This window comes from Carcharhinus amblyrhynchos, chromosome 35 (genome assembly GCF_965287045.1).
Source record: "Carcharhinus amblyrhynchos chromosome 35, sCarAmb.v2.hapA, whole genome shotgun sequence".
In the NCBI taxonomy this organism is placed as follows: Eukaryota; Metazoa; Chordata; class Chondrichthyes; order Carcharhiniformes; family Carcharhinidae; genus Carcharhinus; species Carcharhinus amblyrhynchos.
Genome location: NC_137358.1, coordinates 17,119,599 through 17,263,777, shown reverse-complemented (window position 1 = coordinate 17,263,777; position 144,179 = coordinate 17,119,599). Strand labels below are relative to the sequence as shown.

Genomic DNA, 144,179 nt, shown 5'->3' with positions numbered 1-144,179 from the left:
CCACACAGCCAGTGATCCAAGCTGGGAATTGAACCCGGGTCCCTGGCGCTGTGAAGCTATGATGTGGAGATGCCGGCGTTGGACTGGGGTGGGCACAGTAAGAAGTCTCACAACACCAGGTTAAATTCCAACAGGTTTATTTGGTAGCACAAAGCACTTGTGGCTTTAACCTGGTGTTGTGAGACTTCTGACTGTGAAGCTGCAGTGCTAAGTTCTGGGATGGGGGCACTGGTGAACAGTGGCTCAATGTTGAAACTGACCAATGTGTCTGACCAGGGGGTCTGAGGTATCCATTACAGAGTGGCTATTCACTGCAGGGGTTTCCTGGAGAATTCCGGCTGCTTTGTGTGTTGGAGACTCTCCGGAGATCTGAAAGTAACATCCGCTTTCTTTCCCGGTAAATTACATTGGGCAGGAAGTAGTACAAAGAACAAAGAAAATTCCAGCACAGGAACAGGCCCTTCGGCCCTCCAAGCCTACAGTGACCATGCTGCCCGACTGAACTAAAACCCCCTACCCTTCCAGGGACCATATCCCTCTATTCCCATCCTATTCATGTATTTGTCAAGATGCTTCTTAAAACTCACTATCGTATCTGCTTCCACTACCTACCCCGGCAGCGAGTTCCAGGCACCCACCACCCTCTGTGTAAAAAACTTGCCTCGTACATCTCCTTTAAACCTTGCCCCTCGCACCTTAAACCTGTGCCCCCCTAGTAATTGACTCTTCCACCCTGGGAAAAAGCCCCACTCTGCCCGTGCCCCTCATAATCTTGTAGACTTCTATCAGGTCTCCCCCTCAACCTCCGTCGCTCCAGTGAGAACAAACCAAGTTTCTCCAACCTCTCCTCATGGCTAATGCCCTCCAGACCAGGGCAACATCCTCAGGAGCCACGGCAAAGTTTGGAGAGCCCAGGACCTTCTACCCCAGCATCCCGGGCCAATGTCTATCCCACACGCAGTATCAGTAATGCAAATTATCCGGTCATTAGAGTTTCGAAGAATAAGGGGAGATCTCATTGAGACGTATAAGATGATGAATGGGATGGATAGGATAGAGGTGGAGAGACTCTTCCCGCTCAGAAAGGATAGTAGGACTAGGGGGCACAGCCTCAAGATAAAGGGGGGGCGGTTTAGAACGGAGTTGAGGAGGAACTTCTTCACTCAAAGGGTGGTGAATCTCTGGAATTCTCTGCCCGTTGAAGTGGTGGAGGCTACCTCGCTAAATATTTTTAAGACGCGGGTTGATGGGTTTTTGATAAGACAGGGGATTAAGGGTTATGGGGAGAGGGCGGGAATGTGGAACTGAGCCACGACAGATCAGCCATGATCTTATTGAATGGCGGGGCAGGCTCGAAGGGCTAGATGGCCTACTCCTGCTCCTATTTCTTATGTTCTTATTTATCGTGGTGCTGTTGTGGGATCATGCTGTGCACAAATTGCTAGATTTCCTGCAATAAAACAGGGGCCGTAAAGGGTTTTGGGTATACCCAAGGTCACGAGAGGGGCGATGTAAATGCAATCTACATTCAGCAGACTGGATGGAATATTCTGCTTATTCTGAGCCACCAGTAGGAAGTCTCCCAACACCAGGTTAAAGTCCAACAGGTTTATTTGGTAGCAAAAAGCACAAGCTTTCTGAGCACTGCCCCTTCATCAGGTGAGTGGGAGTTGTGTTCACAAACAGGGCAGATACTCAATTTACAAAATAATGGCTGGAATGTGAGTCTTTACGGGTAATCAAGTCTTTACGGGTAATCAAGGTACAGACACTGTGAGTGGAGAGAGGGTTAAACACAGGTTAAAGAGATGTGTATTGTCTCCAGCCTGGACAGTTAGTGAGCTTTTGCAAGTCGTGGGGGTTACAGACAGTGTGAGATGAACCCAGGGTCCCGGTTGAGGCCGTCCTCGTGTGCGGAACTTGGTTATCGGTCTCTGCTCAGCGACTTGGAGCCTCTCTTCTGGGGTTAAGTCCAAGGGACAAATAATGTGTCCACCCCCATCCGAAAGGCAGTATTTTCAGATTCTTGTTGTAAACTGAGCAACGCTCCTCCCGGGCGTTTCTACAGCGACACAGCATCCGTTGCCATGGTGCCAGGTGAGCTAATGACACCCACCCCCTAATACCCCACGGAGCGCAGCGACCTGGATTGTGGGTGAAGGCTCCAGATTCGGAGCCAGTGTGTTACAACTCACAGACACGTCTCTCTCAGCAGCTGACAGGGTGAAGCTTACTCTGGGTCAGAAAGTTGCCTGTTCCAATTCTGAACACGGAGCTTAGAGAAGCTGAATTTAAAAAAAGGGGAAACTCTTTTGTTTAAACGCAGCGAGTTGTGATCTGGAAGGTGGAAGCAGATTCAACTGTAGGGAGATTAGATAAATACTAGAAGGGGAAAGGTTTGTGGGGCTGGAGTCTCGAAGCAGGGACAGACATGTTATATAATCCAGCGGGGTGTGGAGATACCGGCGTTGGACTGGGGTAAACACCAGTCTCACAACACCAATCCAGACAGGGCAGTGTTGAGAGAGTGCCATTGTCGGTGGTATTATTGCTAGACTATTAATCCAGAAACTCTGGGACCCAGGTTCGAAACCCGCCAGGGTGGGTGGTGGAATTTGAATTCAATAAAAACCAATCTGGAATTAAGAATCTACTGACAACCATGTCGGAAAAACCCATCTGGTTCCCTTTAGGGAGGGAAATCTGCCATCCTTACCCCAGTCTGGCCTACATGTGACTCCAGAGCCACAGCAATATGGTTGACTCTCAACTGCCCCCCTGAAATGGCCGAGTGAGACACTCAGTTCGAGGGCGGTTAGGGATGGCCTGTAGATACTGGCCCAGCCAGCCGTGCCCATGTCCCATGGGGTAAAAAAGATCCTTTGGATAAAATGGTCCCATCTGCTTGTTCTGATGGTTGATGTGGATCCCGCAGCCACAGTTGAAGAGCGGGCAACTCCCCTAATGTCCTGGCCAACATTCCTCCCTCAACCAGAACAATCTGATTTAATGTGAACAAAGAGGAGCCTGAGCCAGTTTGGCTGGGGTTTGGACAATGAACTCATACCCACTGATTTCATTTATTATTATCACATTACTAACATACGGTGAAAAGTATTGTTTCTCGTGCGCTGTACATTCAAAGCATACCGTTCATAGAGAAGGAAAGGAGAGTGTGCAGAATGTAGTGTTACAGTCATAGCGAGGGTGTAGAGAAAGATCAACTTAATGTGAGCTGGGTCCATTCGAAAGTCTGACAGCAGCAGGGAAGAAGCTGTTCTTGAGTCGGTCGGTACGGGACCTCAGACTTTTGTATCTTTTTCCCAACGGAAGAAGGTGGAAGAGAGAATGTCCGGGCTGTGTGGGGCCCTTAATTACGCGGGCTGCTTTTCCCGAGGCAGCGGGAAGTGTAGACAGAGTCAGTGGATGGGAGGCTGGTTTGCGTGATGGACTGGGCTTTGTTTGTGATACTTTGTACTTCCTTGCGGTCTTGGGCAGAGCAGGAGCCCATACCAAGCTGCGATATAACCAGAAAGGATGCTTTCTATGGGGCATCTGTCAGAGTTGGTGAGAATTTAGCGGACATGCCAAATTTCTTTAGTCTTCTGAAAAAGTAGAGGCGTTGGTGGGGCTTTCTTAACTATAGTGTCGGCATGGATGGACGAGGACAGGTTGTTGGTGGTTTGGACACCTAAAAACTTGACCATTTCTACTTCATCCCTGTTGATGTAGACAGGGGGATGTTCTTCTTTACGCCTCCTGAAGTCGATGACAATCTCCTTCATTTTGTTGACATTGAGGGAGAGATTATTGTTGCTGCACCAGTTCACCAGATTCTCTATCTCATTCCTATACTCTGTCTTGTCATTGTTTGAGATCTGACCCACTGCATTGACCCAGTCCCTGTTGAACTGTTGCTCTGGTTGGTGAAGGATTCTCTTGATCTTTTCTCTTCTCTTCCCCTCTTTCCTCCACCACCCCAATCCAACCCCATAGCTTTACTTTGAAAGATGGAACGCCAGCATTGGGAGGTGAAGTTAAACTGGAGCGAGCCCGGATGGAGAACCGACAGGACAGCCTACCCCTGGACTCAACAGTCACCTTACTGCAGACCAATGAAGGTACCTTCCAAAATCCACAAACAGGACCCAGCACCCTGCCCCTCGGAACTCATTTCTTCCTGTCTCAACTCCATCCTCTCTCCCTTTATCCACTCCCTTCCCACCTACATTCCACGGATGCCCTACATCACTGAAACCATTTCCAGTTTCCTGGCCCTTACCGCTCCTCTTCACTGTGCATGCCCAATCCCTCTACACCCCCCCTCCCCCATCAGGAGGGCCTGTGGACCCTCCCCCACTTCCCCCTCCCCCACTAGGAGGGCCTGTGGACCCTCCCCCACCAGGAGGGCCTGTGGACCCTCCCCCACTTCCCCCCCCACTTCCCCCTCCCCCACCAGGAGGGCCTGTGGACCCTCCCCCACTTCCCCCCCCACTTCCCCCACCCCCACCAGGAGGGCCTGTGGACCCTCCCCCACTTCCCCCCCCACTTCCCCCTCCCCCACCAGGAGGGCCTGTGGACCCTCCCCCACTTCCCCCCCCACTTCCCCCTCCCCCACCAGGAAGGCCTGGGGCCCCTCCCCCACTTCCCCTCCCCCACTTCCCCCACCCCCACCAGGAGGGCCTGTGGCCCCTCCCCCACTTCCCCCTCCCCCACCAGGAGGGCCTGTGGACTCTCCATTACTTCCTGGAACAGAGACCCGAACAATCCCCATCCACACCTCTCTCCTCCGAGTGGCTGAACTTGTTCACCCTCTCAACATTCCTCCTTTAACTTGTCTCAATCCTGCAAATAAAAGCTCTGCCCCTGGTACAGACCTGGGTCCCAGTTATATCTGTATTCATAGAGGCCCTTCAGCCCATCGAATCTGCACTGACACATGAAATGCCCTGACCTGCCCACCTAATCCCAGTTGCCAGCACTTGGCCCATTGCCCTGAATGTTACGGTGGGCCAAGTACTCACCCAGGTACTTCTTAAAGGATGTGAGGCATCCCCCCTCCCCCACCCTCCCAGGCAGCGCATTCCAGACCCTCACCACCCTCTGGGTAAAAAAGGTTTTCCTCAAATCCCCCAAACCTCCCTTTTAACTCGTGTCCCCTTATTACTGACCCTTTAACTAAGGGGAACAGCTGCTCCCTGTCCCTGTCCCTCATAATCTTGTACTCCTCGATCAGGTCACCCCCTCAGCCTTCTCTGCTCCAGAGAAAACAACCCAATCCTATCCAACCTCTCTTTACAACTTTAATATTCCATCCCAGGCAGTGTCCTGGTGAATCTCCCCTGCAGGGTCGGCACAGTGTCAGGGACACGGGTTCGATTCCTGATCTGCGTCACTGTCTGTGTGGAGCCTGTATGTTCTCCCCGTGTCTGCGTGGGTTTCCTCCGGGTGTTCCGGTTTCCACCACAGTTCAAAGATGTGCAGGTCAGGCCTGTTTTAAGGCAAACCAAATAAACCAACTCAAATTAACTCAGGGATAAAGTGAAAAGGGGCAGCTCCCCAAAAAGAAGGGGGAACAGGCCGAACAGAACAGAAGCACAAAGGAAACTTAAAACATATGTGCTGGTTAGGGTGGATTGGCCATGCTATATTACCCCTTAGTGTCCAAAGATGTGCGGGTTAGGGGGATTGGTCATGCTAAATTGTCCCTTAGTGTGTAAAGATGTGCAGGTTAGGGGGATTGGCCATGCTAAATTGTCCCTTAGTGTGTAAAGATGTGCGGGTTAGGGGGATTGGTCATGCTAAATTGTCCCTTAGTGTGTAAAGGTGTGCAGGTTAGGGGGATTGGCCATGCTAAATTGTCCCTTAGTGTGTAAAGATGTGCAGGTTAGGGGGATTGGCCATGCTAAATTGTCCCTTAGTGTGTAAAGATGTGCGGGTTAGGGGGATTGGTCATGCTAAATTGCCCCTTAGTGTCCAAAGATGTGCGGGTTAGGGGGATTGGTCATGCTAAATTGTCCCTTAGTGTGTAAAGATGTGCGGGTTAGGGGGATTGGTCATGCTAAATTGCCCCTTAGTGTCTAAAGATGTGCGGGTTAGGGGGATTAGCCATGCTAAATTGCCCCTTAGTGTCTAAAGATGTGCGGGTTAGGGGGATTAGCCATGCTAAGTGCACTGGATTACAGGGATGGGGAGGGGGAGCGGTGGACTGTGTAAGATGCTGTGTCAGAGAGTCAGTACAGACTCGATGGGCCAAGTGGCCTCCTTCTGCACTTTAAGGATTCTATGATTTATGATCAGTCCTACACTTCTCTTTCCCAGTGTTGTAAAATTCCCTCCCAGTATATGAGCTCTGTGGTGGACATCCCTGTCAGGGCCAGTGTTTGTTGGCCATTCCGACATGCCCTTGGTGCTGCTGTTAGTGTGATGAAGGTGTTCCTACAATGCTTGGAGGAAGAGAGTTCCAGGATTTTCACCCAGCAATAGGGATGGAACGGTGGTACGGGAGAGGCCGGGGGTTTAGAAGGTGCTGTCTAATCAGCCTTGGGGAGTTGCATCTTGTAGCCGGTACACTTGGTGTGTCAGTCTCAGAGGGAGTGAATGATTAAGGTAATGGTGGGGGGGGGCTGATTAAAGAAGGCTGGGTGGTGAGGTTGGAGCTACTCTCTCTAATCTGTTCACAGAATACCTACCGTGTGGAAGGAGGCCATTCAGCCCATCGAGTCTGCACTGACAACAGCACCACCCAGACCCTATCCCTACAACCCCATATATTTACCCTAGCTAATCCATCTGACACCAAGGGGCAATTTATCATGGCCAATCCACCCTAACCTGCACATCTTTAGTGTGTGGGAGGAAACCCACGCAGACACGGGGAGAATGTGCAAACTCCACACAGACAGTGATCCAAGCTGGGAATCGAACCCAGGACCCTGGCGCCGTGAGGCAGCAGTGCTAACCACCGTGCCACCATTGAATGCTTGTAATATATTATAGAGGATTGTTTATCCCAGTAACCCCAGTGTTTCCGCACCCTGACAGAGAATGAGGAGACAGAGGGCAGCGACGCTCCAGCAGATTATCTGTTTTGTGAAGGTGATGAAGACGATTTCTTCATCGTAGACCATGAGAATGCTCCAGGTGAGTGTGAGAGTCCGTTCCTCCTGCTTTAGAACTCTCCGGAAAGATCGAAGGTCATTGCCCTAGAAAAACAAAAAGGTTGACTCGTAGAGGAGGAGTTTACCCAGGTCAAGGGGTGGGTCAAAGACAGAGAGACGGAGAGAGACCACAACCCGAGGTCACAAATATAAGATAGTCACTAATAACTCCAAGGGAGTGACGAGAGAGTGGAACTTATCACCACAGAGATCAGTTGAAGTGAAGCATTGATGCATTTAATTGATTTGATTTGATTCATTATTGTCACGTGTTTTAGTAGACAGTGAAAAGTACACAAAACATACCGTTCATAGAGAAGGAAAGGAGAGGGTGCAGAATGTAGAGTTACAGTCATAGTTAGGGTGTAGAGAAAGATCAACTTAATGCGAGGTAGATCCATTCAAAAGTCTGACAGCAGCAGGGAAGAAGCTGTTCTTGAGTCAGTTGGTACGTGACCTCAGACTTTTGTATCTTTTTCCCGACGGAAGAAGGTGGAAGAGAGAATGTCCGGGATGCGTGGGGTCCTTAATTATACTGGCTGCTTTTCTGAAGCAGCGGGAAGTGTAGACGGAGTCAGTGGGTGGGAGGCTGGTTTGCGTGCTGGATTGGGCTACATTCATGACCTTTTAGAACATAGAACATAGAAAAAATTACAGCACAAACAGGCCCTTCAGCCCACAAGTTGCACCAAACATGTCCCTGCCTACTCGGCTTACCTGTAATCCTCTATCTTATTAAATCCCATGTACTTATCCAAAAGCCTCTTAAAAGACCCTATTGAATCGCCACCACCACCACCGACGGCAGCAGATTCCACTCACCCACCACCCTCTGAGTAAAAAACTTACCCCTGACATCTCCTCTGTACCTGCTCCCCAGCACCTTAAACCTGTGTCCTCTCATAGCGACCATTTCAGCCCTGGGGAAAAGCCTCCGAGAATCCACCCTATCTATTCCTCTCAACATTTTATAAACCTCTATCAGGTCACCTCTCAACCTTCGTCTCTCCAGGGAGAAAAGACCGAGCTCCCTCAACCTATCCTCATAAGGCATGCCTCCCAATCCAGGCAACATCCTTGTAAATCTCCTCTGCACCCTCTCAATAGCTACCACATCCTTCCTGTAGTGAGGTGACCAGAACTGCGCACAGTACTCCAAATGGGGTCTGACAAGGGTCCTACATAGCTGCAGCATTATCTCCCGACTCCTAAACTCAATCCCTCGATTAATGAAGGCCAGTACACCATACGCCTTCTTGACCACACCCTCTAACTGTGAAGCCGATTTGAACATCCTTTTGTAGTTCCCTGTGGTCTTGGGAAGAACAGGAGCCCATACCAAGCTGTGATACAACCAGAAAGAATCCTTCAAAGACTTTTATGTTTATTTATTAGTGTCACAAGTAGGCTTACATTAACACTGCAAGGAAGTTACTGTGAAAATCCCCTAGTCACCACGCTCTGGTGCCTGTTCGGGTACGCTGAGGGAGAATTTAGCACGGCCAGAGTACCCTAACCAGCATATCTTTCAGACGGTGGGAGGAAACCGGAGCACCCAGAGGAAACCCACACAGACACGAGGAGAACATGCAGACTCCACAGAAACAATGACCCAAGCCAGGAATCGAACCCAGGTTCCTGGCGCTGTGAGGCAGCAGTGCTAACCAGTGTGCCACCCATAGAAATTAGGTAAAGTGCAGGAGGGAGAAAGGAACAGAACTTTATGTCAATAGAGTTTGATAAAGTATGATGGGTGGAAACAGCACGGAATACTGTTCCAATGGGGGGTCATCCAGACTCAAAATGTTGGCTCTATTCTCTCTCCACATTTGCTATCAGACCCTGCTGAGATTTTCCTACTTTTTTTTGTTCTGTTTTGTACCAGCATGGAGCAGTTGAGCATAAGAAATAGGAGCAGGAGTCGGCCATCTAGCCCCTCGAGCCTGCCCCGCCATTCAATAAGATCATGGCTGATCTGAAGTGGATCAGTTCCACTTTCCCGCCCTCTCCCCATAACCCTTAATTCCCTTGTCTATCAGAAACCTATCTACCCGTGTCTTAAATATATTTAGCGAGGTAGCCTCCACCACTTCAACGGGCAGAGAATTGTGCTGTCCACTCTATGTTGATCCTGTGTTATATATCAGATTGACATGAGAGGGGACTATGATTTGTCTCTGGAGTGGGAAAGGCAGGTGTCAGGTCGATAGCAGTCTATAGCACCAGCCTTTTGCTTTCTCTCTAAGACTGAGCAAGAGAAGGTATCACCAGCTACTGTAAGATGCCAGCATTCCTGTATTGACTTGGAGAGCATGGCAGACAGGCCTTCCAGCTGCTTGGAGAAACCCATCAGCTCAGCCTGATACTGATACTAGTGGGGCCTTTGCTGTTCTGCCGGGTGTTCTGAAGCTCATTAAGACCCATTGTGTTTAGCTGACACTCGGTCACTGTGACTCAGAGTCCTGACAGGCAGTGTCTGAGTGACTGAGATACAGGGGAGGCCTGCACACTCCTGTGTGCAGTTTTAGTCTCTTTATCTGAGGAAGGATGTTCTAGAGGGAGAGCTGCAAAGGCTGACTCCTGGGATGGCAAGACTGATGAGAGATTGTGAGGATTGTATTCGCTGGGGTTCAGAAGAGTCAGAGGGGATCTCACAGAAACCTATAAAATTCTAACAGGACCAGACAGGGGAGATGCAGGGAGGATGTTCCTGATGGTGGGGGGAGTCCAGAACCAGGGGTCACAGTCTGAGGATTCAGGGTGGACCATTTAGGGCAGAGATGAGGAGACATTTCTTCACCCAAAGAGTGGTGAGCCTGTGGGATTCATTACCACAGGAAGTAGTTGATGCCAAAACGTTTTTAAGAGGCAGTTAGATATAGCACTTGGGGTGAGGGGGATCAGAGGATATGGGGGGGCGGGGGGAGATCAGGCTGTTGAGTTGGATGACTGGCCAAGATTATAATCATGGTCCAAAGATGTGCGGGTTAGGTTGATTGGCCATGCTAAAATTGCCCCTTAGTGTCCAGGGATGTGTAGGTTACAGGGATTAGTGGGTAAAATATGTAGGGATATGGGGGTAGGGCCTGGGTGGGATTGTGTTCGGTGCAGACTCGATGGGCTGAAGGGCCTCTTTCTGCACTGTAGGGTTCTATGATTCTATAATGAATGGCGGAGCAGGTTTGAAGGGCTGAATGGCCTCCTCCTGTCCCCACGGGATTAACTGAAGTTGCTGCTTCCCTTTCTCCAGGAGAGGACAATGAGTTCATTCTTCCGCAGGAGGGCTTCCCGCTGCGTCACGAGATCCTGGACCACCCCACCACCCTCGACCACTTCCAGGACAAGACGGACTCTCCCCACATCAGCGGCAACGAGGCAGACTCTGTCTCACTGACCCCGACCGAGGGCATCTCCCTGGTGTGGGTCTCACAACCACCCTTTGAGCATGGCTTTTCCACCGATTACTTCAACCCAATCGTCAGGGACATGATGTGTTTCTACGCTGAGCGAGGTGACGTGCAAATGGCCGTCTCGGTCCTAATCATCCTCGGAGACAGGATCAAGAAAGAGATTGATGATCAGACGCAGGTACGGCCCAACACCATCAGGGTGAGCAGACAGGTACGGCCCAACACCACCAGGGTGAGCAGACAGGTACGGCCCAACACCACCAGGGTGAGCGGAGTGGTGACTTGACTTTTCTACCCTGGGAAAGAGCATCTGACTATCCACTCTGTCCGTGTTGCTCATAAACTTGTAAACCTCTATCAGGTCACCCCCTCAACCTCCATCGCTCCAGTGAGAACAAACCAAGTTTATCCGACCTCTCCTCATAGTTAATACCCTCCAGACCAGGCAACATCCTGGTAAACATCTCCTATACCCTCTCCAAAGAATCCACACCCTTCTGGTAGTGTGGTGACCAGAATTCCAAATTAAACCTAAGGTTCTGTACAGCTGCAGCACGAGCTGCTAATTTCTATACTCAATGCCCTGACCGATGAAGGCGAGCATACCGTACGCCTTCTCAACTACCTTTTCCTCCCACAGTCCAAAGATGTGTACGTTTGGTGGATTAGCCGTGGTAAATGTGTGGGGTTACGGGTATAGGGTAGGGGGAGAGGGCGCAGATAAGATACTCTGTCAGAGAGTCAGTGCAGACTCAATGGGCTGAATGGCCTCCTTCTGCAGTGTAGGGATTCTATGATTCTACAAGGGAGTGGAGGGTAATGGGGGAAGGCAGGTAAGAAAGGGGAACTGAAACCACAATCAGACCAGCCGTTAATAAATGGCGGAGCAGGCTCGAGGGGCTGAATGGCCTACACCTGCTCCTATGTTCCTATAATTGAGTGATAGAACAGGTTTGCAGGGCTGAATGGCCTCGTTTTGTTTCTTGTGCCCAGTTTGTTTGTTGGGAGATATTTCCATTGGTGTGAATTGTAACTCCTGGTGTCTGTAAACCCGTTAGGAACACTGGTACACATCCTACATCGACCTCCTCCAGCGCTTCCGACTTTGGAACGTGGCCAATGAAGTTATCAAGCTGAGTACATGTCGATCCATCAACTGCCTGAACCAGGCCTCAACCACCCTGCACGTCAACTGTAACAACTGCAAACGGCCAATGAACACCCGAGGGTGGATGTGCGAGAGGCAAGTGGAATAGGGGAGCGGGAAGCCTGACGTTGTCAGCTTGTTGCATTGTGGGATTGGGAAGGGGCGGGGCCGTAAACATAGAAACATCAAAACTAGAAGCAGGAGGAGGCCATTCAGCCCCTCAAGCCTACTCCGCCATTCATTGTGATCATGGCTGATCATCGAATTCAATATCCTGATTCCCCCCTCCCATATCCCTCAATCCCTTTAGCCCCAAGAGCGATATCTAATTTCTGATTGAAATCCTACAATGTTTTGGGCTCAACTTTCTGTGGGAGTGAATTCCACACATTCACCACCCTCTGGGGGAAGAAATTTCTCCTCACCTCAGTTCTACCCCTTATCCTCAAACTCTGACCCCTAGTTCTGGACACCTCCACCATCAGGAACATTCTTTCTGAATCTACCCTGTCTAACCCTGTGTGAATTTTATAAGTTTCTATGAGATCCCCTCTCACTCTCCTAAACTCCAGTGAATATAATCCTCACCGACTCAGTCTCTCCTCATGTGACGGACCTGCCATCCCAATAATCAGCCTGGTAAACCTTCGCTGTGCTCTCTCTATAACAAGGACATCCTTCCTCAGATAAGGAGACCAAAACTGCACACAATACTCCAGGTATGGCCTCACCAATGCCTCATACAATTGCAGCAAAACATCCCTATCCTGATACTCAAATCCTCTCGCTATGAAGGCCAACATACCATTTCCCTTCTTTAGCACCTGCTGCACCTGCGCACTTACCTTCAGTGACTGATGCACGAGGACTCCAAGATCTCACTGAGTATCCACCTCTCTCAACTTACACCCATTCAACTAATAATCTGTCTTCCTATTATTGCTCCCAAAGTAGATAACCTCACATTTATCCACATTATACTGCATCTGCCATGCAGATACCCACACACTCAGCCTGTCCAAATCACACTGAAGCATCTCTGCATCCCCCTCACAGCTCACCCTCCCACCCAACTCTGTATCATCTGCAAATTTGGAGATAATACATTCAGTTCCCTCTTCCAAATCATTAATATATAATGTGAACAGTTGGAGTTCTAGCACAGATCCCTGCGGAACCCCATTAGTCACTGACTGCCAATCAGAAAAAGACCCATTTATGCCAACTCTTTGCTTCCTCTCTGCTAACCACCTTTCTATCCATCTCAACACATTCCCTGTAATCCCATGTGCTTTAACTTTACACTGTAGTCTGCTATGTGAGACCTTGTCGAAAGCCTTCTGAAAGTCTAAATAAACCATATCCACTGGTTCTCCTTGTGGACCAAGTTACACCCTCAAGAAATTCCAATAGATTCTTCAAGTATGATTTCCCTTTTGTAAATCCATACTGACTTTGTCTGATTATCCCACTGCCTTCCAAATGCCAAGTTATAAAATCCTTGATAACGAACTCTAACAACGTCCCCAGTACTGACATTAAGCTCAATGGTCTATAGTTCCCTGTTTTCTCTCCGCCTCCCTTTTTTGAATAGACTCATTTGGTACTTGGGTCAAGGACTTGGGAAACAGTACCCAAGAGTGAGATTACCCGAATGGGGAAGAAGTATTATTGAAAAAGTAGCGTTGGGTCATAGTGTGTCAGAGGTTTACAACATGGAAACAGGCCCTTCGACCCAACTTGTCCATGCTACCCAGTTTTTAACCACTAAGCTAATCCCAATTGCCTGCATTTGGCCCATATCCCTCTTTACCCATCTTGCCCATGTACCTGTCCAAATGCTTTTTAAAAGACAAAATTGTACCCACCTGTACTACTACCTCTGGCAGCTTGTTCCAGACTGTCACCACCCTGTGTGTGAAAAAATTGCCCCTGGACCCTTTTGTATCTCTCCCCTCTCACCTTAAACCTGTGCCCTCTGGTTTTAGACTCCCCTAGCTTTGGGAAAAGATATTGACTATCTAGCTGATCTGTGCCCCTCATTATTTTATAGACCTCTATAAGATCACCCCTCAGCCTCCTACACTCCAGAGAAAAATGTCCTTGTCTACGCAGCCTGTCCTTATAACCCAAACCATCAAGTCCCAGTAGCATCCTAGTAAATCTTTTCTGCACTCTTTCTAGTTTAATAAAATCCTTTCTATAATAGGGTGACCAGAACTATATACAGTATTCAGGGGTGTCTTGTGGTGCAGTGGGTTAGTGTCCCTACTACTGGGCTTAAGTGGGGCAGCACGATGGCACAGTGGTTAGCGCTGCTGCCTCACAGCACCAGGGACACAGGTTCGATTCCAGTCTTGGGTCACTGGCTGTGTGGAGTTTGCACATTCTCCCTGTATCTGCATGGGTTTCCTCCGGTTTCCTCCCACAGTCCAAAGATGTGTGGGTTAGGTTGATTGGCCGTGATAAATTGACCCTCGGGGGTCAGGGGGATTAGCAGGGTAAATATGTGGGGTTACAGGAACGTGGTCAGTGCAGATTTGATGGGCTGAATGGCCTCCTTCAGCACGGTAGAGATTCTATGATTCGTTCTATTCTATGGTAACAATATTAGGCAGGAGTCTGTGGGACTGGTAGCCTCCAGATATGAAATATTTGTTGCTTAATGATGTGTTCTGATTGTTGCTAGGTGTCGGCGTGGGGCCAGTACCTGTGCCATTTGCCATCACGCGGTGAAGGGGCTGTTTGTCTGGTGCCAGGGCTGCACTCACGGAGGACACCTCCAACACGTCATGGACTGGTTTCAGTTGCACAGCCAGTGCCCGACAGGATGTGGGCATCTCTGTGAATATACATAGCTGCCCTGCCAAACAACCAGAGAGCCTCCGGCCCATAACCCGGTGCTGGGCGAGGAAGAACGGACATTCGGAATGGAAGGAGTTCAGTTACACAGGGGCAGCAACTCCCCCAACCCCCAGCAAGATTTACTGTGAATGGAAAGAGGCTGGAGTGGGGTTTTACTGGGGCATCGAGCTGGTGGAATGAGACACAAAAACCTGGCAGCAGGCACTGTGAGCACACACAGTACGGATGGATTTCAGACAGTGTGCACCCAGGACACACAGGAAGAACTGTGGCTTTTAATGGTTACGGGGAGACAATAATTGCCATTTTCCTCCCCCCCTGCATCCCACCCCCAACCCTCACCATCGTCATTGCTACATAATCCAAGGATAGAATCCCTACTGTGCAGAAGGAGGCCATTTGGCCCATCACGTCTGCACCTATTCTCCAACAGAGATAGGCACCACAGGGTCTCACTGCTGCTTCGGGCAGGATTAGAGCAGAGAGGGGTCTCCCTCGATTGGGTAGTCACCTTGGCAGAAGCAGTCTCAACTTCCAGCACTTCAGCCTGGAAGGAAAGTGACCAAGTTCTCTAGTTTAGCTAGAGTGCATGTGTGGGATTGTATAGACTTGATGGGCTGAATGGGCTCCTTCTGCATTGTAGGGATTCTATAATTCCAGGCCAGTGGGTAAAGGCAAACTCAAGCTGCCCAGGGATAGTTTACTTCTGGTGAAGTAAAGATGGAGGAGGTTGTATTACAGCCATGGACAGGGTGTGAGGGGGAGGGGGGTGGGGGTGCGGTGGTAACAGTGAGATTAAAGAAAACCAAAGTTACTTTTGTGGTAAGGAGTGGTTTCAGTAGATTGCAAACACACTGCCTGGCTGGCTGGGGTTTTAGGGTTCGATTCCCGGCTCGGGTTACTGTCTGCGTGGAGTTTGCACATTCTCCTCGTATCTGCGTGGGTTTCCTCCGGGTGCTCCGGTTTCCTCCCACAGTCCAAAGATGTGCGGGTTAGGTTGATTGGCCGTGCTAAGAAATTGCCTCTTAGTGTCTAGGGATGCATTGGTTAGAGGGATTAGTGGGTATAATATGTAGGGATATGGGGGGGTAGGGCCCGGGTGGGATTGTGGTCGGTGCAGACTCGATGGGCCAAAGGGCCTCTTCCTGCACTGTAGGGTTCTATGATTGGTCTCTTTAGCCTGAGGTTGTGCCCTCTGGTTCTAGTTTTTCCCTATTAGTGGAAACGTCCTCTCCCTGTCCACTCTATCCAGGCCTCGCAGTATCCTGTAAGTTTCAATAAGATCCCCCCTCATCCTTCTAACCTCCAATGAATACAGACCCAGTGTAAAAGTAAATTACTGTGGATGCTGGAATCTGAAACCAAAAGAGAAAATGCTGGAAAATCTCAGTAGGTCTGGCAGCATCTGTAAGGAGAGAGGAAAGAGCTGATGTTTCAAGTCCAGATGACCCTTTGTCAAAGCTTCCAGCAGCTCTTCTCTCTCCTTACAGACCTGCATTTTCTCTTTTGAGTACAGGCCCAGAGTCCTCAACTGTTCCTCATACGAGTTCCTCAGACTCAGCCTGGAATGTTAAAGCCCTGGGAACACACAGTTTATCTGTGGCTAGAACAGGGAAGAGGAGGAGCACTCGAAGAAACAGCATTAATTTCCTTCCTCTTGCTGCAGTGGATCTTGTGTTGGGTCCACATTGCAGTGCTGCACTGATAGAGGGAATAAACGTCTCCGCTGGGAGAAAAGGCACAGAGTAAGCAGGCGAATTTGTCCTGGATTCTGTCAAACCTGTCGAATGTTGTTGGAGCCCCGTTCGTTCAGGCAAGTGGAGAATATTCCATCAGACTCTCGAGGTGTAGTTAGTGACAGGCGGGTTGGTGCGGTGAGTTACTCCACTCTAAATTTTATTAGATGTGTCGGTTTAGTGTCACAAGGAGGCTTACATTAACACTGCAACTAAGTTACTGTGAACATCCCCTGGTCGCCACACTCCTGTGCGGGTACACTGAGGGAGAATTTAGCACGGCTGATACACATCTTTCAGGGAGGAAACTGGAGCACCCAGAGGAAACCTATGTAGACACAGGGAGGATGTGCAGACTCCACACAGTGGCAGGAATCAAACCTGGGTCCCTGATGTTATCATGGACAAGAGCTGCCAGAACAAAAAAAACTGACCCAGACATCAGCAGATCAAAGCAGAAAAGTTGTGGGCAGCGGGGGGGATTCGGTTTAAGCTCAGGTTGGTTTTTTTTCCCTCATTATTTCCTCCGTTGCTTAGCAGAGCCTCTGCCTCCACTGGTACAATTCAGAGAATTAACAAATAACTCATTTGCTAAATTAACACAAACCTCACTGGCATTTGCGCTAAAGCCCAGAAGGAGAACCCAGCCATGGAAAGGTCTTTAATTCCTGTAATATTTTAATTAGTGCAGTGTTTTAATTTAAAAAGGGAGCTTGTAAACTCCAGGTGTTGGATTGTGGGTGTGGAATGGTGTTTTCTGCACCCTATTTACTATAATCATTATTTATTCAGGTTTGAACACAAACACACACATTTACTCACCTTGATTTTTCAGAGGAATGTCAATCCATTATCCAGAATCATTGAAGCTTACACTGGCACTGCAGTCATACCCGCGACAATCCAGAAGGTGGTAGACCTTGGCAAAGGATTCAGTGCAAGTTAATGTGGAGAAAACTATGACTGCAAGGATTCATTGGGAAATTCAAGGGTTTCTGCATTCATTCAATCCTTATCCATTTCCCTCCCCTCTCCCCCTCTTCGATTTTGGATTCTGTTACCTCTGCCAAGTATCCTTATCCTCAAACGTGAGCCTTGGTGGTGAAGACAACAAAACTAAATTTGTATTTATGGATAGTGTCTTTCATGACCAAAGGATGGTCCAAAGTGCTTTACAGCCAATGACATACAAAGTGTTAGCCACTGATGCGGAAACCAAATGATGCACAGCAAGATGCCACACACAGTAATAACGACTACTAACTATAACAACACTTGCTATTTTTAGAAAACGGTTTCAGTGATGATTTGATTTATTATTGTTGCATGTATTAACATACAGTGAAAAGTATTGTTTCTTGCACGCCATACAGAAAGCACATCATTCATAGAGGAAAGGAGAGGGTGTGTCACGAATGTGGCCCAGTCCATCACACAAACCAGCCTCCCATCCACTGACTGTCTACACTTCCCGCTGCCTCAGCAAAGCAGCCAGCGTAATCAAGGACACCCCGGACATTCTCTCTTCCACCTTCTTCGGTCAGGAAAAAGATACAAAAGCCTGAAGTCTGTATCAACCGACTCAAGAACAGCTTCTTTCCTGCTGCCATCAGACTTCTGAATGGGCGTACTTTTCATTAAGTTGATCTTAATCAACTTAATGAAAAGTAGTGTTACAGTCATAGCTAGGGTGTAGCGAAAGATCAACTTAACGAAAAGTACGTCCATTCAAAAGTCTGACAGCAGCATGGAAGAAGCTGTTCTTGAGTCGGTTGGTACATCACCTCAGACTTTTGTATCTTTTTCCTGATGGGAGAAGAAGGAAGAGAGAATGTTCGGGATGTGTGGTGTCCTAGATTATGCTGGCTGTTTTGCTGAGGCAGTGGGAAGTGTAGACAGAGTCAGTGGATGGGAGGTTGGTTTGTGTGATGGATTGGGCCACATTCATGACCTTTTGTAGTACCTTGCATCTTGGGCAGAGCAGGAGCCCATACCAAGCTGTGATACAACCAGAAAGAATGCTTTTTATGGTTGAGGCTTAAATATTAACAAGGATATTAAGGAGAAGTGGCCAGCGCTTCTTTAAAATATTACATGGCACCTTTTAATTCCACCCGGGAGAGTGTACACCTAACCTTGGTTTGATGTTTCATCTAATAGACTGCACTCCCTCGGTACTTGACTGAAGTGACAGCCTGGCTTCTGTCCATCAAGCTCAGTCAGAGGCAAGTGTGTTATCATTGATCCAACACTATGATGTGGAGATGCCAGCATTGGACTAGGGTGAGCACAGTAAGTAGTCTCACAACACCAGGTTAAAGTCCAGATTTATTTGGAATCACAAGCTTTTGGAGCATTGTCCTCACCTGATGAAGGAACAGCACTCCAAAAGCACGTGATTCATAAGAACATAAGAAATAGGAGCAGGAGTAGGCCATCTAGATCTTTGAGCCTGCCCCGCCATTCAATAAGATCATGGCTGATCTGAAGTGGATCAGTTCCACTTTCCCGCTCTCTCCCCATAACCCTTAATTCCCTTGTCTGTCAAAAACCTATCCACCCATGACTTAAATATATTTAGCGAGGTAGCCTCCACCACTTCAATGGGCAGAGAATTCCACAGATTCACCACCCTTTGAGTGAAGAAGTTCCTCCTAAACTCCATTCTAAACTGCACCCCCCCCTTATGCCCCCCTTCCAAATAAACTGTTGGACTTTAACCTGGTTTTGTGAGACTTCTTACTGATTCAACACTGACACTGCAGATTATTTAAGCTGGAGGCTGCTACAACCCAACAGCCACAGATGTCTACCACTCAATAGGAGTCAATAGAATCCCTACAGTGCAGAAGGAAGCCACTCGGTCCATCGAGCCCACACCAACTGACAATATCTTACCAATGTCCTATCTCCTAGTCTGTCCCTGTAACCCCCATGTGCATTTAGTGGTTAGCATTGCTGCCTCACAGCTCCAGGGAACTGGGTTCAATTCCTGGCTTGGATCATTGTGCAGATCCACACAGAACATTCTCCTCGTGTCTGCATGGGTATCCTCCAGGTGCTCCGATTTCCTCCCACATTCCAAAGGTGTGCAGGTTAGGTTGTTTGGCTATGCTAAACTGACCCTAGCGTCAGGGGGTTAGCATAGTAAATATTTGGGGTTATGGGAATAGGGCCTGGATGGGACTCGATAGGCCAAATGGCCTCCTTTGCACTGTAGGGATTCTATAATTCCCCCTAACCCACACATCTTTGGACTGTGGGAGGAAACCGGAGCACCCGGAGGAAACCCATGCAGACACAGGAAGATGTGCAGACTCCACACAGTCACCCGAGGCTGGAAATGAACCCGGTCCCTGGCGCTGTGAAATAGCAGTGCTAACCACCGTGCCACCGTGTCAAATAAAAGCAATGACCCCTGATCAATTTTTCCAGCCCAAACTGAGGTGATTTTGATTTGATTTATTATTGTCACATGTATTAACATAGTGAAAAGTATTGCTTGTGGTGCGCTAAAAAGACAAAGCATATCGTTTATAGCTATCAGCACACCCTAAATCACCCAATCCAGGACAGAGCAGAGACCAAATATAGGAGCTTTCTGCTTCACAGCACTCATTTATTAAACCACTGGTGAGGCACCACTGCCCCTTGCTTCATTTCCTCAGTCCCAGCTACACCGAAAAGGATTCACAAGTGAGCAACCCAGTTCCAGATGTGAGTCGATGCAGCTAGGGGCAGCAGCACAGGGGCAAATCGCCAATATACATTCAGGCATGATCGAACTGAATGGTGGGACAGGTGCAAAGGGTTCAGCAGCCCCACCTCGTTATGATAGCCCATTGTCGAATGGTCTGGCTGTGCTGGTCTGCACTGGCAGGTGACTGGGCGCTGGAGTGTGGTACAGAACGAGTACAAGCACCAGGCTCTCTTACCTCCATTACACACTAACAAAGGCAGCAGCAATACCCTAACCCCACAGTTTGGGCACTGAGATGATTGACTCTTGATCAAATGTCCTGATTTGGTATTCCCAAAGGTCCTGTCCTAAAAACTGGGGCTCAACTTCCCACCTGGACAAGTTACAAAATGGAATTCCATAAATCTGAGTGTTTGGTGGCAGGACCAGATTGTAAAAACCAAACTGACTCAGGGAAGAGAATGTGTCACCCTTACTGCATCTCCGAGGGATTCCAGACCCACACTATATAATTGATTTTCAATGCCCTCTGAGGTGACCCTGTAAACCACACAAAAACAAACTGCTACAAGGCAGAAACGGCACACCACGGGGCAACTTGAGATGGGTGAGAAATGTGACTGTGTCAGTGACGCTCATTCCAAGGCACACTCAAATGTAAATAACCCAAATCAATGAGACCAGAGTGTTTCAGGAAGAATCAAATGCTGAGCGTCAGGCAGTTTGTTGCACTGACCTGGGGTCTGTGCGATCCAGACAGACTCATAAAAGGATGCCAAGACACATCGGCTTAACTTTACAGTCCACACAATGACCAAGGATTAATGTCATCAAGCAGCAACCCCATTATCATGGAATCGCTGCAGTCCAGGGAGGAGGCCATTTGGCCCATCGAGTCTAAATCAAATCTCCAATAGGGTATCTTGCCCAGGCTCTATTCCTGTAACTCCACTATTTACCCCACTAATCCTCCTAACCTGCACATCTTTGGACTCTAAAGGGCAATTTAGCATAGCCCATCCATCTATCCTGCACATCTTTGCAGTGTGGGGTGGGGAGGGGGGGGGGGGGGGGGGGGGAAGAACCGGAGCACCTGGAGGAAACAGACGCAGACACGGGGAGAATGTGAGACTCCACACAGACAGTGACCCAAGGCCGGAATTGAACCCATGTCCCTGGTGCTGTGAGCCAGCAGTGCTAACCACTGTGCCATACGTTACTAACAATTGATGATTGTCACAACCAGCAATACACTCCAGATTAATGGAATTTAAATTTTATAAATGCTAGGATGGGATTTGAACCCATGGTATCACAGGATGTATATACCCTGGGTTTCTGGATTGTTAGACCATTTCCATGCCACTAACGTCCCCTTTGGAAAGTCACTAGGCTAATCAGGGGTAGCATCAGGAAGTACTTCTACACAACTGACAAGGCATGGGGTCACAGTTAAGCGACAGGCAATAGTACATTCATGAGTATGGACATGAGTCAAGGAGAACAGTACATCATAGGAACAGGCCCTTCGGCCCTCCAAACCTGCACCGATCATGATGCCTGCCTAAACTAAAACCGTATGCACTTGCGGAGTCTGTATACTTCCATTCCCATCCTATTCATATATACATCCAGTTGCCCTTAAGTTCTGCTATTGTACCTGCTCCCACCACTTCTCCGGGCAGCGTGTTCCAGACATTCATCACCCTCAAAAACTTGCCTCGCATATCTCCTCTAAACTTTTCCCCACTCACCTTAAACCCGAGTACTTGACAGAAAGATACAATTAGATTAAAAATCATCCATGATTTGAGGGGTAGAATGACCTCTTCTACATACAGTCAGAGCCTGAAACCTCCAGGAGTCGAGGATTCACTCCCTGGACACTGCGGGGAGCAACACAGAGGAGAAATCAAAGCAGCATTTTGAAAAAAGATAATTTTCTCTCAACACTTGTTTAATAGTTATAAAAATAATGGAGATTGGGGGGTGAAAAGGCTGTTTGATGGTCAGGAAATATCCAATGGGGTAATAAAAAGCATTTCACTTTACAATAAGGTTGGATGCGACAAGAATGGATGCATCAGGCAGCCAATGGAGTGAGCAAAGGGAGCGGGACATTTGAGGATTATCTGTGGCGTAATTTCCAGGAACACATCCAGTCAGTGTTGGCAACTCACCTCCAACCTGAATTTCACCCTTTAATTTACAAAATTAGTCCCCCAGCAGATGCCAATATAGACACAAGGAGTTTAAAGTTTAATTATTGTCACAAATAGGCTTACATTAACACTGCAATGAAGTTACTGTGAAATTCCCCTAGTTGCCACATTCTGACGCCTGTTCACTTCAATGTACCCTAACCAGCACGTCTTTCAGACTGTGGGAGGAAACAGGAACACCCGGAGGAAACCCACACAGACATGGGGGGAATGTGCAAACTCTGCACAGGCAGTGACCCAAGCCAGGAATTTAACCCGGGTCGCTGCACCGAGGGGCAGCAGTGCTAACCACTGTGCCACCCCACAGGAGGCAAGACACGGTGGGTTTGATAACCCCGTCCTGTGTAGGTTTAGCTCAGTTGGCTGGACGGACAGCTGGATTGTGATGCAGAGCGACAGCGCGGGTTCAATTCCCGTACTTCACTGGAGACGTGGCGACCCTCAGGTTAAATCACCACCAGTCAGCCCTCCCCCTCAAAGTGAGGAGCAGCCTATGGGCATCTGGGGCCATGGAGACTTCAGCGAGTAGAATATGTTATCATCAACTATCTGAAAGTGTTAGTGCTGGAAAGAGAGAGAGAATGGAGATGGCTGATCATTGCTAACCCTGAGCACTGTCTTTAGAGAGTGTCGTTACTGGGTCACACTATCCAACGCATCACCAGAATCTCCTCTCCCTCAGCCAGAACAAGGTGACAGTCAACAACTCAGATACTAAGGAGTGAACTAACTGTGCTCAAAATCCATTTTATCTCACCCCTCCATCTGAAAGGTTGGTAACCCTTTTTGATTGTTGCTGGGAAATGCAGCTAATCTCTTCCAGGCAGAAATAAACCATTCAAATCACCTTATTGCAGCAACTCCTGAACTAATTGGACAGATTTACTGAGCACATTTCCAATAGGGACAAGGCTCTCAGCCTCCTGGGCTGGGCAATCAACAGGAGGAGAGCGCGCCATGAATACCCACCCTCACTCAACACCGGCAGAGCCCAGCACTTCAGAGCAGATTTACAGCCACCTTCCCATTCCTGAGCACAATGATGGACGGGGTCATCAAGCAGCAATCTCCCCTGCCCAGCTCAGAGTGACGTCCATCAGCACCACTCATACCCCAGAGTTCAATATCACCTCACTCTAAACATGGACACAGAGGCCTGACGTCTAGAGGTGAGGCCAGGGTGACAGCCCTGGACATCAAGGCAACATTCAAACAAAGGTGTCACCTGGACGGTGCGGGGGTGGGTTGGGGGGTAGTCTCCAGTCGCTCGAGCATGGAGTACACGAAAGACAGACAGTTGTGCCTGCTGGAAGTCAATCATCTGCCACAGGGCACATCAGAAGCTTCTGATGGCAGTTTCCTTGACCCAATCATGATCAGCTGGACAATGCGCAGGATTCGGCTGATAGGTGTCAAATTATGATCGCAGTAGGCAATGACCACCCCCGACAAGGCAAAACCTAATCACCACCCAGCCCCATGACATTCCAGTACCAATTCCTACATCAATATCCTGCGGCCACTAGTGACCAACACCTCGACAAGACCAGCCACAAAAATGCCTCAGTTACTAGTGCAGAATAAAGGCTGGATATCCTTCTGCAGGCGACTCATCCAACATCCCAATGCCCCTCCTCTACCCAAGGCACAAGGCAAGAGTTTGATGGAATGTTCTCCATTAGCCGCAAATATTTGAACGGTGCTGCTGTAGCCACTCGGCAGCTCAACAGCACCCAGGACAGAGCTGAGAGCTCGACCGAAGCCCCCAAGCAGTACACCTCCACCACCGGTTACCATGTCTGCTCTCCAAGGCTTATTTGGCAACCTCCAGCACTGGGCAGAGTGAGGGCAGCAGACGGATGGGAATATCATCATCTCCCAAGTCACACATTAAGTTAATTTGATCATATAATCTCTATCCTTTCGTCAGTAAGGGGCCAGAATCCTGGAACTTCCCTTCAATGGGATCACCTTCACTAGAAGGACTGCAGTCATTCAGGAATATCCACCACTGCCTTCTGGAGAGATGGGCAACTTAAGGCAAACTTGCTAAATGGAAAGAAACATTCAGTACAGCGATACCTCGCACATATCCTACAAACACTGGCAGTAATTTACAAAGAACAGTACAGCACAGGAACAGGCCCTTCGGCCCTCCAAGCCTGTGCCGCTCATGATACCTGCCTAAACTAAAACCGTATGCACTTGCAGAGTCTGTATACTTCCATTCCCATCCTATTCATGTATTTGTCCAGATACCCCTTAAATGTTGCTATCATACCTGCTCCTACCACCTCCCTTGGCAGCACGTTCCAGACATTCAACACCCTCTGCGTAAAAGAAAACTTGCCTCGCACGTCTCCTGTAGACACTAGCAGTCATTTACAAGCCCCCACAGGCTCCTGGGCTCCCTGTGCTACAGAAATACATGATGTAGAGATGCCAGCGTTGGACTGGGGTAAACATAGTAAGAAGTCTCACAACACCAGGTTAAAGTCCAACCAGTTTATTTGATAGTAATCCCACACTTGAGATTACTATCAAATAAACTGGTTGGACTTAGAACAAAGAACAAAATCAGCCTGGGAAACAGGCCCTTCGGCCCAACGAGCCCACGCTGCCATCTCAACACCACCTCTCTACCCATGACCCCTATCTAATGTTTTATGGCCATCCAGATTGAGGGAAAACTGATTTAGGGACAATTTATTCCTGCCAATCAGCCTAACAGCACATCTTTGGGGTGTGGGAGGAAACCGGAGCACCCAGAGAACACCCATGCAAGCACGGGGAGAATGCTCAAACTCCCACAGACACCGGCCCAAATCCATGTGTCTGCACAGCAATCAGCGATAGTCACTGAGCTGTCGTCTTGCCCAGTATCTTGTCCAGTTTAGGCACACACTAACGACATGAAGCACTAGGCCAATCTCGAACAACCAAGAGCAGCCAACTTCTTACTACAGAAATACAGACAGACCATCGATACCAGTGATTTACCAGCCTGTAAGAACAAGTTTCTGTTTGTGGATTTTATTAGGTCAGTTGTTTTTTTTTGAACCGAGCGTTACTTGATTTGGTGACACTTTGAAACATCAAAAGGAAACAAACTCATCAGTTTGGTTTCTCCGAGCAAAGCAAAATGTACAGAAAATAAAAAATAAATAGCATCTAAGAGGACCACAGAAATTAGGCTCCGTTCACTCCATAGCGAGGCAGGAGACAACCAGTTATATTTAAAAATGATCACTAACACAGGGTAATTGGCGAATGTCCGAAGGTGGGGCGTGATCGTCAGACTGGTCTGAGTGCGCAACTGCTGAGTGCCACAGTGCGGGTCACTGGAGGGCGAGGCAGCAGGCCAGGCTGAGTAATAGCTACAGGGGTAAAATCAAGTCCTTGTACACAGTCCTCTCTACCTCCCCCTCTGCGAGCAGGCTGCTTTACTACTGAAGCTCCTTCATCCTGTTGAGTGCACTGCCAGCCTGGAACCACTCGATCTGACCCTCGTTGAAGCTGTGGTTGAGCATGATGGTTTCCTGGCTGCCGTCCTTGTGCTTAAGGATACACTCGAGAGGCTGAGAGGGGGAGAGGAGAGAAAACAACAACAGGAGGAAACACATCAGACCAGAGAGTAGAAAAACACCAATCACAGAACCTTAATTAACCTCAATTCTGCTCGCCATACTAACAGAAGGATGTGGACACTTTGGAAAGGGTACAGAAGAGGTTTACCAGGATGTTGCCTGGTCTGGAGGGTATTAGCTATGAGAGGCTGGATAAACGCGGTTTGTTCTCACTGGAATGATGGGATGACCTGATAGAGGTTTACAGGATTACGAGTGGCATAGACAGAGTGGATAGTCAGATGCTCTTGACTAGAAAAGTCAAGTATTTGAGGAACATAGGTTTAAGGTGCGTGGGGAAAAGTTTAGGGGGGATGTGCGAGGTAAGTTTTTTTTTACACAGAGGGTGGTGAGTGTCTGGAACGCGCTGCCCGGGGAGGTGGTGGGAGCAGGTACGATAGCGGCATTCAAGAGGCATCCAGACGAATACATGAATAGGATGGGAATGGAAGGATACGGACTCTGTCAGTGCATACGGTTTTAGTTTAGGAAGGCATCATGATTGGGGCAGGCTTGGAGGGCCGAAGGGCCTGTTCCTGTGCTGTACTGTTCTTTGTTCTATGACAGACTTGGGGAGGGTGGGGAGGGGAAGTTGTTGGTGAGGAGTAAGAGGTTTAGAGGAAATCTGAGGAAAACATTTTTTACCCAGAGGGTGGTAGAAATATGGAACATGTTGCCGAGAGGGCGGTGGAGGCAGGTACTCTCGCAACATTTGAGAGGCTGGACAGGCAATTAAATTGCCAAGACTATGGACCGAGGCTGCTAAACAGATTAATATAGTTTGGTATTTGATGGTCAGCATTGACATGGTGGGCTGAGGGGCCTGTTTCTGTTCTGTGTGATTCTACAAATTTATAGAAAATATGTGGCAAATGTGTGGGGTTACGGGGTAAAATACTCTGTCAGAGAATCATGGAATCATAGAATCACTATAGTGCAGAAGGAAGCCATTTGGCCCATCGAGTCTGCACCGACTTGATTAACCATAATAAATTGCCCCTTAGTGTCAGGGGAATTAGCAGGGTAAATATAAGGAGTTATAGGGATAGAACATGGGTGTGATTGTATCAGTGTAGGCTTGATGGGCCAAAAGGTCTCTTTCTGCACTGTAGGGATTGTCTGATTGCATGACTCTCTGACAGAGTATCTTACCCAGGCCCTATCCCCATAACACTACATATTTACTGCTCTAATCCCTCTAACCTACACATCTTTGGACACCAAGGGGGATTTACCATGACCAATCCACCTAACCTGCAGAACTTTAACTGTGGGGGGAAACCAGAGCACCCGGAAGAAACCCACGCAGACACGGGGAGAAACTCCACACAGTAACCCAAGGCTGGAATCAAACCTGGGTCCCTGGCGGTGTGAGGCAGCAATGCTAACCACTGCACCACCACAACTGAGCACTGACGATGCCCACCTCTACACTGAGTGTGCCAGGGCTGGATAAGACACTGTTGTCCTTACTTTGTCACTGTGCTTCCCATCTTCCCCGACCCACACCTGCTATTACCTAGCTCCCAGAACACAAAACTGTGGAACGAGTACCTGTTTATTCGGATGGGGGTGGGATGAAGCAGGATGGGAGGATGTTTGTATGAACCATAAACACTGGAGTACATCCAGCAGACCCAACAGCCTGAGGAGGAGATATAAAAACGGGTGCTGGGAGAAGGGCCTTCCTCAATATGTACCCATTACAGAGGGGGCGATGCTGGAATTCTTAAAGTGCATTAAGGTAGATAAATCCCTGGGACCTGGTGAAGTGTATCCCAGGATGTTGTGGGAGGCTGGAGATGAAATTGCGGGTTCCTTAGCAGAGATATTGAATCATCGACAGTCACAAATCCCCATTTATGCTCAATGTGTGTTCTTAAAAAGAATTCCAATACAACACAGCGCAAGCTCCGAGTAGGAAGCAGCTCCGAGTTAGTACCTTTCCGGGAGCGAATTCCTTCAGTCCAACGATGGAGACTTTATCATCCGGCCGCACCTTATCGTAATCAGCAGGATTATCAAAGGTCAGGGGCAGGAGGCCTTGCTTCTTCAGATTAGTTTCTGTAAAGCACAGAATTCAAATCACAGCCATCATTTTGCGGGTACAACGGAGAGCGAAGCTCACTGTTGGTACAAGAATCAGGCTACAGCGTCAACAAGTATCAGCCTGGCTTCCCATTGTCAGCACTGTCCCCTCAGTCAGGGTTTAATTGTGCCCCACTCTAGGCTGGCACTCCTGTACAATGCACTCATTTTAAAGTTCTCCCAGCCTGGTTCTAGATTCCCCTAACAAAGGGATAGGGAGGAAATAGAGGGATATGGACAGGGTCAGGACAGAAGGTTTCTTTTAAAACTTAATTAGGGCATCATGATTGGCACAGGCTGGGAGGGCTGTTCCTGGGGTGTACTTTTTCTTTCTTCTTTATACAGCCTGTTCTCAAAATTCTACTCTTCAAGGCCTGTTTAACTAATGAATTCTAATCTTCTGTGGCAGAATCATTCTCACTCAACTCCATATAACCTTACAAACCAATGTCCTAACAGCTCTGGTGAAGGGTCACCCAGACTTTAAAATTTAGCTCTGTTCTCTCCCCGCAGATACTGAGATCTTCCAGCATTTTCTGTCTTTGTTCTGAACACTGGGGTTGGCCCAGCAGGGCAAGCAATGAAAAAGCCGCAAGCAGCAGTTTCACAGCTGAATTCAAAGAGGGTGTGCCTTGGTGAGGCAAGACACCTAAACCTCAACTTGTGGCAATCTGTACTCAACTTGTGTATGTCACGCTAGTGAGGTACATTCATACAAGGACAGAACACGTGTTCCACGTCAGACAAATGGAAAAAGGTTTGTGAAATTCAGTACTTCTGTTGACTTTCAGGAGAATAATGGCTTCTTGTGCATCTGACACCCAGCTAACAGTAAGGAAAGAATTCTTTCTAACTATTTTTGGTTAAATTGGGATTCCCTTACATTGTAACCCAGCATCCGGGACACAGATTTAAGGGTACACACACCAAAAATTCATCAGCTGGAGTCATAGGGTTTGTCTTATGAATGGTGGGAGCTTTGGTTTTGAATGATCCTCAAAAGTCTTGTCCTTCTAATGAAAGGACAAGTATCTCAGGAGATGCACAAACAACAGAAGGAGGAATGATCTGCTGCGATTTGGAAATCACCGAGATGTTCGCAGCTACAGAGCTGACTGAAGCAGCCACATGAACTATGGTCACAAATAAGCAAACTTCTCTTAATTCACTTTCCCAGCCCTAAATCCTCCCTTTTCTATTATTCGCACCACTTTATTCTAATTATGGCACAGTTATGTTTTTGGGGGAGTAGGCCATACCACCAGCATGAAATTTCAGTTTCCACTACAGACACTTACCGTGAATTCGAGCAAAGCTCTTGACAATGATTGCGCGACCTCCTAGATGTCGCGGTTCGAGGGCAGCATGCTCTCTGCTGGAGCCCTCGCCGTAGTTCTCATCACCAACCACCACCCAGTTGATGCCTTGTTTCTGGGGAAGGGAAAGAAAACTTTATACTTTGTTTTTGGATAAGAAAGAGTTCTCAACTCTAGTTGGACACTGTCCTGAAGGTTTCATTGACCAGTTCACTTGATGTTAAACAGACTATTCTACCCCCAGCCAAAGCAAGACTCTTATAATTAATGAAAATTAACAACTGTTTTTTTTGAATGTAACCATTTTAGCCTGGTTCCTTGTAGTAGCATCCAGGAGACTCCAGGGCAACACTGGACATGACTAATTTGCATCTAACTAGTGGTGGAGGCTACCTTGCTGAATATATTTAAGTCACGGGTAGATAGGTTTCTGATAGACAAAGGAATTAAGAGGAGAAAGCGGGAAAGTGGAACAGATCCACTTCAGGTCAGCCGTGATCTTGTTGAATGGCAGGGCAGGCTCGAAGGGCTAGATGGCCTACTCCTGCTCCTACTTCTTATGTTCTTAGCTATTCTTTCCACTGCTCTGGAGGCAAAGATACTTAGTGGGGCAGAGTAACTCTGATACCATGACAGGGTCAGTCACACACACATTAACCCCTGGCTAACAACTGAGGTTGGTTCTTACAATCACAGTTTCAAAGCTGTTGCCTTTGGAGTGGCTTTGCAGGACAGGTGCTGCCTCTTCCTTACAGCTCCAGCGTAGTGAGCCCAAAACCACTCACTGCTGTCTGACACTGCCCAGCCAAAGACAAGGTGACTATTCAATGTGGAGTTAATCACAAAGAAATCTAAGGAGCCACCCAATTCTCTCCTTTTAGCCGATGGACCTACCTTGTAAGCACGAGCAGTTTCTGGCACAGGCCCAAACTGGTTGGTTAACTGATTTCTGACCTCATTGGCTTTGTTATTCTCAACGTTGATGGCACCGATTAGCAGGTTATTGGAAATGTTGTCAAGGTGGCCACGGAACTTCAGCCAAGGTCCAGCAGCTGATATGTGATCGGTGGTACACTTACCCTTCACCTGAAATGGAAAGAAACAACTCTCAATGGGGGAAACTAGAACAACTATCCCACAGAACAATAGGTAAAAGGGTTGTGCTAATAGTTAGACACCAGGTTTCTAACTGGAGGTCTTGAGATTAAATCTTTGCCGTTTAGGGGATGAATCCAAGAATGTCCTCCTTTCTTTTAGCAGAATCAGTATCAATCACTCCCACCAGAGTCCCTTTGGACGATTTTTATCACATCTTTAGAATTGCACTGTCTAGTGCACTAATCTGACCCATTTCTCCTTTCAAATCTCACCACACTAAGGACTCCTTATAAAACTTTATATCCTCCAAGTAGTACGAGTGTTATGGACACGTCAGTCAAGAATTACACCAACTCTGCCGAAAGCTTCACTAATAAAATTTATAGCTTACAGTTTACAAGGTTAGCATGATGGCACAATGGTTAGCACTGCTGTCTCTCAGTGCCAGGAACCTGAGTTCAATTCCCAGATTGGGTCACTGTCTGCATGGAGTTTGCGTATTCTCTCCACATCTGTGTGCGTTTCCTCCGGGTGCTCTGGTATCCTTCATAGTCCAAAGATGTGTGGGTTAGGTGCATTGGCCATGATAAATTGCTGCTTAGCGTCTCGGGATGTGTAGGTTAGAGGGATTAGTGGGGTAAATGTGGGGTTACGGGGATAGGGCCTGGAGCTGGATTGTTGTTGGAGCAGACTTGATGGGCTGAATAGCCTCCTTCTGCACTGTAGGGATTCTTCTATATGTTTAAAAGGTTACAGTTGATACAGGGTAGGAAAACTTCCATTCTACTCCATTGGGATTGAATTAGTCCCAAGAGAATGCAGAAAAGACTTACAAAAATCAGAATCTCTACAGTGCAGAAGACGCCATTTGAGCCTGCCCCAACTCTCTGACTGAGTATCTTATCCAAGCCCTCTCCCCTGCCCTATCCCTGTTACCCCACACATTTCCCACGGCTGATCTACCTAATCTACAGATCTTGGGTCACTAAGGAGCAATTTAGCATGGTCAATCCACCTAACCTCCACATCTTTGGACTGTAGGAGGAAACTAGAGCACCCGGAGGAAACCCATGCAGACACGGGAGAACTTGCAAACTCCGCACAGACAGTGACCCAAGGCTGAAATCGAACCCAGGTCCCTGACGTTGTGAGGCACTGCGCCACCATGCCGAAAACGGTTCTGGGGTGAAGGATTCCAATTGTGTGGATAGATTGGAGCATTGTTTTCTTTAGAAAAGGTCAGATTTGATAGAGGTGTTCAAAATCACTAAGGGTCTAGACAGTTGATAAAAACTGGCAGAAGGGTTGAGAACCAGGAGCACCGATTTAGGATGAAGGGCAAAAGAAGTAGGCAACACAAGGAAAGGTCAGTGAGTGGTTAGGATCTGGAATGTTCTGTCTGAGAGTGTGGTGGAGACAGATTCACACAGCGAGTGATTAGGATCTGGAATGCACAGAGTGTGGAGAAGACAGATTCAAATCAGGGCTTTCAAAGGGTGCGGGATAAGCATCTAGAAAGAAGGGCTATGGGGCAAGGGCTGGGGAGTGGGACTAACTGAGTTGCTCTTGCAAAGATCAGGCATAGACACGACTGAACAAGTGGCCTCTTCCTGTGCTGTAACCATTTTGTGACGCACATCGCATCAAAACCCACCAAAGTTTAATGGAGGGATAGACTGAAGCAAGTTTTCCCAAAAAGACCAAGTCTTTATATTCTTGTGGTCCAGGTAGACTGGTCCGGACAAGCACCACAATCTGCAACTCACCTTGATCAGCACTTGCATGTCCTCCAAATCTTTCCTGTTCCACTTATCAAATGGCTCCAATAGCTGGAGCCGATTGCTCTTTGGGTTCACCACCACTGTAATATCCTTGGCATCTTTCGGGGGGTCTTGGTACGTGTTCTCACCAGGATCAAAGCCCTTCAAGATGGAAAGAAAGACTTCAGAGTGTCCTATCAATGCATTCATAGCAATGTCATCTTCACCCCCCGCCACCCCAACTCCCTCCACCTCCCCTCCCCCCCACCTCCAAACACAGCTGTTTCACCCCATTAACTGTGAACCCCATTGGATGTGGTTCCACAGAGACCAGCAACCAGGCAGCTGTACACCTTGTGGGTAAACTTAAGCAGTGAGCGTCAACTGGCTATTTAAACAGGGGCATCACTGCTGGTCTTATCCCTGGCTGAGATTCACACTTGCATCGTCCAGTAAGGGTCCCGGTATAGAGAATCCCTACCCCAGGATCATGGGGGCAATTTTACCCTATCCCTCTCAATGTAAGATCAGGAAACACAGCAAAGATAGAGTATCTGAATGTTATTGCTCCACTCTAAATGAGCAGTGTAATCACCAATGGGGTAACTAACCCAAGACCATTATTGTTACAATGTCCAAGTTAATATTGCTGTCAAACCTGCTTTAATTTACTGTAAGAAGGAATGGCGATTCAATGGGATTAACAGAAGTGCAATGTTTTTGTTCACTCGAGTGCTCAGTTTATGATTTCCGATGATTAGAATGCCCTAGAATTGTACTCCTACATCTCACTGAAAGCCTCTCAGTGACACATCCCAATAGGATCACCATGATCTACTAGAACTGCGGGGCTCCTGATGGACAATGGAAACCTGCAAATAATTCCAGAGCACACAAGGTTCTACATTTCACCTGTTGTGGGCGCACAGCAGTGAAAAAAAGTACAATAAAACAGCAGGTTGTACATCCCAACAGGTCACATGAAAATTGCTTTGACTGTGCCCAACAGGCAGAGTACTGACTGCACTCCACCAGCCTGTGCTTACAAAATGCTGGACATCATGTCTAACGTGATTCCTTGATTGTTTAGCAAGTGCTGCCCAATCTCGAGTGCTCAGAATTACAATAACCATTTACCATTCCAGCCCACAATATGGCTCATTTATGTTACAGATGTTTATATGCAGGGAAAAAAAATACAGGGTGGCACAGAGGCAGTTGGATTAGCACTGCTGTCTCTCAGCATCAGGGACGTGGGTTCAATTCCAGTCTTGGGTATCTGTTTGGAGTTTGCACATTCTCCAGTTACCTCCTACATTCCAAAGATGTGCAGTTATGTGGATTGGCCATGCTAATTTGCCCTTTGGGGTCAGGGAATTAGCAGGGTAAATAGGTGGGGTTAAGGGGATAGGGCCAGGGTGGGATTGTTGGAGCTGGCTCGATGGGCTGAATGGCCGCCTTGTGCATTGCAGGGATTCTATAAAAAGTCCAGGCATTGCACCTTTTTTTTTGAAGTGAACAAAAACCTGCGGGACAATCGTTCCCTGGTCCATTTTCTACGACCAATCACGATAGACTTGTCAACCAATCAACATCCTCTTCTCATTGCAGTATAAATTGTTGCTCACTCAGAAATTTGGTATTCCGGGGTCTACCCGTGCTGGCCCTGGTGCAAGAGGGGCACTAGATTAATAGGAATATAAGAGTTAGGAGTGGGAGTGGGCAATTCAGCCCTCTGATCCCGCTCTGCCATTTAACATAACCACGGCTGATCTTACCCTGGTCTCAGCTCCACTTTCCTGCCTGCTCCCTCCAGCCCTTTATCCTTCTTTCCATCAGAAACATTTCTATCTTTTCCTTGAATCTGCTGCATTGATTCTGCCTCCACTGCACTCCGGGGCAGTGAGTTCCACAGATCCACAACCCTCGGAGAAGAGCTTTCTCCTCATCTCAGTTTTGAACCTACCTCCTCTCACTCTCTGACCTCTTGTTCGAGACTGTCCCACAAAGAACAGTACAGCACAGGAACAGGCCCTTCGGCCCCTCCAAGCCTGCACCAATCATGTGTTCCTGACTAGACCACCCACTTGTATCCCTCTATTCCCAGTCTGTTCACGTGGCTATCTAGATAAGTCTTAAATGATCCTATCTGCCTCAACCACCTTGCTTGGTAGTGCATTCTAGGTCCCCCTCACCCTCTGTAAAAAGCGTCCCCCACATATCTGTATTGAACTTTACCCCCCCTTGAACTCGTGGCCGCTTGCGTTTGTCATTTCTGACCTGGGAAAAAGCTTCCAAGTGTTCATCCTAGCTATGCCCTTCATAACTCTACTTACAGGTGTTTGCATGTGCCCACCTACTTTAATATCAGCTATGAATTTTACTATGTTATACTCTGTCTCTGCTTACAGATCACTTATATAGATTCTAGATTGATTGGCCATTCTAAATTGCCCTTAGTGTCCCAGAATGCATAGGTTAGAGGGATTAGTGGGTAAATATGTAGGGGTATGGGGATAGAGCCTGGGAGTGTGGTTGGTGCAGACTCGATGGGCTGAATAGCCTCTTTCTTCACTGTAGGATTCTATGATTTCTACCCTGATGAGTGCAAGATGAAAAGCTTCAACAGCATGTCCCTGTGCTTCCCCCCTGCCTTCCACCCTTATTTCCATGGGGGGGGGGGGCAGGGGCAGTGGTAGAATAAAGGTTTAGAAATTGCCATTGTGTTCACAACATGCTGAATGGCCTCCATCAGTGCCATAGTGACTTGAAACAGAGAAAAAACCCACATAATAGGATTTCATAGAATCCCTACAGTGCAGGAGGCGGCCACTGAGCCTACACCGACAACAATCCCACCTATCCCCATCACCCCACAACTCACCTGACATCAAGGGGTAAATTAGCATCCACCTAACCTTCATGTCTTTGGACATTTTGCCCTCCGTGTCTCCTTCCGCAAATGGAAAGATGCCAACAAAACGGAAACAAATTGCTGAGACACCGCTTCCCCAGCCTGAGAGTTTACAACTGGAGGGGTCACAGTGACAGGATAACTAGTCAGCCATTTAGAACTGAGGTGATATGAAATGTCTTTGGCTAGAGGGTTGCGACTGTTGTTGGAGCTCTCTAGACTGTTGAGATTGTTGGGAAAGTTCAAGACCGAGATTCATAGATTTTTGAGAGCACAGTGAGAAAAGGTTGATGTGGAAGATCAGCTGGGATTTCACTGAACTGGGGAGTCGGTCCGAAGAGGTGTATAGCCAGCCGGTCCCTGCTCCTATTTCATGTGGTCTTATTTCAGTCAAGGTTTAGTTGAATAAAATGGAGGTAGATTTTACATACGGTGACCGACATGTAGACAACAGAATCTGGTGCGGTTTAACAAGGAAAACATCCGATAAACCAATTCACCATGTTGATTACCAGCCTGCCAGTCCATCCAAGTGCCACATACCTTGCTAGGCAGCTCATCAGCATTTGGTGGCGTCAGTTTGAACTTCTTCCCATCAGCTCCAGTCAGCGAGTCCTGCTCGGGGTCAAATTTCAAGGTTCCAGCGATGGCAAAGGCAGTGACAATCTGAGAATACAAAACCATATCAAGCAAACTGCAGCTTCTGTACAATTCCCACAGAATTCCAATGCCATGTAGTGCTGGCCCTGGTGCAAGAGGGGCACTAGATTAATAGGAATAAGAGTTAAGAGTGGGAGTGGGCAATTCAGCCCTCCGATTCCACTCCGCCATTTAACATGATCATGGCTGATCTCACCCTGGTCTCAGCAAAACTTTCCTGCCTGCTCCCCACAGCTCTTTATCCTTCTTTTCATCAGAAACATTTCTATCTTTTTCTTGAATCCACTGCATTGATTCTGTCTCCACTGCACTCGGGGGCAGAGTTGATCTCCTCTCATGATGACTTCTTGCTCGAGACTGTCCCGCAAGGGGGAACATCTGTTCAACATCCACCTTATCAATACCCTTTAGCATTTCATATACCTCAATCAGATCCCCCTCACCCTCCCTATTCTTCTGAACTCCAATAAGGACAAGCCCAAGCTATCCAAACACTCCTTGTACAACATCCCTGGAAAGAATCTGGTGAACCTCCTCTGAACTGCCTCCAGTATCACATCTCAAGTAAGGAGACCAAAACTGGACAGAATACTCTAGGTGTGGTCTCACCACCACCCTATACAAATTGTAACAACACTTCTCTACTTTTAAAATCCAGTCCTTTTGAAATAAATGCGAAGATTCCATTTGCCTTTCTTGTTATATGCTGCACCTGCATACCTACTTTCTATGATTCATGCACAAGGACACCCAGATCCCTCTACACTGATGCACTTTCAATCTGCTTTTCATTTAGATAATAATTTGCCCTTTTATTTTTCCAGCCAAATGGATAACCTTGCTCTTATTCATATTAAACTCCTTCTGCCAGATTCTGGCCCATTCTCCTAGCCTGTCAAAATCTATCTGTAAACACTATCTCCTCATCACAGCTTGTTTTCCCACCTATTTTAGCATCAGCTATGAATTCTGCTAAGTTATACTTTGCCCCTGCCTGCAGGTCACTTATATAGATTCTAAACAGTTGAGGCCCGAGGACTGGTGGCCCTCCACATTTCGCCAGCCAGAGAAAAACCCATTTATTCCGATCCTCTGCTTTTTGTCAGTCAGCCAATCGTCTATCCAATCTAGTGTTCTATCTCCAACACCCTGCGACACAACCTTCTGGATCAGTCTTTTATGCAGCACCTTGTCAAATGCCTTCTGGAAGTCTAGACCTATCACATCCACAGGTTTCCCATTATCCACCTTGCTGGTTACATCCTCAAAGAAATCAAGCAAGTTTGTCAAACATGACTCGCCTGTTGTAAAACCAGCCATTCACTCCAATCAACACCCATCAGCTTTTCCCCACTCGAGTCAATATTACTACCCATTTAACTTCTGTCTCTTCTCCCTTTGTAAACCTCCTCATTAAACGTGCTAACAGTCACAAGTCAATTGTGACAGTGTCTCCCCGGATTTCCTGGAAAATAAAAACTAAACCATGGGAGCAGTACCCTGTTTTATATACCTCCGGAGATGTGACAAAGGCGTGCGTGGCAGGGTTGGCATCGTTGCGTCCAGTGAAGTTTCTGTTGTAGGAGGTCACAATGGTGTTCTTTTCACCCATCTTAACATCACGTCTGGAGCAGAAATTCAGAAAGAAGAAAAGGCAAGGATGATGAAGCGGCAAGATGGTAGCTAGAAAGTGTTATTCACAGGGAGCTTTATTCATACACAGATTAATTGAGTCAGTGAACAGAAGTGCTACCAATTCAAACTGAATGAGCGGGACTGCATTGCGGCACAGTGGTTAGTACTGCTTCTTCCTAGTGCCAGGGACCCAGGTTCGATTCCTGGCTTGGGTCACTGTCTGTGTGGAGTCTGCACATTCCCCAGCGTCTGCATGGGTTTCCTCCTACAGTCTGACAGACGTGCTGGTTAGATGCATTGGCTATGCTAAATTCTCCCTGTGTATCTGAACAGGCACCGGAGTGTGGCGACTAGGGGATTTTTCACAGTAACTTCATTGCAGTGTTAATATAAGCTTACTTGTAATACTAATAAATAAACTTTAACTTTAAGCAGGCCAGCAGCAATTGAGCCATCAGAAGGGGAAAGCAATAGCTTTTGTTGAGTTGCTGCCCCAATCTCTCCCCCCACACTGCTTATTTCCACTTGTCCAAGCAGAGTCAAATGTTGCACATTAGTACTTTACCATACAATAACTAACTCAGTGATGGGGACAGGAACTTACAATCTCACTAGTTGGCAAAGCATTCACTGAAAGCAGTATTAAGATGGCAGAGTTGGTGTTAAAATTAACATTTCCCCATCTGTGTAAATGTTGCCTATCATTGTAGATGAAGTGGGACACCTCCTGAGTTCATCAGCCACCCAGTTATATCTAGGTGAGCTTTGCTCGGTTTTTCTTTCTCCTCCTCATCATCACCACCGACTCTGTGGCACAGCAACCAGTAACACGTCAAGTCTTGAGCAATGATTCTTTATAAAGGGAGTCTAGCTAGCGAGTGTTGGCAGATTACTGCAGGCCAATACAAAAAACAGTTGTCGCGTTTTACAGCACAGAACGAGGCCCTTCAGCCCATCGTGTCTGCCTGGTCTTCAAGCACCTTTCTATTCTAATCCCATTTTCTAGCACTTGGTCCATAGCCTTGTATGCTCTGAACAAGACCAATAGAAATTACAATGGGTCGTGAACAATCCAGCCTCCCATCCATTGACTCTGTCTACACTTCCCACTGCCTCGGGAAAAGCAGCCAACATAATTAAAGGACCCCACGCACCCCGGGCATTCTCTCTTCCACCTTCTTCCATCGGAAACAAGATACAGAAGTCTGAGGTCACGTACCAACTGACTCAAGAACAGCTTCTTCTCTGTTGCCATCAGGCTTTTGAATGGACCTTATATTCAGTTGATCTTTCTCTACATCCTATCTATAATGGAACACTACACTCTGCACCTTCTGCTTTGCTACTCCCCTGTATACAGTATGTTTTGTCTGTAAAGCGTGCAAGAAACAACACTTTTCACTTTATCCCAATACATGTGACAATAATAAATCAAATCTGAGTGCTCATCTAAATGCTTCTTAAATGTTGAGAAAAGATCCAGTCATTTCATGGTCAGCATTACTGAAGACAGCATTTTTATTTGTGGTTTATTTAATTAACTATATTTTAAATTCCCAGTTGCCATGGTGGGATTTGAACTCCTGTCTCTGGAATAATATTGGTGTAGGCCTCTCGATTACTAATCCACTAGCATAACCACTATGCCACATTCCCAGTGTAAACCGAGTAGGCAGGTACTGGACAGGGATCAACATTGAAAAGCAGAGATGATTTCCCAAGCCCCACACTCCCATCCTGGGGCCAACATTAATGCCCACTGCTCTCCATGCTACAATTCATTGGCTGTGGGACATTTCTGATCTGTAAGGCACAACAACTGAGTCTATACATCTTACTAATTTCAAAATCACATTCTTATTGAAAAGTAAATGGTGGTTTGTTCAGTATAAAGTCACTCAGATCAATGACTTTGGAAGCTCGAGGCCCTTCGCTTTTGATTTATTGTTGTCACATGTATTAGTATACAGTGAAATGTATTGTTTCTTGCATGCTATACAGACAAGGCATACCATTTATAGAGAAGAAAACAAGACAGTGCAGAATGTAGTGTTATAGTCACAGCTAGGGTGTAGAGAAAGATCAACTTAACATGAAGTAGATTCATTTAAAAGTCTGATGGCAGCAGGGAAGAAGCTGTTCTTGAGTCAGTTGGTACATGACCTCAGACTTCTATATCTTTTTCCCCGACAAAAGAGAATGTCCGGGGTGAGTGTGGTCCTTAATTATGCTGGCTGCTTTTCCGAGGTAGTGGGAAGTGTAGACAGAGTCAATGGATGGGAGGCTGGTTTGCGTGATGGATTGGGCTACATTCACAACCTTTTGTAGTTTCTCGCAGTTTAGGGCAGAGCAGGAGCCATGCCAAGCTATGACACAACCAGAGAGAATGCTTTCTATGGTGCATCTGTAAAAGCTGGGGAGAGTTGTAGCTGACATGCCAAATTTCCTGAGTCCTCCAAGAAAGCAGAGTCGTTGGTGGGCTTTCTCAACTATAGTGTTGGCATGGTGGGGGGAACAAGGACAGGTTGTTGATCTGGACACCAAAAAAACCTGAAGCTTTCGACCATTTCTACTTCGTCCTCATTGATGTAGACAGGGGCAAGTTCTCCACTACGCTTCCCGAAGTCAATGACAATCTCCTTCGTTTTATTGACATTGAGGGAGAGATTATCTTGGATCTCGTTGTGTAAATTCCCAGTTTGGATTCTGCCACCTTGTGGTTTATTCTACAGAATAAAGGTTAGAAGGATTAGTGGGGAAAATATGTGGGATTATGTGGATAGGGCCTGGTTGGAATTGTTGTCGGTGCAAACTCAATGGGCTGAATGGCCTCCTTCTGTAATTCTATGACAATGGCTCACCAGCTGTTACCATGGGTGGGAAGGTGAGCTAGTTCCGGATGTGGACTCCTGCTTAGTGCAGTGTGTAGAAAATTGAAGAAGTGCAACATCTTTACCTGTCCCACTGTCCAATGCAGGGTCCACACGCATTAGCGAGGACAATCCCACCAACGTCTCTCAGGATCTTGGCCTGTGAAATCAAGATAGAATGTGGAGTTAGATCTGGAAGGTTGGGTGGTGGCGGCATCTGGAGAAAGAATTAAGCTACGCAGACGAACTGGCCAGGAACATTCCAGCTCCTCTCACCTTCACATCAGGCATGTTTGGGGATGGTTAGTGTTGCTATCAATGAATTCAATATCAATCAGGTTTGGAAAATCAGATACAGATCCTCCCCTTATTTGAATAAATTACTTCCCCTTTTCCCAGCCTGTGTTCCCAAAACCAGTGAACCCATTATACTCAAATGATGGGCACTGCCACTGGACAGAAACATCCAGGTGCTTTCTCATGTGTCCATACTGGAAGGCTTAGGAAGCAGTTTAACATCAGAAAAGCAGACCCAGCAAGGCTAAATATACGGACCTTGTTCTGCCTCAACAACAAGAAGTGGGTGAAAATGGATAGAGATCGGAGTTGGCACAGGATTCAATCAGAGCTTATCTACAATATCAGAGTTGGCACAAGATAACACCAGCATAACACAAGTAGTTTATTCCTAATTATCCACTGTGTATATATAGTATCTTAAAAGAGCCATGCGCAATTATTAGTCAACCAAGCAAAAAATTAATTGACATTAAGTCAACAGAAACAGAAATAGATGGCAATCTGATTGGTAGAAATAGGATGGCCTTGTGGATCCCACAACTGCAGCCACCCTGCTTCTCCCAGAATCCAGTCAGGTAAAATTTAATTTCCTGTGTCAATTGCCAACTTGCGCCATCTGCAGCCAGCCAAGAGATACGTCCAAGAGTGCCCTAGGAAACAAATGTCTGTGGGCTTTTTAGTACCTAGTTATGGAAAAGGGATTGAACAGCAGCAGATCGACTTTAACCTCAACAAAATTCCCCCTCTCTTTTCTGCATTAATATTCTTCTGTATTGTTGAAAATAAAGAGACACCCTGTTGAAGTTTTGTATCTTTGCAAGAATACAGTGCTGATTGGTTGGCAAATGGGGTCTGATTGGTAGAGGCATTGCCATGGAGAATGCACCAGGCAAATTAGACTAAATTCCCAGTATGCCAGTTAACTGTTTCCTGGTGCATTCTCCATGGCAATGCTTCAATGAGTCCACTTGCCAACCATTCAACCCTCTCTTCCCATGCAGTATAAAGTACTGTTCTCTAAACACCTCTTTTATGCAACATCCAAGGCTGATAAAACACAAAATCTTTTGTAACATGAAATACCAAATATTGATTTTCATAGCCGAGAGACATGAGTGACATCAGAGGCAAATGGTGATATTATTCCTACAAAACAACTCCAAACTCCAAGGCCTAGAGCTCGGCTCTAGGACTGGGACTAGATCCTAGACTCCCTAACCCACAGATCACAATCAGTAAGGATAGACAACAGCACCACCTCCATGATTATCCTCAACACCGGTGATCCACAAGACTGTATCCTCAGCCTCCTACTGTACTCCTTATACACCTATGCCTGTGTGGCCAAATTCCACCATAGTGGATCAGGTGTCAAAGAATGATAAGACGATGAGATGGAGTCTAGGGAAGGAAGAGAATCTGGTGTGACGACAATCATCTCTCCCTCAATGCCAGTAAAACGGGGATAGTCATCGACTTCAGGAAGATAGTGGAAGAAGTGCCTCTGTCTACATCAATAGGGATGAAGTGGAAATGGTTAAGAGTTTCAAGTGTTTAGGTGTCCAGATCACCAAACTATCCTGATCCCTCCATGCCGACACTATAGTTAAAAAAAGCCACCGTCTCTACTTTCTCAGGAGGCCAAGGAAATTTGGCTTGCCCACTAGGACTCTCACCAACTTGAGAGGCGTCATAGAAAGCATCAGCTCTGGTTGTCTCACAGCTTGGTAAGGCTTCTGCTCTGTCCAAGACCACAAGAAACTACAAATGAAGCCCAGTCCACCACACGAACCAGCCTTCCATCCATTGATTGTCTATACTTCCGCTGCCTCGGAAAAGCAGTCTGCATAATCAAGGACCCCATCCTGGACATCCTCTTCCACCTTCTTCTGTCGGGAAAAAGATGCAGAAGTCGGAGGTCACGTAACAACCGACTTAACAGCTTCTTCCCTGCTGCCATCAGACTTTTGAACGGATCCACCTTGCATTAAATTGATCTTTCTCTACATGCTAACTATGATTGTAACACTACATTCTGCACTCTCTCCTTTCCTTCTCTATGAAGAGTGTGCTTTGTCTGTATAGCGTACAAGAAACAATACTTTTCACAACAATAAATCAAATCACCAGTGGGCCGGAAGTGTCACCAGTGGGTGATCAATGGCTACAGCGGCTCAGCTACGGCAGCAAAACCCTGACGTCTGAACTGTTGAATCCGCCTCTCCTGGAATGAATAGTCTCTCTAGCTGTCAGTAAAAGTGCACCATATGAATCTACCCCAGCTACCATGGGTTGATTTGCTGTATGCCCACCATCTTACACAGATGGGGGGATTCCATGATGATGAACCTCACAAATGGGACTTAATTTGTGATGACAATGGACATCGGTGCACGAGATGCAGTGCCAGGTTTAAGGTTTATTTATTAGTCACAAGTAAAGCTTACATCAACACTGCAATGAAGTTACTGTGAAATTCTCCTAATCGCCTAGTTACACTTCACTGAAGGATCTGCTGTTGGTCTGCAAAATTTAAATTGCATACTGAAACCAATACAAAATTTTTGCATCACGATTCTAGTTTAAATTTATTTTTGTGTCACAAGTAGGCTTACATTAACACTGCAATGAAATTACTGTGAAACTCCCCTAGTCGCCACACTCCAGCACCTGCTCAGGTGCATGGAGGGAAAACATAGCACAGCCAATGGACCTAACGAGCCAGGAATTGAACCTGGGTCCCTGGCACTGTGAGGCAGTTGTGTGCCTCCCTGTGCGGGTAAAGGCACCAAGAGTATCAGTAAGTCTCAGGGTTTGGACTCCAATATGAAAATGCAGTTGAAGCAACATTACTATCGGATGACTGCTGGAGAGCAAAGCCAAGGATGGAATCAGATTCTGTTGCAATGTCTTCCACAGTATGAATATTCTACCAATGTCCAGGCATATACTGGAAGAATGAGCAGTGACTTCCCAGTTACAACAGCTCGCAATTATAGAACACAGTAAACCATCCCAAAAAGAGAGTCACAAACTGACCCTGAGCCACATACAAGATATTATTCACTGGAACTGGAGATGTCAGCGGATGTGGACTACACTTGGGAAACATCTTGGCCTCCAGATGGGAAAAGGATATTGAAGACGGAGCGAACGATAGTTTGCTCTAAACATATCCTGGATCGTATGCCGGAAACAGGACTGCAATTGTGTACTTACATATCCGTCTCTCTCGATGGTAGCACGGATCTGCTCGGAGCCTGGTGTAACCGTGAACTGCGACTTACACTTCAGACCGTGTTCAAGTGCCTGCTTTGCCACAGCAGCTGAACGGCCCATATCTTCATAACTGCTGTTGGTGCAGCTGCCAATCAGGCCTGCCAACGCAAAAAACATTGTTCCAATCTGGCATCCAGCAAGGATTATGTACAAGACTCTGCCTTCAACATCCCCCCTTCCTCAAAACCCAATTTATTTTTTTGTTTTGAAAGAGCCACGCCAAACAGGGGAAATACTGTTGTTGAAGAATAAAGTAATTTCTACTTTTGCCACCCAGCAACAGTCATTCTGAGTTTTCCAATTAATCAAACAGCAGGTAACCAGCCTCTGTTCCAAGGGTTCAGGAAGTATATGTGTGCACAGTACAAGAATGTAAAGAGTGGGAAGCTCCAAGGTTCGATTGCTGGTTTATGCCAAGTTAACCTACCTCACCAGAGTGTAACAATTGGCCAGTGTGCATCTGCACTAAGGAGAAGAACGGGGCTCAGATTCTTGGTCACTATCCACTGACCAACTATTACCCTCAAGTGTCACCCCACCAGCTGCCTTTCTACAATTAATTCAAAGCCAGCATTTATTGCCCATCCCCAATTGCCTTTGAGAAGGTGCTGGTGATCTGCCTTTTTTTGCCAGAGTGGCTTGCTAGGCTATTTCAGAGGGCAGTTTGGAGCCAGCTACATTGCTATGGGTCTGGAGTTACATACAGGTCAGATCAAGTAAGGATGGCAGATTTCCTTCCCTAAAGGACTTGGCGAACCTGGGTTTACAAAAATCCACTCATTTCATGGTCACCATTACTAATGGCAGCTTCTTGTGATTTATTTAATCAACAATTTTAAATTCCCAGTTGTGATGCTGGGATTTGAAGTCCTGTCCTTAGAATATTGGTGTAGGCGCCTGGATTACTAATCCACTAACATAACCACTATGCAACATTCCCACAGAGTGGAATGCCCATGTGCAGGCCTCTAGCAGCACAGAGTCAATTGTGGCTGTGACACTTGGTGTTTATATAATTCACCAGCCCTCACCAACAAAGTTCACTCATGAATAACGGACTATCAGTTACGGTATCTGACATCTACGGAGAGGTGCCTCAGTGAGGGTTCATTGGCTTAGACATGGGAGAGACAATAGAGCAGCAAGTTTTCCTTCTCTGACTCCACATTATAGCTGCACGGAGATTACACATGGGGTGCTTAGGGGAATGAGAAGCCATACACCCTTTGTAATGTGTGTCCTCACCCACACACCCCTACTCAAATTTACCCCCATTGTATTCTGAGAATTCCCCTTCTCTATTAAACTTCTCAGGGATTTTCTCTTAACGACACAGACAGTGCCACACAAAACTGACCACATTTATTCCCGCCTAATCAACACACACTGCCTGAAATTATTCCCTGGCTGCTAATTGACACAAATGGACCCAACAGGGAAGCTGAACTGGAGCTGTGGTGTAACTCAACCTATGACTCCATCATTGAAGACAGAATTCAGCTCAGAGCTCCGTTTAGCCACTGTAGAAGCTGTTGTCAGACTTTGTAATTACCACACCTGCTAAATCTCAAACCTCACCATATTAAACCAGGCAGAGCAAATCAGAGCTCCTTCAATTGAAAGTCTCAGTCACTTACCAACTCGGATATCAATAGGCCAACCGTTCTTCTCTGCTACTGCCCCCACCTGTGACACAGGATGTGCAAGGTCAGGGGTGAAAGGTCCATTGATGTGTGGTTTCAGCTAAAACACAAAGAAAAACACATTCCAGTAATGAAAAAAATCCAACGCTGAGATGTTAGTTTGCTAAGTATTGGGACAAGAGAATGGAAATGGGGAAAAAGCTACAAAATCAGAAATAAAAACAGAAATGAGGTCACTGAGAATCTGCATGTTCCTCAAAATAAAACCACGTGTCCTTTCTATTGCAAGTGGCTGACCTCCTGTCTATTTCCAGCATGTTCTGTTTTCATTTCTGAAATGGGAGAGGTTAATTTTCATAGAATCCCTACCGTACAGGAGGCTATTTGGCCCATCGAGACTGCCCAACTACAATCCCACCCAGGCCCCATTCACCCTGCTAATCTCTCTGACACTACAGTCAATTTAGCATGGCCAATCAACCTAACCAGCACATCTTTCAGACTGTGGGAGGAAACAGGAGCACCTGGAGGAAACCCATGCAGACACAGGGAGAACATGCAGACTCCACACAGACAGTGACCCAAGCCGGGAATCAAACCCGGGTCCCTGGCGCTGTAAGGCAGCAATGCTAACCACTGTGTCACCGTGCTGCCTATCAAAGCTCACTCCTTTAGCGCAGGCATCCCATCATAGCGCCCAATTGTGTCTTAAACCATTCAACATTTTTTTGCTGTCTCCATTACTGGGCCTCTTAGCACCCCAAACATAGCACTCTCTGGTTAAAGAAATTCATTGCAGATTTGTTGCGTTTACCAGCTGCAGCTCAGCAGGTAGTGTGCTCGCTTTCGAGTCACAAGGTTCTGGGTTCGAGTCCCACTCCGGAACTCGAGCGCACAAAAAAAAAAATCAAGGCCAACTTTCTGGTGTATAATCTGAAGGTTCATCGAGACTCTAGATAACCCCACATATTTACCCCACTAATCCCCCTAACCTACGCATCTTGAGACTGTCGGGGCAATTTAGCATGGCCAATCCACCTAACCTGCACATCTTCAGACTGTGGGAGGAAACTGAAGCACCCAGAGGAAACCCACACAGACACAGAGAGACATGCAAACTCTGCAGAGTCACCCACATCGGGAATCGAACCCAGGTTTCTGGCATTGCAAGGCAGCAGTGCTAACCACTGTGCCGCCCCTTACTTTTATTCTACATGGCTCAATTCCACATTTGCCAATTCCTGGCATTCCCTCCCGAATGACATTGTGAATCAACCCACAGCACATGGACTGCAGCGTTTCAAGAAGGCAGCTCACCACTATCTTCTCAAGGGCAACTAGGGATGAGCAATAAATGCTGGCCCAGCCAGCGACACCCACATTGCACAAATGAATAAAAAATAAATACAAATGCTGGAAGCACACAGTCTGTCAACATCAGAGAGAGACAGAAAAGGCTGCAACGTCAGAGTCTCCACCCACAAGGTTAAGCCATTTGTCCACACGGAGGTGGAGCAGCGCATTTCCAGATTTTGTTTTGGATTTTCAATATTTCTTTCATTGCTGTCTGCTGTCAAATACAGCTGGCCACGTCCAACATTCGAAAACCTGGAGCTCAAAAACCTGGGATGAAGAGGCTAGAAAGTAACGCTGCAATTCTCACTTGGCAACACACTGCTGTGCTCTGGGAAATCCTGTGGGACTGGTGTGCACTGGACTGATTGAGTGTACAGACATTATTGTGTGGGGTTGGGAATGGCAACTCACACCCCCCCCTACTCAAAGCTCATGGAGGGAGCAATAAACAACCAGTTGGTGCTGTCAAAAATCAGAATGGTCCCAAGTCAGGAAAAATAAATCCAAATAGATTTTTTTTCAAATAAATTCAAATTGTATAGCTCAAAATTACCATTAGCACATCAAACAGAGGCCAGTGTAACCTTAAGCAGTTTAATAAGATCAGGAATAGAGCAGGTTAGTATAATGGTCTATTCAGCCTACACAAACTGCACTAGGCTCAGAATTACAAAGAAAACATTGAATTAAAATAAATCCACAATTGTCTCTGTTTCTGAAGGCAAAATCGGATACTGTGTCCAGCCTCAGGGCTATCAGCTTTCTTCCACTATCTCATTTGGATCAAAGGACAGCAGCATACAATGCCATTCACAACTCTGGGTCCTCCCAAAACTTTCATTAAATCATTTTAAAGTGTTGTCACTGCTATAATATAATGAAGAAATTGTAATTCCTCACATCAGCCTAGGCAGAGTGCGCCATTGGCTCACGTTTCATTTGACAGCCAAGTGTTTGCTGCAGGTGTCACTGTAAAACCATCAGAAAGCAACATCTCCTCCACAATCATCCTCAACACCAGTGCCCCACAAGGCTGTGATTTCAGTCCCCTACTATGCTCCTTACGCACCACTATGACTGTGGGGCCAAATCCCCCTCCAACTCAATTATCAAGCTTGCTGATGACATTGCCGTAGTGGGTCAGATCTCAAACAATGACGAGACAGAGTACAGGAATGAGATGGAGAATCGGGTGAACTGGTGCGGCAACAATAATCTCTCCCTCAATGTCAGCAAAATGAAGGAGATCGTCATAGATTTCAGGAAGTGTAGTGGAGGACATGCCCCCATCTACATCAACAGGGATGAAGTGGAAATGGTTGGGAGCTTCAAGTTTCTAGGTGTCCAAACACCAATAATCTGTCCTAGTCTCTCCACACCGATGCTATCGTTAAGAAAGCTCGCCAACGACTCTGCTTTCTCAGGAGGCTAAAGTAGTTTGGCACGTCCGCTATGATTCTTACCAACTTTTACAGATGCACCATAGAAAGCATTCTTTCCGGGTGTATCACAGGTTGGCATGGCTCCTGCTCTGCCCAAAACCACAAGAAACTACAAAGTCATGAACGAAGCCCAGTCCATCAAGCAAGCCAGCTTCCCATCCACTGACTGTCTATATTTCCCGCTGCCTTGGAAAAGCAGCCAGCATAATCAAGTACCCCACGCACGCCGGACATTCTCTCTTCCACCTTCTTCCGTCGGGAAAAAGATACAAAAGTCTGAGGTCACGTACCAATCAACTCAAGAACAGCTTCTTCCCTGCTGCCATCAGACTTCTAAATGGAATTACCATATATATAAGTTGATCTATGACTGTAATACCACATTCTGCACTCTCTCCTTTCCTTCTCTATGTTCAGTATTCTTTGTCTTTATAGCACGCAGAAAACAATACTTATCATCAGTATATGATAATAAGTCAAATCAAGTTTTTGATCTTACTCCACTACAGACAGGTGGAGGCTGAATACAGAGCTTAGAACATCATAAACAGTTGGCCATTTCCCTCTTAAAGAGTCTGCCCCATCATGCCTGATCTTCTACCTCAATCCCACTGCCGCACACTATCGTCCTACCCTAAAACCTATTGATCTCGATCATGAAAGCACTCAATGATGAGCATCCAAGCTGGAGTACAGAATTCCAATGATTCACAAGCATTTTAAATGAAGAAACATCTCCTCATCTCCTAAACAACCAGCCCTTTATTCTGAGATTATAGCCCCATGATCCAGGTTCCCCAGCCAGGGGGAAAACACCCTTCCATCATCTAACCTGCCTTCAGAATTTTACTTTTCAACTAGATCACCTCTCATTCCTCTAAACTCCAGGAAACTTAAGCCTTGATTAATTCAACCTCTCTGCAAAGGACAATCCACTTCATACCACGAGCCATCCAGAACCTTCGCTGCGCTCCTTCTAGGTTGTCACGAGGTCATCATATTTCATAGAATCATAGAACCCAACTGTGCAGAAAGAGGCCCTTCCGCCCATCGAGTCTGCACCAAACACAATCCCACCCAGGCTCTATCCCCATATCGCTACATATTATACCCACTAATCCTTCTAACCTATGTATCCCTGGACACTAAGGGGCAATTTCTTAGCACGGCCAATCAACCTAACCCGCACGTCTTTGGACTGTGGGAGGAAACCGGAGTACCCGAAGGAAACCCACGCAGGCACGAGGAGAATGTGCAAACTCCAGACAGACAGTGACCTGAGCCGGAATCGAACCCAGGACCCTGGAGCTGTGAAGCAGTAGTGCTAACCATTGTGCTACCGCGCTGCCCACATTTAAATGTGACTCATGGGGTTAGGGGTAGTATACTGGCACAGGTTCAGGATTGGTCAATGGACAGAAAGCCGAGAGTGGGAATAAGAAGGCCATTCGGGCAGCACGGCGGCAGAGTGGTTAGCACTGCTATTTCATACTGCCATGGACCCGGGTTCAATTCCCAGCTTGGGTCACTGTCTGTGCAGAGTCTGCACGGGTTTCCTTCAGGTGCTCTGGTTTCTTCCCATAGTCCAAAGATGTGGGGGTTAGGTTGATTTGCCATGCTAACTTGCCCCTAGTTTCGGGGGGGGGGGGGGGTGGTGGGATTAGTAGGGTAAATATGTGTGGTAACAGGGATAGGATGGGATTGTTGTTGATGCAGGCTCAATGGGTTCTTTCTGCACTGTAGAGATTCTATGGATTCTTTATGATTCCTGTGGCAGGCAGGACAGGAAAATTCCACCCACAATGTGTGAAAGCCTTAGCTGAACAAGTAACAAGTCAAAAGGTTGCGAGTTCAAGCCCAAATCCAGAGACTTCATATGATGCAACCTCATGCTGCAGTGCAGTAGAGTGCTGCATTGGCATAGAAGCTATCTTTTTAGTGACATGCTAGCCTTCTTTAGGGGACCTAAAAGACCCAATAGCATCATCTGCAAAAGAACAGGAGAGTTCCCCTGCTGTACATTTATCCCTTGACTGACATAACATAAAAGATGGTCTGGTTGTTTCTCTCACTGCTGGGAGCTTGCTACCCGCAAATTGGCTGCTGCATCCCTTGCATTACAAAGTAATTCACTTCAAAATTATTCCATCAGCTGAGAAACACCTTGGGACACCGACGTTGTTACCCAATTGCAGATCTTTTTTCTCCCTCATGTGGGGGGGTGTGAAACCAGTTTTGAAACACTGGGATGCTAGGAGGTTTGGGCAGGACTCATTGCTAGATGGTGGTGGAGGCTTCCTTACCTCACTGAGGTTAATTTCAATCAGCTGATCATATTCACAGCCCTCATCAGGAACCAACAGGTCTTTGAACTCATCAGCCAGAGCAGCGATATCTGAAAATTGTGAAAGAAACTGTACAGTTATAATTCTCCATCTCTGTGGGAAGGGCAACAAATTGGTTCAATCGATAAATCCATTCCCTACGTTACTCACCATGAACAGAACCTTTCTAATATCAGTACTCAATGTACCTTTTCCTATATGGAATAAAAACTAAGTACTGGAAAAACTCAGCAGGTCTGGCAGCATCTGTGGACACAGTAATAAGTCTCACAACACCAGGTTAAAGTCCAACAGTTTTATTTGGTAGCAAAAGCCACTAGCTTTCCTTGAAGGAGCAGCGTGCTCCGAAAGGTAGTGGCTTTTGCTACCAAATAAACCTGTTGGACTTTAACTTGGTATTGTGAGACTTCTTACTGTGTTTACCCCAGTCTAACGCCGGCATCTCCACATCAGTATCTGTGGAGACAGAAATAGTTAATGTTTTGAGACTTTTTCCCCCCACGTAGTCTATAATGGTTCAGGCAGGCTTGAAATTAAAAGCAATTAGACATGGGCAATAAACATTTGCCTTGCGACTCACATGTCCCATGAATGAGTAAAGAAAGCATGAACATGTGTCCCTTTGTCCTATTTCACAATCTAATTTTAAATGGCTTTCTGAGTTTACCCAAGTTTCAATACCCCTACATCTACATGGGCAGCATGGTGGCAGTGCAGAGCACTGCTACCTCACAGCACCAGGGACCTGGATTCAATTCCGGCCTTGGGTCACTGTGTGGAGTTTGCATGTTCTCAGTGTCTGCTCGAGTTTCCTCCAGGTGCTCCGGTTTTCTCCCACACTTCAAAGATGTGCAGGTTAGGCAGATTGGCCATGCTAAATCGCCCCTTATCTTGTCCCAAGGTGTGGGGGGTAGGGAGATTAGCGGTGTAATTACGTGTGGCTGCAGGGATAGGGCCTGGGTGGGACTGCTGTTGGTGCAGATTTGATGGGCCAAATGGCCTTCTTCTGCACTGCAGGGATTCTATGATTATCTCTCTGGTGCCTCCTTTCAAGGCTAAAAGGCTATCTGAATGTCAGAAGAAGCTTTGTAACCCAGATCTGAGACACGAGGGATCAACTTGTGCCTCTACTTGGCTCTGCCCCCAAAATTTCATGATCCAGTTACCAGCACTGGACAAAGTACTCGAGCTGCAGTTTGATTTGAAACCATTTTGATCATCACCGACTCTGAGTAACATTCATTGACTCTGTCGGTCGCTGTTTGATATTGGTTGGACATGTTAAGTGTCCTCAACGTCAAGGTCCCTTTCACCTTTTATACACACAGCCCACAGTCAGCTGACAGCAATTCTTGTTCTTACGGGTCGAACCAAGTAAACAAACTTAAATTACATTTGGACAAAGAAAAAGGGGGCGGCTCCCCAAAAGGAGGGGGAACAGCCCGACCATAACCACGTCAACATGACTCATGGAGCAGATTACCAGCTATCTGTTGCTTTTATTCTATTGATGAGTACGTGTGTTGCTCACTTTTTCCATTCTACATGCAGTAGTGAATACGCACCTCGATTAAAAGTTAACCCAACTTCATTCTGCTCACATGCCTATTTGAGCAACTCTCCAATTTCTGGGCTGCGTTCCAAGTAACTCTCCAATTTCTGGGCTGCCTTCAGCACTGTACCAAGCCTCCCAGTTTGACACAACCTGCAGATTATAACCTCACCAAATACAGTGAAGAACAAAGAACAGTACAGCACAGGAATAGGCCTTTGGCCCTCCAAGCTCACGCTGATCATGATGCCCTAACTAAACCAAAAAACCTCCTCTGCCTTTACTTGGGCCCATATCCCTCTATTCCCTCCATATTCCTGTACCCATCCAGATGCCTCTTAAATGTTGCTAACGTGCCTGCTTCCACCACCTCCTCTGGCAGCGCGTTCCAGGCACCCACCACTCTGCGTGAAAAAGTTCCCTCGCACATTTCCTTCAAATCTTCTCCTCTCACCTTGAGCCTGTGCCCCCTTGCAATTGACACTTCCACCCTGGGGAAAAAGCCTCTGACTATCCACCCTGTCTATGCCTCTCAATTTTGTAGACCTCCATCAGGTCTCACCTCAGCCTCCATCTTTCCAGTGGAAACAATCCTAGTTTATTCAACCTCTCCTCATAACCAATACCCTCAAGACCAGGCAACATCCTGGTGCACTTTCTTTGCACTCTCTGCACATCCTTCTGGTCGTGTGGCAAGCAGAACTGCACTCAACACTCCAAATGTGGCCTAACCAGGTTTTATATAGCTGCAACACGATTTCCCAACTCTTGTACTCAATGCATCAGCTAATGAAGGTAAGCATGCCATATTCTTAATCACCTTGCATACCTGGGCTGCCACCTTTAGGTAACTGTGGACTTGCACACCCAGATCCCTCTATGTTACAGTACAATACTGGACCTCCCAATTTGATAATAACCTGCACACATAACGTTCATACATTTGACTTCTGTTGCAATTAATGGTTCCAACAACGTTTCACTCACATCTGAATGGGGTAGTGCTATGTGTTGCATTCATTGCTTCCTACACTGTATAGATATTATCAATTTACTCTCTGTCCCCTATCTGGAAGGCAGCATGGTGGCACAGTGATTAGCCCTGCTGCCTCACAATGCCAGGACCCGGGATCGATTCCCAGTTTGGATCACTGTCTGTGTGGAGTTTGCACATTCTCCCCATGTCTGTGTGAGTTTCCTACGGTTGCTCTGGTTTCCTCCACAGTGCGAAGGATGTACTGGTTAGGTGCATTGGCCATGCTAAATTCTCCCTCAGTGTACCCAAGCAGGCGCTGGAGTGGGGTCACTAGGGGAATTACACAGTAACTTCATTGCAGTGTTAATGTAAGCTTACTTGTGACACTAATAAATAAACTTTAAATCCTTTGGCCACTTCCTAATCATACATCGGTCTCATCCTGGAGCCCCACACCTTTGAGTTTAACTAACAGCTTTTCATGCAGAACTTCATGTGCCAGTGGAAGTGATGTTAAATTGAAATTAAGTTACTTATCCTCATTGGACCCACCTTTTCTGCCAGTCTTGTCCAAGTATGCCTTCATCCTGAAGTTGTAGGGGAAAATTGAAGTGGTTGCACCAATCTCGGCACCCATGTTACAGATAGTACCCATGCCTGGAAAGGGAAAAGAGGTTCAAAATGGACATTCCCACGTTTGCTCGGTGAGTGCTACAGAGCCACCAACATCGTCTTGTAAATAAAATACAGCAGTTATTGGGAGATGGAGGATACTAGAATTAAACAGGGCCCAGCATTCGCACTTTATTAATCAGCTTACGTCACTTATTTAGTTGCGAGTTCAATAATATCGGTCAATGTTCTAGCCCACTACTGAGGGAGTGCTGCAATGACACTGCTGCAATCCACTGGATAATGTGCTAACGGGAGGCCCTGTATGACTGTTCCGCTGATTCAAGATGCAGCTGACTATTCAAAGAGCAGGGAGCCTCTCCTCGTCTTCTTCAACCACAACTGGAATCAAACTTTCTGGTCATTTACCCCATTATATCTACCACAATAATAGTTTATATTGGCTTTGCTTCATCAATGTCTGACAGAACACAATTCCATGTTCCAACCTTCCACCATGTACAGAAACTCTTCCTAAACTCCTTCAAACTCTTGTTCATCCGAAATTGATTTCTCTCACCTCCGTCTTAATAATCAATGGAAACCAGCTATTGCCCCTCACTTCACCAGAGCCCTTCAGAATCTTGAAGGCTTCTATCAGTTCACCCTTCAGGTTCTGGAGTTCCAGCGGAAGGAGCAAACAAATCACTTTGTCCACTCATTCCTGTTAACATCCAAGTATATTTATGTGGCTTCTAGTCCATTTCCAAACGCACCCTAACATTTTCAACATCCAGTACCCAAATGTTTGCACACTGAACTGCATTCACGATCTATTTGCACAGGGTACATGCATATCTATATCCTTCCGCAAACATCAAAGCCTTCAACATAATTGGTCATTCTTCTAATTTGTGATTAGGAAACGTTGGGTATTATGCCTTCAGTTCTCAGGTGTGCATATCTTCAATAGGTACTGTCCCAATACCAATCACGTGGAATATCATACACTACACCTTGCCGGTCCAAAAAATGTCCTCATGCCCTAAACCTCTATCCATCTCTCAACTCCACAGCCAGTGTCTTTGCTATAAAATTTCAGGCAATTAAAAGCTGGTCAGTATAGATTAAAGCTACAAAGTGCAGTAGCTTTACTGAACACTTCTGCTCTTCAACTGATCACTCAAAAGGTGCCTTAGAAGCTACGGAGACTTGATATCCATTATGTCCTCCTCACCGCCTCTTAGCAGAACTGCCTTCCTTTTTCAATGCATATGAAATTGCAGGCACCAAATCACCTTTCTTCCCTCATCCATTTGTCCGCTGAGAGAATTACTCCCTTGCTGAAGTATGTACCCACAGCCAGTCAGCCTCTGGTACCTCAAATGGTCGTTATACACGTATAACAGGGAGTGTTGGCTGTCAAATGGAACCATGAGGGAGTATCATAACACATCAAACCCATCACCACATATGTACCTAATTTCAGCAGGGAACTAATGAATTCTGATGAGCAATGGCATCTTGGGCTGATTTTTGCCTCTTAACGAATCCAAGAGTAATTGTGGAGACAATAGCATAGACGTAAAGTCATTGGGCTAGCAGTCCAGGTCCTCAGGCTAATGCTGAGGGTACTTGGGTTCAAGTCCCTCCAAGGCAGCTGCTGAATTTAAATTCTACAAATAAATCTGGAATTGAAAGGTAGTCTCAATAATGGTGGCCCTCAAACCATCATCGATTGTTGTAAAAACCCATCTGGTTCACCAATGTCCTTAAGGAATGGAAATCTGCCATCCTTACCCAGTCTGGCCTATATGTGACTCCAGAGCCACAGCAATGTGGTTGATTCTTAAACTGCCCTCTAAAATGGCCAAGCAAGGGCAATTAGGGATGGGCAGCAAATGCCTGCGTTGCTAACAATGTCCACAACGCATGAAGGAAGAAAATAAATTATAGTCTTCCCTCATCAACACAAAGGCAAAATAGTGCAAGGTTTAAAAAGGTTAGGACAGAAAACAAGTTAAACTAGGGCTAATTGGTAAGCTAATTAAACTTTAGTTTTAAAAGCAGGAAGGAAAGCAGAAAGAAGCAATATTGTAAATGTATTATGTTTGCCCTTTACATTACACTTTCAATTCTTTAATCTTTCATGGGGTACAGGTGTCACTGGCAAGGCCAGCAATCTACTGCCCATTGCTAATTGCCCTACAGCTAAAAGCCTTGCTTGGCTTTTTCAGAGGGCATTTAACATTGCAGTGGCTCTGGAGTCACATGTAGGCCAGACCAGGTAAGGACAGCAGATTTCCTTCTTTAAAGGACGTTAGTGGGTTTTTAACCACAATCAGTCTCTGACACTAATTTCACGTTCAAGATTTTTAAAAATTAATTGAATTTAAATTCCACCAGCTGCCGTAGTGGGATTTGAACCTGTGAACAGAATGTTAGCCTGGGCCTCTGCATTACTAGTCTAGTGACACTTCCACTTCAATCACCATCTCCAACTAAGGGAAAATGTCACATGGCTGCAAGATTACGATTTGATTTGTCACACATATTGGGTTACAGTGAAAAGTATTATTTCTTGTGGTGTACAGACAAAGCATACTGTTCATAGAGAACAGAGGGGAGAAGGAAAGGAGAGAGTGCAGAATATAGTGTTACAGTCGTAGCTAGAGCGTAGAGAAAGGTAATAAGAGGTAGGTCCATTCAAAAGTCTGATGGCAGCAGGGAAGAAACTGTTCTCGAGTCGGTTTGGTACGTGACCTCAGACTTCTGTCTCTTTTTCCCCCCCGACTGAAGAAGATGGGAGAGAGAACATCCAGGGTGCTTGGGGTCCTTGATTATGCTGGCTGCTTTTCCGAGGCAGCAGGAAGTGTAGACAGAGTCAATGAATGGGAGGCTGATTTGCGTGATGGACTGGGTATATTCAGTTAACATCCAACAACAAACTAGGATAATGGAATTTTCCCTCACATTTAAATGATCATGTTTCAGTTAACGTTTCTGCCTGGTTTCGAACCAGGAACTATTCAAGTGTTAGGTGAACAAAATAACCACAAACTACAGAAATAGTGCTCTGTGTACCTGTGCAGGATATGGACTCCACGCCTGGTCCATGATATTCTACTATGGCACCAGTTCCTCCTTTCACTGTCAAAATGCCAGCGACTTTTAGGATAACATCTTTGGGTGATGTCCAGCCTGACAGTTGCCCCGTCAGCTTTACTCCAATGACCTGAGCAAGAAACAAATAACCTCCATTTAAAAACATTCCAAGGTGGTTTAAGGTCCAAGAGAAAAAAAAACAGCTTTCTCCAGAATTACATCGAAACCAAAAACAGAGCTAGGAGCAGAGTGATCCAATCCTTGTGTATTTTTTTTCAACCTCACACATTAAAGTTACAAAGCCAATATTCAGAATGGGCTGGGCGAACACAAACTCATTCCTTGCTTGCTCTAAAATCCAAACTCAAATCCAATTGAATCCAATTCATGGCTCCCACAAGAGAGACAAACAAGATCCAAGCTGAAAGGCAAGGCATTGCACCTCATCTTGGGCTTGATTCGTCACAGGATCTGTGCCAAAGGCTTGTGTATTACTGCACAAAACAATTGTTCAATGCTAATATGAAGGAGACCCACCTTCAAAGATCATAGAATCCCGACAGTACAGCAGGAGGCCATTTGGCCCATCGAGCCTGCACCGACAACAATCCCACCAGTCTCCATCCCAGTAAGTCCACTCACTTCCCTGCTAATCACACTGATACCATGGGGCATTTTTTTTTTAGCATGACCAATCCACCCAACCCACACATCTTTCAGGTCGGGTTTCTAACCAGTCTTGGATTTTTGCACATAGCACAGACCCCCTTCAACTGCCCCACCACCACCACCACCCCACGTCCTTCAAAATGCGCTGCCTTTCTGTGAGGTGGTGTCACAAACGCCAGAGTGATCCTGGATTGTAGCTCAGCTCCACCTACATACCAGTGCAGGACATCAATCCCACAACAAGCCAGTGATGTTCTACCACCGCTCTCTAGCCCCTTTGTAGGAATGGGAGGAGGCTCCTTGAGTCCATGCCACCACTCAGTGAGATCATGGTTGATCTGTGACCAAACTCCGTCACTCATCTTTGTCCTTTCATACCTTCAGATTCAAATCAATCAATCTCAGATTTAAGATTAACAAATGACCCAGAATAAATTGACTTTTGTGAAGAATTCCAAACTTCAACCTATGGTATGCAACTAAATTCCTGAAATGGCTGGTTTTAATTTTTAATGTGGAAATGCCGGCGTTGGACTGGGATAAACACAGTGAGAAGTCTCACAACACCAGGTTAAAGTCCAACAGGTTTATAGCCAAGTTCTACACGCACGAGGACGGCCTCAACCAGGATCCTGGGTTCATGTCACACTATCTGTAACCCCCATGACCTGCCTGGGCTTGCAAAATCTCACCAACTATCCTGGCTGGAGACAATACATATCTCTTTAACCTGTGCTTAACCCTCTCTCCAGATTGTCTGTACTTTTAAGACTTGATTACCCATCAAGACTCACATTCCAACCATTATTTTCTAAATTGAGCACGTCTTTATTTGCTCTGTTTGTGAACAGAACTCTCACTTACCTGATGAAGGGGCAGTGCTCCGAAAGCTAGTGGCTTTTGCTACCAAATAAACCTGTTGGACTTTAACCTGGTGTTGTGAGACTTCTTTCTCTAATTTTTAAACCATATTCCCCCTAGCGCTAGACTGTCCAACCCAGTCAAATTCTCTCGCCCCCTTACCCAATCTCTCCCTCCTCCTTATCCCTCTCCTCCCATCCCCCTACCTCTCACCCTCCCTATCCACATCTCTCTCTCTCCCCCTGCCTCACTACCCATCTCTCTCTCTCTCTTCCCCCCTCACTACCCATCTCTCCTTCTCTCTCCTACCCATCTCTCTCTCTCTTCCTCCCCCACCCCATCTGTCTCTCTCTCCCCCACTACCCGATCTCTCTCTCTGTCCATCACCCCTATCCTATCTACAGAAGGAAGAAATGATTTCTATCTACCCTTTCCTTCCACTCAAATAGCTTGAGATCTTTAAACAAATTATCCTCTATCCTCCTAAATTCATCTTTCCTCATAATTTAGTCTTTGAAGCCCAGGTACTGTTCTGGTAAATCTGCACTGCGCTCAAAGGCCAATATTACCATTCTAAAGATTGTGCCCAGTAATCCTCCCTAGCTCCAAGCAATGAGCTCAACTGCCATATCTCTGCTGCTACCCTGGTTAAGCTCAGCTGACCCAAAGAACAGCACAGGAATAGGCCCTTCGGCCCTCCAAACATGCACCGATCGCAATGCCTGCCTAAACTAAAACCACATGCACTTACGGAGTGCATATCCTTCCATTCCCATCCTAATCATGTATTTGTCTAATTGTCCCTTAAATGCCACTATCGTACCTGCTCCCACCACCTCCCCGGGCAGTGTGTTCCAGACACTCACCACCCTCTGTGTAAAACATTTGCCTCGCACATCTCCTCGAAATTTCTCCCCACAGACCTTAAACTCATGACCCCTTGTGCTTGACTTTTCTACCCCAGGAAAGAACAGCTGAGTACCCACTCTGTCCATGTCACTCATCTGCCTTTTCTCCTCTCAAATCTCCAACTGGTCTATATCTTGCTGTATCCTCTGACAATCCTCTTCGTTATCCACAACTCCAACAATTTTTGTGTCATCTGCAAACTGACTAATCAGACTAGCTACATTTTCCTCCCAATCAATTACATGAACAAACTCCGTAGAACACCGCTAGTCACAGCCTCCCATTCAGAAACGCATCCTCTGTTGCTATCCTCTATGGCCAAGCCAGTTCTGTATCCATCTTTCCATCCATTCCATGTGACTTCACCTTTCATAACATTCTACCATGAGGAACCTTGTCAAAGGCGTTACTGAAGTCCATGCAGACAACATCCACTGCCTTTCCCTCATCTATCATCTTCGTCACTTCCTCGAAAAACTCGATCTAGCGAGGCACGACCTGTCCTTCTCAAAACCACGCTATCACTAATAAGTCCATTTGTTCAAATTAGTGTCACAAGTAGACTTACATTAACACTGCAATGAAGTCAGTGAAAATCCCCTAGTCACCATGCTCCGCTGAGAAGAATTTAGCATGGCCAATGCACCTAACCAGCACGTCTACTGGACTGTGGGAGAAACCAGAGCACCTGGAGGAAACCCACACAGACATGGGGAGAACGTGCAGACTCTGCACAGACAGTGACTCAATTGAACCCAGGTCCCTGGTGCTGAGAGGCAGCAGTGCTAACCACAATGCTATCTTGCCACCCCAATCCTGTCCTAAGAATCTTTTCCAATAATTTCCCTATCACTGACGTAAGGCTCACCTGCCTATAATTTCCTGGATTATCCCTGCTGCCCTTCTTAAACAATGGAATAAGATTGGCTATCCAGAGATGACTAGACCAGAGATGAACACTGGAAGCTGCTGCATCATTGAGAAGCACACCAGGTAATCCACTTACCCACTAATCTGTCATTTAGCTATTAATAAAATAAACAGCCTTGCCTATTTTAGGAAGTATAATTTTGCAATTAAACAAATCTATTTTGTTTGATCTGGTCTCTTCCAATTAAGGACAAGTAAGGATTTGAGTGGCTCTGGTGGTGAGATGCAGAGAAACAGGAGACCCACAGAAGATTTATAGAGGGAGGTCATGAAGCCACGGACGGACACAAGATTTGATTCTCTCTTACGACAAATCCTAATTCAGAGGGACTTTAGTGTTATCGAAGCTGCAGCACTGTACTGCTCTTGAGAAGAGTTGAGATGTTTTATGTTAATGGCGCCATATTGATTCAAGTCATTGTTGTAATTTTTGTATTTTCAGAGACTGGCGGTTCTGGGCAACTGAGCTTCAAGATAACTAGATTTGAACAGTGTAGATACTTTACCTTGGGACACTTGAGCTCCCAGGGGATCCCTGCCATCACGTCAACTGCATCGGCTCCTCCAACTCCGATACACACACCACCCAGACCACCACCATTTGGAGTATGGGAGTCCGTGCCAATCAGCAGGACGCCAGGGTAAGCATAGTTCTCCAAAACAATCTGCAAAGAAAATCACAAGGTTGTCATTCCAGTGTCGAGGCTGCTCTCAGTCATCACTTTCCACACTCTTTCTGGGCTTTCACAGGGACTGATCATTCACTTGCTCTATGAATTTATACAGTGAGTGCTGCAGACTATTTAACAGAATCACTATTCAGCTGTAGATGTACAGCTCAGGAGATGACCATTTGGCCCATCATATTGGCCAGCTCTTTCCATGAACCTGCTCTTTCCCACAAGTTATGTTTTACTCAGTTTTAAATACTTAATCCAACTTTTCTAAAAAGATGATTTTAGCTGAATTTCTGCAGTGTATATGGCAGTGTGTACTACCCAGAAGATGCACTGCAGCAATTCACCAAAGATCCTTAGGCAGCAGCTTCCAAACCCATGACCACTTCTGTCTAGAAGGGCAGCAGATACATGGGAACACCACTGCCTGCAAGTTCCCCTCCAAGCCACTCACCATCCTGATGTGGAAATATATCCTTCGCAGTCGCTGGGTCAAAATCCTGGAATTCCCTCCCTAACAGCATTGTGGGTCAACCCACTGCACATGGACTGCAGCAATTCAAGAAAGCAGCTCACCCCCACCTTCTCAAGGGCAAGGAGGGGTGGGCAATGAATGCTGGCCTAGCCAGCAACGCCCATGTCCCACGAATGAATGAATAAAAAAAAGGAAGTGATTTTGACCCAACCATTTACTGTTGTAATGTAGAAAATCCTTCTGATCGCAATCCTCCCTTTCAGACTTTTAAATCGAGAATCGCCTCATTACTGATTTCACAACTAGAAGAAGCAATCTTTCCATATTTCTTCTTTCAAACCCATCAAATTTACTGGTCTCTATTAAGTCTTTCCTGATTGGCTATGCTAAATTGCCCTTGGTGCCAGGGGGACTAACAGGGTAAATATGTAGGATTACAGAGGTAGGGCCTGGGTGGGATTGTTGACTCAATGGGCCAAATAGTCTCTTTCTGCACCGTAGGGTTTCTATGATTCTATAATTCTAACTATGCTGTTCAAGTCCCACCTCATAACTATAGCTTTCCATAATTGGTAACAGCTCTGTACAACTCCTGTCACTGGTTTAAATATCCAATTATAAAAGAATGTCCAAAATTGCACTGAATTAGCCTGAACTTAACCAGTAATCCCCATAACTTTGTTACCACTTTACTCGTGCCCTACTCCTCATTTATATCCAAAACAGACTGGGGGTCTGGAGCTCTTTCCCTTAAAGCTGTTGAGGCAGGGATCAGTTGAAAATTATTAAAACTAAGACTTTGTTACTCATGGAGATTAAGGGACATGGAACCAAGGTGGGCAATTCTTTGCTCAATTAATTCATTAGATGTGGGTGTCACTGGCTAGGCCAGCATTTATTGCCCATCCCTAATTGCCCTTATAAAAAGTGGTGGTGCGCCACTTTCTTAGACTGCTGCAGTCTATGGGCTGGTAGGAAGACAGTTCCAGGATTTTGACCCTGCGATTATGAAAGAACAGCGATATAGTTCCAAGTCAGGATGGCATGGGGCTTGGAGGGAAATTTGGTGGTGTTCCCGTGTGTCTGCTGTCCTTATTTTGTTCTAAAATAAAGTATATTTATTAGTCACAAGTAGGCTTAATGAACACTGCAATGAAGGTACTGTGAAATTCCCTTAGTCACCACCTGTGTGGGTCAATGCAACTAACCAGCATGTCTTTCAGACTACGGGAGGAAATCGGACCACCTGGAGGAAACCTGTGCAGACGTGGGGAGAATGTGCAAACTCCATACAGTGACCCAAAGTGGAATTGAACCCAGGTTGCTGGCACTGTGAGGCAGCAATGCTAACCACTGTGCCACCATGCCTTCAAGGTTTGGAAGATGATGTCAAAGGGAGTTGCTGCAGTGCATTTTATATTCGATACAGATGACTGCCACTATGCGTTGGTGGAGGGAGTGAATGTTTAGAATGGTTCAAGTGGGCTGCTTTGTCCTGGGAGGTATTATGGTTAAACTCAACAGTCTCAAGAGGGTGAATACTCTAGAACATAGAACCCTACAGTGCAGAAACAGGCCCTTCGGCCCATCGAGTCTGCACTGACTACAATCCCACCAAGGCCCTATCCCCATATCCCTACACATTTACCCACTGATCCCTCTAACCTACGCATCCCTGGACACTAAGGGGCAATTTTAGCATGGCCAATCAACCTAACCCGCACATCTTTGGACTGTGGGAGGAAACCGGAGCACCCGGAGGAAACCCACGCAGACACGAGGAGAATGTGCAAACTCCAGACAGACAGAGACAGGGCCGGGATTTTAACCCAGGTCCCTGGAGCTGTGAAGCAGCAGTGCTAACCACTGTGCTACCATGCTTCTCCTAGTTTCTAGTTCAGTTGGGTTGCCTGGGAAGCTGGTGGAATTTAAACTCAATTAATAAAGCTCTGATAACAAAAGGTAATCTCAGTAACAGTAACCATGAAACCATCAACTGGCTTAAAAACCCACTTGGTTCACTAATGGCCTCCATGGAAGGAAATCTGCCTTCCTTACCTGGTCTGGCCTAAATGTGACTCCAGACCCACAGCAATGTGTTGACTCTTAACTGCCTTCTGAAATGGCCCAACAAGCACTAATGCGGAGAACTAATGCTGGCCTTACCAGTGATACCCATATCCCAAGAAAGAATAAGGTGGGGGGGGACCTTGCAGAGGACTCTCAAGACAATCACAACACCAATGAACTAAACATGCAAGTCAGTCACTGCTCTCACATATAGTTAGGTAATTACAAAATCATATTCAGAGCCCTGGCGGGGTGGGGGGAAAGAGACATTGTAGGAGGCAGAAGGCACAATGCCAAAAGCATTACTCAAAATATTCCAAAATGTTCATTAGCCTGTGAATTGTTTCCTGCCTGCGTGTATATGTATTTTAACATTTACCTACGTGTGGATTTGGTTTGTGACTGACAGGAGCTGCAGGGCAAACTTTTACACTAGCGAGTAAAGATCACTTTACCTGGTGGATGATACCAGATCCGGGTTTCCAAAAACCAACTCCGTATTTCGCTCCTGCTGTTGCCAAGAAGTTATAAACTTCTTCGTTCATTTCCTACAAAGGAAAGGTGGCAGTTAAGTGGTTGATGCGAAGGTTAAACTGATCAATTGCTGAATGTCAGCCTCTTACCAAGAAGCAAGGGAATCAAAGATATCAAGCAAAGCAAATTATTCACCACCTTTTAATTTATTTGTAACCAGTAGATGGAATTTGCTACGTTATGTGTTTTACAACATAGAAGTTAATCCAAAATGTTTACTGCAACATATAACATATCCCTTCAAATGAAATATCTATTTCATTCATCCTTCTGTTTACAGATTCTATCTGAAGGTCAGACAATGAGTCTGCCGTAGTCAACTCAGCACTGGCCCTTGGGAAACATCGCTATCTACTATTTTTCAGTCCATCTACCAACAAACATCTATCATGATTGGCTGATTCCTATCCTTTAATTGGCCCTCCCTCTTTAAGCCTCAATTTTGTTAACCAGCCTTTTGTGGTACTTTGTCAAACATTTTAAAACCCATATAGACAACTTCCACCACATTCCCTTGATCAATTAGATTAGCAAGGCACAATCTGTCTTTTACAAACTCTTAATTAAAACGGAAAGTGCTGGGGAAACTCGACAATTCTGGCAGGGCCAAAGATATGCTGGTTAGTTGGATTGGCCATGCTAAAATTGCCCCTTAGTATTAGGGGTTTTAGCATGGGGTTGTGGGGATAGGGCCTGGGTGCAGACTCAATGAGCCAAATGGCCTCCTTCTGCACTGTAGGGGCTCTCTGATTCTATAATCTGTGGAGCTCTGAAAAAGTCAAAGTCTTGAAATGTTATCCCAGTTTCTCTCTCCATGGATGTTGCCAGACCTGCTAAGGGTTTTCTGTTTGTATTTCAGATTTCCAGCATCTGGTATTTTGCTTCTCAAACTCTTACTGGTTCTGCTTAATTAAGTCTAACATATCCAAGTGCCTGTTGATTTTTTTTTCTGATCAACGATTCCAAAACCTTATCCACTACCTACAATAGGGCAGCACGGTGGCACAGTGGTTAGCGCTGCTGCCTCAAAGCACCAGGGACCTGGGTTCGATTCCAGCCTCAGGTCACTGTGTGCGAAGTCTGCACAGTCTCCGCATGTCTGTGAGAGTTTTCCCCAGGTGCTCCGGTTTCCTCCCACAGTCCAAAGCTGTGTGGGTTAGCTTAATTGGCCATGCCAAATTATCTCTTAGTGTAGGGACTCTGATTCCATGAACTAACTGGTCTGTAGTTCTTGGACTGTCTTTTCTTGAAGATGGGTATTGCATCGGCTACACTCCAATCCTCTGGCACTTCTCATCTCTAGATGATTAAGGCAACCCCACCACTATCTCCACTCCCACATCCTCTAACAACCTGGGATACAAACCATCTAGACCAGGAGATTTACCCAGCCACCACCACAACCCTGCTCCCTGCATCGACCCCGCCGTGGCCCGCACCCCCCCACCCATCCTCCACACTGGCCCTCCACCCATGGCCATGCACTAACCTCCAAATGCACCCTTCATCCAGCGCCAACCCACCCACGGCCCTGCGTTGACCCCACCTCCATCCCATCCTCCGCGTCCCCCCCCACCCCAAATACCCCACGCTGACCCTCCCACTCCTCCCCACCCTCCAGTTTAGTTTGAACTCTCCCCAGTGACATAAATGAACATTCATCTCAGTACCACTCTCCTGTTCCTTTTGAATAGGAGCCTTCTGACCAAAACTGGTCCCAATTCCTCAACAATCTGAAGCCCTCCGTCCTGCATCAGGCTTCAGCAAGCATCAATCCTCTCGTATATTCCTGTTTCTACTCCAGCTAGCAGTGGCACTAGAAGTAATCCAGAGATTACAACATTTAAGTTGCTGCTTTTTAAACTTCTTCCTTAACCCTGAAAATCTGAAGTTGAGACCACAGCATTTGTCCTCCTTATGTCAATGATATCGACTCATACCATAGCTTTCGGCTCACTCTGTTCCCACTGCAGAATATTCGGAATGTCCTTTACCCTGGCACACAATGGGGGAAGCACAATAAGAAGTCTCACAACACCAGGTTAAAGTCCAACAGGCTTATTTGATAGCACAAGCTTTCACAGTGTTGCTCCTTCTTCAGGTGAGTGAGGAATTATGTTCACAAACAAGGCATATATAGACAAGTTCGATCTACAAGATAACTGTTGGAATGCGAGACACGGCGGACAGAGTACCCTTCGTTGTCCAGAACTTCCCCAGAGCGGAGAAGGTACGGTATCTTCTCCGGAGTCTTCAACATGTTCGTCTTGCCAAGGCCCTCCCCACACCCCCACTTCTTGCCTTCAAATAACCACACAACCTCAAACAGACCATTGTATGCAGCAAACTACCCAGTCTTCAGGAGAACAGTGACCACGACACCACACAACCCTGCCACAGCAACCTCTGCAAGACATGTCGGATCATCAACAGAAATGCCATCATCACATGAGAACACCATCCACCAGGTACACGGTGCATACTCTTCCAACTCGACCAACGTTGTCTACCTAATACACTGCAGCAAAGGATGTCCCGAGGCATGGTACATTGGGGTGATCGTGCAGACACTATGATAACGGATGATTGAACACCGTTCAACAATCACCAGGCAAGAGTGTTCTCCTCCTTCACCAGTCACGGGCATTTAGCCTCTGATCTTCAGGTAAGCGTTCTCTAAGGTGGACTTCAGGATCATTGAGCAGAGACTGATAGCCAAGTTCTGCACACGAGGTCAGCCTCAACCAGGATCTTGGATTCACGTCACACTATCTGTAACCCCCACAACTTGCAAAAATCTCACTAACTGTCCTGGCTGGAGACAATACACATCTTTTTAACCTGTGCTTAACCCTCTCTCCACTCACATTGTCTGTACCTTTAAGACTTGATTACCTGTAAAGACTCACATTCCAACCATTATCTTGTAAGTATCTTTATATGCCCTGTTTGTGAACACAAGTCCTCGCTCGCCTGAAAAAGGAGCAACACTCCAAAAGCTTATGCTGCCAAATAAACCTATTGGATTTTAGCCTGGTGTTGTGAGACTTCTTACTGTGCTTACCTCAGTCCAACGCCAGCATCTCCACATCACACAATGAGAGAAATAGAGAGAGAGAAAAACTGAAAGGTAAAGATAATTGTGCACGACACTAAGATGGTACACTGGAGTGTTAGAAGAATAGCTGCATTTAAATAGAAACTTGTCAAAATGCTCTTCATCCAATAGGTTACCTTGGCTCTGGCCAAATCTTTCTCTCCACCAATCTGAGCTTCGATCAAGTGATCACAGTGAATTGTAGATGGCACAGCCACTCTGGGTAACCCACTGCTAATGAACTGAAGCATGGCCATCTGAGCTGTGGCATCCTGCATGGCTACTCTGTCAGGTCGGAGGCGCAGATACGTCTTCCCGCGACCGATTTCCTGGTTGACAGGATCATCGAGGTGACTGTATACAATCTTTTCTGACAAGGTCAAGGGTTTGTCCAGCCTGTCACACAAGACAAAATTTAAGTGTTAGAATTGGGCTGTGGATACGTGTGGAAACCAATGAATGCAGGGTTTGTTTTTCAAATGGCTTTGTGGTTTTAACTCAACGGTGCACATGAATCCATGGAATTTGCCAGAATTTCCCATGGCATTGCAGAGACCCAGGATCAAGTATGGTCTTCAGGTGAAGAAGGGTTAGAAAACAGCATGTTAACAGACCTGAGGATGCAATCAGAATTCAGTTCACATCAAGTCAAAGAATCCTAGAGTGCAGGAGGAGGCCCTTCAGCCTATTGAGTCTACACCGACCATAATCCCACCCGGGCCTTATCCCCATAGCCCCATGCATTCACCCTAGCTAGTTCCCCTGACACTAAAGGGCAATTTAGCATAGCCAATCCACCTAACCCGCATCTTTCAGGCTATGGGAGGAAAGCAGAGCACCCGGAGGAAACCCATGCAGACACAGGGAGAACATGCAGACTCCACACAGACAGTGACCCAAGTCAGGAATTGAACCCGGGTCCCTGGTGCTGTGAGGCAGCAGTGCCAACCACTATGCCACCCTTTATATGTTCCTTATTTTGAGTGTTGCTATTATGAATTCATAAATCATCAACAAAAATGAAAACTGTCTATTTCACATTGCCATAGGTGAAGGGTACAATTACAACACACAACATGTTTACAAGGCTTGTTTCCATTGTAAACATTGCCAATGTATTTTTTGAACTAATTTTACTATGGTATCAGGGACCAATTGCAGAGTCTAGTGGAGGCATCAGGGCATTGAAAGACAGACTGCCCACCCTGCTTCAACAGCCAACAAGTACGAGTACAGCTACGGTGATTATGGAAGCAAACAATTTATCTACTAAATTAGATGAAAGTAAAATTCTGCAAGCGCCAGATTATTGTCACGTGTATTAGTATACAGTGAAAAGTATTGTTTCTTGTGTGCTATACAGACAAAGCATACCATTCATAGAGAAGGAGAGAGTGCAGAATGTAGTGTTAGTCATAGCCAGGGTGTAGAGAAAGATCAACTTAATGCAAGATAGGTCCATTCAAAAGTCTGACAACAGCAGGGAAGAAGCTGTTCTTGAGTGGGTTGGTACGTGACCTTAGGCTTTTGTGTTTTTTTCGCCCAATGGAAGAAGGTGCAGGAGAGAATGTCTGAAGTGCATGGGGTTCTTAATTATGCTGGCTGCTTTGCCGAGGCAGCAGGAAGTGTAGACAGAGTCAATGGATGGGAGGCTGGTTTGTGAGATCAATTGGGCTGCATTCATGACCTTTTGTAATTCCTTGTGATCTTGGGCAGAACAGGAGCCATACCAAGCTGTGATACAACCAGAAAGAATGCTTTCTATGGTGCATCTGTAAAGGTTAGTGAGTGTCATATGAGGTAGAAATGTGATGGGTTTTGTTATCAAAAAAGGTGGGGAGGGGCAGGTGGAGCAAAAAAGTCAGGGATAGAATGAGGATGATGAGATTGCATGAAAAAGTCATGGAACAAAAGGCAAAGGGAACGGTGACGATAGTATTGAAGAATGAAAAACGTTGGTCCAGAATAGGTGCAAATAGCAGAATAAAGGTCAGGAGTTCAATTAACCAAATGAAGTTTTTTTTGACATTTTGTTTAAGGAACATTAGTGAAATATCCCTTAGTTCCCTTAGACGAGGGATAGGAGTTTAAAAAAAAATCCCAAAAGTCATACCCAGCGTGTGCCTTACAGTTGCACATGGGGAAGTGTGACCAGGATAGGTGTAGACCTGCGGATCTCAGCTTCCAGTCCAGGGTACGTGAAAGTGAAAGTCTTCACAGCAGAGAAACAGGTCAGTGTCAGCTCTGGGAGTCATATGAATTCAAAACATTAACTCTATTTCTCTCTCTACAGATGCTACCAGACCTGCTGAGTTTTTCCAACATTTTCTGTTTTGATATTGGATCTACGTTGGTGTTTGTGCTCCACACAGGCCTCCTCCCAACATATCCGTATGTTCCTTCCTTATGGATGCATATAGCATCTATGCTTTTTACCCTTGTGGTAACAGGCTCTGCAGTCTCCAGACCTCTGAATAATGATTCCACCTACCTTTTGCGAATTATGCCAAGGTTTTTCTGCAGTTTGTTGTAATCGATGTACTCTTGGGGCTCGAAGCGACTCATGGCTACTTTGGCCCGCCTGCACACGAGGGAAAGATGGTACCTCCTGGCGCCATGGCCCAGGGTGAGCTGCAAGAAGTGAAAAAACACCAATTACAGAAAGCACACAGTAGGGCCTGTTTAATACAAACTGCAACAGGCCCTGAATTTACCTTGGAATTTGGAGCAAATATATCACCAGTAAAAAGGTCAAGTTGCAGGGAAGTGAACAGTCAAGATCAGTTTGGGTGAGAACAACATTTATTACAGGTCTCAGGAGGTTTTCAACTATTTCCAGGTCTGAGTCAGCTGTTGGAACAATGGGTTAGGATCCCTGAGCTTGGGAAGAGGGAAGGAAAACCAACTTGATTGCAATCTGGATAAGTTCTGAAAATTTCCTGTTTGGATGTCAGGGGTAAGACTGGAGCGTGGTTAGAAAATGTAGAATGCTGTCAACTGACCACAAATTCCACACCCGAGTGTTACACTGCAGGCAGCATCACAGCTGGCTGGAGGCTGGGCTCAGGAAACTTGGACACATGCACTGTCAGCAACTTGATACTGATTGGGAATAACCAAAGAACAAGACGGAAAACATTGCGAAATAACATTGCTGTTCAGGTCTGGAATCAGATTTAATTTCATCGGCAGCACCTCCCAAACCCACTTTCGTCTAGAAGGAGGGGAAGAGAGATGAAGAGGCAGGCACACGGGCCCACAGGCCACCACCAACTCTGAATCACGTACATCACCTTTCCTTCAGCATCACTGGTCGAAATGCTGAGACTCCCTAACAAACAGCACTGGGAATGTGTTAGTGAGCTGTCAACTTGAAGTTGGCAGCTCACCATCATGTTCTCAGGGGGAATAGCAATAGGCATTACATGCTTGCCTTGCCAATGTCTCCCATGTCCAGTGAGGGGATTTTAGTTCAAAGTAACTTTTAAAGGGGAATTAGGCCCAAAGATTAGAGAGTCTTTACAGCGAGGGAGGCGGCCATTCGGCTCATCAAACCTGTACTGACAGCAATCCTACTCCAGCCCTATCCCTTTAACCCACATATTTACCATGGTAACCCACCTGACATTAAGGGTCAATTTAGCATGGCTAATCAACCTAACCCACACATTTTTGGAGTGTGGGAGCACCAAGAGGAAACCCATGCAGACACTGGGTGAATGTGCAGACTCTGCACAGAGTGATTCGAGGCTGGAATTAACCCGGGTCCCTGGCGCTGTGAGGCAGCAGAGCTAACCACTGTGCCACGCTTTTTCTTGCATTTCCAATACATGCTTAATAAAGGAAAACATCCCAAGGGAAAATCATTCGCAGAGCTATGGAGAAGAACTTGCTCATTAATTGCATAGCACTTTCAAAGGGCTGGCAGAGGCATGAGGAGCTGAATGATCTTCTTTGTACAACTCTGATTTTTCCTCACTTAGTCCAGTGGTGTTGAAGGCAAATATAAAATTTCTAATTCACTCCGGCCAAACTCAGAATCTCAGACCTTGCTACTCTATCATAGCCAGCTTCTCAGTGGATAAGACTTAGCTGAGAAGGAAGAATTTATCACTCTCTCACAGCCTTTGGAAATGAATCAACTTGATTATCCTATCAACCTCACAGGGAATTCTATAGCTGATTTATAGCAACAAGGGGTTCAAAACCACATTCATTACGTACAGGTGACTCACAATGCCTCGATTAAATTATATAACCTTCTGTCTGTTACTGTTGTACCGGAACATTGCCTGGTTTTCCTTGGGAAAGGAGATGAACAATATAAATGTGCATATTCGTGGGGAGGGAATAGAGCCAATGTTGAGTTTAGATGACCCTTTGTCACTCTGAGGAAGGGTCAGCCAGACTCGAAACATTGGCTTTATTCTCTACCCACAGATGCGCTCAGACCTGCTGAGATTTTCCAGCATTTCCTGATTTTGTTTCAGATTCCAGCACCCGCAGTACTTTGCTTTTATTATAATTCTGTATAGTACCAGACCCAAACCAGCTGGCTTGATGACAAGTCAGACAAACCTTTACATCCGTACACATACAAATCTTAAAGGGGACAGAATACCCTAAAACGATACCCTCGACTTTCTAATCAGGACTATGGTGCGAGTGCCCAAAAGCAAGCTCTTGTCTGAAGGCCTGATGGTGCTTCATCCTCAGCTGATTCCTTGATGCTTTCTGTCAATGGTGGCTTGTCTTTCACTCTCTGGGGTAGAGTAAGGAGGCAATTCCCAAGCTAACCTCAGCCAGAAGAATTGAGCCCAGGTTCTTGACACTATTCTGAATCACACAGGCACCTTCTAACTAAGCTAACTGGTACCCCATTAGTAAAGTACAAAAGCACAGAAGTTGTGCTACTAAACCTTCATAGAAACACTGGTTCAGCTCCAGCTGGGGTACCATGGCCACTTCTACCCCCTATTATTTTGGAAGGATGTTGCAGCCTGAGAGGATGCAAAGGGATGAGGGAACATGAGGAAACATGAGGAAATTTAATTTTAACAACAAGTTGTGGTGATCTGGAACGTTCTGACTTAAATGGTGCAGATGTAGATTCAGTATTAGGGCAGCATGGTAGTACAGTGGTTAGCACTGCAGGCTCACAGCGCCAGGGACCTGGGTTCAATTCTGGCCTTGGGTCACTGTCTGTGCGCAGTTTGCACATTCTCCCTATATCTACATGGGTTTCCTCCAGGTGCTCTGATTTCCTCCTATAGTCTGAGTGATGTGCTGGTTAGCTGCATTGGCTGTACTAAATTCTCCCTCAATGTACCCAAACAAGCACTGGACGGTGGTGACTTTCACAATAACTTCATCGCAGCGATAATGTAAGACTACTTGTGACGCTAATAAATAAACTAACTTTCAAAGTGGAATTGGATAAATGCTTGAAGAGGAAAAAAAATATGATTCTGGAGAAAGGGCAGGGGAACTGTTTCCAAAGAGCTGGCACAGGATGAATGGCCTCATACCATGCTAGGAAAATGTGAACAGAGAAGAGAAGTGCAGAATGAGGCCATTCATCCTACTCTACCATTCAATAAAATTGTGGCTGATCAGGTTGTGGTCTCAAATCCACTTGTCTGCTGCCCCCCCTCCGCCCTCCCAAATTCCTTCACTTCCTAGTGATATCCAAGGATATTTTGGCCTTGGGAGTGCAGAGGATGTTCACTAGGCTGATACCAGAGATGAGGGGGTTGGACTATGAAGAGAGACTAAATAGACTGGGTCTGTACTCGCTGGAGTTTAGAAGGATGAGGGGGGATCTTATAGAGGCGTATAAGATAATGAAGGGGATGGATAGGGTAGAGGTAGAGAGATTCTTCCTGCTTAGAAAGGACAGCAGGACTAGAGGGCACAGCCTCAAGATAAGAGGGGGGGAGCAGTTTAGATCAGAGTTGAGGAGGAACTTCTTCACTCAAAGGGTGGTGAATCTCTGGAATTCTCTGCCCGTTGAAGTGGTGGAGGCTACCTTGCTAAATATATTTAAGTCACGGGTAGATAGGTTTTTGACAGACAAGGGAATTAAGGGTTATGGGGAGAGAGCGGGAAAGTGGAACTGATCCACTTCAGATCAGCCATGATCTTATTGAATGGCGCGGCAGGCTCGAAGGGCTAGATGGCCTACGCCTGCTCCTATTTCTTATGTTCTTCGTGCATCAAAAATCTAGATTTGAGTTCTCTCCCCCGCTCCGACTCCTGCTGCCTCCCCAAAACCCTTCATTTCCTAGCGTGTGAAAAATCTAGACTTGATTTAGCCTCTAATACTCTCTGGGGAAGAAAATGCCACAGATTAATATCCCTCAAAGAAAAAAATTCTCATCTCAGTCTTAAAAAGCAGACATCTTACTTTTAACCATGCCTCCTCGTTTCAGTCTACCCAACACGTGGAAACAACTAGCTACCATATCAATTCCCCTCAGGATCTTACCTGTTTAAATAAGATTGATGGCACGGTGGTTAGCACTGCTGCCTCACAGCGCCAGGGACCAAGTTCAATTGTGGTCTCGGGTCAGTGTATGCGGAGCTTGCACATTTGCCTTGTGTCTGCATGGGTTTCCTCCCACAGTCCAAAGATGTCCGGGTTAGGTAGATTGGACATACTAAATGTGTAGGGTTACGGGGATAGAGCCTGGGTGGGATCGTTGTCGGTGCAGTCTCGATGGGCCAAATGGTCTCACCCTGCACCGTAGGATTCTATTCTAAGATTATTCTCCGCTACATCATTCTATAAGATGCTTGAGGTAAATACGTAAATAATGTGGCATCACTACACCTACCCACTAGGTGTAAAATATATCCTCTTTTCTAAGGAAATACAAACTGACATTAGAGGCAGTCCAGAGAAGGTTCACTAGATCGATCTCAGGCACTGAGGGATATTCTTTTGAGCAGAGGTTGGGTCTGTAATCACTGGAATTTAGAAGAACGAGAAGCGACCTTAGAGACACACATGATTCTCAGGAAGTTTGATAGGGTAGACGCTGAGAAGTTATTTTCCCACGAGGGAGAGTCTAGAACCAGGGGGCAGAATCTCAGAGTAAGGGGTCGCCCATTTACAACAGAGATGAGGAGGAATTTCCTCTTTCAAAGGGGAGTGAATTATGGAATTCTTTACCATAAAGGCCTGTAGAGGCTGGGTTATTAAGTATGTTAAGGCTGAGATGGACATATTTTTAATCAGTAAGGGAATTGAGGGTCATGGGGATAAGGCAGGAAACAGAGTTTGATTTATTATTGTCACATGTATTAACACAGTGAAAAGTATTGTTTCTTGCGTGCTATACAGACAAAGCTATGCTCATATGATTATTATATCAGATCAGCCACGATCTTATTGAATAGCAGAACAGACCTGATGGGCCAAATAGCCTACATCTGCTCTTACCTCCCTGGCGTTGTCCTTCCAAGAAAGGGAGCTTGTCGTAAGAGGGGGAAGCTCCTGAATGCAGTCAGTAACATGTTCAGAGGATGACTCCACCCAGAACAGCTTGTCACTGCTGATGGTACGGCACAGGATGAGCGCCAACTTTTAACAACAGCTAACAGCGCGATGTGAACAGCTGCCAAACTGCTCAGAACATCAGGCACATTTAATATAGCTCACCCTGCACCTTTGTAATTAAAATCTATGATAAGGGCATACAATTAGCACCAACATTTTCCTGATACAGGCAGCTGTCTGGACTATGTGGAGACAGACAGGTGTTGGGCACCATTCAAGCATTTCATGAGGAGAAACAGGCGAGGTCCTCCTGCCCATTGAGTCCACATCAACACACGAGAGACACCTGACCCCCCACCTAATTCCATTAACCTGCACTTGGCCCATAGCCTTGAATCTTATGACATGCCAAGTGCCCATCCAGGTACTTAAAGAACATGAGGCAACCCGCCTCCACCACCTCCCAGGCAGCATATTCCAGGCTGTCACCACCCTCTGGGTGAAAAAGTTTTTCCTCATCCTCCCCGCCCAAACCTCCTGCCCCTCACCTTGAACCTATGACCCCTTGTGATTGACCCTTCAACTAAGGGGAACAGCTGCTCCTTATCCACTCTATCAATTGCCCTTAATCTTGTACACCTCGAGAGAGAGAGAGAGAGAGAGAGAGGGAGAAGGGTTGCATTGCCCTGTGCCCTTGGTATCACCTTAGTTGTTAATTTCCAGTCTCATGTGCTGTTTGAAACTTGGCCAACTTTCTCTTCCATAAAGTAATCTCATACACTTGCAAAAAAAAGACACCATGGCATTTAGCCAAACACCATTTACTAATGGTCAGAGTTCTGCTGCACAAGTAATAAAAGACTAAATCAGGCCAAAGGTTATTACAATTGTACAAAGGGCACACTATAGTGACGGACTATTCTCTCCCTCCCAAAATCCTTGATCTCACTGGCATGAAGTCAGAGAAAAAGGGAAAGCAAGCAAAGATCGGTGCATCGCCATAAATAACCAAAATAGGCTATCAACACAGATAGCATTCTACTTTGTCATGGTATCAATATATTCAAATAATCTCTTGACATGCACTTGCACAGCCTGTCAACCATCTGCAAGACACAAGTCAGGAGTATGAGGAATACTCTCTATTTGCCTGGAGTGCAGCTCCAACAATACTCAGGAAGCTCAATGCCAGCCAGGTCAAAGCCGCCCCACTTGATTGGCACCCCCTTCAGCACTGGCAACATTGCAGTGGCAGCAGCATACACCATTTTATACTACGGGAACTCACCAAAGATCCTTCAACAGCACCTTCCAGAGCCCTGATCTCTACCACCTTGAGGGACAAAGGCAGCAGGTGTATGGGAACATCACCACCTGCAAGTGGTAATGTTCCCACAGAAGGCTAACTTGGAACTATTTTGCCATTCTTTCATTGTCAATAGACCAGAACCCCAGAACTCCCTCCCCAACAACACCGTGGTATAGTCAGACCACTTGTACGCTCAGAAGACATCGCACCACCACCTTTTCAAGGTTAAATCAAGGTAGAAGTAAATAGTGGCTTTGTCAGCGATGCCCATATATCGTGAGTGAGTTAAAGCAAATTGTAATTAGTAAAATCTTTTCCAAAGAAATTGAACCGATTTAACTGGGAAAAGTTGTTGCACACCAGGTGTTTAATCTGCTCTGTGTCACACTTTTGATCAGACCAACCTGTCACACTTTTCCAGTTCTGAGAAGGGGACTTCAATCCACAGTATTAATGTGTTAACCATTATGCTACTGTGCTGCCCTACATGGTGACATTGATGGATTTGCAATAATGCATGCCACTGAATGATACAGAACACTGATCATTGGGCCCACAGTTACGGAACCAGTTAGCCCCATTCTTTCTCCAAAGCCATGCAATTTGCAATTTTCTGCCAATTAACACCAGAAATACAGCATTGCCTCAGGGGCGGCATGGTAGCACAGCAGTTAGCACTGCTGCTTTACAGCTCCAGGGTCCTGGGTTCGATTCCCGGCTTGGGTCACTGTCTGTGTGGAGTTTGCACATTCTCCTCATGTCTGCATGGGTTTCCCCCAGGTACTCCGGTTTCCTCCCACAGTCCAAAGATGTGCAGGTTAGGTTGATTGGCCGTGCTAAGAAATTGCCCCTTAATGTCCAGGGATGCGTAGGTTAGTGGGTACAATATGTAGGGATATGGGGGTAGGGCCTGGGTGGGGTTGTGTTCGGTGCAGACTCGATGGGCTAAAGGGCCTCTACCTACATTGTAGGGTTCTATGATATAGTCATAAAGCAGTACAGCATGGTAACAGGTCCTTTGGCTCAACTAGTCCAGGCCAAACATGCTGCCCTCCCAGATAGTTCCAATTTCCCACCTTTGGCCCATTGCCCTCTAATCCTTTCCCATCCATGTACTTACCCAAATCTTTCTATTGTACCTGCCTCAACCACTTTCTCTGGCAGCTCATTCTACATGTGCACCACGCTGTGCGTGAGTTTATCCCTTAGATCCCTTTTAAATCTCCCCACCTCTCACTTTAAACCTATGCCCTCTGGTATACAATTCCCCTTCCTGGTAAAAAAAAATCCAAAGTGGGATTTTCTGGTCGCAATTGTTCTAAAACTGGAAAATCCCACCTGAGGTCAACAGACTATTGCATGGTCCGCCCTCCCACTGCCATTGCCCTCTCTTCAAAGGCAGGACAGGAAAATTTTACCCTATGTGCATTCATCCTATCTATGCCCCTCATGATTTTGTACACCTCAATAAGGTCACCCCTCATTCTCCTACGCTCTACGGAATAAAGTCGTCTGCCTGTAACTCAAGGCCAACTAGTCCTGGCAAGATCCTCATAAATCTTCTTTGCATTCTTTCCAATTTATCAACAGGGTGACCAAAACTATGCACAATTTTTTTTCCACTCAGTAACTACACATCGCTTCCAAGGTAACCAGACAATGAACATTCCCTGCCCACAAACAATCACATAAGGTCAATCAGCCTATCAGGAAATTTGGCATGTCTGCTATGACTCTCACCAACTTTTACAGATGCACCATAGAAAGCATTATTTTTGAACGTATCACAGCTTGGTATGGCTCCTACTCTGTCCAAGCCAGCGAGAAACAAAAGATCGTGAACATGGCTCAATCCATCACGCAAACCAGCCTCCCATCTACTGACTGTCTGCACTTTCCATTGCCATGGCAAAACAGCCAGCCAAATTAAGGATCCCACGCACTCTGAACGTTCTCTCTTCCACCTTCTTCCATCGTGAAAAGAAGTCTGAGGTCACATACCAACCAACTCAAGAACAGCTTCATCCCTGCTGCCATCGGGCTTTTAAATACACCTACCTAGCATCTAGTTGATCTTCCTCGACACCCTAGCTATGAGTTGTAACACTACATTCTGCACTCTCTCCATTCCTTCTCTATGAATGCTATGCTTTGTCTGTATAATGCACAAGAAACAATACATTTCACTACAAACTAATACGTGGCAATAATAAATCAAATCATAACTGCACCAGCTCTCAGAATGAGCAATTCAGCTTCCATTGTGCCATTGCACGCCGCCCCCCACCCCCAAACCCTGTACATTCTTCCTTTTCAGGTAATAATCCAATTTTCTCTTGAACGCCTCTACTGCATGAACCTGCCTCCACCATTCTCAGGCAGTACATTCCAGATCTTAACCAGTCACTGCGTGAAAAAGTTTCTCACATCTCCATTTCTTCTTTTGCAAATGCCTTCACGCTTAAATATGTCCACCAGCGGGGACAGTTTTTCCCTAACTATTTTGCCCAGGCCCCTCATAACATAGAGCCCTACAGCACCGGGGGGCGGCATCTGGCCCATCAAGTCACATCATCCACAATCCCATCAGGCCCTATATCCAGAATCCCATGCATTTACCCTAGCTAGTTCCCCTGACACTAAGGGGTAATTTAGCATGGCTGATCCATCTAACCTGCACACCTTTGGACTGTGGGGGTGAAACCAGAGCACCCAGAGGAAACCCACGCAGACTCAGGGAGAACATGCAAACTCCACCCAAGCTGGGAATCAAACCCAGGTCCCTGGTGCTGTGGGGCAGCAGTGCTAACCACCGTGCCGCCAAACTGTGAAAACCTCTTTTTTTCTTGATTCTTTCATGGAATTTTGCTGTCGCTGGCCAGGTCAGCATTTGTTCTCCCTAATTGCCCTTGAATTGTGTGCCTTCCTGATCTATTAAACAGGACAACTAAAGGTCAACCACATTAATCTGGAATCACACATAGGCCTAACCAGGTAAAGATGGAAGATTTCCTCCTTTACAGGCCTTTAGGAAACCAGATTTTTACCTGACACTTTCAAATTCCAGAATTCTATGTTATTTTAATTTAAATTCAACCAACTGTCCTGCTGGGATTTGTACTAATGTCCTCAAGAGGATATGCCTCTGAACCCCCTAGTCCAGTGACATAACTACTGCACCACCACATGCATTCTTTTCTTTGAGGAAAATGGTCACAATGTCAACACCTTATCTGCACAGCTTCTGTTTCGGTGGATCGTTAAAGGTTGAGCTCAGCTGGTTGGACAACTGGTTAGTCGTGCAGAACGACATCAACAGCATGGGTTTAATGCCTGTGCTGGCTAAGGGGGGACATTAAGGGGCAACTTAGCACGACCAGTCCACCTAACCTGCACATCTCTGGACTGTGGGACAAAACCCAAGTTTATCACCACCAGTCAGCTCTCTCAGTCACCTGGGACTATGGCGACTTTACTTTTTACCTTGCAGTTTTACAACTTTTTATTTACTGCGCTGTGCTTATAAGTTCAACGCTGTCTAGATTTTTTCCCATGCCTTGTGCGCTCTTCCAGTTTAATCTCCAGCATTACCCCACTTGCAGTAGTGATATATACAGCACAAAGGGGTAGAAAGCAGAATATAAGTTGGCCAAGGATTGATTACAGAGCTCTGCCCTCCAAATTATAGGGCTCCATTTGCAGGCAATGTCCCAGAAGAAGTGTAACCTTGCTGTCACCTTGGCAGTGTAGGGCAGACTGGTGCCCTTGGAACACAGTAAGAAATCTCACAACACCACGTTAAAGAATTACCTGACGAAGGGGCAAAGCCCCGAAAGCTAATGGAGTTTGCTACCAAATTGTTGGACTTTAACCCGGTGTTGCGACACTTCTTACTATGTTTACCCCAGTCCAACGCCGGCATCTCCACATCATACCTTGGAACCCACCAGCCCCATATAAACGTTTAATTCCCCCTGGTCACCACTACCCACTCCCCCACCCCGTATCCCCGGGCGAGGCTCACGGCGGGGCCCCATGAGCCGGTTGCCATGGGAATGGGGCCACAGGGAGCTGGTTACCGGCGCGGGAGCGGGAGATTGAGGGGGTTTTTTTGTTATACAGCGTGGTGACAGAGAGGATAGATAGCTGAACTCAGTCAGCTGGGAGCGGGGACCAGGAGCTCGGTGTGGGGTGCCGGGCCCCCGCGCTGAACCACCGCCGCGCTCGGTTACCTGGAGCCCGCGGACAGTCAGGACGCGCGCCGCCATTTTGTTCACTGACAAAGATGCCGCCTGCCGATGACGTCACAGGGCCGCCATTAAATACCTACCGCAGGTCCTAACCGCTGAGAGACAAACATTGATTCCAATTGCAGAGTCTTCCTCACAAACCCACCACACTGACATCTTCATAATATTAACACTATATTTAATACAAAACAACATCCAGATGAGACACGTGCTAATGCTGCAAAATTGTATTTTCTTTTACTTTCAGCTGATATGTCCTTCTACCCGGACGTGACATCTGCCATCTCTCCCTGTCAGGCATTAAACTTCACTCTTTTTATTTTTTTTATCCGTGCAGGTGAATAGATTAAAAAAACAAAAATCAGATTTTCTTATTTCCCTGGCTGACGTTAACCGGTTTTGTTTTGTTTCAGTCCAGTTAGCCAGGAGGCGGGGGTCAAAGTTCGAGCGGGAGTAGTTCCGGGGCGGGTTGACGGTTGGAGCGCGCACCATGGCGAAGCATCATCCGGACCTGATCTTCTGTAGGAAGCAGGCGGGAGTGGGTAAGGCCCGGAGCCGCACCGCGCCAGAGCGCAGCGAGGGCGGCTGCAGGCAGCGCTGATCGTCCCCATCATTTCCACATCATGGCTCCAATTAACCCTGCAGCGCCGGCATGGCGCTGGGACACACAGCCGCTGACTCCTCCCCCACCCCCTCTCACTGTCCGCCCTGCCCCCACCCCCTCTGCCCCCCCCCCCGCAGCCCACCTCCCCTCCCCCCCCCGCAGCCCACCTCCCCTCCCCGCCCCAGTACCCCATCTCCCCTCCTCCCCCCCCTCCTCCCCCCCTCCTCCCCCCCCCATCTCCCCTCCTCCCCCCCCCATCTCCCCTCCTCCCCTCCTCCCCCCCCCCCATCTCCCCCCCCCATCTCCCCTCCTCCCCCCACCCCCATCTCCCCTCCTCCCCCCACCCCCATCTCCCCTCCTCCCCCCACCCCCATCTCCCCTCCTCCCCCCACCCCCATCTCCCCTCCTCCCCCCACCCCCATCTCCCCTCCTCCCCCCACCCCCATCTCCCCTCCCCCCCCCACCCCCATCTCCCCTCCCTCCCCCACCCCCATCTCCCCTCCTTCCCCCACCCCCATCTCCCCTCCTTCCCCCACCCCCATCTCCCCTCCTTCCCCCACCCCCATCTCCCCTCCTTCCCCCACCCCCATCTCCCCTCCTTCCCCCACCCCCATCTCCCCTCCTTCCCCCACCCCCATCTCCCCTCCTTCCCCCACCCCCATCTCCCCTCCTTCCCCCACCCCCATCAGACATTTCGGAAAGACAGACAGGTAGCTCTGTTAATTAAGGATAACGTTAGGGCGGTAGTGAGAGACGATATAGGCTCTAAGGAGCAAAATGTGGAATTGGTGTGGGTGGTGATAAGGAATAGTAAGGGAAAAAAGTCATTGGTGGGCATGGTCTATAGTCCCCCAAATAATAACTTTGAGGTAGGGCGGGCTATAAAGAAGCGAATAACAGATGCTTGTAAAAATGGAACAGCAATAATCATGGGGGATTTTAACCTACATATCGATTGTTCAACTCAAGTCGGACACAGTGGACTTGAGGAAGAGTTCTTAGAATGCTGTTGGGATAGTTTCCCCAAGCAGTTTGTTACAGAGCCTACAAGGGGGCAAGCTGTCTTGGGTCTGGTCCCGTGTAATGAGATAGGTAAAATTAATGACCTTCTTGTGAGGGATCCTCTTGGAATGAGTGATCACAATATGGTTGAATTTCTAATACAGATAGAGGGTGAGAAAGTAGGGTCACAAACCAGTGTCCTCTGCTTGAACAAAGGGGAGTACGATAGGAGGAGGGCAGAGTTGGCTAATGTAGACTGCGAGTGCAGACTAGTTGGTAGGGCAGCTGAGGAACAGTGGAGGGTTTTTAAGGAGATTTTGCTCCACTCAACAAAAATATATTCCAGTGAAAAAGAAGGAATGTAAGAAAAGGGATAACCAGCCATGGATAACTAAGGAAATAAAGGAGAGGATCAAATTAAAAACCAATACATCCAGAGTGGCCAAAATTAGTGGGGAACTAGAAGATTGGGAAAGCTTTAAAAAAAACAACAAAGATCTACGAAGAAAGCAATAAAGAAAGGAAAGGTAGATTATAAAACTAAACTAGCACAAAATATAAAAACTGATAGTAAAAGTTTTTACAAATATATAAAACTGAAAAGACTGGCTAAAGTGAATGTTGGTCCCTTAGAAGATGAGAAGGGGGATTTAATAATGGGAAATGAGGAAATGGCCGAGGCCTTAAACAAGTTTTTTGTGTCAGTCTTCACAGTGGAGGACACAAATAGCTTATTGATAATTGATAGTCATGTGACTGTAGGGAGTGAGGACCTTAAAACAATCACTATTACTAAAGAGGTAGTGCTGGGTAGGCTAATGGGACTAAAGGTGGACAAGTCCCTGGGTCCGAATGGAATGCATCCCAGGGTGCTAAAAGAAATGGCAGAAGTAATAGCAGATGCGTTAGTTGTAATTTATCAAAATTTGCTGGATTCTGGGGACATGCCAGCTGATTGGAAAACAGCTAATGTAACGCTACTGTTTAAAAAAGGAGGTAGACAAAAGGTGGGTAACTACAGACTGGTTAGCTTAACATCAGCAGTTGGAAAAATGCTGGAATCTATCATTATGGAAGAAATAGCAGAACACCTGGAAAAGAATGGTTCAATCAAGCAGACACAGCATGGATTCATGAAGGGAAAGTCATGTTTAACGAATTTACTGGATTTTTTTTTGAAGATGTAACGTATGCAGTTGACAGAGGGGACCTGGTGGATGTGGTGTTTTTAGACTTCCAGAAGGCATTCGATAAGGTGCCTCACAAAAGGTTGCTGCATAAGATTAAGGTACATGGAGTTGGGGGTAAAGTGTTAGCGTGGATTGGGTATCTAACAGAAAGCAGAGAGTTGGAATAAATGGGTGCTTTTCCGTTTGGCAGTTGGTGACTAGTGGCGTGCGGCAGGGATCAGTGCTGGGGCCTCACGTGTTTACCATATACATAGATGATCTGCAGGAGGGAACCGAGTGTAGGGTAACAAAGTTTGCGAATGACACAAAGATGAGTGGGAAAGCAAATTGCGTGGAGGACACAAAGTCTGCAGATAGATTTGGATAGGCTGAGTGGGCAAGGATCTGGCAGATGGAGTATAACGTTGGCAAGCGTGAGGTTATCCACTTTGGGAGGAATAATAGTAAAATGGACTATTATTTAAATGGTGAAAAATTACAACATGCTACTGTGCAGAGGGACCTGGGGGTCCTTGTGCATGAATCACAAACACTCAGTCTGCAGGTGCAGCAGGTGATCAAGAAGGCAAATGGAATGTTGGCCTTTATCACAAGAGGGGTAGAGTACAAAAGCGGGGAGGTCTTACTGCAATCGTACAAGGTACTGGTGAGGCCGCATGTAGAGTACTGTGCAATTTTGGTCCCCTTATTTGAGAAGGGATATATTAGCTTTGGAAGGAGTACAGAGAAGGTTCACCAGGTTGATTCTGGAGATGAGGGGGTTAGCTTATGAGGAGAGATTGAGTAGACTGGGCCTGTACGTGGAGTTTAGAAGACTGAGGGGAGATCTTACAGAGACATATAAGATAATGAAGAGGCTAGACATGGTTGAAGCAGAGAGATTATTTCTACTTAGAATGGAAACAAAAACTAGGGGGGGCACAGCCTCAAAATAAGGCGGAGTCAATTTAGAACACAGTTGAGGAGGAACTTCTTCTCCAAGAGGGTAATGAATCTTTGGAACTCTCTGCACATTTGAAGCAATAGAGGCTACCTCGTTAAATGTGTTTAAGTCACAGGTAGATAGATTTTGACCAATAAGGGTTATGGGGAGCAGGCGGATAAGTGGAACTGAACCATTATCGGATCAGCCATGATCTTTTTGAATGGCGGGGCAGGCTCAAGGAACTAGATGGCCTACTCCTGCTCCTATTTCTTATTTTCTTATGTTCTCTCCCTCTCGTGTCCGCCCCCCCCCCCGCCCCTTCTCCCTCTCGTGTCCGCCCCCCCCGCCCCTTCTCCCTCTCGTGTCCGCCCCCCCCGCCCCTTCTCCCTCTCGTGTCCGCCCCCCCGCCCCTTCTCCCTCTCGTGTCCGCCCCCCCCGCCCCTTCTCCCTCTCGTGTCCGCCCCCCCGCCCCTTCTCCCTCTCGTGTCCGCCCCCCCCGCCCCTTCTCCCTCTCGTGTCCGCCCCCCCCGCCCCTTCTCCCTCTCGTGTCCGCCCCCCCGCCCCTTCTCCCTCTCGTGTCCGCCCCCCCCGCCCCTTCTCCCTCTCGTGTCCGCCCCCCCCGCCCCTTCTCCCTCTCGTGTCCGCCCCCCCGCCCCTTCTCCCTCTCGTGTCCGCCCCCCCCGCCCCTTCTCCCTCTCGTGTCCGCCCCCCCCGCCCCTTCTCCCTCTCGTGTCCGCCCCCCCCGCCCCTTCTCCCTCTCGTGTCCGCCCCCCCCGCCCCTTCTCCCTCTCGTGTCCGCCCCCCCCGCCCCTTCTCCCTCTCGTGTCCGCCCCCCCCGCCCCTTCTCCCTCTCGTGTCCGCCCCCCCCGCCCCTTCTCCCTCTCGTGTCCGCCCCCCCCGCCCCTTCTCCCTCTCGTGTCCGCCCCCCCCGCCCCTTCTCCCTCTCGTGTCCGCCCCCCCCGCCCCTTCTCCCTCTCGTGTCCGCCCCCCCCGCCCCTTCTCCCTCTCGTGTCCGCCCCCCCCGCCCCTTCTCCCTCTCGTGTCCGCCCCCCCCGCCCCTTCTCCCTCTCGTGTCCGCCCCCCCCGCCCCTTCTCCCTCTCGTGTCCGCCCCCCCCGCCCCTTCTCCCTCTCGTGTCCGCCCCCCCCGCCCCTTCTCCCTCTCGTGTCCGCCCCCCCCGCCCCTTCTCCCTCTCGTGTCCGCCCCCCCCCGCCCCTTCTCCCTCTCGTGTCCGCCCCCCCCGCCCCTTCTCCCTCTCGTGTCCGCCCCCCCCGCCCCTTCTCCCTCTCGTGTCCGCCCCCCCCGCCCCTTCTCCCTCTCGTGTCCGCCCCCCCCGCCCCTTCTCCCTCTCGTGTCCGCCCCCCCCGCCCCTTCTCCCTCTCGTGTCCGCCCCCCCCGCCCCTTCTCCCTCTCGTGTCCGCCCCCCCCGCCCCTTCTCCCTCTCGTGTCCGCCCCCCCCGCCCCTTCTCCCTCTCGTGTCCGCCCCCCCCGCCCCTTCTCCCTCTCGTGTCCGCCCCCCCCGCCCCTTCTCCCTCTCGTGTCCGCCCCCCCCGCCCCTTCTCCCTCTCGTGTCCGCCCCCCCCGCCCCTTCTCCCTCTCGTGTCCGCCCCCCCCGCCCCTTCTCCCTCTCGTGTCCGCCCCCCCCGCCCCTTCTCCCTCTCGTGTCCGCCCCCCCCGCCCCTTCTCCCTCTCGTGTCCGCCCCCCCCGCCCCTTCTCCCTCTCGTGTCCGCCCCCCCCGCCCCTTCTCCCTCTCGTGTCCGCCCCCCCCGCCCCTTCTCCCTCTCGTGTCCGCCCCCCCCGCCCCTTCTCCCTCTCGTGTCCGCCCCCCCCGCCCCTTCTCCCTCTCGTGTCCGCCCCCCCCGCCCCTTCTCCCTCTCGTGTCCGCCCCCCCCGCCCCTTCTCCCTCTCGTGTCCGCCCCCCCCGCCCCTTCTCCCTCTCGTGTCCGCCCCCCCCGCCCCTTCTCCCTCTCGTGTCCGCCCCCCCCGCCCCTTCTCCCTCTCGTGTCCGCCCCCCCCGCCCCTTCTCCCTCTCGTGTCCGCCCCCCCCGCCCCTTCTCCCTCTCGTGTCCGCCCCCCCCGCCCCTTCTCCCTCTCGTGTCCGCCCCCCCCGCCCCTTCTCCCTCTCGTGTCCGCCCCCCCCGCCCCTTCTCCCTCTCGTGTCCGCCCCCCCGCCCCTTCTCCCTCTCGTGTCCGCCCCCCCCGCCCCTTCTCCCTCTCGTGTCCGCCCCCCCCGCCCCTTCTCCCTCTCGTGTCCGCCCCCCCCGCCCCTTCTCCCTCTCGTGTCCGCCCCCCCCGCCCCTTCTCCCTCTCGTGTCCGCCCCCCCCGCCCCTTCTCCCTCTCGTGTCCGCCCCCCCCGCCCCTTCTCCCTCTCGTGTCCGCCCCCCCCGCCCCTTCTCCCTCTCGTGTCCGCCCCCCCCGCCCCTTCTCCCTCTCGTGTCCGCCCCCCCGCCCCTTCTCCCTCTCGTGTCCGCCCCCCCCGCCCCTTCTCCCTCTCGTGTCCGCCCCCCCCTGCCCCTTCTCCCTCTCGTGTCCGCCCCCCCCGCCCCTTCTCCCTCTCGTGTCCGCCCCCCCCCCGCCCCCCCCCCCCCACAACAATTCTACCCAAGCCCTATCTGTGTAACCCCGTCTACTTATCCTGCTAATCAGAGGCAATTGAGCAAGGCCAAACCACCAAACGTGCACACCTTTGGAGCATCTACCTTTTAGCTAGCTTTTGCCGTGTCTGTTGATGTTATTAGAAATCTATCAATTTCTGTCTTGAACGTGCTCAGTGGTTGAGCTTCTGCAGCTCTCGGATCAAGAATTCCAAAGATTCACTGCCATCTGTCTTAGAAATTCCTCCTTACTTCAATTATAAATGGCCGTGACCCTTATTCTGCGACTGTTCCTTGATTCTAAACTCAATGACAGGGGAAACATCTATATTCTAGCTCTAAAGCAGACAGGAAGTGGATGTACCTATAAGATTGACCTGCTGTTAATGTACAGCTATATATTACGTTTGTATATGTGTCTTTATAATCTTTCAAAGTTCTCTTGAATTAAGTGTACTTCACTTTGTGCAAAGCTAGGGTTTGGAAATCCTAAAGAGCTGGATGTTTTCCCAGAAACGACCAAGCTGTGACCTCAGCTGCTCAGAGAAGAGCAACTGTGGAAAGCTACACCATCAGGAGTATCAGAAAATATGCCAGGAGATAAAGAGTGGGAATCAGAGAGACTAGGGCTGTATGTACACAAGTATTTAAAGTTGGCAGGACAAGTTAAGAAGGTTGCTAAAAGGGTAAATGGGATGCTTGGCTTTATAAATTGAGGTAGAATCAGGTAGTTGTAATGAGCCTTTTTTTTAATAAAACACTATTTCAGCCCCAAATGGAATATTGTCACCAATTTTGGGCGTCAAGCTTGGGGAAGGCCTTACTGAGCTTGTACAAATGAGATTTGTTACAATTAATAAAAGGTTAAGTGACATAACATAAGAAATAGGAGCAGGAGTAGGCCATCTAGCCCTTCGAGCCTGCCCCGCCATTCAATAAGATCATGGCTGATCTGAAGTGGATCAGTTCCACTTTCCCGTTTTCTCCCCATAACCCTTAATTCCCTTGTCTATCAGAAACCTATCTACCCGTGAATTAAATATATTCAACGAGGTAGCCTCCACCAGTTCAATGGGTAGAGAATTCCAGAGATTACCACCCTTTTGAGTGAAGAAGTTCCTCCTCAACTCCGTTCTAAACTGCCCCCCTCCCCCTCTTAATTTGAGACTGTGCCCTCTAGTTCTGTTTTCCTTTCTAAGCGGGAAAAATCTCTCTACCTCTACCCTATCTAGCCCCTTCATTATCTTATACATATCTATAAGAACACCCCTCAGCCTTCTAAACTCCAACGAGTACAGGCCCAGTCTATTCAATCTCTCCTCGTAAGCTAACCCCCTCATCTCCGGTATCAGCCTGGTGAACCTTCTCTGTACTCCCTCCAAGGCCAGTATATCCTTTCGCAAATAAGGGGACCAAAACTGCACACAGTACTCCAGTTGCGACCTTACCAGCACCCTGTACAGTTGCAGCAAGACCTCCCTGCTTTTATGTTCTATCCCCCTCGCTATGAAGGCCAACATTCCATTCGCCTTCTTGATCACCTGCTGCACCTGCAGACTGAGTTTTTGCGATTCGTGCACAAGGACCCCCAGGTCCCTCTGCACCGTAGCATGATGACAAAAAGCAGGGGGGATGTAATTTACACAGTGAGATGGCACGTTCTGGAGAATACTGTCCGAAAGGCTAGTGGAAGCAGATTTCATAGTAACAATAATAAGGAAATTGGATAAATACTTTTAAACTTGCAGACCTTTGCATTTGAGGTGAGAGTGGAGAGATACAGAAGGGTCCAAAGGGGCAATTTTTTCTCACACAGGGTGGTGAGTGTCTGGAACAAGCTGTCAGAGGTAATAGTTGAGGTGGGTACAATTTTGTCTTTTTAAAAAGTGTTTAGACAGCTACATGGGTAAGATGGGTATAGAGGGATAGGGGTCAAATGCAGGCAATTGGGACTAGCTTAGGGGTTTTTAAAAAGGGGGCAGCATGGACAAGTTTTCATACTATAGACTCTGATCTCTGGGACAAGTGCAGGGGAGCAAACTAATTGGCTGCCTCTTTCAAAGAAAAGATGCAGGTGCAGTGGGCTGAATGGCCAGCTTTTGTGCTATATCCTACATTAATTCCATCTAATCCCTGATTCTATGCAATTTGTCCTTGGGCTGTAACTTTTCACCATATATGTTAATGACTTAGATGAGAAAATAGAGAGCTGTGAATCCAAATTTGTGGATGACACGAAGGTGGAATCTCGAGCTTGCTCCCCAGTAAAGATGTGGCTGCGAGGACAATTAGGCCTTTCCAAGCTGAGATTGATAGATTTTTGTTGGGTAACTGAGGGATAAGGAGCCAAGGCTGACAGACTAAATGGCGATCAGCCATGAATAAATTAAACAGAGCAGGTTCGAGGGGTTGAATGGCCCATTCCTGTTCTGTTCATCATCTTGTGTTACTAATGTGTAATATCAAATATTCCAGCAAATGAATACTTGTATGGGTCAAGAGCAATGTCTGAATCCTTAATTGCTTTTTGGCTCTGCTTACATTAGTATTAAAGCCTCTAGGGCTATAGGCACAGTGGCACTGTTATTGCAAGAGGATTTGAGTAAAGATATCTTGCTGTACCTTAGTGAGACTACACCTGGAGTATTGTGTACGGTTTTGGTCTCCTTACCTGAGGAAAGATGTACTTGCCATTGAGGGAGAGTAACAAAGATTCACCAGGCTGATCCCTGGAATGGGTGGGATTGTTCCAAGAGGAGAGATTGAGGAGAATGGGCCTGTATTTTCTTCTTAGAATGAGGTGGTTGAAATATACAATATTTTACAGGGCTCAACAAGGTAGGTTTAGAAAGGTGTTTCCCCTGGTTGGGATGGGGTTCAGAACCAGGGGACGCAGTCACAGAATCGGTCAGCCATATAGCACTGAGATGAGGAGGAGTTTCTCCACTTGGGGTGGTCTATCATTGGAATTCTGCCCAGGGAGTTGTATAGGCTCAGTCATTGAGTATCTTTCTAAATGTTAATGATATCAAGGGTGGCATGGTGGCGCAGTGGTTAGCACTGCTGCCTCACAGTTCCACAGACCTGGGTTCAGGTGTGGCTTTGGGTAACTGTGGAGGTTGCACATTCTTCCCATGTCTGTATGGGTTTCCTCCGAGCGTTCCAGTTGCCTCCCGCAGTCCAAAGGTGTGCAGGTTCGTTGGATTGGCCATGCTAAATAGCCCCTTAGTGTCCAAAGATGTGTAGGTCAGATGGATTAGCCATGTTAAGCGTGTGGGGTGTTTACAGGGATGGGGCAGGGGAGAGGGAATTGGTAAAATAATCTCAGTGTTGGTACACCTTGATGGGCAAATGGCCTTTTCTGCACTGCTGAATTCAATGATACGGAGATTGTTGGGAGAATTTTCCTACCCCATCTGCCGCGGGAATCTTGGTGGGGGGGGGCAGGGGATGCAGACCATGCTAAGGTCTGTTGACCTTGGGCTGGATTTTCTGGTTTTGGGGCAAGCATGTCTGGAAAATCCTGCCCTGTGTCAGAATGGTAGCCAGGATGTGGAGATGCCAGTGTTGGACTGGGGTGGGCACAATAAGAAGTCCCACAACACCAGGTTAAAGTCCAACAGGTTTATTCGGAATCACAAGCTTTCGGAGAACTGCTCCTTCATCAGGTGACGCACCTGATGAAGGACTCTGCTTATGATTTGAAATAAACTTGTTGGACTTTAACCTGGTGTTGTGAGACTTCTTACTGTGTCAAAATGATGTAGTCGAAAATCAACCATGGTCTAGTTGAATGGTGGAGCAGGCTCAAGGGGCTGAATGGCCTACCCCTATTTCCTCTACTATGAATACAAAATTAGCTATGAGACAGGAGGCAGAGAGTAATGGTGGATTTCATTTCATGGAATTTACAGTGGTGTCCTCCAGGGGTCACTATTAGAACAACTGCTCTTTTAGATCCACATCAGTGATCTGAACTTGGGTATAGAGGGAACCATTTCAAAGTCTGCAGATGACACAGCTTGGGAATGTTGTAAACCATGCGGAAGATAATAGCAGGCTTCAAGAGAGCAGCTGAAATTTAACACTGAACTAGTATATTTGGTTGGAATGATGAGAAAAAATTGTCCAATTTTATAAAGGGGAACAAAAATATCTTGGGATGCACATACACAAATCTTGGCGTCAGGACCAAATTCATAAGGTTAGTGAAACCATCCTTGACTTTATTAATTAAGGTAGAGAGTACAAAAACAAAGAAATTTTGTAAAGCCTTTTCCATTGGAAAGTGGTTTCCAATGTGGAGTGCCATAAGCGTAGACAAGGGTCATGGGTGGAAGAGGGAACTCACATTGTTAAAATGGCGGCGCGGGCTCGTTGGGCCAAAGGGCCTGTTTCCCGTGCTGTCTTGTTCTTTGTTCTTAGCTGGAGTATTGTATCAAACTCTGGGCGCCACACACGCATTGCAAAAATGATTGGCACCAGGAGCGAGGGACTTTGCTTGGAGAAACTGAGGTATTCTCTTCAGAACAAGAGAAGATCGAGGAGAATTAATAATGGTGTCCAAAATCAGCAATTTTGATAGTAAACAAAGAGTAACTATTTCCAGTATCAGAGGGGTGGTTAATTAGAGGATATAAGCAACAGATAAAGAACTAGGAGCAACCTAGAAGAGCAGGGACAAATTGGATATCTCCTTCAAAGAGGAGTAAATAACTCATTCCCTCACTAAGTGAAGCAAGTTGTTAGATCTGATTTCTCTCCATCCCTATTGAAAACACTTTTGCTGAACATTCGCCTGCTTTCTTCTCATACCATTATGATTTACAAATAATGGCTCTTGTGTCCTGGCAGCTACGTAGTTCTGGCCAATTAATCACACAAATAACTAAAAAAAGAATATGGGCCAATCTGGGGCTGGAAGACTGGAGAGACACACCCTTGGAAACTCTGTACTCAGATTCGTGACACTTACAGCATTGTCTGAACGGCCGAATGGGTTGAGCAGGCTCCTCTGCTGCTTCATCGTCACTGCCTTTGCATTTTTCTTGGGCTACACAGAACCTTAATCGGGAACTTCTGGTTTACGTGGAGAGGACAGTGGCTTTGATAGATTGTCCTGGTGTATCAGTTAGTCAGGAACTAAAACCATATGGAGAAGAGAAAATGTGCCAGATGTATTTGGTTTGTGGAGCACAAGGAAATAACGAAAGGTGGTGTTTTGAGCCTACTGGTGTGGAAATTGAGATCATTGCTCTCATTTTCTAATTCAGGGATGTCTCAGGTTGTTGACTTTGGGCCACATTGTGGAGCTTCATAAGCTGCATATCATGTTTCAGTCATGGCCCAGACTTCTCCTGTGGTCTTTTGCCAGTCAAACCTCAATTTTGTTTATTTTACCTGTCCCTATTTCCCCTTGAGAAGATTTGAATTTCTACATTCCATGTGGTGTAGCTACACCCCAGTTGTGTTAGGGAAGGAGTTACAGGATTCTGACCCAGCGACATTGAAGAATTGGGGATATATTTCCAGTTCAGGATAGAGTGTGGCTTGGAGGTGGACTTCCAGGTGGCTGTATCCGCTTGTCCTTTTAGTTGGTAGAGGTTATGTGTTTGGAACATGCTGTCGAAGGAACGTTGGTGAGCTGCTGCAGTGCAACTTGTCGATAATACACATGGTGACCACTCTGAATGTTGCTTTCCACTTGTCACATAGAGTAACCATTGTGGGATCCAGTGTCTGCAGCTGTTTCTTCATATCACATGGAGTGAACCAAATTAGCTAAAGACTGGTATCTATGATGCTGGTGGCCTCAGTAGGACGCTGAGATGGATCATCCACTTACACTGCTGGCACAAGATAGTAACAGATGCTTCAACTTTGTCTTTTGTACTGACGCTGGGCTCTACCATTATTCAGGAAGCAGAGGCCCATTGAGCCGCCACTCTCTCTTGTCAGCTTAATTAACCACCACTGTAAATGACTCTGACTACAGAGCTTTGATTTGATGTGTTGGCCGTAGGATTGCTTAGCACTGATGTTTTTGGGTATTCTGGGTGCTGCTACTGTCCTACACTCATTGAGCCAGGATTGGTCCTCTGGTAATGGCAGAGTGAGTGATATCATTGAGAACCTCCGTTAATATAATATGGAGTAAACGACTCATGCCATCACTAAGTGAAGCAAGTTGTCAGATCCCCGTCTCCTTCCCATCCCCATTGAAAACAATGGTGACTGCACTTTTGCTGAATGTTCACCTGTTTTCTCCTCAGTACCATTATGATTTATAAATAATGGCTCTTGTGTCCTGGCAGCTACATGGTTCTGGCCGATTAATCATACAAATAATTCGAAAACAATAAGCTAGTCTGGGGCTGGAAGACTGGAGAGACGCATGAAAACTCTACTCGGATTCCTCACATTTTAACGGGGTCTGAATGACCAGTTCCACTGAGGTCTATCTGGTGGCTGCCGCACTTTTAATGTGAGCCATAGCTTGGCTTCACGTAAATGCCAATCTTAAGACTTTAACTCGGCATCGTTTGATCTGATTTATTATTGTCACGTGTATTAGTATATCGTGAAAAGTATTGTTTCTTGCACGCTATACACACAAAGCATACCGGACATAAAGAAGGAAAGGAGAGAGTGCAGAATGTAGTGTTACAGTCATAGCCAGGGTGTAGAGAAAGATTAGCTTAATGCAGGATAGGTCCATTCAAAAGTCTAATGGCAGCAGGGAAGAAGCTGTTGTTGAGTCAGTTGGTACGTGACCTCAGACTTCTGTATCTCTTTCCCAAAGGAAGAAGGTGGTAGAGAGAATGTCCAGGGTGTGTGGGGTCCTTAATTATGCTGGTTGCTTTTCTGAGGCAGCGGGAAGTGTAGACAGAGTCAGTGATGGGAGGCTGGTTTGCGTGATGGATTGGACTACATTCACAACCTTTGTTGACTCTTGGACAGAGCAGGAGCCATACCAAGCTGTGACACAACCAGAAAGAATGCTTTCTATGGTGCTGTTTATATGTTTGGTGAATCGCTAAGAATATATCCCTTGCCATTCCTAATTTTCCCCCACCTTTGCTGCAGCGTATTTTAATTGTATTGCAGGAGAATATGGAGGAGTTTATCACTGGTGTACCGGCCAGCTAAATTTACTTCACCAATCTCGCTGCTGCAGAAAAATCTGGGCCAGTGTTCCCATTAATTTGCAGAGGTGTCAATCGGTGAAGCTATCAGATCTCAGCGTTCTGATTTAGATTTTCTACACCAGCCCAGCAATGCTCAGAGCAGCAATGGAAATCCAAACAGGACCAACCAGCAAACAAATAAAAGTGGAGATAGGCCACAGGCGTCTTGGCATTTGGGTGAAAGTGACTGCATTGTGGGCACTTGTTCATTTTGACATTATCAAAATGTGGCTCCTCCGTTTTGAAAGAATATTGATTAATAGCATAGGCTGTACCTTAACCCTAAGTGCTTGAGTATCAAAGTCCATTCCTTGGCCAGGGCACTTTCAGAGAGTCCACAATCTTGCTGTAAGGAAGTGAAGAAATTTGGGCAACACAGCGGTTAGCGCTTCTGCCTCACAGTGCCAGGGACCCAGGTTCAATTCCCGGCTTGGGTCACTGTGGGTGGGTTTCCTCCCACAGTCGGAAAGACGTGCTGGTTAGTTACATTGACCTGGACAAGCGCCGGAATGTGGCGATTAGGGAAATTTCACAGTAACTTCATTGCAGTGTTAATGTAAGCCTTACTTGAGACTAATAAATAAACTTTACTTTAAACTTTAAAAATTCAGGAGATAATCTGATAAATATTTGAAGGGAAAAACAAGGAGCAGAGGAGTAGGGTTATTGGATAAGCAAGCGGAGGCATGATGGGCTGAATGGCCTCAGTGCTGAGTCATTCCGTGATAGGTTGAGTCATTGCTGCATTCGCAATTTTCTTGGGATGCAATGTACCTTGAATTTGTTCTTCTGGGTTCTGATGGAGAGCAGGGTGGCATTGGCAGACTGTCCTGCTGAACCATTTGAAACACTAAGCCTAAAACCATGTAGAGAGGAGATAATAAATGGAGATGCATTCTTTCTCTGGTTTCTCTCTCGCTGGCAAGTGAAGAATTTCCCATTAACATCTTTTCCTATCAGCAATAATTTTCATCCCATATAGCAGTCTGTTCTCACAGGCATTTAGACCTCTTCCCTTCAAACACAGCTAAGCCATTCCTAAATGTTGGCAAAGCCATATCTGCTGTTTTGATGAAGCAGACCATTTTGAAATCCTTTTTGTTTTAAATATTTCTCCCATACTCTATCCTAAATCTCCTGCATTTAATCGTGTAACTGTTGCTTTCCTCTAGACCCCCTAAATCAACACTAACAACATGCCTTTTATAAACTGCATTTTGGAAAGCCTTCCCAAGGCACAATCCGTCAAAACTGAATGCTGAGCCAAAGATAAGAGTAACTAACAGCTCAGTGGAAGAGCTGGATTTTAAGAAGAGTTTGCAGAATGATCAAGGATAGGGTTCAGGGTTGGGGTTTTGGAACGCAAGTCATAGACAGCTGAAAACACAGCTGCCAACTTTAAAGGTGGGTGGGAGGAGTGAGTCTGTCAGATGTGAAAGAGTTTTGGGAATTATAGGACTGCAGGAGGTAATAGAGGGTCATGGTTATGGTGAGATTTAATTACTGGAAACCGTTCTACTTCCACTATCTGAACCCATCATAATTTGATGCAGGCATTTAAAAGTCCTCATCAATCTCCTCTGTTCAAATGAAATCAACCTCCATTTTATGGTCTTTCTTTGTATTTTTTATATGCCAGGCAGCAGCCTAATGGATCTACACTTGCTTCTCATGCCTCATTCAGTGTGAAGCCCAACACTGCAACAGTGCTCTAGTTGAATAAAGCTGTGCCTTATCACTGCTATACAACCTACTTGTAACCATAATCTAGAACATACTGGGTTTGTCTGCAGGGAGCCGTGAGTATAATTGCTGTGTCCATATCCTAACTGCAATACGCAGACAGCTGTGTGTTTATGATGGTCAGCTAATGAGTTGCAGAATTCTTGAGGAAAATGTGTAGTCAGTGGCTTTGTTGGGGTTTATCATATCTAACAGATTTGATTGAATTTTTCAAAAAAGGTGATTAGGTGTGTAGAAAATGGCAGTGCAGTTGAGGTAGTCTAAATGGACTTCAGTAAGGCTTTGGACAAGTTCCAACTTGGAAGATTGATCAAGGTAGGATGCTAGGAACTACAGAGAATAGAGGGTCCCTGGGTTGCATGTCCAGAGGTCCCTGAAGGCAGCAGGACAGGTAGCTAAAGATGATTAAGAAGGCGTATGGGATATTTTCTTTATTAGCTGAGTACAAAAGCAGGATGGTTTTGATGGAGCTGTATAAAATGTTTAAAAGGCCACATATAGAATAATGTGTGCAGTTCCAGTTGCCATACAATAGGAAGGATGTGATTGCACTAGGGAGGGTGTAGAGGAGATTCACCAGAATGTTGCCTGGGCTGGGGCGTTTTACGTATGCAGAGAGGCTGGTTAGACTGTGGCTGTTTTCTTTAGAGCAGAGAAGGCCAAGGATCTGATCAAGATGTACAAAATTATGAGGCACATAGATGGGAAGGATCTTTTCCCCTTAGTAGAGGGGTTAATAATCAAGGGCCATCAATTTAAGGTAAGGAGGCAAGAGATTTAGAGGGATTTGAGAAAAACCTTTACACCCAGAAGGTGGTGGGAATCTGGAACTTGCTGCCTAAAAGGGTGATAGAGGTGGGAACCCTCCAACATTTAAGAAGCATTCAGATGAACACTTGAAGCATCGTAGCAGACAGGCCTGCAGACCAAATGCTGGAAAATGGGGTTAGTATAAATCAGTGCTTGATGAGCAGCATAATGGGCCAAAGGATCTCTTTTAGTGCTGTAAAACTCTATGACTCTGTTGGACTATAGTCCGTCTGAGTTATAAAATTTTCAGGCTGTAGTGTTGGGACGGTGGTAAGGCACCTGAAGATTCTTGTTTTTGCTGAAAGTTCTGCCGGTGGCTTGGTTCCAAACCTTCGTCCCCACCCCACTCAAGGCTGTTTGAGCTTTTTGCTGAAACTCAAATTCCAATTTCTTTCCTTTCCCTAAGCTCCATTATCATCAGTACTGTTTTGAACAGCCGCCAGGATATTGGAATGGCAGTCCTAGATGCAGTCCCTATCTGAACCTTTAACTTTGTTCTTTTTCTCTTGGGTCTATCTAGTTATGCAGCTGAGTGTGACACCGAATATAATAAAAGTTTATAAAAATGTGCTATGTTACCTGTAGATCACTGACTTAATGAGAGATAATGTGAAAATAGAGCCCCCCCATCTTGGAAAAATCTTTTGCAGTTCACTATTTGTAAGGTCAAGTGGAAATAATCCTTCATCATCCCCCCACCACCTCCCCCTGCCACCGCCCAAAGCACCCTGAGTTGCCTGCCTGAACTTGTGCCCTTTAAAAATGCCTCTGATGCTAACACCACTTCTCTCATGCCAAAAAAGAATACAGCTATTTGCAAAGTATCAATCCTCATCTGACTTCAGTTCTCTTTTTTTCTTTATTTTGCAGCTATTGGGCGATTGTGTGAGAAATGTAAGTACTGTTGTGTCTTGATTATTTTTGTAACCTTTTTTTGCAGTCTGTTACTTCTCTGCAAATTTTCTCCTAATTAGAAGAGTTGGCAACTAGGTCACTGGATCTTTATGGTTCTAATGAGTGTTTCTCAAACTGCAATGGAGGACAAAGTGCTGATTAAAGCGCAACGCACAGCTTCTCATTCAAGGTTCCTGATCTTGCATAAACCTACCGGGGAGTTTATGACAGCCTTCGGTGACCCAACTCTTTAAGCTAACAGTTCAGTCTGTTTTTAAAATGTGGGATTTTACCGCACTTCAAAGGGAAGAAAAAAAACCAGCCTAATGAAGTCTCACTATAGGAAAATATATGCTGTACTCACTTTGAATGTGGCAAAAGTCTGTGGGGTGTGGGAAGGTTTCCAACGTGTCCTGAGGGAATGAAATGTGCTGATGTGTTGCTTTTTAATGAATGGCTTGAATTTTACAATCGAAGAAACACTTAGACACTCTCAAATACATAGTGTATTTAATTATCTCTCAAACTTCCCCTTGTCATACAAGAGTTCCAGCTTTCAAAACTAAATGACAGAAAGCCTTTGAACATTGTGACAGTTCTCGGTGTCCCATTGTTTCAGTCTCCAGCTGCACCATCCTTTGTCTCTGCTGCCTGGTGTTTTTTTTTAAACTACGCGTCTGTAACCCTGTCATTCCTTGCCAGCTGTTGCCTTGTGTTTTGTTCTTTGCAATCCTATCAGTGACTTGGGGTTCTTGTCTTTAAGGCTATTGCATTGCCCAATTTTCCAAACTCAAAGCGAACCACTTTGTGTAATTTGATTCTCTGCTCCTGTCCCTTATATGCTTACACCTCCCCCCCGCTGCCCCAACCCCAGCCACCCTCCTCCTCCTCATTATAATGAGGGAGTTGATGTGGAGATAAGAGAGAAAGAACATAGAACATTACAGCGCAGAACAGGCCCTTCGGCCCACGATGTTGCGCCGACCAGTTACAAAACAATGACCCACTAACCTAAACCAATCCCTTTTTGTCCATAAACCTATCCACGGATCTCTTAAACGCCCCCAAACTAGGCGCATTTACAACTGCAGCAGGCAGGGCATTCCAATCCCTCACCACCCTCTGGGTAAAGAACCTACCCCTGACATCCGTCCTATAACTACCCCCCCCTTAATTAAAATTAATTAATTAATTAAAAGACAGAGATGGCAAAACCAAAAGATTTGTAAAAATGCACAAATAGCAAAGAAACAGTTACAGGAAGAGATTCGCGACCTTGACTGCCTCCATCATACAACCTATGTCAGTTGTGATCTCTTCCCCATGTATGAACATAAAAAGCAGGAGAGGGTATTGGCCACTCGGCCCCTCAAGCCTGCTCCACCATTCAATAAGATCGTGGCTGATCTGATTATAACTTCAACTCCACATTTCTGCTGACCTCTGATAATCTTTCAGCCCCTTGTTAATCAGGAATCCATCTCACTCTGCCTTGAAAATATTCAAAGTCTCTGCTTCCACTGCCTTTGGAGGAATAACGTTCCAGAGATTCACAACCCTCAGAGAAAAAAATTCTCATTATCTCGGCCTTAAATGAGACACCCCTTATTTTCAAATTGTGACACTTCGTTCTAGATTCTCCAACAAGTGGAAACATCCTCTCTGTGTCCAACCCTGTTGATACCTCTCAGGGTCTTAAAGATTTCAATCAAGTCACTTCTTACTCTTCTAAACTCTCCTGATCACAAACCTAAACTCTCCAACCTTTCTGCATAAGACAACCCACCATTTCTGGTATTAGTCAGGTAAACCTTCTCTGAATGCAGCTAATTCATGCATTTTATTGTCTAACACTTTCTATCTTTTCTGTGTTCTGCTTACTAGTTTCTTGAGTTATAAATTCCAATTAATCCACAGCTTTAGTGCCTGTACCCTATTACTGCTTTTGCTCTGTCTGTCTCTCTCTCTTTTTCCATTTCCTTCTGGTACTGCCTCCTGTTGTCCCATTATTTTGGTTCTGCAATTTCTGTCTTTGTGAAATATGTGGATGGCTCAATGGTTAGCACTGCTGCTTCACAGCGCCGGGGACCTGGGTTAAATCCTGGCTTGGGTCACTGTCTGTGTAGAGCTTGCACATTCTCCCCATGTCTGTGTGGGTTTCCTCCGGGTGCTCAGGTTTCGTCCCACAGTCTGAAAAAACGTGCTGATCAGGTACGTTGACCGAACAGGCGCTTGAGTATGGTGACTAGGAGATTTTCACAGTAAATTCATTGCAGTGTTAATGTAAACCTTACTTGTGACTAATAAATAAATAGATTTGACAGTGGGTTAGTGATGCGGAGCAATGCCAACACTGCAGGATCAATTTCCATACCAGCTGAAGTTATTCATGAAGGCCCCACCTTCTCAATCTTGCTCCTTGCTTGAGGTGTGGTGATCCCCAGTTTAAATAACCACCAATCAGCGCTTCCCGTCAAAGGTCTTCTGGGACTCTGCCAACTTTACTTCTTACTTTTGTTTACTTTGACTCTTTCCCATTGTATAAGTGGGAATACATAGGCAGAGGACTAGAGAATCAGTAAGAGCTACTAAGAGTTGGCTTTGGGTTAGGAATTCAGTGTACTCATGTCCTCGCACACAGTGAGTGATTGGAAGTCTAAGCAAGCACAGCAGTTCACATGTTTGCTCTTCCATCTCTGATCTGTGGACATCACGACCCTCCTTCCTCTTGACCATCCCTGGCAGTGTCCCCAATCATTAGGCCCCGCTCTTGGTTTCTACAGCCCTCTCCGGTATATTTTTCACCACCTTTAAAAGCCTCTTCAAAATCTGCCTGCTTAATTATGTTTTCAGCTGCCTCCCCAGCAATTCCGAATATTGCTTAATCCTTGTTCCCTTTTTTCTGACATTTCTCTTCTTTTGAAACTTTCATTCAATGTATTTATCAAAAATAGCAGATTATTTTGGATGATTTGGATGATTATGCTTAATACCCATTCACCAGCCATTAATGGAAGTAGATTTTCCTGATTTCACAGAATTATGGCACTGAAGGAGGCCATTTGATCATTGTGCCTGCACCAACTCTCCAAACAAGCAACGTGACTTAGTGCAATCCCTCTGTCTTTTCCCCATGTCCCTGCACATTGTTTCAATTTAAGGATCCATCTAACGCCCTCTTGAATGCTTCAATTGAACCTGCCTCCATCACATCTTAATACCTGGGACTAAGAATCTACCCATAACATGAAACCATTGCCTATTGTCAGAAAAAACCCATCTGATTCACTAATGTCCTTTAGGTAAGGAAAACTGCTGTCTTTACTTGGTCTGGTCTGGATGTGACTCTAAAACCACATTTTAATAAATAAAAGCATTCCAGACCCTAACCACTGTGTGTAAAAGCTTTTTGCGAATCACTTTAAATCTGTGCCATTTTACAAGTGGGAACGGTTTCTCCCTATCAACTCTGCCCAGCCCCCTCATGATTTTGGACATCTCTATCAAATCTGCTTTTAGCCGCTTTCTCGCGGAGAACAGTTGCAACCTCTCCAATCTATCCTCCTAACTGAAGTTTCCCAATCCTAGAAGCATTCTTGTAAACCAATTCTGCCCCCTTTCCATTGTGTTCACATCCTTCCTATAATGTAGCATGTTTTCTTTAGAAGGAGCTCTTCAAATGCAGACAATAAAAATATAAAAAATTTACTCCAACTTATAAATTAAAGAAAGGGTTTAATAAAGCAACTTTATTACTCCAAACTTGGGGCCTTGCCCTGGGCCAATCCAAGTCCCCCAAAATTCCCAGAAGGTTCTTATTTATAGTGAGTCAGCTGGTCAGCTGATCATTCAGTAATTGGTTCCATGATTTACTGGGTCAGCCTTACAACTTGTTACTGATTGGTCACATTACATCCAATACATAATTCTCACTGGTTACTTCCTAACATGGCACCCTGAACTATACACAATATTCCAGCTGAGGTCTAACTAGTGTTTCATATAAGTTTAGCGTAACTTCCTTGTTCTTGTACTCTATGCCCTACCAAAACCCTTGAAAAATAATAAGCACTTCTTTACCTCTCAGCTTGAATGAAGGTCGATAAAGATTATTTATTTCAATAGTTCTTTGTTTATAGTGTTAATTATATTTATTGGATAATGTACATGCAGTATTTTAACTGTAGCCACAAAGAGCGAACTCTACTCAGCCTCCTTTTGTCTTTCTCCCTCCCACAGCAACTTGCAGCTCTGGCAGAATCCTGGCATTATTATTTTTTTGTGAAGTCTCATTGTTTTCTTGAATATAAAAATGATTACTGAGCCTGCACAGTTAATCTTTCAAATAAAAAAGGCACAGAGTGAAGATTACTTATTTCCTACCCATCCCTCGAGTGGCATCTTAACTTGTCATTTTTCTTGACATGTTTTACCAGCGTTGTGAAGTTTTAATATTGACTCTTTTTTTTATCAGTGCTGGTTGATTGACTTGTCACCTTTTCTCTGCAGTCTGGGCCATGCCATTTAATTCAATTAAATTGCTGGTTGTTTGTTGCTAGATGGGACAGGAAGTTGCAACAGGACATAGACCGAGTCAGTGAGTGGGAAAAGCTAAGGCAGGTGACATTTTATGTGGACAAATGTGTGATTATCTGCCTTCAATCTTGGAAGGCTAAAGTAGATGATTTTCCAAACTGTGATTTGGGAATCCCAAGTACACGTCATTTGACACACACACAGGCAGGTACAAAATGGAATGTGGCCTCTCTCTCTCAAGGAGGCTGGATCACAATGGGGAGGAAGTTGTGCTTCCGTTGCACAGATCCTTGTTCAGACCCTATCTGGCATTGTACTGCATTTGGCTTTGGGCTTGGCACATCAGGAAGGGTACAGTGGCTCTAGGGTGCTAGCCCAGCAATTCACCAAAATGATACAGAGCTAAGAAAATTTAATTGAAGACAGGTTGTGTAAACTTGGCTTGTATTTGTTTGTCAGTTGAGGTGATTAAAACATTAAAATAATTCAGTAGGGTTGATAGAGAAAAACTATTTTCCCCTGACAGGGCAATCATGAACATGGGGATGCAATCTTGAAATTGGAGCTGGGCCATTTAGAAGGGAAATTAAGAACTTTTCAAAGGCCAGTAGAAATGTAGAATTTTCTATCTCAAAGGGCTGCGGATACTGAGGCAATTGGAGCATTCAAGACTCGGATCATTTTTTAAATTGTTTGTACAGGGGATGTGGGCGTTACTGACTAGACCAGCAGTTATTGTCTTAGAAAAGGTGGTGGTGAGCCACCACCTAGAACCACTGCAGTCCATGTGTTGTAGGAAGACCTATTGTGCCATTGTGGAAGAAGTATCCCAGGATTTCAATCCAATGACCCTGAAGAAAAGGCAGTATATTTCAAGTTAAGTTTGTGTCTATATATCCCCTGTTTGTGAACACAACTCCCACTCACCTAATGAAGGCACAGTGCTCCAAAAACTTGTGGCTTGTGTTACCAAATAAACCTGTTGGACTTTAACCTGATGTTGTGAGACTTCTTACTGTGCCCGCCCCAGTCCAACGCCGGCATCTCCACATCAACATATTTCAAGTAAGGGTGGTGTGTGGCTTCGGTGGGGAGCTTGCAAGTAGTGGTGTTCCCATGCAACTGCTACCCTTGTCCTTTGAGGTGGTAAATACATGGGTTTGGAAGCTGCTGTTGAAGGGGCCTTGGTGAGTTGCTGCATCTTGTAGATGGTCAACACTGCTGCCAGTCGTAGAGGGAGTGACTGTTGAAGGTAGTGGGTGGGATGCCAATCAAGCTACATTTCCTGGATGGTATTGAGCTTCTTGAGTGTTGTTGGAGCTACACTCGTCCAGGCAAGTGAAGAATATTCCATCATACTCCTGACCTGTGCTTTGTAGATGGTGAGCATACTTACAGGAGCCAGAAGGTGTGTGACTCACCACAGAATTCCCAGCCTCTGACCTGCTTTTGTAGCCACAGTATTTATATGGCTGGTCTGGTTCAGTTTCTGGTCAAAGAAGTGTTGGGGATTCAGCAGTGATAATGCCATTGAATGTTGCAGGGAAATTGTTTGATTCTCCGCTTATTGAAGATGGTCATTGCCTGGCACTTGTGTGGCATGAATGTTGCTTGCCACTTATCAGCCCAAACCTGAATATTATCCAACCTTGTTGCATGTAGGCACAGACATCTTCAATACCTAAGGACTCAAATGGTGCTAAACATTGTGTAATAAGAACAGAAGAATTGGAGCAGGAGTAGGCCATCTAGCCCTTCGAACCTGCTCTGCCATTCAGTAAGATCATGGCTGATCTTTTTGGGACTCAGCTCCAGTTACCTGCCTGTTCACCACAACCTTTAATTCCTTTACTGTTCAAAAATTCATCTTTCCTTGCCACAGAAACATTCAATGAGGCAGCCTCAACTGCTTTATTGGGCAGGGAATTCTACAGATTCGCAATCCTTTGTGTGAAGAAGTTCCTCCCCAACTCAATCCTAAACCTGCTCCCCCTTATTTTGAGGCTATGCTTAGTGCCAGTGGAAACAACTGCCCTGCTTCTAGCTTATCTGTTCCCTTCATTATCTTATATTTTTCTATAAGATCGCCCCTCATTCTTCTGCATTCCAATGAGTATAGTCCCTGTCTACTCAGTCTCTCCTTGTAAGTCAACCCTCTCAACTCTGGCATCAACCTAGTGAATCTCCTCTTCTTCCCCTCCAGTGCCAGTATCTCCTTTCTTAAATAAGGAGACCAAAACTGTACACACTTCTCCAGGTGTGGCCTCACCAGCAATTTATACAGCTGCAACATAACCTTGCTGTTTCTAAATTCCATTCTTCTCGCACTGAAGGACAAAATTCCGTTTGCCTTAATTACCTGCTGCACCTGCAAACCAACTTTTTGTGATTCATGCACAAGGAAACCCAGGGTCCTCTGCACAGCAGCATTCTGCAGTTTTTTACCATTTAAGTAACAGTCCGTTTTCCTGTTGTTCCTACCAAAATGGATGACCTCTCATTTGCCAACATTGTACTCCATCTGCCCACTCATTTAGACTATCTATATCCCTTTGCAGACTTTTAGTGTCCTCTGCACATTTTATTCTGCCACTCATCTTAGTGTCATCTACGAATTTTGACACACTACACTTGGTCCTCAACTCCAAATTGTCTATATAAATTATAAACAATTACAGTCTCAACACTGATCCCTGAGGCACACCACTAGTCACTGACTGCCAAATAGAAAATCACCCATTTGCCCCCATTCTTTGCTTTCTGTTAGTTAACCAATCCTCTACCCATGTAATACATTACCCGTAACACCATACACCTTTATCTTGAGCAGCACCTTGTCAAATGTCTTTTGGAAATCCAGATACACCACATTCACAGGTTCACCACTGTCCACTGCACCCGTAATGTTCTCAAAGAATTCCATCAAATTAGTCAAACGTGACCTGTCCTTCACGAAACCACGCTGCGTCTTCCCAGGGGACAATTGATATCCAAATGTCACGCTATTTCTTCCTTGATGATAGATTCAAGCATTGAGTAAACATCCCCACTTCTGACCTGAAAATGGAGGGAAGTAATTGAAGATGGTGGGACCTCAGACAGGATGGATAGAATATCAGGTGATGTGGATTATGATTCTGTTTTATGGTGGAGCAGGCTTGAAGAACATGATGGCCTACTCCATGCTCTTAAGAACTAGGGAGTGTGAGGGGCAGAGTAGAAGTTGAAAATAGTCTTGTCTGTTAGTCAGATTCCTGCTCCAGGAGCAAATAATTTATCCCCATGTTTTGGGGCATTGTATCTGAAGGACAGTGCAACACTGCTGATGGGCATTAAAAAGAGGCACATTCAGCATGTTCCAGTTATTTAACATTGAAGATTTTACTGCCTGATTTGTAAATGAGCAAAATACTGCCATGACATGATTGCCAAAATCCAACAGTCAACAGTGCCAAAAGCTGTGCACAGTAGGTTTAATAACCAGTTAATTGGCTAATAGTGAGCGGACTTCAAAGTAATTCACTGTGGCACTTGAAAAGTTTGTGCGAAATGTGGATGGTGTTGTACAAGTGCAAATCTTTCTTCTTTGGATCTAATTGTGCATGGCATTTTGCTACAAAAGAAATGGCTGCTGCCTCCTGCCAAGTATTGTCCCACAGGTAGTGACAAGTCCTCTAGTGCATTACTGAAGTGATCACTGCACAACCGAATCCTGACAAAAGACGTTCTGTCAAAGCTCTTGCACTCCCGACATTGACATTCTTGCAATTATCTTGTTGGGATGGAAGAAGAACTTTATGCTGTGTGAGAAGACGGTGCTGATTGGCAAATGGACTCTGATAGAAGCATTACCAAGGAGAATTTATTGGTCATGTTGACTGTCGGTTACATTTTCAAACACCATCACCATCAGCTGGTGCATTCTCCACAGCAACGAGAATCCATTTTGCCAACGAATCAGCACTCTTCTTTTGCAGTATAATTAGTATTTCTACAAATTGTCCAGATGAGTGCAAGATGAGAAGCTTTGACAAAATCTTTTCTCAGTGATACTCGAATACTGTACTATTGAATAACTTTGAATCCTGTCAGTTGACATGACCGTGGAGAGGGACAGCTCAATGCAATCCACTCCTTTCTGCCCACTTGTCAGTACATACTGCACCATCCTGCTTCAGTGGATTGAGATAGCATTCATTCTATTACTGCTGTCCCTGTAACTAAATATAAATACAGCATTGGAACTGGATTTATTAGTGCAGTATCTCGCCTAAGAGCTGAGCCAAATACAGTCTTCAGGTGAAGCAAGCACGCATTCTCCCTTTTGATTCACTTGTGGCTTTCAAGGGGAATTGGATAAATACCTGAAGATATAAACAGAATTGCAAAGTTATGAGAAAGGGCAGTCAACTGACCCTAACTGAATTGCCCTTGCAGAAAGCCAGCATTGTCATAATGGGTCAAATGGCCTCCTGTGCTGTAACCATTCTATGATTTTGTATTTCTGTCACATTCTTCTCTCATTTTGTGACTGTAATTCTGTGTAATGACACCTTCCTGCCTATTGTGGTGCTGCAGCCCTTCCACATGGAGTGTACTGACAGCATGGCAGGTTTGCATAGACACTCATTTATAATGCAGATCTAAGATGAATAGGATATAATGCAGATTAAGATTGTTATGCAAGAACAAGTTTAATTCAGTCACTGGCTACTAGTGACTGACTTGTAAGCACCAGTATACCTCACCCCAGCCTAGATTTGAAAGGACAAATTCTGTAATGAATTGTACAGCTGTTTTTTCACAGGTGGACATGAAGTGTCTTCAGCTGTTCGAGTACAGAAGAGATCCTTCAGCCCCTCAAGTCTCCACCAGACAAAACTGCATTAATTCTACACTAATCCCACTCTCCAGCACTTGGCCCATATCCTTGAATGTTATGACATTGCAAGTGCTCATCCGAGTACTATTTTTTTAAAGATTGTGAGGTTCCCCGCCCCGATCACCCTCCCAGACATACATTCCAAACTCCCACCACACTCTGGGTGAAAAAACCTTTCCTCAAATCCACACCCTCAGCCTCCTGCCCCTCATCTTAAAGTTATGCCCCCTCATTACTGACCCTTCAACTAAGGGGAACAGCTGCTTTCAACTTACCCTGTCCATCTGGTCCTCCCCTCTGCTCTAAAGAAAGCAATCTGATTCTATTCAACCTCTCTTGGCTCAAATGCTCCATCTCAGGCAACATCCTGGTGAACCTTCTCTGTACCCCATCTAGTGCTAGCACAAACTTCCTATAGTGAGGTGACCAGCACTGCACATAGTACTTCTAACCAATGCGTTCTACAGCTCCAACATAACCTTCCTGCTCTTATAATCATGCCACAACTGATTAATGCAAGTGTCCCATCTGCAGCCTTAACTATCCTGTTAACCTGTCGTGCTGCCCTAACGGATCTGTGGACAAGCACCCCTAGATCCCTCTATTCCTCTGAGTTTCCTAGTGTCCTGCCATTCATTGAGTACTCCCTTGTCTTGTTATGGTTTGGCTTTCGTGGGTTCTTGAAGGCAAAGCCTCAAACACACGGTGATGCAGTGGGTAGCCATGTTGCCTCACAACGCCAAGGACCTGGGTTCGATTCCCAGCTTGGGTCACTGTTCGGGCAGACTCTGCATGTTGTCCCCATGTCTGCATGGGTTTCCTCTGGGCGCTTCGGTTTCCTCCCACAGCCTGAAAGACGTGCTGGTTAGTTGCATTGGCTGTGCTAAATTCTCCCTCAGTGTACCTGAACAAATGCTGGAGTGTGACGACTAGGGGATTTTCACAGTAACTTCACTGCCGTGTTAATATAAGCCTATTTGTGACAACTTTAAAATAAACTCAATTTAAAGAATATTAAATAAACAAAAGATTGATTCTGGTCAGGTGACCAAGAATCCAACAACAGCTCGACAGTTTTAGTTCATTCAACTCTGGCCCAGACCTCATCCTCTGGTGGATAATATTAAAGCAAATTTAAGGCCTGAAAAGTTGGGCTCTTCTGAATCAACTGGATTCTCTTTTCTCCCCCCTTCCTGTCCCCCATCACCACCACCTCCTTGGGCTCTCGCTCATCCACTCTCCCTCCCCCTCTCAGACATGTTCGGAGCTGCTTTACCTGCACTGCACCTGCCGCCACCACCTTGGCCTCCTTCTCTCCAGATCCTCTCCAATGGTTGTGTGGAGATCCCAATTTTCTTCATTTTTTTCTTTTATAGGGAGGTAGGAGGCCTGTTGTAACTGGGTGAAGGGATAGGAATTGAGGAGGAGAATGTTTGTTTATTTAAGAAAGGGCATCTTCCATAGCAACTGCTAAAATTGTCCCCTCACCCTCAATAAAAAAAAAACACATGGCCCTCAAAGAATTTTTAAAATAACTAGTTCTAAACGAAGAAACAAAACTGCTAACCATCCTGATTCCCAAATTCTGAGCTTCTGCTCTGAAGAGAATTGTATACTTGCTCTCACTTGCTAGCTCTCCAGCTGGGGAGAGGTGGAGATGTAGGAGATTCTAAAGCTAGAAAAACCTGCCTCTCCCATGCTGCTGGTTCAGTTCCCCCCAATCACAGGTTCCCTCGAGGTGGCACAGTGGTTAGCACTGCTGCCTCACAGCGCCAGAGATCCAGATTCAGTTCAGGACATTCTCCCTGTGTTTGTGTGGGTTTCCTCTGGGTGCTCCAGTTTCTGCCAAAGATGTGCAAGTTAGCTTAATTGACCATGCTAAATTGCCCCTTAGCTCCCTTGACACGAGCAAATGTAAATAGGGATTACAGAAATAGGGCCTGGGGAGGTTAGTGGTCAATGCAGACTTGTTGGCCTCCTTCTGCACTCTAGGGATTATATGATTCTCCTTCCCACCCTTGATGCTTTTCCAATTCTATCTCTGGAGGAGTTTGTTGTGTGGGAACCTGCGTTGGAGGAGCAGTAGCACAAAGGAAAACAGAAGAGCAGTTCCTCACAGATTATCTCTTGCATGCTCAGTGCCCCTCCAAATCGAATTTCACATGGCATTTCACTCAACAAGATACCACCTTCTGCAGTTGCTCAGCTGTGGACCATGGAGGACTCATAATGTATAGTCATATTACAACCATAGAATCCTTTTGTTTTAAACTTTATTCCAATCCAATCAAGTCAAATTAAACCCAATTCAGAGTCCCAACAAGTTGGGACATTCCCGATCCAAGCTGACAAGACAGGGCTCTCACCTCCTGTCTTGGGCTTGATCTACATGATCCAAGCTGATTGGAGTAGATGTAGCTCCTCCTCCAGGGCTTGATCTTATTTGCATCTTAGCCAAAAGGCCGAGATGCCGCTTTAAAAAATTGCTTCAAATGAAGCTGAAATGTAACCCAATGACTACAACCAAGTGCAGCATGTAGCCCATTGAGTTTGCTCCAACTCTCCAAAAGAGCATCTTACCCAGGTCCAGTTTTCTCCAACCCTCCAAACATCTTTCCCCCACCTGCCCCTCCTCCCCCAATCCCTGTAACCCTGCACATTTCCCATTGGCTAATCCATCTAACCACATCTTTGGAGTGTGGGAGGAAACAGGAGCACCCGGTGGAAACCCACACAGACACAGGAGGAAAGTGCAAACTCTGCATAGACAGTGAGCCAAAATCATAGGTGACATTCTGTTGGGGGAACTTCCTTAGATTTTTCGCCTGGTTTTTTTTTGGTGGCTACTTGTGACATTTTAAGGGCGAATTTGCCCGCCAGGCTTGTCTAATTTGAACCCTGGTACTGAGGGAATGCAGCATGGCCAGAGTTGCCGTTATTTGGTGAGATGTTAGACTGATCTATGTCATCCCTCCTGAGTGAGCATAAAAGATCCCACAGTATTATTTAAACTAAGAGTAAAGGAGTTAAGTTAATGTCGTGGTCAATTTTTATATCTTAATCTTCTGATACAGAGTATCTCATCATTATCACATTGCTGTCAGTGGGAGCTCACTGTGCAGGAGTTGACTGTCTCATTTCCTGCATTAGAACAATGACCACACTCCAAAAGTACCTAATTGGCTGTAAAGTGCTTTGGAGATACTGTGGTCATAAAAAGTGCTATATAAATGCAGCTCATTTCATTTAAGCTCTTGATCACCTGTGCTAATACCTCCTTATGTGGCTTAATGTCAGATTTTATCTGCACTTGCCTGTGAAGCACCAGGGATTTTGCTTTATTCACAGTGCATGTTGTTGAACAGTCCCATAAACTTGTAACCTTGCTACCTTCCTAGTAAGATCATTGAATCATACAGTGGATTTGACCGAGAGAGTAGTGTTCTTTTAGTAAATCATAAAATAATGTTAATTTTTGCCACACTGTTCTGTTGATGCGGTAAAGCTAGCCAAGGATATTCCAAATGCTTACAGCATAATTTCACAAGCAAATAAACTTGCATGATTTTATTTTTGTTTTCTGACTTGCTTTCCTTTCAATCCCCTGTCCCTTCTGCCCTTTTAAGAATGAATAGGGCTAGAAACCCCCATTGTGGCACATCAAGCTGGTCAAAAGCAGAATAAATGAATAGGTTAGAATCGAGTACACTTCCTATATTTCTCAAATGATTTTCCTGCTCAGTACCTGTCTAACTCATTTGTAGAATTGTAGGTGTTACCAATCCTGAGTACCTCCCCAGGCAGGCCAGCCTCAACATTTGGATTGCATGTTGAGGGGGAAATGGTAAAGATGGCCTTCAATCCCTCCATTGCATTTTGAGATTATCGGAATAGGAAGAGGAAAAGAACAGAAAACAGTACAGCAAAGGGACAGGCCCTTCCGCCCATGATGTTGTGCCAAACATGATGCCAAATTAAACTAATCCCTTCTGCCTGCGCTTGGTCTACTCTTTGCATATTCATGTGCTTATCTAAAAGCCCTTTAAATGCCCTTATCCAACTGCCTCCACCACGGCAGCACATCCCAGACACCCACTACTCTGTGTTTAAAAAAACTTGCACCTCGCACCTTCTTTGAACTTCCCCCCCCTCACCTTAAGTGCATGCCTCCTAGTATTAGACATTTCAACTCTGGGGAAAAAGATCCTGACTGCCAACCCTATCTATGCCTCTCATAATTTTACAGGCTTCTAACAGGTCTCCCCTCAGCCACTGCCACTCCAGACCAAACAACCCTCATTTGTCCAGCCTCTTCTTATAGTTCATTACCTCCAATCCAGGCAGCAACCTGGTAAACCTCTTCTGCATCTTCTCCGAAGCCTCCACATCTTTCCTGTAATGTGGCAACCAGAATTGAACGCAACACTCAAAGAAATGAAAAGCTTGCATTTATATATAATGTCTTTCATGCCAAAGAGCCAGTGAAGTATTGAGATGTATAACCGCTGTAGTAATGTAAGAAATGAATTTGTGCACAGCAGCATGAGGATGAGAGAGAATATTTTTCTGTGATGTTAGTTGCGGATTAGGTATTGGGAATAAATTGACATGCACTCAGCCTTGCACTTGTTCCTCAGTGAAATAGAAACCAGAAATGCTAGGAATACTCAGCAGCCTAGCAGCATCTACGGAGAGAGAAGCAGAATTAATAATTCTGGTCTGTGATGTTTCATTAGTGTTCACTCCAGTGACTCAGTGTTGTGCCTTTTCTTCAAATTGAGGCTAGTTGTGGTAAGCTGTGGAAGGCATTGTAGTGGTCTGCAGTCTTGTTGATTCATGATTTAAGAGTCTGAGCCAGGACTCTGACATTTGTTTTCCTTGCTCTCTGCCTTTATCCTAGTTGTGACACCAATCTCACCATCTCAAATTAACTCAACTCTGGTTCCTGTTTGGGAACAGTATCCCCTCTCAATTCTTTTCATTCCTCTGGCCTGTTCGCTTAAATCTGCAGTACCATGGGCAGCATGGTCAGTGCAGGCTTGGAGGACAAAAGGGTCTGTTCCTGTGCTGTAATTTTCTTTGTGTTTTGATACCAAGTGTGTACATCCATTTAAAAATGAAAGGAGATAACTTGCGAGTGGCCTGCACTGTGTACCTTCCAGTGGCTTACAGGAAACATTATATAGAACCTTCCTGGTCTGCGTTACTCCTCTATACAGTATGGATAATCAGTAGTAACTGAAATGTTCCTCCTTGTCAACTTTATAATGTCAAGTTTATACCATCTGCATCCACACTTGAGCTAGGCTGACTTTTCAGTGCTGAACTGTTTGGCAATACCATTTCTCAGGTGAAATATTAAACCAAGCCCTTGTTTATCCTCCCGAGTGTGTGTGTGTGTGATAGCTCAATTCGAAGAAGTGCAGGCAATTTCTTCTGGCTAACATTCGTTGCTAAACCAACAAGCACTTTTTTAAAACAAGAATTGGGTATTCGGCTATCTGTTATTGCTACATGGGGGAACCATACTGTTGTGCAAATTGTCTGCCTAAATTACAACAGTCATTTCATTTTAAAAGTAATCTATCGGCTGTGAAGTGTTTGGGGATGCCATGAAGGACATGGTAAAAAATATAAGTTTGTCCTTCCTCCCCACCATCCCCCACTTTTTTTCACACCCCCCTCCCGCCTCAACCCCAGCAATTGCCTAAAGAAGGAAGCTGGCAACCTGCTTTAGCCTCTCTGTATTTGCCTATTTGATGGTGAGTAAATGTTTCAGCTTCTTTATTGTGTGGACCAGAGAGGGAGGCAAACATACTGAAAATTGGGCTGAAAGAGGGTTACTTTTTTGTGTGATGTATTACAAGTTGCTAGAGTTTGGTGAACGAAAACAAAACTTCATTCAAGCTGGCAGTGTTCTTATTTCTCAAAGTTCCGTCATCTAATTACTACATAGAGCTCAATTCACTGCTTCCTGTACCATGGCCAGATAGATTACCATTTCTCTCTACAGATGCGATTGAAGCTCAGGCTGACTTTGTGGAGAAACTGGGCTGAATTCCACCGTTTGTAGCATAAATCTGTGGGGATTGAGTCCGTCCCTGAGTAAATGTTCCTTTTTAGAAATAAGCAGTGGCATTGGCTGGCACACAGTCTGCTTGGCACTGGGGAGAGGGTATCTGTGCCATGGGAATCCAGGCTATAAAGATGGTTTCACAGGCAAAGGATACAGACAGGCTTTTCTGCTTTTGGATGCAAAAGCAAAGAGCAGATCATAGTTAGATCGGACTGTACCATTTCCTCCGCATCCCTTTTATCTTCCATCAATCATTGGCTCCTCTCCCATTTCTTGCTGCAACCTCTGACCCTTCAAACTACTGATGCAGTTACAGCTCGCTGCCTGTCAAGGTTATTTTCATTTTTGAGACTGCACTACCACACCCTTTTTCTTCCTTGCTCTCGCTCATCTTTAATCTCCCGCCTTGTACTATATTTATCTATGCTTTTTATTTTCCATCTCCTAAATAGTAGTTAGCCACTATCCCATGCCCCCTCATGTTGGGAACGCGTCTCCACAAAACCCCCAAGTGTTTTCACATCCGAATAGGCAAGGCTATAGGTTCGCCTTCGATGCAGTAATCTCTGATAAATGAGGCAGAACCAGTCTGCTGCAAACTTCTGATCGATGTTAACCTCTCTGACGACAGCATTCTCTGCTGGTAATTGTTCACAGATATACAGGGATGGTAAAATTGGCAGTCTTATTGTGACCCCTAGCATGTCACCTGTCTCACTGGCCCTGTATGCTGTGGGGGGGGTGGGGGGGAGCAATCAAGCTGAAAATTACTTGCAGAATGGAAATGAAAAGTAATTGTCGTAATTAGAGATGGAGTCCCTTGCTTAGAGAAATTCCAATACAAGAGACTTGCAACAACAGGTGTATGTCATGTTAGCTGCTTCTGTGAAGTTCGGTGGGTGCAGGTCCGGGCAAGAGTGAACCATTTCTCTGAATCATTGTTAATGCTAATCATGCATTGAAGAGAGACGCATTGGTTCTAAATTTCCTCAAGCGCTTTGCGGATTTTCAGAATGCATGTGTAGAGGATTTCTTTGAAAGCACAATTCACTGAAATAAAGTCTGTGGAAATGAAATCTGGCAGATGTACATCAGATGTTGGTCCCTCCAGGGCAGTGCATTTTAAGGGAGGAAAGTGCATTTTGCTGATGCCTTTCACATTTTCAGAATGTCCCAGAAGGCTTCCCGGGCAATTCATTGCTTTTTAAACTGTTGTGCAGATGAACATAAGCATCAACTTTGCATACAGCAAGGTCACACAAACAAAATGAGATGAATGACAATTGAATTTGTTCTGGTTGAAGGAAGAATGTTGGCCAGGCCACCAGGTAACACCCCCTGCCTCTCTCCAAAACAGCAATGTTTAATCTTTTGGCTCCCCCCCGAACGGACAGACAGGACCTCCTGATTAACCTCCCATTTGAAAGTTAACACATCCAATGTGAGAGGGGCAGAGACAAAAACATGCAAGGGAAGAATCAAAAGATTCTGCTGGAAGCACGCAGCACCATCGATAGAACAGAGAACGTAATACGCATTGAGGTTTCTTCATTAAAATCAGAGGATATAATAGATGCATAACAATCAATAAATGAACAGGAAAAAAGAGGAAAGTATACATACATTAGAACACAAAGGTACCTGCACAAGTGCAAGTATGACGTGTTTAGGTAATAATGGGAGGTGGTCAAGTTGGAGAAATTGTTACTGTGAGGCCATAAGAGTTAATAATGGAAGATGTGCTGGGTAGGTAACGTCAGAGTACCTGAAGGAGGTGAGCGATGAGACAGGTGGAAATGTAAAGACAAAAATTGTTATAGAGAGTAAGCTTCAAAACTCTTAAGAAGGGAAAAGGCAGATTGATAACTCTGGAGCAGACAGTCTTGTTAGCAGAAAGTTCCAACAAGGGCCTGTACAAGGTTTACCTGATTTTGGAGTTGACATTCTATAAAATAGTCCAGGACTGGGGAAGTGCCACTTGAAGAATTGGCTTTTCATTTTTCATTTGAAAAAGCAAGCTGGCAGGATGTGCCCGTGGGTTCCCAAGTGTTGTATTTGCAATAGTAATATAAAGAGCAGCTCTGGCCAGCTGTGGAAATCCTTGGAATGCAGAAATGGAAAATTCCACTCGTCTTTCAGTAACGGGGCTAATGTTTGATTTCTTTTTTATGCAGCGAAAGCTTTCGGAAGCACTGTCCAGCTGATTTGCAGATCGTTGAGAAGCTATTAATACAATGTCTAATCTCCATGAATCTGGTTATAATCAACTTTCCCTTTATTCTGAGGAAAGGAGATGAACAATTGATTCGAGCCTACCTTATCTGACAGGCAATGTTATCCTGGTAACACAGTTCAGACTGGAATTTCACCATTCAGACCCCAGCATTAACCTTCATCCTTTTAAATTGGAAGGTTATGGGTTCAGACCCCTTGGCAGAACATTGGTGCATAACAGTGCAACATTGAGAGAGTGCTGCCTTGTCAGAGCTGCTGTCATTAAGTTGAGATGGTAAACCAAGGTCCTATCTGCATTTTTGGGCCAACATAAAAGATCCCATGGCACTATTGAAAGAGAAATAGAGAGTTCTCATTATTCTGCCCAATGTTCATCCCTTGCTGAACACAATTAAAACACATTAGCTGGCCATTTTATTTCATGTCCATTTACAGGATCTTGCTGAATGGAAACAGATTCCATCTGCCTACATAGCATTGACTATTCATTACCCGTGAAGAAATTTGGGGCAGCTCAAAGATGAGATGTGCTCTGTAAATTTGAGTCCTGTCTGACCTTTTCACATGCCTGATTTTGTTGCTTTGCAGGTTGCAAATGTGTCTGAGGCAGAAGCCCAGTAACTAATGTCCAGTCAGCCAGGATAGAGACTGGAATTTAAATCTTGAGCTGATTCCAAAAATTGCACAATCAAACCCAGTTTGCCGGCTGTACTGAGAATGATAGAAAACCTAAGTGGGAGACAAGACCTGTAGTGCAGGACAACACCAAGGTTGCAGACTATGTGAAGCTCAAATGATTAGGCAAGTCAGAGATTGGGTTTTAAAAGTTTAGAGATTGGGGAGGAAAGAATAAGTAAAGGCTGCAAAGTGTTCCATAGATCTGAAGCTCCCAAACTGGCGGAGTATGTCATGACTTAATCAAGATTTAGTTGATTTAGGGCAGCACAGTGATGGAGTGTTTAGCACTGCTGCCTCACAGCGCCAGGGATCTGGGTTCAATTCCAGTCTCAGGTCACTGTCTGTGTGGAGTTTGCATGTCCTACCCGTGCCTACATGGGTTTCCTCTGGATGCTCCGATTTCCTCCAACAGTCCAAAAATGTGCAAGTTAGGTTAACTGGCCTTGCTAAATTGACCCTGGTGCCAAGGGGTTTAACAGGGTAAATATGTGGGGTTATGGGAATTGGGTGCGATTGTGGTAGGTGCAGACTCGACAGGCCAAATGGCCTCTTTCTATACTATAGAGATTATATGATTATATTGTACGTGATTTGTATTGGTAGCAAGTTGTTACAATCTGGGATGCAGTGCCTGAAAGAGTGGTGGAAGCAGTTTCAACAGTAAATAGTAAAAGGTAAATTGGATATACATTTTAAAATGTTGCTGAAGAAAAAGCACAGGAGCAGTTAATTGGATAGCTTGTTCAAAAATCTAGATGCTCTGGGATAAATCGCCCCCTGTGCTGCATCGTTCTTTGAACCCAAGGAAAAAGCACCATTTGTAGCTCCTCAGATACTGAAGCAATCCATGTCCAAATGCAGCAAGACCTGGACGACGACAACAGGCTTGGGCTGACAGGTAGCAAGTTGCATTGCACCACACACATGCCAAGTAATGATCATCTCCAACAAGGAGTGTGAAGGAATACAGGAATACTCTACACTTGCCTGGATGAGTGTAGTTCCAACAACACTCCAGAAGCTTCACACCATCCAGAATAAAGCAGCCCACTTGATTAGTACCCCTTCCACAAACATTCACTTCCACTGCCACTGATGCACAGTTACAGCTGTGTGTACCATCTACAAAATGCACTGTAAGAAGACTCCTAAGACAGCACCCTCCATGCCCACAATCGCTACCATCTGGAAGAACAAGGGCAGTGAACACGTAGGAACACCACCTCCCTGGAAGTTTCTCTCAAAGTCGGTCACAATTCTGACTTGGAAATATATCACTGTTCCTTCATTGTCACTGGGTCAAAATCCTGGAACGCCCTAACCACACTGAGTATACCTACACCACAGGGACTGTAGTGGTTCAAGGCAGCAGCTCACCACCACCACCTCGAGGGTAGTTGGGGATGGGCAATAAACACTGGCCTATCCAGCCCTGCCCACATCCTATAAATACATGTTTGAAGAAACCAAAGTAACACTTGGAATTTGGGACAAAGAAGGAAGTTTAAGGAACAAGTTAGCTGCTGCTTAGGACTCATTTTGTCCTTGCTTAAATGGGTTGGAGTTGTTGAAAGAGAGTAAATGTTTTCCATTTGAAAAGGCTGAGTTTAAAGTAATTAAAATTTAAAGTTTCAAGAATGTATTTATTAGTGCCACAAGTAGGCTTACATTAATATTGCAATAAAGTTACTGTGAAAATCCCCTAGCTGCCATGCTCCAGCACCTGTTCGGGTACGCTATGCTAACCACTGTGCCACCATGCCACCCCCATAATTGACTGTTAGAATCAATATAAACAACTTTAAATTGTAGATGCTGCAAATCTGTCTGGAAGTACTCAGCAGGTCAGTCGCTAATGTGGAGTAAGCAGACGAATTAACGTTTTTGGATGTTAGGCTCTTAGAACTAATAAAAGGCCGACACAAACATTAATTCATCCATTCATGTTTTTTAATTCTTTCGTGTGGATGTTGTTGGAAAGGCCAGTATTTGTTGCCCATCCCCAAGTTGACTTTGCTCGGCCATTTTGGAAGGTAGTTAAGAGTCAGCCACATTGCTGTGGATCTGGACTTGCAGGTAAAGGATGGCAATTATCAATGATTTCATGGTTGTGTTACTGAGACTATAGACTGTTAATTGAATTTAAATTCCGCCTGCTGTGATGGGATTTGAACCCTTGTCCTCAGAATATTAGCCCAGACCTCTGGACTACCAGCCTGGTGACATTTTCACTATGGCACCGTCTCCCCCTTGTTAATATCGCTGTTGTGTTCCTATTGCTTGTGTGGATAGGACAAATGCACTAAAGTTAGCCTTTCAAATTTGATAAGACTTGCTAATAACTTTCCCTCATTACTCAGTTGATTTAGTCACAATTCCAGAGAGGCACATTTTGCATAAAACTCTTATTTGCTTCTGCGCAACAGAGGAATGACAAATCTCCAAACGTTGTGCGAAAAATGTCTGAACCCTCCCTGGGATATTTTCTGGATTGTTAAATGTCAAATGTGGAGTAGGGTAGTTATTAATTTGGTATACCAATCACAGTAAGTTGAGTTTCCACTTTGATCTCTGTCAGGAAGGAAAATCACTGTCTGAATGGTGGCACTTTAGGAAAAGGGGAAGTGTAACATGACCTGGGTGTCCTGGTGAAGCAATCGCTGAAGGTTGGTACGGCAGGCGGTGAGGAAAGCTAATGGCATGCTGACCTTCATAGCAAAACAATTTGAGTATAAAGAGTAGGGATGTCTTGCTGTAGTTATGCAGGGCCTTGGTGAGGCCACACCTTGAGTATTGTATGCAGTTTTGGTCTCCTAGTCTGAGGAAGAATATTTTTTGTACTGAGGGAGTCCAGCGAAGGTTCACCAGACTGATTCCTCATATGGCAGGACCGACATATGAAGACAAACTGGATTGAGTGGGCTTGTACTTTAGAAGAATGAGAGGGGATCTCATAAAAACATATAAAATCCTGATGGGCCTGAACAGGCTATATGCGGAATAATGTTCCTGATGTTTAGGAAATCCAGAACTAGGGGTCACAGTCTAAGAAAAGCCATTCAGGACTGAGATGAGGGAGAAGTTCAGAAAGTTGTGAACCTGTGTAATTCTCACCACAGAAAGCTACTGGGGCCAGTTCATTAGATATGTTCAAAGTTGGATGTGGCCCTTGTGGCTAAAGGGATCAGGAGGCTTGGAGAAAAAGCAGGAGTCAGACCTAAAAATGTATGATCAACCATGATCGTATTGAATGGTTGTGCAGGCTGGAGGAGCCAAATGACTACCTACTGCACCTATTTCTATGTTTCTATATTTGGCATTCCACATACTATTCCAGTTGAGCTCAACACTTAAGGCATGTCACCCTATCTTTCCATAGTAGGCTTCCAGTCTTGATATTGTCTTTTAATAACTTCAGACCTTAACTAGAACATCCAGGGACACAGGTGACTTGGATTGAACATTGTGGGTTAACAGTTGAAATGGGGTCCCTTTGTCAGAATAGCCTTTTCTTGCAGTCCATCATGTTTTTGTTGGACCCCACCCTGTTCTGCCTCATTTTGCAGTGTTTGAAACCTGACATAGCTCCAATTTTGTTTTTCAAACTGGAGGCTTGTGAACAGCGGCATGTCTCAGGGATCAGCGCTGGGTCCACTGTTATTTGTCATTTATATTAATGATTTAGATGAGAATATGGGAAGCAAGGTTAGTAAGTTTGCAGATGACGCCAAGATTGGTGGCACAATGGACAGTGAAGAAAGTTATCTCAGATTGCAATGGGATCTTGAACAATTGGGCCAGTGGGCTGACGAATGGCAGATGGAATTTAACTTAGACAAATGTGAGCTGATGCATTTTGGTAGATTGAACCAGGGCAGGACTTATTCTGTTAATGGTAGGGCGTTAGGGAGAGTTACAGAACAAAGGGATCTAGGTATACAGGTTCATGTCCCTTGAAAGTGGAGTTACAGGTGGACAGAGTGGTGAAGAAGGCATTCAGCATGCTTGGTTTCATTGATTAGAACAATGACTACAGGAGTTGGGATGTCTTGTTGAAGTTGTACGAGACATTGGTAAGACCGCACTTGGAATACTCCATGCAGTTCTGGTTACCCTATTATAGAAAGGATATTATTAAACAAGAAGGAGTGCAGAAAAGATTTACAAGGATGCTACTGGCATTTGATGGATTGAGTTATAAGGAGAGGTTGGATAGACTGGAGCTTCTTTTCTCTGGAGTGTAGGAGGCTGAGGGGTTACTCTATAGAGGTCTATAAAATAATGAGGGGCATGGATCAGCTAGTCAATATCTTTTCCCAAAGGTAAGGGAGTCTAAAAATAGAGGGCATAGGTTTAAGGTGAGAGGGGAGAGATGCAACTGTCCAGAGGGGCAATTTTTTCTCACAAAGGGTGGAGAGTGTCTGGAACAAGCTGCCAGAGGAGTAGTAGAGGCGGGTACAATTTTATCTTTTAAAGCATTTAGATAGTTACATGGGTATGATGGGTACAGAGGGATATGATCCAAATGTGGCCAACTGGGATTAACTTAGAGGCCTTAAAAAAGAAAGGGTGGCATGAACAAGTTGGGCCGAAGAGCCAGTTTCCATGCTGTAAACCTCTGCCTCACCTGTTTGTTTCTGAACAACTTGTATTTTTATAGCAGCATAACATAATCAAATTGTAAGACACATTACAAGAACATACTAAAGCAGAATTTGACACAACCACATAAAGAAGGTATTAGGGCAAACCAAAAGAGAAAATGCTGGAAAATTTCAGTAGGTCTGGCAACATCTGTAAGGAGAGAAAAGAGCTGATGTTTTGAGTCCAGACGACCCTTTGTCAAAACCTTTGAAACTCTTTGACCTTTTTGAACTTTGATTCTAGGTTTTTTGAACTTTGACAAAGGGTCGTCTGGACTCAATGTCAGCTCTTTTCTCTCCTTTCAGATGCTGCCAGACCTGCTGAGATTTTCCAGCATTTTCTCTTTTGGTTTCAGATTCCATCATCTGCAGTAATTTGCTTTTATCAAGATGTTAGGGCAGGTGGTTAACAGCTTTATTTATTTTGTTAGTGTCACAAGTAGGCTTACATTAACATTGCAATGAAGTTACTGTGAAAATCCCCTAGTTGCCACACTCCTGTTCAGGTACACTGAAGGAGAATTCAGTACGGCCAATGCACCTAACCAGCACATCTTTTGGACTGTGGAAGGAAACCGGAGAATCCACAGGAAACCCACACAAACACAGGGGAGTGTGCGGATTCCACACAAACAGTGACTCAAGCCTGGAATCGAACCCAGGTCTCTGGCGCTGTGAGGCAGCAGTGCTAACCACCATGCCATTGCTTGGTCACAGGGTTAGGTTTATGGAGTGCAAAAGAGGCAAAATGTGGTAGAGGGAATAGCTTGTTCTGTGCTTCTTTCTGTCATCTGATGTGAAAAAATCGTCTTGGTCATTTCTTTGCCTCCATTTACAAACGATTTGTGAACGTGTGTAGATTCTTTCTCCTCTCCTCCCCATCCCACCTTGCCTTTCCTTGATTCTATTTGTTTTTAAATGCTGTTATCTGCTTAAAAAAATACCAGTCCTGACAGGTTCTGCATATTGTTGACTCATCATAATACTCTGCAGAGATGTTGACCAAACCGGATTTGTTTCCAGTATTTTTTTTCTGATTTTGTTCCCAGTGGATTTGTAGTTGCCTGTTTCTGTTTGTGTTCACCTTGTTAAATATGAGCACCTCATCAGCCTTCCCAGCACCGACCATTCCTTCAGCATTTGGCACATCTGCTCACATTTTCTCACCCTTGGATAAATACTGTGTATCCTTGCAGCTTTATTAGTTTGGAGCCCTTAAGAACATAAGAACATAAGAAATAGGAGCAGGAGTAGGCCATCCAGCCCTTCGAGCCTGACCCGCCATTCAATAAGATCATGGCTGATCTGTCGTGGCTCAGTTCCACTTTCCCGCCCTCTCCCCATAACCCTTAATCCCCTCTCCTATCAAAAACCCATCAACCCGCGTCTTAAAAATATTTAGCGAGGCAGGCTCCACCACTTCAACGGGCAGAGAATTCCAGAGATTCACCACCCTTTGAGTGAAGAAGTTCCTCCTCAACTCCGTTCTAAACCACCCCCCTTTTATCTTGAGGCTGTGCCCCCTAGTCCTATTGTCTTTTTTGAGCGGGAAGAGTCTTTCCACCTCTATCCTATCCATCCCATTCATCATCTTATACGTCTCAATGAGATCTCCTCTCATTCTTCTAAACTCTAACGAGTACAAGCCCAGTTTATTCAGCCTCTCCTCATAGCTCAACCCCCTCAACTCCGGTATCAGCCTAGTAAACATCCTCTGCACTCCCTCCAAGGCCAAAATATCTTTGCGCAGGTGTGGCGCCCAAAAATGCACACAGTACTCCAGTTGCGGCCTCACCAATGCCCTATACAGCTGCAGCAAGACCTCCCTACTTTTATATTCAATCCCCTTCGCTATGAAGGCCAGCATCCCATTCGCCTTCCTGACCACCTGCTGCACCTGCAAGCTGGGTTTTTGCGACTCATGCACAAGGACCCCGAGGTCCCTCTGCACCGTCGCCTGCTGCAGTTTTTCGCCCCGTAAGTAATAGTCCTTCCTACCATTCTTCCTACCAAAGTGGACCACCTCACACTTGCCAACATTAAATTCCATTTGCCATTTCCTGGCCCATTCGCCCAGCCTATCTAGATCCTTCTGCAGACTCTCCACACCCTCCGCACAATTTGCCGTTCCCCCAATCTTGGTGTCATCAGCAAATTTCGACACTCTACACTCGGTTCCCTCCTCCAGATCATCTATATAAATGGTAAAAAGCTGAGGCCCCAGCACCGTCAAAGCCAATAATTATGCTTTGGCTATCTGACTGTAGAGTGAAAGTTGTTCATACATTCTCCATTTGAATATTTGTAGGATGTAATCATTCAGAATGTTCTCCATTTTGTGTTCATTCTCAAAGTGAAATAGCGGATTTCCTGCTCTGAGTAAGAGGGATGACCTGATGGAAGTTGTCAAGGTTTATGAACAGGTTTGATAGAGCAAATTTAGACAAGTTGTTTCAATTTGCAGGCATTTGAAGCCATAGATATAAAATAGCTGCTAATAAATCCAAAAAGAAATTCAGGAGAAAGATCTTTACCCAGAGAGTGGTGGCAATGTGGTGCTCACTACCACAGGGAGTGGGTTGAAGTGATTGGAATAGACACATTCCAAAGGGAAGCTGGGTAAACACGTGGGAGAAAGTGACTGAAGGATGTGTTGATGGGGTTAGATGAAGAGGGGTGGGAGGAGGTTTATGTATGTAAACACCAGCACCGATCTGTTGGAACAAATAGCTTGCTTGTGTTCTGTAACTGCTTTGTAAATAGCCTCGTGCAATGTTCAGTGGGAATTTCTGACTGGTCGCAGCATTGGCTCTGGTGGTGGCTCATACACTAATTTTAATAGAAAAAAATGCATGTCTATAAAACACACAATACAAGTAAATATATTTGACTTGTATATTTACTTAAGCAGTATACTTAAGCAATATCTCCACGGTAACCAAAGAAGTAAAACAATCACCGTGAGCAAAAAATACTTGCACTCTTCTCTTTTGTCCTACCATTTTGCCAACAAGCGCATCAAAAAGTAAAAGTTCACACACATACCTGCGTAAATATGAATATTGAAGTTACTTGCCAACCCGCTGTGGCAATTGTTAACTTATTTTTTGGCTAATTGGAAAGGCATAGTGACCATACAAATAAGGAGTGGGAGTGGTAGGTCATTTAGTCCCTCGAGCCTGCTCCACCATTCGATAAGCTCGTAGCTAATCTGATAATGACCTGCCTATCCTCTTGCTAACCTAGAATCTATCCTCCTCTGCCTTTTAAAATGTTCAAAAACTCTGCTTCCACAATCTTTTCAGGAAGAGAGTTCCAAAGGTTCTCAACCTCCTGAGAAAAATATTTACTTGGCTCCATTTTATTTGAGCTACCTTTTGTTTTAAATAGGCCAATATATTGGTCTAGTTCACAGAAACCAGCTAAGAAAAGTCCGGATAAGGTATGTTCCCTGTTCCGTCTGCTTTCCATCTTATTTTCAGAATCAAATCCTTGATTATAGAGTAAGTTCAGCTCACTGATAACATTCCATCTCTGGATCTAAAGGTCTTTGCTTCAAGCTTCTACTACAGGATTTGAGAATAATGTAAGCTACAACTACCAGCGTTTATATATCTCAAGGCTCTTCACCAAAGACAAAGGAGGAAACGTCCGGGCCAGTAGGCCTAAATGTTTGGACAAAGGGCATGGGTTTTATGAAAGGATTTAAAGGAGGAACTGGAGGTGAACATAAGAACATAAGAAATAGGAGCAGGAGTAGGCCATCCAGCCCTTCGAGCCTGCCCTGCCATTCAATAAGATCATGGCTGATCTGTCATGGTGATGAGGCAGAGATGCAGGGGGAGAATTCCAGAGAGTTTTTTTTGTCATCATGGATATGGGGCTTGTTAGCAAGGCCAGCATTTCTTGCTCCTGGGACCTGCACAGCTGAAGGCACAGCCATTGATGGTGGGGCAAATTGAGTTGGTGGACACATGAAGCCAGTGTCAAAGACTGGAGGAAGTTATGAGGATCTCTCACCTGCAGCCTTGCCTCCGCCATATGCTGCTGAAACTTCTACCTCTAGTGTTCCCTTGGCCAGCCTCTCGTCTACAATCCTCAATCTTGAACTCATCCAGGACTCTGCTGTTGGTATGCTAGCCCACTTTATTATAGAATACCTAGAGTGCAGAAGGAGGCTACAGTGCCAACTCTCTCTGACAGAGTACCTTACTCAGGCCCTTTCCCACCCACCTACCCACATTTATCATGGCTAAGCCATCCAACCTTCAAATCCTGCAACACCCAGGGGCAATTTAGCATGGCCAATCCACCTAACCTACACATTCTTGGAATTGGGAAGAAACCAGAGCACCCGGAGGAAACCCACACAAAAAAGGGGGTCAATGTTCAAACTCCGCACAGGCAGTGACCCAAAACTGCAGTTGAAGCCTAGTCCCTGGTGCTGTGAGGCAGTAATACTAGCCATTGCTGTAATAATATTCAAAGAAAAATGGACAGTTTTGGTTTGCTGGCTAACAAACCAACATCATTAAAACTGGCAGTCTGATCACTATCTCATTTGCTGTTTGTACAACCTTGCTGTGTACAAATTGACTGCCATGTTTATCTACATAATAATTGTACTTCAAAAGCAATTCATTGTAAAGCACTTTGAAATGACCTACATGAATTCATATTTGTTTTTTTCTGATTGCCTTCCCTTTTAGGTGACGGTAAATGTGTGATCTGCGACTCCTACGTCAGGCCATGCACGCTAGTCCGGATCTGTGATGAGTGTAACTATGGGTCCTACCAAGGACGGTGTGTGATCTGTGGTGGCCCGGGTGTATCTGATGCCTATTACTGCAAGGAGTGCACCATCCAGGAGAAAGATGTAAGTTTGAAGAGAATTTCTTCTAAGACTAAGACAGTGTAACAATCAGAAAGTATAATCTACTTGTTTACTGGCAACCAGTACAAACAATACAAACTGTACCATCAGAAGTTAGACCCAGTTCAATCATCTGATTAATCAGATATATACATTCTTACAAATGCAAAGACTTAGTTTTGCAGCTCTTGCCTTTTGCAACTTGGAAAGATTTCCCCCCACAACCCTCAAACACCCCCTCACCTCCCTGGGCCTTTCCCTGAGAGATGCCAAAAGTGTGGGTGTAGCCAAAGAATATCGGCTGCCAGTCCTCCAGTGTCCAGCCTCACTTTCAAGCAGAAATCATTAGTTGTAATAGAATGTTGAGCAGGTTGAGTCTATACTCGTTTAGAAGAATCACCATAAGACGTAAGTGCAGAAGGAGACATTCAGCTCATTGAGTCTGTTCCGCCATTCAATGAGATCATAACTGATCTGGTATGAAAATCCTCAGTTCCACTTTCCCACCTTATCCCACAACCCTTGATTCCCTGACTGATTAAAAAATCTGTCTGTCTCATCTTTGAACATACTTAATGACCCAGCCTCTGCAGTAAAGAATTCCACAGATTCACTACCCTCAAAGAACAAATTCGTCCTCATCTCTGTCTTAAACGGGCAACTCCCTTACTCTGGGATTATGCCTTCTGATTCTTCAAAGGGAAACAACCTCTCAGTATCTGCCCTTTCAAACTCCCTGAGCATCCAATATGCCTCAACAAAGTAGCTTCTCATTCTTCCAAACGCCAATGAGTACAGGCACAACTTACTCAACCTCTCCTTATGAGAAAATCCCTCTATACCTGGGTCAAACTAGTGAACCTTCTCTGGACTGCCTCCAATGCCAGTATATTTTTTCTTAGATAAAGGGACCAAAACTGTTCACAATATACCAGGTATGGATTAACTAGTAGAGGCTTCTAAAGTTTTAGCAAGATTTCCTTAATATACTCCATTTTCTTTGAAATAAAGACCAAAATTCTATTTTGCCTTCCTGATCACCTGCTGAACTTGCGTGCTAGCATTTTGTAACCATCACAAACAGAGACCCCTGCTCCCTCTGTGCTGCAGCTTTCTGCAGTCTTTCTCCATTTAGATAATACTCAGCTCTTTTATTCTTCTTACCAAAGTTCACAACTTCATAATTTTCCTATATTTTGGTCATAGAATCCTACAGTGCAGAAGGAGGCCATTCAGCCCATTGAGTCTGCACCGACCACAATCCCACCCAGACCCTATTCCCATAACCCCATGCATTTGCCCTAGGTAGTCCTCCTTACACTCTGGGGCAGTTTAGCATGGCCAGTCTACCTAACCTGCACATCTTTGGACTGTGGGAGGAAACCAGAGCAGCCAGAGGAAACCTCCCACGCAGACATGGGGAGAATGTGCAAACTCCACACAAATAGTGACCCAAGCCAGGAATCAAACCCAGGTTCCTGGCGCTTTGAGGCATCAGTGCTAGCCACTTGTCTCCGTGCTGCTCCATTTTAATGAAAGGTGATCTTATTGAAACAAGAAGATCCTCAGGGGACTTGACAAGGTGGATGCTCAGAGAATGTTTTCTCCCTGTGGAAGAGTCTAGAACTAGGAGACACAGTTTAAAAATAAGGGGCCTCTTTCAGACGGGGGATGAGGAGACGTATTTCCTGAGGGTCTTTTATTCTGGAATTCTCTTCTCCAGTGAGCTGTGGGCTGGGTTAGACAGATTTCTGATTGACACAGGTGTTAGGCTTTGTGGCCTAAAGAGGAGTTGAGGCTACGATTAAATCAGACACTTGATGCATCAAACCCGGAATCTTTCTGCTGAATGTGTGCTCGCTTGGCAGGTCGATTGTCTGAATGCTGAAGTTTTTTTCTCTGGCTCTGCTTATCCTTTTTAATTTTTGCCTCCCAGAGAGATGGATGTCCAAAAATCGTCAACCTTGGCAGTTCAAAAACTGACCTGTTCTACGAAAGGAAAAAGTATGGCTTTAAGAAGAGGTGATCCGGGGAAATCTTTCACATTCCAACCTGAATGTGGGGACACTGGAACAGTCTTGCAAAGGATGTTTAATGTTGCTGTTTTGCAGTATGGAGTATGGTATTTGATGGCACAAATCAGGCAGCATGTGGAGGAGGGTGATGGTTACACACACAAGTTCAATTATTTTGTTTTGAGTAGCTAGCTTATTTTCTAGTCTGTCCCAGCACAGTGAGTTTGAAATTGGAGGTAACATATTACTGGCAACGAAACCAACACCAGAACTTTCGATAGCAACAACGCCAGTGATCTATTTCTGGGCAGGAACAACTAATGCTCACCAATCTGTTGATTTTTACTTAAAAGAACTGGAGGAACCTACCATGTTAGCTGGTTGTGAGTTTAGTGACGAGGCATATAATTGTTCAGTGAGTCAGTTTATGGTCATAACTTTCATTTCTGTAGTTGCAAAACCCTGTGTATTTCATATTTTAAGTACTGGATGCAAATAATTGCTTGCTTTTCCTCATACAGTTGATTTATTCTGACAGGAGATATGGTTTTTAATTTTTATCTAGGTTTTCATGTTTGGGTAATTCTGAAGCCCTATTTGTGAGTCACACTAAAGGAGTGTATGTGATGAGAGTGGCCAGATTTTTTTTTTCTTCCGTGCAGGTCCTTCAACATGCTTCCTGGTTGTTTAGTTTGAACATATTCTACAAACACTTTTTTTTTCACTTGCATTGAGCTGTGCTGTGACCTGTGTATTTACAGAGATATTTGCTGTCCCCCCCCTCCTGCCCCCTTTGTCTAAGCACATTGCTACGCAGAGCCACATAGACTCAAAGTCCAAGGTTGGTCTCCAGTCTGTGCTAAATTAACTGACCTTCGTTGAGGTGGGAGGGCTCCCTGGGGCAGGACTGGGGAAACAGCTTGCATTCTTGCGTCTGATTGCCACGTAGTAATTCCTGCTGGAAGCTCGGGTGTTGTTCGAATGGGATAAGAATCAAACTCTTCGTGACTTATTTCACCTAATTGCAGTGGTTAGGTTGCATTCCAAGACTTGTGGTGGAATTTTCCCATCCCACCCGTCACTGGAATCATAGTAGGCGGGACACGGACCGCGCAAAGGTCCTTTGACCTCGAGCCGGATTTTCTGGCTTTGGGCGAGCGTAGCCAGAAAATCCTGCCCAGTCTTGGCTTTCATTTAAGTGTGGTCACTTAAATATAATGCTGTTGAGGGGAAATTAGTGGCAAAGTGTTCTTCCAGGCAAACAATCGGTACAAATTGCTCAGGACGTTTCACTTGCAGCTAGATGCTGTTATAGATGAGTTGGAGTACAAGAGCAATGAACTTCGGGGGCATGTTTTTTTTCAGTCCTTATGACCCTTGCACAGAATGAGTCAGCACCTTTTTATGAGCAAGAGTACAGTGTTATTGGCAGTAATCTGTTGCATTGCTAAGATAATGCTGCACAGCACAACCCCAAAAGCAAAGGGGAATAGTTGCTATCCTTTAACCAGAATTAAATAAATTAGAAGGCAGCACAGTGGTTAGCATTGCTGTCCACAGCACCAGGGATCCGGGTTGGATTCACAGCTTGTGTGACTGTGTGGAGTCATTACATTCTCCCAGTGTCTGCATGGGTTACCACCGTGTACTCCGGTTTCCTCTCTCAGTCCAAAAGACGTCTGGTTAGGCACATTGGCCATGCTAAATTCTCCCTCCGTGTACCCGAACAGATGCCAGAGTGTGGCAACTCTGGACTTTCACAGCAACTTAATTGCAGTGTTAATGTAAGCCTACTTGTGACAATAAATAAGTAAAACTTTAAATTCAGCGCAGTGTGGAACTAACTACCTCTCCACATTGGAGAGGTGACCCGGTATGGCTCTCTGTGTAAATAAACTGCCTGTGTTTCCTAAAACAGCCTACTTTACAGTTAATAAGGGTTTCCTTACTTTGTGCTTTTGCTTGCTCGAAGGATTTGGTTGAGGTACAGCTTATTAATTAGTTTTTTTGCACACTGGTTAAAGTTCAGTGTACACTGATTCTCATTTTTAAAATACTTAGAGATGTGGGGGGTTTTTTCCCCTTTAATCCTTCATCTCGTATAATGTTTAACTAGAGTGCCCAGCCTCCGAGCTGGGGATACTGGAAGAGGGAAGACTTTTATACCTGTGTCACATGCTCAATGTTAAAACTTGATGTGCTTTGACTCCTGGCACATCTCCCTTCCGGATGCAGGTACTGGCAGCCAGACTTGGACAAGTTGCATCCTGTTTCCACTCTGAGAATCAAGTGCAGTTAAGGTGGGGCCACAGTTGAGAGACCTTTTTTTTTGAAAGGTATCCATGGTAAGGATGAAATATTCCAACAAGGTCAGTGCACTTTTTTTTTAAAATCGATTGGGAATTTATTAGAAGTTAAGCATATTTTGAATCCATATAAGTTTGTACCTCATCCATGCTATTTTCAGTACAGGGAAACTAAGTAATAAAAACCCTTGGTTCAATTGAAAGGGGAGTGACCCACAATTAAGAGTGTCACAGTCCAGAGTCAGTTCAGAGTGGAAACTCCTTTTCTCCCAGAGGCTTCTTTTAGAATCTACTTGTACTGACCACATCCAGGTGCTTTGGGGGATTTAGGCAACTGTTGCTGTTTCTCACACTGCCACTCACTGGCTTATCCCACAGCACTGGCAGTGTTCCTCTTTCCAAAGACAGGTTTAGGTTCTTGGACAGGAATGTAATAATTCTGTGTGAGCCTGAAAGATTGACTGCATGAGCAACAGTTTTAAATGAAGTGCCTCCACTTTCACTTCCAGTTGAAGATTTTCTTTGAATGCTTTAATTACTGAGCTGTGATTGTTCCTTTTTTTTAAATAAACCAGTTTTTTTTCCTACTTGTGTCGGCTTGTACTTTCCGTCAGTGATGTCATAACTTTAGAGCAAGTTTTATTTAAATGTTCAGGATGACAGGATTATACCACAACTTGGTGGATTCAGGTTTCTCTGTGGGTGTTATCTGGACTTCTATAAGGTGATGCAAAAGATGAACTGCTCGGTTGGGGTGCGACAGTGCCGTTCCCCAGTGATGTATACTAAGGGTATAGATTTCCCCATATTTATCAATGACTTGACATAAAGGAATCGAGAATTATATATTCAATTTCGAAGGTGATACCAAGTTGAGGAACACAGCAAGTAGTGCAGATGGGAGACAGATGACAGTACAGGTAGTTGTCTAAAGTTTAAGCTTATTTATTAATGTCACAAGTAGGCTTATGTTCACATTAACATGGGACATCACAGTGGTTAGCACTGCTGCCTCATAGCGCCAGGGACCCACGATCGATTCCCAACTTGAATCACTGGACAGAGTCCGCATGCTTTCCCATTCCCTAGTCACCACACTCTTGTGCCTGATCGGGTACACTGAGGGAGAATTTAGCATGGCCAATGCACCTAACCAGCATGTCTTTCAGATTGTGAGAGGAAACCGGAGCACCCGGAGGAAGTCCACAAAGATGCAGAGAATGTGCAAACTCCACACAGACGGTGACCCAAGCTGGGAATCAAACCCAGGTCCCTGACATTGTGAGGCAGCAGTGCTAACCAACGTGCCACCCTAACTGTGACATGGAGTTAGTTCAATGGGGGGGAAATTGAGGCCATTCAATTTGCATCCAAGAATGAACAAATTTGTTCCTCCTTTATAAATTCCTCAGAGGTTTGGATGTTTATATACACACCACCAAAGGCTGGTGGACAAGTATTAATGGAATACTGGTTTTTGTCCCAGGAAGTCTAAACTACATGTTTGGGGGGGGGGGGGGGGGGAATTTATTTTATGCAAAGCCTTTGTATAAGTATTCAGAGCCTTATAATGGATCGGATTGTGACCTTTTAACCCCACTTTCCTGCCTGCCCCACCATCGCCCTTGTAGTTTAAAAAAAATCTGTGTAACTCGATCTTGAATATACTCAATGATCCAGCCTCCACTGCTGTCTGGGATATTTTTAATTTTTCCTTTTCTGGGATGTGGGTGTCACTGACCAGGCCTACATTGGGAGCATAAGAACCAGGAGCAGGAGTAGGCAGTTCAGCCCCTCGAGCCTGCTCTGCCATTCAGTTTGATCACGGCTCATCTCATCAGCCTCAATTTCACTTTCCTGCCCGTTCTCCATAACCCTTCAACCCATTACTAATTAAAAATCTGTCCATCTCCTCCTCAAACTTACTCAATGTCCTGGCGTCCATCACAATCTGAGGTAGTGAATTCCTCAGACTGACCACGTTTTGAGAGAAGTAATTTCTCCTCGTCGCACTTTAAATCTGCCACCCTTATTTTAGAAGTATGACCCTTGTTCTAGAATGCTCCACAGGAGGAAGCATCCATTCCATGTCTACTTTGTCCAATATCTCTTATCATCTTATGTACCTCAATTAGATCTCCTCTCATTCTTCTAAACTCTAGAGAGTATAGGCCTAAACTGCTCAATCTGTTCATAAGACAAACCCCTCATCTCTGGAATCAATGTAGGGAACCTCCTCTGAACCGCCTCCACTGCCACTAAATCCTTCCTCAGATAAGGGGACCAAAACTATACACAGTGCTCCAGGTGCAGTCTCACCAATGCCTTGTACATTTGCAGCAACACTTGCTTACTTTTATACTCTATTCCTTTATCTGTAAATGCCAAAATTCGATTTGCTTTCCTGCTGACTTGCATACCAGTTTCCTGTACCTCATGCACAAGGACACCCAGATCCCTCGGCACTGAAGCTCTCTGAAATCTGTCTCCATTTTGATAATAGGTTGCCTTCCCATTTTTCCACCCAAAATGGATAACCTCACACTTATCCACTTAAACGCCATGTGACACATTTTGACCCACTCACCTAACTATCCATATTCATTTGTAAATTTCTTATTTTCTCATTGCAGCATGCTATCCCACTTATTTTACTGTCATCTGCATATGTGGCTATAGTACCTTTTAACCCTGTGTCCAAATCATTAAAATAGATTGTAAATAGTTAGAGCCCAAGGACTAAACCATGTGCACACTACTATAATACATTTGGCCCATCGAGTCTACACCAAGGACAATCCCACCCAGGCTCTATATCCATAACCCCACGTTTACCCTGCTAATCCCTCTAACCTATGCATTCCAGGACAGTAAGGGGCAATTTAGCATTGCCAATGCACTTAACTCACACATCACAGCTTTGGAGGAAACCCACACAAACATATGGAGAATGTGCAAACGCCACACAAACAGTGAACTAAGCCAGGAATTGAATCCATGTCTCTGGGGCTGTGAGGCAGCAGTGCTAACCACTGTGCCATACTGCTCGCAACATGCCTTGCTATGTCCAATGGCCTTCGTACATATACGTTGAGGTCCCTCAGAATTAGGCCACTCGGCCCATTGAGTCTGCTCTGCCACTCAATTATGGCTGATACTTTTCTCATCCCCATTCTCCTGCCTTTTCCCATAATCCCTGATCCCCCTTATTAATCAAGAACCTATCTTTCGCTGTCTTAAAAACATTTGTTTGCCCAATCTGCCAACATCTCCATGTTCAAGACTATCCTCATCGCAGTTTCCAATATTTCCAATCTTTGAATCATCTGCAGATTTTCACGCCCTGAACAACACAGTCTAGGCCACAAATATATATATATATATTATATATATATATAGCAGGAAGAGCAAGAGCCCCAACACTGAGCCCTGGGCAACTGCACTGCAAACCTTCCTCCAATCTGAAAAACAACTATTTACCACAACAATAAGAACAAAGAATGCTGGAGAAACTCAGCAGGTCTGTTCCATCTGTAGGAATAGAAAGTTAATGTTTTTTAGTCCACTTGACTCTTCATCAGAACTAAAGAGAGATAAATGTGTTAGATATTAAAGTGTAGCTGTGAGAGATTGCAATAAGATGTAGCAACCTTAACAAGAACTGACAGGTGACCTAGTGTGGGGAAGGGTTTGCATTGAGGTAGTACGTTTATGGGGTTTTTTTAAAGTGTTAAAAGTTGGAGGAGAAAGGTCACATTACTGTCACTCAGCCAATTTCTTATCCAAGTGTTCGCCCTCTTTATTCCATGAGCCAGAATTTTGCTCACAAGTCTGTTGTGTGGCACTGTATCAAATCCATCTGCACCACATCTGTAGTGTTGCCCCTACCAAACTTGCCCTAATCTTCCCTCCTCAAAAAACTCCAAGTTAGATTTTTCCTGAACGAATCCATGCTGTCTTTCCTTAATTCATAAAATCCCTACAGTGCAGATGGCCCGTTGAGTCTGCACCAACTCTTACTCAGGCTTAACATATAACCCCATGTATTTACCCCTCTAATCTTCTTAACCTATGTATCTTGGGACTCTAAAGGGCTATTTACCATGGCCAATCCACCTAACCTACACATCTGTGGACTGTGGGAGGAAACAGGAGCACCCGGAGGAAACCCATGCAGACACAGGGAGAATGTGCAAACTCCACACAATCAGTGACCCAGAGGCTGGAATTGAACCCAGGTCCCTGGTGCTGTGAGGTAGCAGTGCTAGCCACTTTGCTATCCGCCTGTCTAAGGACTTGATTTGGTCCAGAATTATAGTTTCCAGAAGCTTCCCAACCACTGACTTCAAACAGACTGCTCTGTAGTTGCCGGCTTTATTCTTGCACCCCTTTTTAAAAAGGGTGTAACATTTGCAATTCTTGGATTTTAATTTGATTTACCATTGTCACGTGTGTTGGGATTCAGTGAAAAGTACTGTTTGTTGCACGCCATACAGATTATGCATAGAGAAGGAAAGGAGAGAGTGTAGAATGTAGTGTCACAGTCATAACTGAGGCATGGAGAAAGATCAACTTAATGCGAGGTAGGTCCATTCAAAAGTCTGATGGCAGCAGAGAAGAAGCTATTCTTGAGTGGATTGGTACGTGACCTCAGACTTTTGTATTTTTTTCCCAAAGGAAGAGAGAATGTTCAGGGTGCGGAGGGTCCTTAATTATGCTGGCTGCTTTGCTGAGGCAGTGGGAAGTGTAGACAGAATCAATGGATGGGAGGCCGGTTTGCGTGATGGACTGGTCTTCGTTCACAGTCCTTTGTAGATTCTTGCAATCTTGGACAGAGCAGGAGCCATACCAAGCTGTGATATAACCAGAAAGAATGCTTTCTATGGTGCTGCTGTAAAAGTTGGTGAGAGTCGTAGTGGACATGCTAAAGTCTTTTGAGAAAGTAGAGGCCTCTGCGAGGACTTCTCCAGTCCTCTGGGACCACCCCGGTGCCTAAGGAAGACTGGAAGATTATCTATCACTAGTGCCTCTGCAATTTTCACTCTCACCTCCCTCCCATGGATAGTTGAATGCATAGACTGTACACATTCCTTTAAACGGTAGTTACAAAATTGCGAAGTTCTGTTTTGTTCTGCTGGTCACAATGATGTCACAATAATCCGTGTATGCCTGATACCAGCATTGCTTTGATTGTCCCTCCAGATCTGCAGTGCAATTTTGTAATGTCCCATTTTCCTTGTGCCAAGACAAATAATGCTACAAAGCCTTGCAGTTGTAACTTTCTGTGGCTGATTGCCTAAGGCGTCACAATGCACTTCATTGTCCTCCCCCAGTACACAGCGCTGAAAACAAAACTGCTCTTGAGGGCTGCAAACATCACTGGCTTCTACCAGGTACAGTCAGGATTTGCACTAGGTTGACAACTCTCTTTGTTAGCACGCTAAGGAGTTGACTGTCTATGGGGGCAAGCACATTGCATTATGAGCTTCACAAGGTTTAGTTTATCACCAGGTGAACCTCTTGCTGAATTATTTACCCACTAACACTGTCGTGAGGGCCACTCAAGGTTTATTTCTGATGGTCGCTTGGCAGATTTGCAGTATCCTGGTAGTCATGGGACACAAACTTGAATCCCCAATGCCCCACAGTTAGTTCCGAATTGCAATCATGATATTATGGGGAAGTTGCCAAATAACCGTCTCGCATTTCACCACCAACCATCTCTTTAGACAAGTTCTATTTTAATATGGTCTGTTGCCTCACTATGTGGGAGTAGTGATAAACCTGCCGCCCACTAGCCTTCTCTTACCAATCCCTGCGTCGCAAGAAACCAGTGCGGGAGTACCTTGAATAAAGTGAGATTTCAAGTTAAACGCAAAAGGAAAATCAAAATATAGAGGGGACAGTAACATTAGATGGGCCTAAAGGAAGTATGAGGAAAGATGTTGGCACAGTGGCTAGCGCTGCTGCCTCACAATGCCAGGGACTCAGGTTCGATTCCTGACTTGGGTCACTGTCTGTGTGGAGTTTGCACATTCTCCCCGTGTCCTCTGAGTTCTCCGGTTTCCTCCCACACTCCAAAGATGTGCGGGTTAGGTGGATTGGCCATGCTAAATTGCCCCTTATGTCAGGGGGACTAGCCTGGGTAAATGCATGAGGTTATCGGGATAGGTGAGATTGTTGTCGGTGCAAACTCGATGGGCCAAATGGTCTCCTTCTGCACTGTAAGATTCTATGATCTATGAAAGACTGAGCGCATGGAGGGATGTAATAAGCAGAAAAAGTTGAAGAAATGATTGCCAGCTACCCCTCGATTCGAGGATGACTACTCAAGATTGTGGGTTTCTGCCATGGGTCTTCATTGAAATGTAGAAAATAGGAGCAGGAATAGGCCATTCAGCCCTTCAAGCCTGCTCCACCATTCTTTATGATCATGGCTGATCATCCAATTCAGTCACCTGTTCCTGCCTCCCCACTCCCCCCCCCACCCTTCCCTGGATCCTTTGATCCCTTTAAGCTCAAGAGCTATATCTAACTCTTTCTTGAGACCATACGAACAGGCTGAAATTCTCCAGTCTCGTACACTCCGCTACTGCTGCAAGCCCGAACGAAAAAGTTGGCACTCAGTCAAATCTCCAAACGAGAGAACAGGACCTGATGTGTGTGTGTGGGAGGGGATGGTTTATGACCATCCAGACACAGTGTCCATCCAGTCCATTGGCTTGACAGGAGGTTGGCTGAGGCATTGCTGAGAGAATTTCGCTAAAGCTCTCACGTGTCACCGGATGAAGGGGCCAAATGCATTGGAAATTCAATTGCTGATGATGCAAAAGTAGGGAGGATAGTGAGTTGTCAAGAGGCCAGAAAGAACCTCCGAAGGGATTTAGGTAAGTTAAATGAATGAGCAAAACATTGTCAGATGGAGTATACTGTGAACTTGTCCAATTTGTCAGGAAGAATAGAAAAGCAGCAGATTATTTAAATGGAGATTGCAGAATTCTGAGGGATCTGGGTGTCCTGGTACATCAATCTCAAAACGTTAGTACACAGGTAAAACAAGTGATTGGGAAGGCAAACGGAATATTGTTGTTTATTAAAAGGAGAATCGAGCATAAAGTTAGCAAGTTTACTATAGTTGTATAGCTCCTTGGCTAGACCACATCTGGAGGACTGTGTACAGTTTTACTTGGAAAGGAGGAGGTTCACAAGCCATTCTTTGGATGAAGGGGTTATCTGATGAGGAAAGGTTGAGCTTGTACGCACTGGAGTTTAGAAAAATGAGAGGTGATTTGATTTGATTTACTATTGTCACATCTATTAGTACACACTGAAAAGTGCTGGTTCTTGCGCGCTATATAGACAAAGTATACCCTTCATAGAGAAGGAAAGGAAAGAGTGCAGAATGTAGTGTTACAGTCATAGCCAGGGTGTGGAGAAAGATCAACTTAGTGCGAGGTAGGCCCATTCAAAAGTCTGACAGCAGCAGGGAAGAAGCTGTTCTTGAGTCAGTTGGGATGTGACCTCAGACTTTTGTATCTTTTTCCCGATGGAAGAAGGTGGAAGAGAGAATGTCTGGGGTGCATGGGGTCCTTAATTATGCTGGCTGCTTTGCCAAGGCAGCGGGAAGTGTAGACAGAGTCAATGGATGGGAGGCTGGTTTACATGATAGATTGGGCTACATTCATGGCTGTTTGTAGTTCCTTGCGGTCTTGGGCAGAGCAGGAGCCCATACCAAGCTGTGATACCACCAGAAAGAAAGATCTTATAGAAACATATAAAATCCTGAGGAGATTTGACAGCACAGAAGCTGAGAGGATGTTTCCCCTCGTGGAGGAGGCTAGGCCTAGGGGGCACAGTTTAAAAATTAAGCATCACTATTTAAGACCGAGATGAGGAGAAATATTTTCCCTCAGAGGATCATTAGTCTGTGGAGTTCTCTTCCTGAGAGAGCAGTGGGGGCTGGGTCACTAAATGTATTAAAGGCCGAGTTAGGCAGGTTCCTGATCAACACGGGGGTAAAGAGTTTTGAGGGACAGGAAAGTAGAGTTAAGGTCACAATCAGATCAGTCGTGTCTCATTGAATGGCACAGCAGGCTCGAGGGGTTGAATGGCCTACTCCTGCTCCTATTTCCTGTGATGCACAGAAAATGGTACAGGAGTGTGACAACAACTGCACTGTACCTAGGATTTTTGTTGACTTGCATGGGCCTTTGCTATCAACACTCATTTCTTGATATATTTCCAAGTTTGCAATGTTGTGTGGTTTAGGGGTGGCAGTGTTACAATGCATCTGCTGCCCTTGTCCTAGATGGTGGAGGTCGTGGGTTTGGAATTTGCTATCAAGGAAGGCTTGGCAAGTTGTTGCAGTGCCTCCTGTATTCAGCAACCAATACCTAGAAACTTATTATTAGGCTTATTATCACACTGTTTTATGTGCGATCTCCTTGTGCATAAATCTGGCTTATACTGTAACAATGACTACACTTCAGAAGCATTTCATTGTCTTCAGCTGTCCTGAGACCATGAAAAGCGTTATAGAAACTAACACCTGGAGAATATTCAGGCTTGGGCTGGCACTGGTCAGTAACATTCAAAACAAAGAGGCAAATTTTCCCATTCCACCCGCCATGGGAATCGGATCGGGCGAGGGGCGGACCATGGAAAGGTCCATTGACCTCGGGCGGAATATTCCAGTTTCTGGGTGAACAAGGCCGTAACATCCCGCCCAAAGTGTTCTTTTTCATGTTTTGTCCATCCTTAACTTCCCTTGAATTGAGTGTTTCGCTCGGCCATGTCAGAGGGCATTTAAAAGTCTGTGGCTCTGGAGTCACATGTCGGCCAGACCAGGTAAGGACGGCAGATTTCCTGCCCTAAAAGACATTAGTGAACCAGATGGGTTTTTCCGACAATGGTTTCCTGGTCATCAGTAGATTCTTAATTCCAGATATTTTTTCATTAAATCCAAATTCCACCGTCCCCCGTGGCGGGATTCGAACCCGGATCCCCAGAGCATCAGCTCAGTATCTGGATTAATAGTCTAGGAATAATAATACAGCTAGGCCATTGCCTCCACTTATGCCAATTGATGTTAGTTGTCATGGTCACCATTACTAGCTTTATATTCCAGCTTTAATTAACTGAATTCAAATTCTACCAGCTGCCGAGGTGGGATTTGCATCCATGTCCCCAGAACATTAACTGGGACTTCTGGATTACTAGACCAGTGACTTTACCACTACACCACTGTCTCCCCAATCCAAGCCCCCTCGTTAACCCTTCACTGCTCTTAAGGGGAATTAGGGATGGGCAACAATGGGATGGGATCCCATTGAGGTACACATTCCAAAAGCAAATATTTGATTTGATTTGATTTATTATTGTCACATGTATTAACATACAGTGAAAAGTATTGTTTCTTGCGTGCTATACAGACAAAACCTACCGTACGGAGAGAAGGAAATGAGAGAGTGCAGAATGTGGTGTTACAGTCATAGCTAGGGCATGGAGAAAGATCAACTTAATGCAAGATAGGTCCATTCAAAAATCTGACAGCAGCAGGGAAGAAGCTGTTCTTGAGTTGGTTGGTACGTGACCTCAGATTTTTGTATTTTTTTTCCGATGGAAGGAGGTGGAAGAGAGAATGTCCGGGGTGCATGGGGTCCTAGATTATACTGGCTGCTTTGCCGAGGCAGCGGGAAGTGTAGACAGAATCAATGGATGGGAGGCTGGTTTGCTTGATGGATTGGGCTACATTCACTATCTTTGCGGTCTTGGGCAGAGCAGGAGCCATATACCAAGCTGTGATACAACCAGAGAGAATATGAATAAAGTATAAAAAATTGAAGATGTGTCAAGAATAGGGAGTGTTCTTAAGCGATCTTAAACAAGAAATGCGCAGGGTTCAAGACTATTAGACACTGTTCGATTGTCACAGCGAGATCTGGCAAAATGGTAGTTAGGTTATAAAATGCAGTGGTCTGCATGTAGGCAGGATAAATGCTGAACATGTGTACATCCTTCAGGACAAATACTAAACCTGACGAAGAAAGGAAGAGATCGGGATGTTCCAGTGCAGAGATTTCTAAAGGTTCATGAGCAACGCTGTGAAGTGATAGCTAGAATAGGGTATGCACTGGAGTATATTTATAGGACAAGTGACAATAAAGACAAAACATACTATTTTGTCCTTGTACACAACCTTGGTTCTGCCTCAGCTAGAATTCTGTGTCTTATTTGATCTCCTCACTTTTGGTAGGGGACACTGAGACTTTGAGCAGGGTGGAGAGAAGGGCCCTGAGATTGGTTTTCAGTTGAAAGCCTCCACCAAGGTGGGCTCAAAGGGCTGTGACCCTGTGCCGTAGACACAAAGAGATTTGATTTGACTTAAATAGGTCAATGGAAGACCACGGGTCACAACTTCAACTTATGTAAAGGCAGTAATTGATTGCATATTAGAAGGTACAATTAAGGACTCCACGAACCCCGGACATTCGCTCTTCCACATTCTTCCATCGGGAAAAGATACAAAAGTTTGAGGTCACATCCCAACCGACTGTATTTCAGCTTCTTCCCTGCTGCCATCAGACTTTTGAACGGACCTATCCCGCATTAAGTTGATTTTTCTCTACACCCTAGCTACAACTGTAACACTACATTCTGCACTCTCTCGTTTCCTTCTCTATGAACGGTATGCTTTGTCTGTATAGCACGCAAGAAACAATATCTTCCATTGTATATTAATACATATGACAATAATAAATCAAATTAAAGGTAGTTCTTCCCCTTGGTGAATATTGGGGCTGTAATTTTTTTTCTATTTGTTCATGAGATCTGGGTGTCACTGGCCAGCATTTATTGCCCATCCCTAATTGCCCTTAAACTGAGTCTCTCACTTGGCCATTTTAAAAGTCAACATTGCAGTGACTCTGGAGTCACAATGTAGATAAGGATGGAAGATTTCCTTCCCTAAAGAACATTAATGAACCAGATGGATTTTTACAATTGTTTCATGGTCATCATTAGACTTCTTTATTGCTAGATTTAAATGTCACCCTCTGCTGTGGTGAGATTTGAACCCGGGACCCCAGAGCATTACCCTGGGTTTCTGATCCGATGACAATACCACTGGGCCACTGCCTCCCACAGGCGGTTGGCTCAAGTGGAGGACAGTGATTTGTGAATCTTTTCTGGTGAGATTGGGACTGTTTCTCACTGGTATGGAGATCACCTCAGATAAGGAAGGGGCAAAGAACAACACAGCACGGGAAACAGGCCCTTCGGCCCAACGAGCCCAATTTTAACAATGTGCTTTTCCTCCTCCACCCAAGTTTCAATACTCTAAGGAAGTCTGAGAGAAATTTTCCAGATTTCACAGAGTTACAGAATCTCTAGGGTGCAGAAGGAGACCGTTCAGCCCATCGAGTCTGCGCTGACTCTCTGAAAGAGCATTCTACCTAATCCCACTCCCCTGTCTTATCCCCGTAACCTTGAACATTTTCTTTTTTCAGATAGCAATCCAATTCATTTTTGAATACCTCGATTGAACCTGCCTCCGCCATGTAAATGCTTTGAAGCATAGACTTCACCCACTTTAATTGGACTGGGCTTTGTATCTGGTTTATAGCCACTCCCATCAGAACATGAGGGCGACACGGTGGCACAATGGTTAGCACTGCTGCCTCACGGCACCAGGGACCCGGGTTCAATTCTGGCCTCAAGTCACCGTCTGTGTGGAGTTTGCACATTCCCCCTGTGTCTGCGTGGGTTTCCTCCCATTTCCTCCCAAAGATGTGTGAGTTAGGTTGATTGGTCCTGATAAATTGACCCTTAGTGTCAGGGCATCAGCAGGGGAGATATGAGTGGTTGCGGGAATAGGGCCAGCATGGGATAGTGGTTGGTGCAGACCTGATGGGCCGAATGGTCTCCTTCTGCACTGTAGGGATTCTATGATCCTAATCTATAAGAACATACAAATCAGGAATGGACCACTCGGCCCCTTGATCCACTCCCCCATTCAATAAGATCATGGTTAATCTGATTATAACTTCAACCCCACACTCCTGCTGACCCCCTCAATAACCTTTCACCCTCTTGTTAACCAAAAATCCATCTAACTCTGCCTTAAAAACATTCAAAGATCACCTTTAGAGGAAGAATATTCCAGAATTCCACCCTTTGAGAGAAAAAAATTGTCTTTTTCTCTGCCTTAAATGAGTGACCCTTATTTTTAAACAGTGACTCCCGTTCTAATTCTCCCACAAGAGGAAACACCCTCAGTCGTGTTTCAATCAAGTCGCCTCTTACTATCCTAAACTCTAGTGGTACAAGCCTGGCCTGTCCGACCTTTCCTCTTAAGACAATCCGCCCATTCCTGTCTATTAGTTCAGCTAACTGCCCCCTAACACATTTACGTCCTTCCTTAAATAAGGAGATCTTAAGAAGGCCACGGTATTAGGCTGGAAGTAACATGTATGTAGTGCGGTGCACATGGCAGTTGTGTGGGACGGACTGGAGGGACTCCAGAACCTTCTCCTGTTTATCCTTGTTTGCCTGTTTGTACTTCAGGAAGACCTGGCTTAGTAGATCAGAGGCAGAGAGAGACAGTGGTTACGGGGCGAAAAACTGCAGCAGGCGACGGTGCAGAGGGACCTCGGGGTCCTTGTGCATGAGTCGCAAAAACCCAGCCTGCAGGTGCAGCAGGTGGTCAGGAAGGCGAATGGGATGCTGGCCTTCATAGCGAGGGGGATTGAATATAAAAGTAGGGAGGTCTTGCTGCAGCTGTATAGGGCATTGGTGAGGCCGCAGCTGGAGTACTGTGTGCAGTTTTGGGCGCCGCACCTGCGCAAGGATATTTTGGCCTTGGAGGGAGTGCAGAGGAGGTTTACTAGGCTGATACCGGAGTTGAGGGGGTTGAGCTATGAGGAGAGGCTGAATAAACTAGGCTTGTACTCGTTAGAGTTTAGAAGAATGAGGGGAGATCTCATTGAGACGTATAAGATGATGAATGGGATGGATAGGATAGAGGTGGAAAGACTCTTCCCGCTCAAAAAAGACAGTAGGACTCGGGGGCACAGCCTCAAGATAAAGGGGGGGCGGTTCAGAACGGAGTTGAGGAGGAACTTCTTCACTCAAAGGGTGGTGAATCTCTGGAATTCTCTGCCCGTTGAAGTGGTGGAGGCTGCCTCGCTAAATATTTTTAAGAAGCGGGTTGATGGGTTTTTGATAAGAGAGGGGATTGAGGGTTATGGGGAGAGGGCGGGAAAGTGGAACTGAGCCACGACAGATCAGCCATGATCTTATTGAATGGCGGGGCAGGCTCGAAGGGCCAGATGGCCTACTCCTGCTCCTATTTCTTATGTTCTTATGTTCTTATGTTCTTATGTTCTTATGAAATGTTGATTTGATTTGATTTATTATTGTCACATGAGTTTGCACATTCTCCTCGTGTCTGTGTGAGTTTCCTCCGGGTGCTCCGGTTTCCTCCCACAGTCCAAAGATGTGCGGGTTAGGTGGATTGGCCGTGCTAAAATTGCCCCTTAGTGTCCTGAGATGCGTAGGTTAGAGGGATTAGTGGGTAAATATGTAGGGATATGAGGATAGGGCCTGGGTGGGATTGTGGTCGGTGCAGACTCAATGGGCCGAAGGGCCTCTTTCTGTACTGTAGGGATTCTATGATTCTACGTATTACTGTATAGTGAAAAGTATTATTTCTTGCGCACATACCATTCATAGAGAAGGAAAGGAGAGAGTGCAGAATGAAGTGTTACAGTCATAGCTAGGGTGTCGAGAAAGATCAACTTAATGCGAGGTAGGTCCATTCAAAAGTCTGACAACAGCAGGGAAGAAGCTGTTCTTGAGGCGGTTGGGAAGTGACCTCAGACTCTTGTATCTTTTTCTCGACGGAAGAAGATGAAAGAGAGAATGTCCGGGGTGCGTGGAATTCTTAATTATGCTGGCTGCTTTTCCTAGGCAGCGGGAAGTGTAGACAGAATAAACAGATGGGAGGCTGGTTTAGGTGCTGGATTGAGCTATATTCACGACTTTTTGTAATTTCTGCTAGTCTTAGACAGAGCAGGAGCCCGTACCAAGCTGCGATACAACCAGAAAGAATGCTCTCTATGGTACATCTGTAAAAATTGGTGAGAGTCATAGCTGACAGGCCAAATTTCCTGAGCCTTCTGAGAAAGTTGAGGCATTGGTGGCTTTTCTTAACTATAGTGTCAGCATGGGGGGGACCAGGACAGGTGGTTGGTGATCTGGACACCTAGAAACTTGAAGCTCTCAACCATTTCTACTCTGTCATTAATGTAGACAGGGGCATTGCCCTCCACTACATTTCCTGAAGCCGATGACTATTTCCTTCATTTTGTTGACATTGAGGGAGAGATTATTGTTGCCGCACCAGATCACCAGATTCTCTATCTCTTTCCCGTACTCTGTTTCGTCATTGTTTGAGATCCACTACGGTGGTGTCATCAGCAAACTTGAAAATCGAGTTGGAGGGGAATTTGGCCGCACTGTCAGAGGTGTATAAGGAGTATAGTAGGGGGCTGAGAACACAGCCTTGTGGGGCACCGGTGTTGAGGATGATCGTGGAGGAGGTGTTGTTGCCTATCCTTACTGACTGTGGTCTCTGGATTAGAAAGTTCAGGATCCAATCGCAGACAGAGGAGCCAAGGCCCAGGCCACAGAGTTTGGAGATGAGTTTTGTGGGAATAATGGTGTTGAAGGCTGAGCTTTTGTCAGTAAATAGGAGTCTGACATAGGTGTCTTTGACATTTAGGTGGTCCAGGACCAGGGAGATGGCATCTACTGTGGACCTGTTGTGGAAGTAGGCAAACTGTAATGGATCCAGGTAGTCCGGGAGGCTGGAATTGATTTGTGCCA

The 144,179-nt window shown here is 45.8% G+C and overlaps 3 protein-coding genes across 3 annotated transcripts in view; 2 read left to right on the top strand and 1 right to left on the bottom strand.

The window, feature by feature from the left end:
• LOC145361563 (GATOR2 complex protein WDR24-like) overlaps positions 1 to 15,345 on the top strand; it is a 22,447-nt gene extending 7,102 nt beyond the window's left edge. Inside the window, exons 2-6 of the mRNA XM_080217393.1 lie at positions 3,997 to 4,121; positions 7,045 to 7,143; positions 10,411 to 10,748; positions 11,629 to 11,813; positions 14,407 to 15,345. Of these exons, the coding sequence (XP_080073519.1) occupies positions 3,997 to 4,121; positions 7,045 to 7,143; positions 10,411 to 10,748; positions 11,629 to 11,813; positions 14,407 to 14,575 (916 nt within the window). The 3' untranslated portion in view covers positions 14,576 to 15,345. The remainder of the gene's footprint in view (positions 1 to 3,996; positions 4,122 to 7,044; positions 7,144 to 10,410; positions 10,749 to 11,628; positions 11,814 to 14,406) is intronic.
• A 9,912-nt stretch (positions 15,346 to 25,257) lies between these two features.
• aco2 (aconitase 2, mitochondrial) lies at positions 25,258 to 80,146 on the bottom strand. Its single transcript, XM_080217536.1, has 18 exons — positions 80,082 to 80,146; positions 69,531 to 69,670; positions 67,177 to 67,435; positions 63,864 to 63,956; positions 60,693 to 60,851; positions 56,797 to 56,947; positions 53,653 to 53,757; positions 50,531 to 50,622; positions 45,424 to 45,529; positions 43,727 to 43,884; positions 40,294 to 40,367; positions 37,216 to 37,327; positions 35,586 to 35,708; positions 32,135 to 32,290; positions 30,165 to 30,356; positions 29,253 to 29,385; positions 27,809 to 27,930; positions 25,258 to 25,818 (listed from the first exon to the last, which is right to left on the bottom strand). The coding sequence occupies exons 1-18, from the start codon at positions 80,115 to 80,117 to the stop codon at positions 25,687 to 25,689; spliced, it is 2,343 nt and encodes a 780-aa protein (XP_080073662.1). The 5' UTR covers positions 80,118 to 80,146; the 3' UTR covers positions 25,258 to 25,686.
• A 415-nt stretch (positions 80,147 to 80,561) lies between these two features.
• phf5a (PHD finger protein 5A) lies at positions 80,562 to 129,880 on the top strand. Its single transcript, XM_080217391.1, has 4 exons — positions 80,562 to 80,641; positions 97,026 to 97,049; positions 124,809 to 124,975; positions 126,909 to 129,880. The coding sequence occupies exons 1-4, from the start codon at positions 80,590 to 80,592 to the stop codon at positions 126,996 to 126,998; spliced, it is 333 nt and encodes a 110-aa protein (XP_080073517.1). The 5' UTR covers positions 80,562 to 80,589; the 3' UTR covers positions 126,999 to 129,880.
• The last annotated feature ends 14,299 nt before the right edge of the window (positions 129,881 to 144,179 follow it).

Bases quoted from the DNA above. Each gene is read 5' to 3' on its own strand.
- aco2 (XM_080217536.1), bottom strand. From the start codon at position 80,117: ATGGCGGCGCGCGTCCTGACTGTCCGCGGGCTCCAG. The intron at 60,852-63,863 runs GTAAAGTGATCT...TTTTCTTTGCAG, and splicing joins GATCTGGTATCATCCACCAG to ATTGTTTTGGAGAACTATGC. The intron at 53,758-56,796 runs GTACACAGAGCA...TTCCCTTTCCAG, and splicing joins GGAGTCCATATCCTGCACAG to GCATGGGTACTATCTGTAAC.
- phf5a (XM_080217391.1), top strand. From the start codon at position 80,590: ATGGCGAAGCATCATCCGGACCTGATCTTCTGTAGGAAGCAGGCGGGA. The intron at 80,642-97,025 runs GTAAGGCCCGGA...TTTATTTTGCAG, and splicing joins TAGGAAGCAGGCGGGAGTGG to CTATTGGGCGATTGTGTGAG. The intron at 97,050-124,808 runs GTAAGTACTGTT...CTTCCCTTTTAG, and splicing joins TGGGCGATTGTGTGAGAAAT to GTGACGGTAAATGTGTGATC.